The sequence below is a fragment of the Arvicanthis niloticus genome, chromosome 22 (genome assembly GCF_011762505.2).
Source record: "Arvicanthis niloticus isolate mArvNil1 chromosome 22, mArvNil1.pat.X, whole genome shotgun sequence".
Taxonomy (NCBI): domain Eukaryota; kingdom Metazoa; phylum Chordata; class Mammalia; order Rodentia; family Muridae; genus Arvicanthis; species Arvicanthis niloticus.
In genome coordinates, this window is record NC_133429.1 from 15,877,108 (window position 1) to 16,021,286 (window position 144,179).

The 144,179-nt window shown below is 40.4% G+C and overlaps 1 long non-coding RNA gene across 2 annotated transcripts; it reads right to left on the bottom strand.

The window, feature by feature from the left end:
• Positions 1 to 29,402: 29,402 nt before the first annotated feature.
• On the bottom strand, positions 29,403 to 115,039 carry LOC143435688 (uncharacterized). Of its 2 annotated transcripts, none has more exons than XR_013106157.1 (5): positions 114,960 to 115,039; positions 87,341 to 87,399; positions 84,314 to 84,385; positions 72,506 to 72,569; positions 29,403 to 30,571 (listed from the first exon to the last, which is right to left on the bottom strand). It is a non-coding gene; the product is annotated as an uncharacterized LOC143435688 (long non-coding RNA). The 2 variants fall into 2 exon arrangements; XR_013106156.1 differs by lacking the exon at positions 29,403 to 30,571 and adding an exon at positions 58,506 to 58,837.
• Positions 115,040 to 144,179: the final 29,140 nt, after the last annotated feature.

The following is a 144,179-nucleotide window of genomic DNA, read 5'->3' on the forward strand; positions in this document are numbered from 1 at the left end:
CTGTGTGTGTGTGTGTGTGTGTGTGTGTGTGTGTGTGTGTGTACACGCATGTGCACGCCAACCCATGTGCATGCTTGCAGAAGCTAGATGTCAACTTCATGTCTCCTTCTTCAGGACCCACCTATCCTGTCTGTTGTTTGTGGGATAGTGCTCCCCACTGACTCGAACTTAATGAGGAGGTTAAAATGGCTGGCCTTGGAGCCCTGGGTATCTGCCTGTCTCTACCTCCTTAGACATAGGGTTCAAAGGAGGTACTACCACATTGTGTCTTAGTTAGGGTTTCATTGCTGTGAAGACACCATGACTAAGGTAACTCTTAAAAATGACAACATGTAATTAGGGCTGGCTTACAGTTTCACAGGCTCAGTCTATTATCATCACAATGGGAAGCATGATGGGCTGACATGATGCTGGAGGAACTGAGAATTCTACCTCTTGATCCAAAGGCAGCCAGCCAGGAGGGGGCGCTCTTTTTCACACTGGGCAGAGCTTACGCATATATATTACCTCAGAGCCCTGTCTCTACAGTGGCATTCTTTCTTTAATAAGGCCATACCTCCCAATAGTGCCACTTGCCATGGGCCAAACATATTCAAACCACCACACCCAGGTTTTTCTCCCAGTTCTTCATGGCACTTGGAAGTAGAAGATCTTGTTAATGGTCCCACTAAAGTCAACTGCCTCTTCCCCCAAACTCTTAGCGTACTAATGGAAAAATCCAGAATGTGCAGGTTTGGAACAGCCTTGCAGCTTACTATGTTATATTCTCGTAGTGTCACAGAGCTGCTCTCCCCATGGGCTCTCCACTCTAGTGGTCTAAGTACTTTCCCAACTGAACCACTTCCCTGGCCCAATTTTTTCTCTTTCCCCTTCTCTTCTTCTAAAAGAACATTTAGAGCTTATGTGAAATAGGTAACTCTTGAGGTAGGGAAAGAAGCAATAATATTGTTTTTTATTTTCTTTGTGCCAACTGAGGAGTGGGGAAATATCCAGAATATGAAAATGCTAAACAGTGTATCCACATGATGAGAGAGAAGGCTCATTGATTCTTCAGTCTACAAACTCATGTGTGTGATACCATTTCTGGGAGACATTCTAGAGGTGTGGTTGAATACACTGGTATAGTAAACAGCAAAGAAATCATAAATAATCAGCTGCCTCAGTTTCTTAAAGTTGTGTGATCCTAAGCTACACTCATTTTGGTCTTTGTCAAGAGCCTTCTAGGCTAACGTCATTGTCTTACAGCATATTTGAGAACACAGGGAAGCCTGGGCTGGATCTGTAGCTGAGAAACCCTTGCCTCTGTCTTGTCTTGCAAATGGATGAGGTCCTTGAAAAGGCATGATGCACAAATGCTGTAATCTAGGCTACAGTCCGAGACACATGAGCTTACTAGGTCAGTAGAGTAACTTGGGACTAACTTCATTAGATACATCATCAGGACATTTGTCCTAGAAATTGGCAAGAATGGGAACAGATTAACAATTCCCTTTTCCCCAGGGCTTTTTGGTATATAATTTGGAACAGAAGTATAATATATTCGAACACATAGACACCTATCTGTAATGAGATGCCAGGCGCTAAATTCCAGTCTCAGTAGGAAAACCGTTATGAAGTGGGGTCGTCTCAGACTACTTGTGTGTTTGCTAGTGACTTCTTGAGGCCGATTACTACTAACTAGGAAGCTGAGACTGAAAGGAATGTAGCGTTATTAAGCATTGTGCCAGGAGAAAACAGAGTTGAGTCCCTATTCCCAAACTTTCAGCAACTCTATAGCACCCTGAAGATAATTCATATCCTTCTTCATGGCACTTAGAAGTAGAAGATCATGGTAATGGTCCCACTAAAGTCAACTCTCTCTTCCCCCAAACCCTTAGCATTTCTAATGGAAAAATCCAGAATGTGCAAGTTTAGAACATGCCTACAACTTACTGTGTGATATTCTTTTCCTGTCATGGAGCTGCTTTCTCCTTCTAAAGGATTAAATCTGCTTCATGAGGCAGACTGAATTTGACTTGCTCATTTTAGGGCTAAAAAATGAAAATAAAAACTGTTATTTTGCTGGTTGATAGTCAAATCTTTTACACTGACAGAACTTTAAAGCAAGCATGTAAATACTGTCCCCATCAACGCATTAGCAGAAGTTTGGTGTGCCCATAGCTACAATTTTCAATCACAGGAGCGTGAAAGTTTGTCTGTCATTTACAACAGCAACCACCACAGGGGTCATTTTATAAACCACTTAAATACTTAGTACAGAAAAAAACAACTCAGCACATGTTCCATGTCAGGGAATGCTGACATGATATATTTCCATGGTGCTTTTTCCTGGGAGCCCTCAGTAGCCTGCCTCTGGAGGAGGAAAGAGCTAGTTTCAGGCAGAAACGAATGGTGCCATCAGTCTTAGGACAAGGAGGGCACTGGGCTGACACACGCACCCTTAATATGAACACGTTTCAACATCTGTTTTTTTAATAGCAATATATGAAATATTTAATGTAATCATTACCTGTTACGTGCATATTGGTTCACTAAAAACTGAGGTTTCCTGAAACAAGTAGCAATACTCTAATTTGGATAATATAGAAACTACGATACTGAGGCTTGGGTCGGCGTGCTTGAAATGAATGCATAAAGACCTGAGTTTCAGTCCTTCAGCATGCATGTAAAAAGGAGAGCATGGTTTATACAGGCTTGTAACCTCACACTGTGTGGGACAGAGACAGGAGGATTGCTGGGATTTGCTGACCACTGAGCTGACTCTAAATTCATTAAAAGATCCATTCAAAGGAATCACATAGAAATAGAGCAAACTATTCAAGGCTCTAACCTGGTCTCCTCACATGCATCCAGGTACAGGTACCCAGACATATGTTTGTGCATATGCCAAACATATATAACATACATCATACACACACACACACACACGGGAGAGATGAAATCCTAAGTTTGTTCAGCTAATAACTAAAGGAGGCCTAGAAGCCAAAATAGATCTGCTAATGTCTATGCATTCTTTTGGCCATTCAAGTATCACATAGCACTTCATACATACATATATACATACACACACACACACAGTCACACACATACACACATACACACACTCATATATCTACACACAATCACACACATACACACACACATACACACACTCATATATACACACAGTCATACACATACACACACAGTCACACACATACACACACACATAAACACACTCATATATACACACACAGTCACACACATACACACACACATAAACACACTCATATATACATACACAGTTGCACACATACACACATATGCACACACACATGAACACATATCCACACATACACATATACATACATACACACACATTTAAGGACCATGAACTTGAAAATTGATATGTATTTATGACATTATTTTGGCACCTTTAGAAAACTCACCTTTTATGATGCTTCTCTTCTCACTCTATGCTAAAATCACGAGAAAGCCTGATCTGACACACCTTGGATTTGCCCATCTCTCTAGTTTCCTCATCAGTAACAGGGCTGCAGCTGACCAAATACAGCCTATTTTGTCTCCGGCCATTGTCTCTCCCCGTTCTTCTCTTGCAAACTCAAAGTAATCATGTTCACTAAACACAATAACACAGGATAAATATGAGAAATTAATGCTCTGAACTTGCAACAGATCTATTTTATTCCATAAGACAAAGGCTTCGATCGAAGTACCTAAAAGTCTATTTCATGCACTGCTATTGGCTGCTTCATTTAGTGTTGGACCAAGGGGTGAAATAAAAAAATGTGTGGGAAAATCTCATCTGTTTTTTGTAATTCTCAATCAATTAAAGCAGAAAAGGCCAAATACATCTTCAAAAAAAAAGCACTTCAAAAAAACCCCTTTCTCATTTTTATAACTTAAGAGTTTGGGTAGTTTGGATGCAAATTTGAGACTCGTGGGTACCTTTCGCATTCAACCAACACATGAAGTAAATATGCAAAACTTTACAACATCAAAATATTTCCTCAAGGACACTTTAAATAGGCTCGTTTCCTTCTTTCTATTTTTTTCTTTAAACACATCTTTGCTTTATATCATATTTTCTCAAAGTAATGTCTGTTCTGTGATAAAAGTTAGGCAGATGGCTGATACAAGTTGGTTCTCGGTGATAGCTTCTTCGCTAATTATTCCATTTACTTTTTGATTCAAAAATGATTTATTAAACACCTGCTATGTTCTAGACACTGTGATAAGTGCTGGGAGTGAAACACTGTGCAAACAGGCAGACTCACAGAGCTCATAGTTCCTAGAGAGGATGTGAAACCTGAGAGAGAAAGGTAGATTTTAAGAGGAAAGCCTACTCAGCTAGTCAAGGAGGCCAAGGGAAGAACTCTTGAAGAAGAGACACATAAGGTGAGATCTAAAGTGTAATACTACCTGGAGAGGAAAAACTTAAAAACAAATATATGCAGGAAAAGAAAAAAAAAAGCATATGCAAAGGCCCTGGGGTTGGGGCATATGCCAAGTATTATGGGAGTAAGGATTTCTATTCCAGTAAGAGCAAGAAGAGACCATATGAGAGACAGAGGTAGGCAGGCAGAAAGGAGGTGAGACAGAAGAGAAGGTCACCTTCAGAGTTAAGAGTTCCAAGTGATATTCTAAGAGAGGTAGAGAACCATGAAAGGGTTTTATAAATTGGAGCCGATGAGACAAGAAATGTAACAGGTCCTGAGTTTGAAAGTCATTGCTATATCCTGGATGTTATTTTTGAGGATCCATTTCAAGCTTTTCTCCCTTAGCAAAAATGTGGGTAAGAGTGATGTTTAGTCTTGGTTATCAGCTGGACTGCATATGGAGTCAACTGAAACCCAAGCCGCTGAGCACCACTGTGAAAGTTTTCTGTGATCAGATTATTTAAAGCAAGAATCCCTGCATGGGGATGGCAGCTTCCGGTGGCTGCCCAGAGAAAAGTACGTGGAAGACGGAGACTGATTTTGCCTGCTTGTCCTTTCTCTCACCGGCAAGGTCATGCATCCTGTTGCTGTGGCATTCCTTCACTGATATAAGAACCTACTTCAAAATACCAAAGTAGACTGAAGACCAGCAGCTCACCAGGAGTCTCCCAGGCCACCCGCAAAAGATTGGCACTGCTCCGAGAGCAGAACAACTAAGGGATCCTCTGCTGTGAGGCAGCAATTGTTGGATTAGCTGGACCACATTCTGTGAGCCAATCTAATATATCCCCTTTTAGCACTGTGGAGGTTTTTCTGAGAATAGACCCAAAGGATCATATATTTGAGGCTGGAAGCCAGCTTTGAGGTTTCAAAAGTCCAAACCATTCCTAGTTGGCTCTCTGCTACACACTTGTGTCTCAAGATGTGAGCTCTCAGAAACTGCTCTGGTACCTTTCCTGCCTGCCTGTTGCCATGCTTCCTGCCGTGATGGTCATAAAATTTTACCCTCTGAAAATATCATCCCAAATAAACACATCCTTACATAAATTACCTTGGTTGCAGTGTCCTACAGTATCAGTAAAAAGTACTTAAGATGCATACATACATTACATATATACATATCTGTATATATGTAATATATATTATGAGATTATATTAAGATATATCATATATAATCTATGATTAACATATAATATAATAATTTATATAACATATATTGTATATTAAATATTCTATGTACCATAATACTATAATATATAATATATTCTATATTTTATATTCTATATCTTATATTCTATTTCTATATTCCATATTCTATATCCTATATTCTATTTTCATATTCTATATCACAGATCACAGATTATATTTATATGCAGTACACATCATATAATCATATACTATAGATCATACATATTATATATTTTACATAATAGATATAGATTATATAATATATAAATAGTTATATATATAAATAATCTATAATTATGTATTATATATAAAATATGTGATATTTGATATATGATATAATATATGGGATAAGGCATATATGTGATATATGACATGATATATGAATATGATATGTGGTATATGGTATTTTTATAATTATGTACAATATATACTTAAGACATGTTATATATAATAGATAATCATATATATAACATTTGATCGTATATTGTGTATTATGCTGTATATTCTATCAGTTCTGTTCCTTTATAGATTCCTGACTTACAGTCGTGTTTCTAGTCAACATCTTCCAATCACTTCCAATCATACATAGGGCCCCAAACAAAATGGAGCAAGCTGTGGACTCTTTGAGTTTCATGCATTCTCATGGTGCTCTAACCATGTGGTCATCTTATGGAGTCACAAACATTTTTTGACTAAGAGACTGAAAAGCCAGGTAGGGTCATTGAGCATTGACAGGCCATTTGTACAATATACCTAGTTTTATTGATTGTATTATGAAAGAAAAGACATGTCAAAGTTAAACACTGAATCCTTTAGGTCTTAAGGTTTGTTAGCTCTTATATTCTTTGAAAACAAAGGACAAAATACATATTTTTTAAAAGTTTGGTTTTATTTATTATTTAATCATTATTGAAAATGATCACACATAAAGTATTGATTATTAAAATCTGGTTGAAAGAAAATTGAGCTGAATAAATGTCTAATAAATGTAAATATCCCCATCATTCCTCGGTGAGATGTGGTTATTTCTGATTATAACTAAAAAGCATTACTAAAGTACCTTAAATAAGTATTCGAATCAAATTAATGAATTAGGAACATTTCAAGGTCTAATATAATAAGGTATTGTTCTTTACATATACTTTATAATACAAATGTAAGGAAAAGACCGAAGTCATGTACCATGAGAGATGAAATAGGTGGATTTCTGGAGTTTTTGTTATTTATTTTATTTTATTTTATTTTATTTTATTTTATTTTATTTTATTTTTGAGGGTCTCACCCTAGGATGGCTGCGCTAGTTTTATCTATGCTGCTGTGATAAAACACTTTAAGCAAATGTAACTTAAGGGTTGATAGGATTTATTTCAGCTTACAGGCTACAGTCCACTGTTGAGGGAAGTCAGCAGGATCTCAAAGGAGAAACTATAGAGATGCTGCTTCCTGGCTGGTTCACAGGTTCATGCTCACTAGCACTCTCTATTTTAAAAATATTTATTTCAGTTAAAAATAATGTGTATATTGGTGGCCTAGAGCTGGAGGTCCAGGTGGTTTGAGCTGACTAGCTAAAGTGCTGGGAACCTAACTAATGTCCTCTGCAAAAGCACGTCACACTCACTATCTTATTATTATTATTTTATTATTAGTAGTAGTAGTATTATTAGTATTATTATCATTATCTTTAATCTTTTTTTACAGTCCAGTTGCTGTCCCCCTCCCATTCTGCCTTCTGACATTTCCTCATCTGGTTCCTCCTCTCCCATCTCCAAGAGGATGTCCCCACACACACCCTTACACCCTGCCAGGCCTCCCTATTGTCTGGGGTCTCAAGTCTCTTGAGGGTTAGGTGCATCTTCTCTCATTGAGGCCAGACCAGGTAGCCTTCTGCTCTATCTGTGTTGGGGGCCTCATATCAGCTGGTGTATGCTGCCTGGCTGGTGGCTCAGAGGCTGAGAGATCTTGGGGATCAAGACCACCCTCAAACCCCTCCCCTGCAGACATGCCTTCAGGCCAATCCAGTATGAGAAATCCATCAATTGAGACTCCCTTCTCAGGTGATTTTAGACTTTGTCAAGTTGACAGTTAAATCTAACACTGGCCTCGAACTTGCCTCAGTCTTAGAAGTGCAGAAATTGCAAGCCTGTGACATCATGCCTGGCAACTCCATGTGTTGATTTGGTTCTGAAAGGTAGGGAGTTTAGGCTAATAAAGAATAATACAAAAAGAAGGCAGCTTGTGGGGAGATTAGAAAGTTGGCATCACGAACCACTTTACAGTTGTATCTGCCTCTGATCTGGGGAGATATTTAAAAACTAAGATTATACAAAATCTTCTAGAAAGAAAACAAATTGTAGCCAATTAATTCAAGGTCTCCTGCACACAGAACCTCCCCACAAATAGTGGTTGTGGAAACAGAAACCAATTTCAAGATGAATTTTTTTTTTTAAAAAAAAAAAGGAATATGTAAGAATATTACACAGAAATACTACCGTAAAAAAAGTTAAGAAGGATAACTGTTAGTATAATGATAGATACTTTTTCCAATGTGAGGGATTGAAACCAGGATCTATGGCAAACTAGAAACCACTGTGTTACGTCCTCAGCCTTGAAGTGTGAGGGTTAAGTTAGAACAAGGTAGACAAAAACATAAAGGAATGCTTAACTGTGGATGAAACAATCATATGATTGCTCTACAGTGTGATGAAACAAATTAAAATACTGGGCCAGAGGAACGGGATAGATAGAAAGCAGATTGAGATAAAAACCCAGGATTCCAAAGATCTGGGGTAAAGTGGGTTTGGCCTAATGTTGCTTGTATTATAATGTTAATTGTGGTTTTCCAAAACTGCTCACTGGAGTGCCTGCATGGAAGTCACTGAGGGGTCCTGCCCTTAGTTGGTTCTGATTGGTAAATAAAGATGTCAGCAGCCAATGGTTGGGCAGGGCAGATAGAGGCAGGACTTTTAGGATTCCTGGGCTAGGGACAGACAGACAGACAGACACACAGACACAGATACACACAGACGCCATGACTCAGAGGCGGAGGGATTGGGTTTAGGTGCTACAGAAGAAAAGTCATCCAAAATGTAGGTGGAAGGGGAAAGTGGCTCTATATGGGAAGCTACCCAGAAGGTAACAGGGCATCAAAGATAAAACACAGAATTAGAAGGTATTAAGCCAGGAGTACTGGAGGGAAATATATGCTAGCTGCAGGGAGGATTAGAAGTGCTCAAACACTGAGCTAGCCAAGGCATATCAAAATTAACTGGTGTGTGTGTGTGTGTGTGTGTGTGTGTGTGTGTGTGTGTGTTCCATTCACAAATCCAGAGATCTCTATGGGTGGGTGGCTGTAAGCATGCAACCCACTGGGAGCATTGAGAAGTTTAACTAAGTCACCTATACACAGGGGAGAAAGTGAAAGAGAGAGAGAAGGAGAGAAAAGAACCAAAGAATAAAGATGAATAAGCAGAAGTGTAACAGTATGGCTTCTGCCAGCATCGCGTCATACTAGGTCATATGAAGAGCAGAAGTAAGGAGAGCAAGAGAAAGCAAACAGAGGAGAAGAAAGAGAAGGTAGAGAAGATGTAAAGAGGGGGGAGTGAAGGCAGAGAGAGGGGCCTAAGAATATTTACATGAGCAGACACAGGAACATAATCAATTTATAACTGTAATACCAAAAAGCAAATTAATGAGGCAGAACAACATTAAAGCATGTAAAGAAAATATTTCCAATTTTAGCAAAATACATGAGTCTTCCTGGTAGAAACATGCACCATTCCTGGAGTGGAATGTCTGCAAAGTCTCAGTCCTGATGCATTACTAGAGAATGCTAAAGTATTCTTGGGTATTGGGGCAAAGTGATAAAGTAAGTTGTAAACATGAAAATAAAGAACATTGATTCTAGTCTCCCACAGCAATATATAACCTCTGAAGCCCCAAAGGACACACAGTCCCAGCTTAAAATATCAAGGAGGTCAAAACTTCCCACTCAGGTCCAAAGAAAATCATTAGCTTTAAATATTAAAGGATTCAAAATATCTTTTATGACTACTTCATGAAGATTCTACTAGGTAGCAAATACATGTCAAGAAAGGAATAACTTAAAATAAAATATGACTGCCACGGATCAATAGTGGAAACTGAATCTATTCCAAGGTAGGATTCAGAGTTAAACAAATGCTGGCATTGTCTTAAAGAGAACTCCACAGTGGTAGAATCATGGGGAATTAGAAATGGTTTGAGTGGCAAAAGTGCGAGGATCTAAGATGGAATGTGAAATGCTCCCAGTGATGTTCCTAATATTATTCACAGATGGAGACCAAAGAAAATCAATTAAAGCTGACACACAGTGGAAAAGAAGGAAAGACTTATTCAGTGTTGCCAAGGTAGTCATAAAGAGATACGAAGCAATTCTACCATGGAATAGGAGAGAGGTGGAGGAAAGGGGGCCAGGAGGAAGGCAAAGCCCTTTATTGTTAACTCATGGTAGGGGATTAATGGGTGAGGAAAATTGATATCATGAAAAGTTGTTACAAAGACAGGCAAACACACACATGCACACACGCACACACACCATAAAAAACTTAAGCTTCTTAGAAACACATATATTTATATAAATCAATAAAACACAAACAGTAGTTACAATAATATAAGCAACGTGGAAAAATCTTCAGACCTGTTAGGGAAAAAAAAACCCATACATATAAAGAAAAGGCTACATGTAAAATATTGGAATGTAATAAAACCAGAAATCAAACTTAAAGTACCAAACCAAGACATGTGTCATATCACTACTCAAAACTGACCTAATTTCATCAAAAAGAAAAGTATTTGTAGAAACCCCCCATCTTGTATGATATAGCAGACAGAGGCATCCAGGCACGGCAACTCAAGCTTTTAAATCCAGCACTCTGGGAGACAAAAGCAGGCTGTCGGCTAGTCTGTAGCCAACCTGATCTACACAGAAGGTGTTGAGCCTTTTAGAACTATGTGGTGAGACTTTCTCTGTCTCAAAATTTTAAAAGAAAGGAAAGGAAAAAAGGACTGGAAAAGGCAAACAAATTAAGAATGATTGAGAATAAAATGACAAGGACAGATATTGTGAAATCAGCCAAAGATTCCCATATAAAGTAAGAACTAGTATACTGAGAGAACTTTATAATTTTAAAGGTACAAGGTATAGAGCAATTCTCATTGTGTGTTTACCAAAGAACACAGCAATGGTTCTCTGGCCAAACTTCCAAGTTATACAATACTAAATATCTCAGTGGAAGAACAAGGAGACCAACCCTTCTATAAACCCTTCAACACAAAATTTGTCCTGCCTACAAGAAGTTCAGGGACAAAGGGCAGAGACTAGGGGAGTGGCCAACCAATGACAGACTCAACTCGAGACCCACCCCATAGGCAAGAACAGTACCTGACACTACTAACGATACTGTGCTATGCTTGCAGACAGAAGCTTAGCATGACTGTCCTCGGAGAAGCTCTACACAGCAGTTGACCAAAACAGGTGAAAACACCCACAGCCAAATATTAAGTGGAACTCAGGGGGTCTTGTGGAAGAGTTGGGGGAAGGGTTGAGGAACACAGAGGGAGAGGGGATAGATACTCCACAAGAAGACCAAGGGAGTCAATTAACCTGGACCCTTGGAGCTGCCCGAGACTGAACCACCAAACAAAGAGTATACAAGGCTTTAACTACACCCTCACACACAGCAAGCAGATGAGCAGCTTGGTCTTCATGCAGATCCCTCAACAACTAGAGCAGAGGCTGTCCCTGATGCTGTTGCCTGCTTGTGGATCTCATTCTCCTAACTGAACTGCCTTGTCTGTCCTCAGTGGGAAAGGATGTCCCTAGTCCTACAGAGACTTGATGTGCCAGGGTGGGTTTATTTTGGTGGGTGGAGAGCTCAACCCTTTTAGGAGAGAAGGATGGGAGGAGGAGCTATGTGAAGAGGGGACTGGGAGGTCAAAGGGCAGCTGGGAACAGGATGTAAAGTCAAAACAAACAAACAAACAAACAAATAAATAAACAAATGAAATAGATGAAACTGAGCATGCCTATAAGTCTAGCCCCTGGAAAGTAGACAGAGGAGGATCAGAAGTTCAAGGTCAGTTTTGAAATGATAAAAATAATATTTTTGAAGTTTTAGGCCACTCTGAGATGCATGGGTTCTTGTGTAAAAAAAAAAAAGAGTAATGAAAATGAGTCACGTTGATATATTACATAAATATGTACACTATCTATAATATTTGAATATCTGTATCTATTTATCTATCCCCAATGACAATAAGCCTAAGAATAATGAATATGGTACATTAATACACACATATAACTTTTTTTTATTTTGAAAAGAGAATGTCTCTATTTTTAGGTATCTAATGAATAACCTTTTGGAAAAAAAAAAAGGCCTTCTTTAGAACCTAGTAAGATCCAGATTTTTGAAAATATTAAGAAGTAGATGTAGAATTAAAAACGCTACCTGGTCTCAGTGCACCAAACAAAAACCAGAAAAGTCACCCACTAGCTGAATCTCTATTTAATGGCTCTCTATCAAACAGCCATTCCGTCAAAGAGGCTATCAATAAGGTGAAATTACAGAATACCTAAAATTGGCAATAAAATTCCGATGACAGGAACCCACGTGATTCAGGTACAGCAGCTGTTTGTCATCGGTCATGCCATACTTAAAGTGTCATTATTACTAGAAAAGAAATTGAAATGAATGAATTGAGCACTAAACACATGAATGTAGAAGCAGATCAGTAGTAGAAATATGAAGAACCAGATGAGGAAAGATGGAAATTATAGAATAAAATATGTAGCTCTCCCACCCGCTACCCTCAGGAACAAGCACATGCATTCAGATATTGGGATATAATGTGATGGCATGACAGCATCTTTTCAATGCACATCTAGATAAGCTGCTAAGATGCACATATTGCATAAAAAAACAATGGCATACGTAAAACACACTTTTATTTTTGTAGAAGATGATGATAGAGGAGGAAAAGAAACAGGGCCAGAACAAGAGAAGGTGTAATACGTACTGATCATAGATATATAATCTATCTCTAGAAAGCTAAAGAAAGTATAAGACACATATGCACATACTATATAAAATATATTAAAATATTGAACTAGCCTGATGTTCTTTCTAAGCATGTGATAGAAAACTACACAAGAAGATGGTTTTGTGTCAGGTGATCTAATTCATATTTCAACTTGTAGCAGATTTATGAGCTTTGATTTTGCCTCTGTTTTGTTTTCTTGTTGTATTTCCCTGACCATCATCCAGGCTAGCCCCCTTTACAGTATGGGCTGGGTTTTGCCTTCAGCTCCCAGGCTGAACTGATGGAGTATACGCTACAGGGATAACCCTGGGCATTCTCCTTCAGTACAGGGGTGACTTCAGGTATCAACCCAGACCCCAATCAGGGACAAAAACTCAAAACTGCTGTTTGCCCTGGAGAGGAAGAAGCCAGTCTGAAAGCAGAGCTTCAAGGCCTACACATGGAATTCAGTGTCCTGTTTTGGAATATTCATTTCTTCAGTCATGTACCTGCTCAACAGATGCCCAATAGGACAATCTGTCTGGCTTATGTTTTAATTTCCCAACTCTTCTATTAGTATTTACTCATCTAAAAATATACTTTGTAGGTGATGGTGGGGGGAGAGGGGAATCAGTATTGTGACACTGAACTCCTAGGTCTAACTGACTAAAGTATTCCTCAGACTTTCCCCTCAAAATCCTTCCCTTGTGTTATCTTGCAGAAGGTTCTCTGCCAATCATAACTGAAGAGGCTTGACCAGTATAGTAGGCACTGGTTTTTTTTGCACCACAAACTCCACTGGAATGTGGGAAATGGTAAACCTGTTGACATTGGAATTGAATTTAGAATTATCTGGTTCTAAAGCCATTCTTCTTACTCTAGCCACAAGGCCAAGGTTTCACATGCTAGAGATAAACAGAAAAGAAAAAAAAAAGAGAAAGAAGAAGCAGAAGAGAGGAGAGAGGAGTGGAGAGAGGGAATGGGGAGGGGAGGATGGAGGGAGGGACAGACGCATGCATGCATGTTAGACAACATCACATATGGGAAAAGATCAATAGCTGAAATGACAAAAAATATACGCTGAACAAAGCTAAGACAACCGGGAAACGCACTGGTCACACAATGTTAAGGACCTCAAGGTCATCTCACACATTCATCCGCCTGGATTCTGAATGTATTTAAACATTAGTTGGGTTTTCTCCTACAGACTGTGACTAAAGGCTTTTGGATTGTCAGCGTTGGGGTATTTCATTGACTGTTTTTTCCATGCTTCCTTCCACGACCCTGAAGAATAGGAACGTAAGTGATAAGCGAACGCAATACAGTTAATAATTTAAGTTATGCCTTATTCTTTCCAGGCTGTGTTTCTTTTGACATTTTTCTAAAAAGGAGGGGCAAAGAGTGAACAAAAAAAAAAAAAAATGTGCCCCAGGATCTTGAACTGCAGGTGGGATCAAAGGAGCTAAAAACCAAGAGGAACTTTCCGTTCCTCAGCTTCCTGCTGGGCAACAATTTTTTGTGATAAGAGCCTTCGGAAGATCACTGTAAGACACAACCATCTACTTTTTCATAGTGTTTTCCCTGGTGACAACAGAATTGATTTTCTAAAACTTTCTGATGGCTTTGCAGGCCCATGAGGTGCTAGACAAATGGAACAGGCAGCTCTAATCACAGCTCTCATTACTAGATGAAGGTGGTTTAGGGGAACAGCTCTCTGCTAGGGCATTCTGACTTCCAACAGATGCCAATGTTTGAAGACATTTTTGGTTGTTGCAGTTGTGGGTAGATTATGCATTGCATCTAGCGGATAGAGAAGGGAGTCTGGTTCTGGAATTACTGAGATTTGAATTAGGAGGATCTCTTTCCAGAACCCTAATTTTTCTCATTATAATACTTGGATGTTGAGGTTTCAAAAGGCAAAGATGGAAGGAGGGAAGGAAGGAGGGAGGAAGCAAGGGAGGATGTTTTAGACAACAAAACAAATTAGAAATATGTTTGACAATCCCTGACAACAAAACCATTCTGACCCAAAATGTTAAGTGGCAAAGTTTGAAAAGCTTTGTTTCAAGGGAGTGAGGCCCTTGTATGTTGTCAAAGTGAAATGATATCAGAATGTGGTGTGTGTGCGTGTGTGTGTGTGTGTGTGTGTGTGTGTGTGTGTGTGTGCACGCGCATGCGCGTGCATGCGTGTAGGGAACAAGATCTGTAAACTCCATCTGTTCTCTTGCCTCACAGAGGCTTCACCTGGGATGCATAGTTCTGAAGTTAGGTTTATCAACATGCCTGAGGCAAGTACTTAGCCAGTTTCTACTCAGGGCAACGTGTGTCCCTCTCTGTGGAAATCCTGCCCCATGCCAGGACCTGTTCTTCTTCTGTTTTCAATGTTAGCCCCTGCTTCTATGATGTGGATGAACAAATGATTCTCTCAGCCTATGTTGCTTTGTGCTAATTTCCCCTGCTTTCCTGTCTCATCTCCTATCCAGTGCGTTTCTTCTCATCACTATTAATAACTGAGCAATCTTCCAAAGCACCAGGGGCCACACTTCAGCACATCGTGAGAGATTCTCAGAAAATGTATTCTAAACAAACTCATTAGCAAAATATATATAACCAAACAACATGATTAACTGACACCAGAGGTAGAGAGAAGAGAAAGTGTGGGTCCACTAGTAACTCTCTAATGAACCCGGAAGCTTTTTAATACAGAACCAGGGGCATGGAACTGACATCTTTCATTGTTAGAGTCCTCCGTGGAGATGTCATGAAGGGTAATGGTTATCCCCAAAAGAGTTAGTGAGTATTAAGATGTCCCAGCCAAGTCTGAATGTTCACAGAGTTCTATGGGGTAACAAAATGTGAGCCGCGCTATTTAAAAAGATTAATCTGAAAAGAATCAGCTAGCATAGCATTCTCTTAGCCAAATCTCAGCCAACAGTTTACAGTGAATCCCTCTATGTGTACAGGTTGTGTGTGCACCGCCATGCTTCTTCTGAGTATACTGTATGCTTGATTATTGGGGTTATGGTTGTGAGAACAGACAGGGGCTTAACCTATATGTGTCTATTATAAGAAAATGGAGATAGATTTACATGGGAATAAAAGGATTATGAACTGTGATCAGCCTAACAAAGGAGACAAATACAGGGTTGGAACAGAAAATACCTAAATATATTAGACAATGATCTCAGAGACATAAAAGCCTCGGGGCTAAGAAGAGGGAAGCAGAGAAATGCTGCAATCCATTTTTATCTGTTAATGTAAAATAGATGTTTGTCCAGTAATTCCTAAGGTGGTACTTTCTTTTAAAATTCACAAACACAGAGTACTTGTCAATGTATCAGCTGAGGCCTGAGAACAGAGCTTTGAACTGTATTGCAGTCTTTGTGGTAAGCTCACCTGATTAACTTCTGTGGCTACATAATAGTTCACAGTGCAATTCATTAATATTTATTTAGCCGTGAACCTGTGGGTGGACATTTTGGTTGTTTCTGGAAACGTCTTTCTTTATGATATTTTTGTAAACATCACATAATATTAAATACTCACTACATGGTAACCTATTTATTAATGCTATTAAAAGAATTCTCACACTCTCCTTAAAGATGTGTCAAGTTATCACACTCCTTTAATGAACAGGAAAACAAGGACAAAGACAGATTGAGAAATGTGGTCAAAATTATACAATGGGAAGCTAGTGTCTGCACACTGAAACACAGAATCAGAAGCCATGATCTGCTATCCTTCTTCTTAAGGGGTGGAATCCTAGATTTTGTATTCTGGTTAATTTTTTTATAAATATGCTATCATTTAAAATTTAAAGTCAACAAAAATATTTTTAGGATTGCTTTGCAATAAAAAAAATATTTAGACACTGTATCCATGCTGGAAGTTAAAAACAACAAAAAGCAGGTCATGCTCATGAAAGACTTTTGATTGGAGCATTCGACTATAGGAAGGCCATTCAACTACCAAGTCCTCCATCATCTCGACCACATCCTGGGAGTCTGATACGCCAGTGGTACATATTTAATTCCATGATCTCTGGGCAACAAGTTAGAAGCTAGGGTTTCACAGATGCTCTATGTGGAGACCCCAAGCCACTCAACACATCTCAAAGAAGCATAAGAGGCCCAAATAATTGTCCATAGCACCCTTTTTTTTTGGGTATCATCAATGTTCCAAGGCCTCATCTTTCAAGGTGGTCCTTAGAATGCTGGGACAGTGCAAAAGGTAGTGTAAAATAAGGGCTAAGAACACAGGCTGTGGAGTTGGATAGCCCAGGGTTGCGGCACAAGTAAGACCATGTAAGACCAAGACTGAGTCTATTTGTTAATTCTGTCACTTGAGAACTGGGCGATACACCGGGGCTTTCTGGACCTACTCCACAGGTGTTAGCAGTGTTTGTGAGTTGTATATTATTTAATATCTTTACAGCACTTGACACAATGTTGACAGAGCTAGCATTTTGTAAATAGTTATTGCATTATAGAGTCACCTTTGGGTCTCAAGTGTAAGCTCTTTGTCTTATTTACAAGTCAAATACCAGAAAGTACTACCCAAGTGAACAGAACAAACCCTTTATGGTTCACTTAACACCGGGGTTCCATCCCTAGCAGAAACAGAGTGGTTTTTTTTTTCCTTTCTCCATTTGCTTCCCTGTATTTTTTATGTAATTTTATTATTTATTTAAAAAGAGTAATAAAAACAACTCAGTTTAAATATATGTTTTACCATTTCAACTGATGAGAGAAAACTGAATGACTTAGATTAGGTTGTAAAAATAGATGTCTCCAAGGTTATTCTTGGTGACGTAATTCTAGTTTCTTAACCTCTCTAGACTGATCTGTGACCATCGTAACTATGAATATTGTCACAATCATTCTTGGCACCAAATGCAGTTTCTAGCATGATACCAGCAGGGCAATTCTAACACTTATTATATTGCTCGGATAGTCACTCAACTGCTCTCTTGCTCAATCATAGCTGCTCTATATTTCCTAAGAGAAAAAGACACTATAGAATATTTCAATGGAGTCATGAGGTTGGCATCGGTGCCACAGTAAGAAAATTTTCAATTAAGAAATTCACTGTGTTGTTTTCCATTAGTTTTCTTCTGAAATCGTGGACAGGCACTCCTCCACTTCCCGGAAGTATTGAAATGGCAAAACGACCTTCACAATGGCTTTTCAACCCACACACTGGACGGAGGTAGAGACTAAAAGGAAGCGCGGTGACTTGATGTTCAATCGGTTTCCAGTCTCAGCGTTTTACCTTCTTTCATCCAGAGAAATGTTCCTTCGGCAACTGTCAGTTTGTATCCTGCTACTGACTGCGGAACTACTCCACAGCAAGTCTCGGAACCCTGGGGGATTTTTAGAGCCCTTTAAGAGATGAGGTAGACTCGATGACCTTTCAATCCAACAATGCTAAAAGACAAGCTGAAAAGGGTTTTGAAAGCACAGCGAGAAGCAAGGCACTGCCTGCAACCGTTGTTTGCTCGGCGGTTCCACCTCACATCGTTCTTTCAGAAATCCCACTTCTAAATGCTGGCTTTCCAGCACTGTCTGCTTCCAATATAAAATAAGGCAAAATTGAAGCTAGCTGTATAATTTGATTGATGGATAAGATGAAGACTGGGGGGCGGGGGAGGGATCTTAATGGTAAAACTTTGATTAAATAGATCACACATCAAATGATCATAGTTAGCTAATGTTTGACTAGTCACAACGCCTAGAAAATGAGATTGTGTGATTAGTTTGATTGTGATTGAAGGAATTCTTTAATTTCTTCGAGGGGCTTAGCCTATCTTTGTAATCAGTAAACACTGAAAGGTGTGGTCCTTGCCCTGTGACGGTGATGAAGGCTGGGGAGATATAGGTTGTCTCTCTACCTCCAGGCAGTGGCCATAGTGGTTCAAAGCCCGTCGCTGAACCTAGTGTTGAACTCTATGTCTTGGTTACTTAAATAAGTCTGTACCTAAGCTGTAGTAGCTGGGCAGAGACTCTGGTACCATTGAAACATGTCAGGCAGTTTTCTGGGAGTTTCTGAGGATGGAGATGGCTCTCTTCTTCAAGAAGAGTCAGATTTCCCCTATAGATGATGCTCTTATAATTATTAGATGTAAAACTCCAAAACGTTACCCAGTGAGCTATACCTCCAGCCACTCCCCCCAATTGATTTTTTTATGTTTTTTTTTCTTTTTGACAAATTAAATAGGTCTAGGATAACAAAATGTATCCGAACTACATCCCAGACCCAAAAACATATGCTTCTTCGAACATGTTAGCTATAATTTATATAGTCATATAGTTTTTTTCTTTTTTAAATTCAGATTTCTCAAATGAGCTTCCAGGTGATTTGCTTTATGATGAACTCACGCAATCTTGAGGAAAAAAAAAACTGTAATTTTGTGTTTTTTTGTAGTCTTTCAAATGAAAAAAAAAAAAACTCTATAATTCTAGCAAGAGGCATGGAGAATGCTGATCGATTGGTTAGCCTCATCAGACACGTGATAAAATTATAAGGCAGCAGCAGAAGGATGTGCACAGACCATACTTGCATCTCTTTGGAAAACAACTGTTCTTACAAGGATTTCAAACCCTCATCACACTTAATGTATCTTCGAGTAAGCGATGCATGGACCATTGGAATGTTCTTTCCATTCGCCTGAATCTGGGTTATTTTCCTCCCTTCTGTTAATTAAAAAGCAGATTCTAGTATAGATCCCATTTCAATAATGGACCAGATAGTTAGCATACAAGTTGGAGACCAATAAACAAAATGCTTGCCATACTCCGAGTGTAATCTCTCCGACACTAATGCTGCCAGTCAGACTGCGGAAAGATTAAGTACAACAAAGAAACATTCTCATTAGCTTTTAATGATCGTCACAGACAGATACCATGGCTTTAAATTGCTTTTCAGAGTCTGGATTCTATTTTTATAATCAATGTTCTAGCTAAACATTCATCATTATGAAGACAAATCCTGTAAGTCACACACATATTTCTGTCTCCTTATGACAGACATTGATTTAGAAAGGAAAGACTAGATCCAACTGTCAGGAAACAGCTGGTCTCTTCAGATAAGGAAGCCATTGAACTGGCTTTTAATACTGTAAGAAAAAAGGAGCTAGAAGGGGAAAAAGAGATTTACTGTATGAACAGACAACAAACACCTGAACTACCTACATGAGACAACACAATTTATAATTCACAGAATATAACTTAATTATTACATTTCTTGATAGCTGGCAAGAAACTGTGGGCAATTTTTTTTTCTATCCCAATCAGAGACACCTGTTTTTCACTATTGACTGCAAACTGAGATGCTCTGAGAAACACATCCAGTGTCATGAAAGAGTTAAAAAAAAAAAAAAAAAAAAAAAAAAAAAAGACTCTGAAAGCCTGAAGTATAAACTACCACACCTGGTAGGCTGCCCTTGAAAGCCCAGGTAACATTAATAAATAAGCCCAGAAAATGCCTGGTTTCCCGCTTCAATTAAAAGCCCCAGGATTCAATCCACACAGATGCACCAGGCTCCCAGGATTCATGAGAATTTCCCAGAGTGCCTCAAAACGAATCACTGTTTGCTTGGACTTCAGCTGCAGAAATGAAGGTGCATTTCACTTTAGTTGCCAAGAACATTCCTCTTTGAAGAAACTTTAATCAGAATCTCTCTTCCCCAGTTGTCCTAATAAAAATCTCTGCTGGAACCTGCATAATCTCAAGATTTACAGAAAAGCCAATACCATCCCTTTTATACTTGAAGCTAAGAGTTGCCTCAAAATAAAAATATGCACCTATGTCTTTCAAGACAATGCCAGGTCTTCGAACTGTTTTCACAATAGACTCCTTTGGCCAACGATGTTAAGAACCAGACTACTGGACATGATGACTCTGGGTCTGTAAAATAGGGTGGGACTCTAATGATGCAGGTGGCCAGAGAATAAATGGAAGGTGATACTAATGGGTTTGATTTGCTTGTTTGTTTGTTTGTTTGTTTGTTTTCCAGTGCTGGGACCCAAACACAGGGTTGCTCACGACAGCAACTACAACAAGCATCTGCTACCCAGCTACATCACTGGCCCTTGTTTACACACACAGGGTTTCACCATGTGAACCTTGAACTTTCAGACAAACCTTGAATTCTCTAGGTAGCTTAGACTGGCCACGAGCTCAGCTCATGCCTGTCTCTGTCCCGTGAGCATGCACCATCGCACCGAGGAGAGAGAAACGTTCAGTTCAAGCACCAATGGATCCTCACTGTGTACAAGGTACAGGAAGTCAACAACGAATAGCATAGGCTCTTTGTTCTCCTTTCTTCCTTCCCAGTACATGTTTTGGCTTCGTGCAAGGAAAAGGAGTTTGGGCAATATGCCCCTAGGATTAAATGAGCCAAATATTAATTTTCAATTAGCACCACTCCTGCATGGAACAGTCATTGGCATTTATAATATTGACCTGAAGACAAGCTCCAAATCGTTAGTTTAGGAGGGGATTAAACTCTGTTTTATGATTTTTTTAAAAATAAAATTATTTAGCTTCCTAATTCTGGTCATTCTTTAGTGCTGTGACAGGTTTGATAACATGTTCAGTTTTGAGAGGAACTTGCATGGTCTTCAAAACAAACAAACAAGCAAACAAACAAAATCCAAATAAAAGCTATTTATAAGTACAAAATGGTTAATACTGATTTAGAAAAAGTTACAAATGAGCAGTCTCCCATTATGTTCTATTGAAAACAAATAGCACTGTAATGCATTATTAGTGACAGGGTAGTCATGAAATTATCCGTAATCCTACCATGCAAATACAATTACTGTATTTGCATTCAAAATTGCAGCTCACTGTCTGTGTGCATTCCAAATTCTCATCCTGACCATTTTCAAAAACCAAGGAAGCTGTAGGCAGAGTTTGGAAGTGATCTGGGGAGAGGAGAAGGAAAGAAGCCACCAATGATGATGAGAGGGAGTGAGAGGGATGCAGGATGCAGGATGCAGGATGCAGGATGCAGGATGCAGGATGCAGGATGCAGGACGCAGGATGCAGGATGCAGGATTCGAAAGGTTAAGCAATCTAGACAACATGGTGGAACAATACGGGATATAAAGAGATAGAGAACAGCGGGAAGGAAACAGAAAGATTAAGGAAACAAAAATGAAGCGAAATATCCCCAAACCAAGATTTTAAAAAGTCTTGGCTATGAGACTGGTGTATTGCATGGTCAGGTAGAAGAGTCTGTATAAAAGTTAAATGACATGAATTTGATTGAATCCTGCACACGGGCAGGAGAGAACCTAAACCCCATGAATTGCCCTCTGACCTCTAACCTCTATGTGCACACTGTGTCAGGCATACATCTGTACATACACACATAGATGCATGCAGGTACATGCACTAAATACATACATACATACATACATACATACATACATACATACACACATAAAAGTTTTGGATATTAGTAAGAAAAAGGATCCTGGATATAGACAGAGCTTCACAGGGGTACGTTGAGCTCTCCCCATCATCCCAACATATGGCTTCAACCCTAAGATCACTCTCCTGCATGACTGGGTCAGCATTCACATCCAGGTTGTAATTCTGAGAAAGGAAGAGAAAAAGCAGAAATATGTGCCATCTCAGCACTTGATGAGCTATCTAAATTGTTTTCCTGAGATTTCCCATAGCCTCCTTCTTATTCCCCACTAGCCAATAATTAGCCACAGCCCACAAGAACAGGCAGCTCTTGGGTAACATACTGCATAACAAGAGGAAAGCTGGACCTCAACTTGGGCTGGACTGTGAATCTTTAAGTTTACAATAGTATTTATTGTCTGTTCTGAACTTCAGCAGTGTGAAGTCAGATAGTGTCTGATGAAATCCTGGCTCAGATTCTGTGACCTTATGCAAGAATCTCTGTTCAGTTGTGATTTAAGGCACACACAACACCTAGACACAGTACCTGGCACAGAACTGAACACTTAAAACAGGATGATGTGTTCATTTACTGTCAACAGTTAACTCATCCTAGAGAGAATGGTATGCTGTTTCCTGGAATTCTGTACATTTTAGAATGTACATAGAAGCAAATCAGACTTATAACAACATTTCTTCAGCACCTTTGCTGTCCATAGGAAAAATCTTCTACAGTTTGGACATCTGAGAGTTGAAAAGTTTTTATATTCCTGCTGTAGTTTGGTGACAATCCTATGGCCATTTTATATTTGCCATGTGAGACATTAGGTAGGGCTGTACTGTTTCTTGATATCCAAAGGTTATACAGTGTTTGAAAGTTGTGTTTATTTTATATTGATGAGACTTAAAAAACAACCAAATTGACACTTTTGTGATTGAATTTGGATCCAGTAGAAGTAATTCTTGTAAGGAGGATAAAAGATGCTAGGCCCAGGAGCACACAGCCAATACTCCAGTACTCATGAGGTGAGAGAAATCTGAAGCTGTGTGGCAAGAAAGAGTCAAAGAACAAAGTAAAGTAAAATGGGTAGGGACAAGTGGACAGACACAAAAAATATCCCAATTCAGAAATAAAAGGTTTTTGGGTAAGTCACCTTTAGCAATCTCAGAATTGCCCTTATGTGTCACGAGCTGTTGACCAATGGCCCTTTGGTGGCCTTTTCTCTCTGGCTAGTCAAGGCTACTTCTCTTCTAAAGAAGCTATGGTAGAGTCAGTGGTTTGTTTGGAAATTTAATTTGGTTATCAGCAGCTTGGTGAGGTCTTGTGTTCTCATTTTAACTTGAGAGAAATGTCATGTTCAGGAAGATGTGAAATTTCAGACCAGTGAGTAGCTGCATTCAGACCCAAATTCCATTCTGCCTCTTCGAGCTTCTGCCAGCTCATTTAGAATGTTATTGATTCTACCTAACTCCTACAAATGAACTCAAACAATCGGGCTGCCTAGGAGAGACGTGCAGCCAGCAGAGGCAACCTCATCTCTCACTGAAGGATCCAGCCTTCGTCTTTGCTGACGGTCTTCTTTGTTAAGATTGTGAGGGGACAGATTAATCTTTCTGTTGGCAAGGTGAATTTGACAATTGTTTTCATGAGCAGTGCCGAGCATGTGTTGATGTACACAGGGGATTGGAGCGCTTGTTTTTGGAATGATATTGGGATTATTTTATTTTTTACTGAAGGAATAAGATTTTACTATTATTTTCCTTCGTGATGATGGTGGTAAGGGTTTGTATGTATGTATAAGTGTGTGGGTGTGTGGGTGTGAGGGAGTGGGAGAAAGAGAGCCAACTTCCTTTTTTTAAATCATATCTCTAAGGGAAAGAAATCTATTGAATCCATTGATCAGGTCTTGTTCTAATGACCCACAAAATTCCACAACACTGTGAAATATTACTAACAGAGTTGACATCAGTCATTAAAAAGAGAGAGAGAAAGAGAGACTTAGGACTGCCATTATTTAGGGAGTCATGTTTCCTGTACTTCAGTTGCTTAAAATTGAGAAGACATTAATCCACAAAACATTTCCTTCCAAAAATATGGGATTACATGACCAGTAGATATGTACTGAACTAACAAGATCAGTGTCAGCCATTGTAATTGCCCTCTATAAGTGGGCATCATATGTGGCAGGAAAGATGAAAGAGATAATGAAGACAGCCTGTCAGCACAGCTTTCCCACCTTGTGAGATAGAAGTGATGGTCTAATAACAACAGTCCTTCATTAAATCTATCATCAATCAATCAATCAATCTTTGAGATGCTTTCAAAGTGCCATCCCTAGTTGTGTAAATCTACCCCTTGATCCCATTAACCAATGAGCACCAACCTGGACAGGGGAGGATACCACAACAGACCAGCCAAGTAATTTCTCAAGTCATGCAACTAGGGAAGCTGAACGAAGATTTGAATCAAGCACCAACAGAACTGGGTTTGATTACACACAAGTGTGATGAGCCAGAAGGCCTCATACCCACTGATCTCAGCAGAAAGTCAGGGCAGGACAACAGTTGACATTTGTTCCTTGTTACTTCTAGCTCTATTTTGTAGCTTGTGCAGAATGATTTAAATTTAAATGATTGTCTTCTTATTTCCCATATATAACCCTCCATAAACAGTATGTACATCTAAGGAGTATCCATGTTCTATACCACTACTCCAGAAATTCCATATGCAGTTCATATATATATGCAATATAATATGTAATATTTATACTATAATATATTTATATAATATTAAAATGTGATATGTGATATATAAAAATGATATATCATATATGGTATATGGATGTGTAATATGTAATATATGGATATATTGTATTTATATTCATACAATGGTATTTATGTGCTTCAGAACTGACAAATGTTTAGGAACTCATCTGATAAATATGGCACTCATGATTAAAATATTTTGCAGCCTCATTATAAAAACAGCATTTCCAATTTGATAGTAAAGATGTGTTAATTATACTTTGCCACCATTACCTTTGAAAATGTGAACTTGAATTCAGATGAGGCAAGTTCATCCTAGTCCCCACCCCTCCCTCCATTTGCTGGCAAGCCAGCTTCATCTATTTACACTGGTGCCCTGGACTACGAGAACTTGTCTACTGCCTCTCTAATAACAGCCTGCCTGCATCAAGCCACTTGAATGCAGGAGTTGTCAACTTACAAAGTCCAGAGCTGAAAAACATGAAATGGGAAGGGGGACTTATAATATTAAGATTCTGCTTTGTGTTATCTACAGTTCTGGAACTTGAAGGAAAAAAACACTTCTCACGTGAAGCAAAATAATGATGTTTAAAAAAAAAAAGTGAAGATACACAAAAACATTCCCATCCCTAAATGAATGAGATTCTACAAATCTACCTGTCTTTTTATCTAAAAAAAACAACTGTATACAACTTATCCCATGCATTTGGAATAGGGAGAGAGGTCAGAGATTTTTGCAGGTAAAAGCAAGGCTACTGAGAAAGAGAATATTCAAGAGAGAAAGGGTTGCTAATAACTATCCTTCATGTGACACTGGCTAGTAAATTTATATAAGATCACCCAAATCAGTTTAACAAGTCTGCAAATTTCCCCCAGTCCCCTGGAAGCTTTGGGCCATAGTAGTTGTCATTGCCACATTTATTAATTCAGTAAGTAAATAATACTTCCCATTGTCCACTCCCTCTTATTTCTACTCCACTGCCGTGGAAAAAATACAATGGTCCAGGTAACTTATAAAAGGAAGCATTTATAAGTTGCTTAGAGGCTTATTTACAGTTTCAGAGGGTGAGTCCATGACCATCTCTTGGGGGAAGCATGGCAGCAGGCATGGTACTGGAGGAGTAGCTGACAGTATCCATCTGATAGACAAGTATAAGGCAGAGGTGAAGGGCAGGGTATGGCTTGGGCTTTTGAAACCTCAAACCCCACATGCCCAGTGATAAACCTCCTTTAACAAGACCCCTCCTAAACCTTCCCAAACAGTTCCACCAACTGGGCACCAAACATCCAAACACATGAGCCTAAGGGGACCATTCTCATTCAAACACTGCATCATGAAGTAAAATGGTCAAAACTACATCACTGGGGCAAGGATATAGCTCAGTTGGTAAAGTGCTTGCCCAGCACACAGAAGGCCTTGGGTTCAATCCCCAATACTACAAATTTCTCAGCTAAAAGGAGAAAGCTAGACCATAAACAAACATAGAAAATAAACAAATAAGTATAACATAGTAGCTTAAAAGGTGATCAGTGGTTTGTTAAAGAAGGGATATAGGAGGGCAAGAACCACTCCAGATATCACTAAAGGGTTTGACAATGTGAGAGAGCTTGTATGTCAGATGAACACTCCACACTCGGTATTCGGCTCTGTGATCTTGAGGTGAATAAGAGCCCACCCGGTCGCTAGCATCTCCTATACCTTTTCTCTGTTCTTCTCCCTTTATCTGTTCCCTTCCAGACATCCTAAACCTATTTGTTGTGGATTTAAAGTATTTGCATCCTTCCTTGTGTTCACTCCAGGAATGGAAGCTCGTTCATAGTTACTGTTTGTCAAGTTGGTTTTCTGGCCAATTTAAGAAATATATAGCAAACCAGGAAAATCATTCTGGATACACCTTCATCTCTGTTCACTTTCTACCTTTCCTCTGTCTCAGACGGTTCTCAGCATAGATGCTGAGTCACTGTGTGGCTACTGAACAGCCAGTCCAGGTAAGTTCATCACCTCACGTGGACAGCTGTTACAGATGCTTTCTCCTCAAACAGCAAGAACTTGACCTGGTAGTAGTTTACCCAAAATGCAAGCAAGATTTCTACATTCACTTTCTGTTAAGGTCATGATACATATCCCAAGACAAGTATGAACACAGCCTCTGGAGGAAATGTGTGGTTTTTGTTTTATTTTAAGTTTCACTTTAGGCAGAACTGAGAAAGCAACCGTTTGGTTGAGAGTTGTAACCAGTATGTTGAGTTGTAGGTGCTAAGGATAACAAACCACTTCAATGTGTTTGTCATTAAATATGGCCAAATCATTATAGATCTTGGTACTGCCTAATGGCCTGAGACAATGGGGTTCGTCAAATGAGCATTTCAGAGCTCAGTGACTCTCTGAACACAGGCTAGACCATTCAGGTATTTAAGTGTTATCCATGGCCTCTTCAATTGAGCAAATGGGTCTATAATAATTAAAATACTGTAAACACAGTGACACAGTCCCTGAGCTTTTGGAGAGAGATGCTTTACTCGTGTGGGAAGGAAATGAGGTGTTACCTTGTTAGGGAATGTCGTTTGCATGGGGAAGCAGCCTGGCAGGCTGGAGAAAGAACCTCATTTGTGAGCACACAGCCCCTTGGATGCCCTCATCGGCAGTCCCAGGGGTGTCTATGACAGGGGCAGAATAGGTGACAGCAGCTGGGCTCTCTTCTGCTCCTTTCTGACACTTTCCATCTCAATGAACAGGCCACTCACTTCCTGAGTCAGGCTCCACCAAGTTGTCACCTTTACACAAGAGCTCGGACGCACTGGGAAAATACATACGAGTATCTATTTTTAGAACGATCGGAGACATTTATTCCACACACAGAAATGCCTCCCTGCTCCCTCCCTTTCGATGGATCCTCTGCTTTCACGAGAGAAACCGTAATCATCGTCTCATCTAGAAAGAAAGTGTCTGAAGAAGCCATCTTCGCCCATAGCTGTCATTTTAATTCAGAGCACACGTGAGGGAAACTTTCTGCGGCGTCAAAAGAAAATGAAGGAACAAGTGCTGTTATCATTAATTAGAGCTCTGAAATATTTTTGTTGACCTTCTACGAAGGTGATATGAGGAGGCCAAAGCAAAATATAACAGAATGGCCCCCAAAGTAGGTCAGGGGGTGGCGGCTGGTCGTGCAGCCGCTTGCTGAAGTTTAATTAGTTGACGTTCTGAGGTCTGAGAGGAACTATCTGAGAAGCGCAGTAAATTGGCTTGCAGGAAATAGGAAAAAAATCCTTCTAGGGACTCTTTCAAGAAGATATGACCTAAAAAGGGATGTGCTTGATGTTTGATTGACTGTTTGGGGAATATCATATCCTAAGGGACAGGGTTTGTATCTTTTTTCATTAATTCCAGAGTTCAACTGGCCTTAGGCACTTACCCAGTAAAGATTTAAACCATTCACGGAACGAGGAAAAGGTGTGCCGGGGAGTCTGCTAGTCCCTCACTTCCAGGGAGGATCTTATTCGCCAAAATTATATATTTAAAAGTGGACTCTTATCTCTTCTTTCCTCAGGGGAGGAAAAAGAAGAAGATAGTCCAAAAACGTTCTTAAAAGCAAGAAGTTCTTCCTAATGTTTCATTAGAATCCCCCTTCATCTGTCAAATGTTGAGAGCCGAGAGCAGCTGCTTAGAGTCACGCAAGGAGAGACACCTGGTTCCCCTGAAGACATTGATTAAGGCCTTCTTCTCCCCAGGGTTCACATCCTGGGGAGAAAAACGTAGGTCTTCAGCCTTTCCTCACAAGACTGCTCCCCAAACCATTAATAACATTTTAAAATGATGCCTTGGCGATGGTTTACTCCAAGCGCTCAACAGCCATCGGTGGTCAGATTTACCAGTCGGACAACTGTGCCTTTCGAGCAGCCTTCCTCGGTATTAGCAGAATCATTCCTATATTAGATGGAGTGACTAAGTGTCTCTACTCGCCATGTGCTGAAGTCGTTCTCAGAAGACAGGACTTTCAGTGCTAAGATTGGGGAAGACCCAATGATGTGTGTCACCGGAAGGCTGATCAACCTATAAACGCAAGCCTGCTCTGTCCTGATTCATAGTGAGATGACCCTGGGGCTCAATTGCTCTGCACTGCTCTTGGCTTCTGGAGTGGGTTCTGAACCTTCTCAACAGGGCTGTGGACCTTAGATTGAAGTCATAAACAAGGCTTATTTGGAAGCCAGGGGCGCAACACTCTTTCAGTAGCTGCAAGCAGCTTCTGTAGCAGCAGTAGCAGTAGCATGAATATTACTGTTTGGGGCAGGGGTGTAGTTGGTATGGCAGGGGTGTTGTCTGAATTATACATTGTTTTGCAATAAATCTGGCCTCTGCATCCGCCCCCCACCCCCCAATGCAAAATAGCTCTGGAGATCCACTTGCTATTCTTTTGAGCATGCGGCCTTAAAAATCTTTCCATTTCCATCCCTCTTTTGCCTTGAATTGTTTTCTTTCCTTTTTAAAAATTTTTTTAAAATTTTTTTCCCAGTCTGCTTTTATACCATTTTAATTACATGCAAGTATTAAGGTCAGTTCTACATTAAGGAACTAGCAATACAATAGATGCAAGTAGTCAAAGAACAAGCAAGGCAATAATCAAAATCCCGTGATCACTCCCATGATGCCATGAATTTTTTACACAACCCTCAGTATAAACTTTATGAAATAGGTATATAAGTAAAACATTTATCAATAGTGAATCACAATGAAATTCAAAACAAATACTTTTTTTTACCAACTTATTGGAGATTAAATACAATTTGCATAATAATAAGATACTTGCTTATTTTGCATAAAGAGTTAAAACTTGGCTGCGTATTGGATGCTGCAGCACCTAGAGTACCTTCAACAGTTTTCCAGACTGGGATGGTATTTTGGTTTTATAATTGTCAATGTTGCAAATGCTGCTCTTCATAAATACTCAGACAAAATGCAGAAGTGTGTTTAGGGTCATTTCAGAAACTGTCAAAAGTTCTGTTCTCAAGCCAAGGTTTGTTAATACTGTTGTCTGGATAAAACTCAACCCTGCAACCCAAATGGGAAGTTTAAAAAAATATATTAAATTTATTTATCCATTTTACATCCCAAAATTGGTACTCCCTCTCCTCCTAGTACCCCCTCACACAGATCCTTCCCCCATTCTTCCCTCCCTGTTCTCCTTTGAGAAGGGGGAGCCCCTGTCTAGATATCTACTCCCACCCCTGGGCACATCAAGTCACTACAGGATGGACTAGGCCCATCTTCTCCTTCTGAGGCCAGATGAGGCAACCTAGTTAGGGGAACAGGATTCACAGGCAAGCAGGCAATAGATTCAGGGATAACCCTTCCCATTGTTGGGGAACCCACATGAAGACCAACCTACTCATCTGCTTACATATGTGCAGGGGGCCTAGATCCAGCTTGAGCTTGCTCTTTGATTGGTGGTTCAGTCTCTAGGAACCCCTAGGTGTTCAGGTTAGTTGAATCTGTTGGTCTTCTGTGGTATCCCTATCCTCTTCTTTTCCCCAATTCTTCAATAAGACTCACTGAGCTCCATCTACTGTTTGGTTGTAGCCTTTGGATCTCTTTCCATTGGATACTAGGTGGAGTCTCTCAGAGAAGTTATGCTGGTTCCTGTCATGCACAACCTTTTGGGTCTGGGTTACCTCACTCAGGATGATATTTTCCAGTTCCATCCATTTGCCTGCAAAATTCATGAGGTTTTTGTTTTTAATGGGTGATTAGTATTCCATTGTATAAACAAACTACATTTTCTTTATCCATTCTTCAGTTGAAGAATATCTAGGCTGTTTACAGTTTCTGACTATTATGAATAAAGCTGCTATGAACATAGTTGAACAAGTGTCCTGGGAGGATGGTGGAACATCTTTTGGGTGTATGCTCAGAAGTGGTATAGCTAGGTTTTGAGGTAGAACTATTCCCAATTTTTTGAGAAACCACCAAATTGCCAAATGATGATTTTTAAAGACAAATACTTTAACACAACACAATTAAAAGATATGTTAATTTGATGCTTTGTGCTTAGAAAAATTTGCATCAAATCTGTTAAGATATTTTATTCTCTGGGTCTGGAACGATGGCTCAGAGGATAAGAGTACTAACGGCTCATACAAAGGACCTGATTTTGATTCCCAGCATCCCTAAGGAGGCTCACAACTGTTTGTAACTCCTGTCCTAGGGGATATGATGCCCTCTTCTGGCCTCTTCAGGTACTAGACATGCATGTGGTGCACAGACATACATGCAGGCAAAAACACCCTCACACAAAATAGTTAAAAATGTTTTGCATAATTAAAACATTATGTTTCTATAATACTTGAAAGCCCTGTTTGTATATGCAAAACACTGCATTCCTTACATGGTTTCAAATTGGAGCCAAGTGTCTCAAACTGCATTTGCTGGCATTGCACAGACATGTGTAGTGCAGAGTTCCCAAAACTATGGCTATGGTGAAGCCTCATGCTGCAATCCAATGACAACTGTCAGACACACTTTGGATTCCTGACTTAATCATGGAACCTGGGCCAAAACTTCTACCTGGTATGCTCCCTCAGGGGTTCATAAGCATTTCTACTTGTTACCCAAGAATTTTTACACAGCCCTAAGTATGCAGCTATATAAAATAGGTAGATAGACCATTTATTGATGGTAAATCACGAAGTCTAAAACAACTCACTTGTGTATGAATATTTTTACCACTTTTCAAAGATGAAAGGAACTGAATTCCAGACATTGCAGGTTCAGAAACCTTTACCCCTGTCCAGTTTTCCACACTCCTTTCCCTCAAAAGCTACACCTTTGATAACCACAGTGGATCCAGTAGGTGGGTTGTAAAATCAACACAGTGGCATAAGACATCATGGGAAGAAACAAAAAGGCTGAAGACAAATAGAAGCGAGTAGAATGTGCAGCAATGAACTAGGATGCAGCAGAGGGGAGCAAGAGTGAAAGGTGTGGAGCCAAGAAACAAAGGACACAGGGACAGAGAGATGTGATGGTTAGTACTATCAACTCCAACTAAGGGACAGTAAGACTACCTAGATTAAAGGGTATCCCTGTGGAGTGTCTGGGGAGGGGGTAAGGGAACTTCCTTGGTTACATTGCCAGATATGGGAAGACCCATCTTTATCAGGGAAAAACCATTCACTGTGTGTTTGTGATGGGTGGGTGCCTGGGCTGCATAAAGTGGAGGGGACAAGATTTCATTTACTCCTCTCTCTGACTATAGGTGTGATATGACCTATTGCTTTAAAATCCTTGACTTCCCTACCATAATGGCTAGGATCTCAGAACTGTGGACCAAATTAAAAGCTTCCTCCAGTATAAACTGCTTCTGTCAGGGTGTTTTTTTTTTATCAGAGCAAAAATCTAAGACAGGAGGAAGAATCTAAGAAAGGAGGAAAGGGGTAGACAGAATATAGGACATGAATAGTGAAAGAAGAGAAGGGAATAGAGGAAAGGGAGGAGAGAAGGGATAGGAAAGAAATTCAACTGATGGGAAGGAAAAAAAAATGGCAGAGGGGAAGGTTTCCCATTATAGTAAGGTGGTGGCTTGAAAACCTGGCTTCAGATTTATAGTTATGTGAATGCACATGGTCCTCATTCAAATGTAAGATTAACTTCCGTTGTAAGTCATGGTCAAACAGTCTGAAATACCTTTTGCTAGCCTCTATCTAATTGATACACAATAATCGATATTAGGACAACTTCATACTCCATCTACACATGACCCCAACCTGTGACTCTGGTAGCTAGTGATCATCTCTAAAAATTCAACCGTGTGTTTGCAAAGTTTGAAAGATCCTACACGAAGTGCCTGCCTCTTTTTCATTTGTATCCAGTTCTACAAATTCTCAACACCTTGAACGTAAGTGCAGAAAATTAGATGCCATTGACAAATTTCATATGGATATACTTTTCTATTCTCCTGTTTGAGCTACTCACAGTAACTGGGAAACTGCTCAGTGAAATCCTCTCCTGAAAGAAGTTTCTCCTATATGGCAGCAACCTTTCCTATGTCTCCTCAAGTTCCATGAATATGAATGTGCTGAGACCCAAGCCATTTCTCATTCTGAGCTTCATTTCATCCCCTTTCTCTAAGCAGGTGACTCATAAGGGGTAGTCTGGGGATCTACAACATTTTTCTTTAAATCAGGATTGTTCAGCCGGTAGCCAACTGTTTCAGATTATGCACAGACCACACCTCGCAGACAAGGTGATCATAAAGCAGGCCCCAGGGGAACATGACAGAGTGCCTAGTAAAGAAGATAACTGACATTTTAGTCTCCCAAAGTGATGAGGACTGTGGGCTCGGTGGATTTGTAGACCTTGATCAGGCGTCACCTGAGCCATTAGAAAGAAATGATGGTGGGTTGGATTTTTAGTGGAAATAAACTTTGCCAGTAGTCCATCAAAGATATTTGTCTTGGTCCAGTGTTCACTTATGGTCAGGAAGTAAACGTCAGCAGGAGGCAGGATTTGTGTTTTGTGAACGATGATGAGCATAATCAGCCTGGCTGGCCTGACCTCAAGGGCAGAGCGTAGAAACCCTAGAGGCTATTTCTCCACAGTGTTTCTCATCAAATTTGAGAGAAGCATGAAGATGAGACATGGGGAGAGACTGGGGGCTCCAAAATCTGTTTCTTTTTGTCACCTCACTGGGGACGTGCTTGGTTGAATTATATGTCTACCACCACATTTGTAGATTGAGATCCTGGGCGATACCTCGGCATGCATCTTTTTTTATGTTCTGGGATAGGATCTCTACCCCAGAGCAGCCTTGAACTTGTTATGTAGGAGAGGATGAATTTGGTTTTCAATCTTTTTGCCTCCATCTCCAAGAGGGCTGGGATTGCAGGTACAACACCAAACCCAATTTATTTGCTATTAGACACTGAACCTGGGCTTTGCGCATCATAGGAAACTCTCATACACATCTGATGCTGGGTTAAGCTCTCTTTCAAGAGCTGATTAAATTGCAGTGATATAATTATGGTGGACCATAATTCATTAAAGCCCTTATGAAAGGGAGACTTCTACAGAAAGAGACACTGGCTAGAAGATTCCTGTGGGAGGACTGTGCTGTTCTGCCACAGCTAAAATGTGACCAAAGGCTAAGAAACAGACCTGGGATTGATCCTTGCCCTGACCTTCACAGAGAAGAGACCTCTGCCATCCAGAGTTGTGTTGAAGTCTCTCCACGTGTGGAACTTGGTTAATACATTCCCAGAACAGCAGTACAGCAGGGATAAAATTAAAATTTCTTTATTGCCATGCATAAATGTGCATGCTACACACGGATACATACTACATACCTACCACAAATACACACATTGCACAACACAGACACACAGATGCAGGGTGGGGGGTGAGGGGAAACTTAATACTTTTCTTTGTTTTCAAGACAGAATCTTACTGTACACTCCAGGTTTGTCTTAAACTCATGGGCCTCCTTTCTTAAGCCTTCATTGTGCCAAGATTACAGGATTGAGCAACCATGCCTGCCTGCCCTTTTGCATTTTCCTTAATGCTTCCTAGTCACCTTTATAGTTAAAAGATCTCCTCAGCAGAGTTCATCTTGAGCTCACTAAAGTAAAAACGTCCAGGAAATTAGCCAAGGAACTGATTTTTTTGTGGTTAAGAAAAAGCCCTCAATACCAAGATCATCTTTGGGGTACTGGTACTTCTAACTCCATCCCACTGACTTTTGATTTTATTTCCACAGGACAGAAAGGAGGAAAGACTAAGGCTCCAAAATGAAGCAGCCTAGACCCTGACAGTTAGGAGACAAGTTCAGAAGGATGGTGGACTGCTCAGTATGGCCTCAGTATGGTCTGAAGAGCCATACAAGGGAGATGAGAAAGCCGTCTGAACTTCATGGCAATAGGAATGCACAACAAAAGCAAAAGGAGAAGATCCCAAATCCAATTAGCAATCTAAAGGGTCTGGAAACACAGTCCACACTGGTTTTCTAGGGGGCATAACCAGGATCATTAATAGAATGAAATTTCCACTTGATGTTGGGAACTGAAGAACTCAGAAAGGATAATACTGTGCTTATACCAAGACACAGCACAGATGTGGTCTTCCCAGGACACAAATGAGTTTCCACATCAACCTTTTTGAATTCTACCACAGCGGCAAGAGCTTTGGATCAGATCTAATGCCAGTTCCTGGATTAAAAATAACCACGGCAACATTCGCCAGTAGGAAGCTCTTAACCATACTTAAGTCTGGTACCCATGGAGCAGAGTATAGAGAGGTGGCTGTCTGCACCTGGAGAGCTGTTCAAAGTTAAGCGCCCTGTGGATCTCAGATAAATACTGGTTTGCAATCTGATTTAACCCTTCAACAAAAGTTGAGCTCCTCTGCATTCTCTGTAATTATGCCAGGTACACTGGAACCAAAGGAGGTCAGGGGTAGGAGGCTTCTCCATCTCTACTTCCCTGCAAGAGCTCCGCCAGTGCTTATAAATATTCTGATCAAAACCCGCATCAAAGAGACACCAATTTCCATAACCCCAGTTTCCTTTATGATCAGAGATTGGATCAAAGAGAACACACATCTCTACTTTCCCCTGTTTCTTTTCAATCCTTTTTTAGAGGTCAAGAAAGACTGTATTTCCTGAGTTTTCCCCATATGCATTTACAGGGAGAAATGTGTCTTACTTTTTACTTAGAGGTGAAAATAACTTTTATTTCAAATTTATATTTGAAATAAAAGAAGCCCTGTAAATCCTCATGTAGCATACAACGATCTATTAAATTTTAATCTCAGTGTCTCGTTTAAAAATAGTATTTAGAATTTCAATTACACCTTCAATATCTGTAAGGGATAAAAATGAATTCTCTCCTTTAATTAAAGATGTTCTGAAATCTCTCTCAAAACTGACTTCCCTCTTTGATTGCTTAATTGATGGTGGCTAGGTTAAGTTTGGAGGTTTTAACTGTTGACTTTTCTCTCAATATTTTCACGTTGTTTCTTTCTGTTTTAGTCCTAAAGACCCAGAAGTAGGAATACATACTGTGAACATAAGTAATTTCCCTAACAACTTCGTGTGAATGAAAGAAATTAAGGCGTGCTGTTGTATTTGTTTGCACAGCTTACCTGAGATTATAATGTCAATGATTCTGCCTTCCTTCTGTGAAGGTGCTATTGACCCTAAAACAATCTTATTACAGATTTGAAAGAAAGTGCCTGTGCAGTAAAAATAAGTAAGCTACTTTGCTTCACAGGTCCAATTAGATAAAAGACTCAGAATACATTTAAATACATTAGAACAATTTGATTCCAGTAACAATTTATTGACTACAGTGTAATGAAATACAAATTTCTTAATAACTAAAGAGTAATCACTGGTCCCATTATTCAAGGGGTCACCAACGCTTTCCCAAGAAGGGAGGGAGGAGAAAGGGAAGCAGGAGAGAAGAGGAAGGAAAAGAAGGAGAGAGGGAAAATGGGGAAGAGAAAGGGAGGAGGGGGAAAGGAATCAGTAGAAGAGGAGAGATGGACAGATGGATAAAGAGAGAAGAGTAAGGAGGGAGGGAGGAAGGAAGCCACACTGACTTTCTGAAACTAACAGAACAGGATTGCTGAATCCCATGGCATCTGAAATTCTCTTTAGATCTGTTCTTCTGAATATTGGGCAATAAAACCAGCCCTACATGCTCAGCAAAGCGTCCTCACTGGTGTTTGGTTCTAGAGGTTTTACATTTGAGATCTGGAATTTCTAGAGCGTTCTTTCACATCTCCCCATGTGGTGCTAAACTGATCTCCAGTTTTCCTAAGGATGAGAGCTTACCCCACGCCTGGACAGCAGAAATGTCTTGGATTTGCTGCTCTATCCTTTGTTCTTTATCTTTAGAGAGAGCTCTCTTACTTAAAGTCTTTTAACAGTTCACTGTGTGGAGACTCAGCACTGAGTAGCCCCAAGTAAGTCTTTAAGCCCCCTCCCCTTCCTCCTGAGCCCCACATATTCCTTTCCTGCCTCCTCAGCACTGTGAGGAGAACCAAGAGCCTTCTGCTTTCTGGAGCTCCAATTCTCTGTACCTCCTATGGGTGACAAACATCTCTCTCAAATCTCTCCCTTCTTAAATGCTTTCACAGCCCTCATGACCTCGTCATTGTCAGGAGAGATTCCTTCCTGAGAGCTTCTTTTATGACCTCACATACACAATCATAGACGTTTTTTCCCTTTTTAAAAACTGAAATACAGCTTTCATGTGGTAAGCATTAAGTGGATGGAACTGGGTTACTATACTCAAAGTACACAGATGTATAACTAGCAGATGCGTTTACCAAGATCCCCACCATCAAGATGCAAACCAGGGACATTTCTAGCATCCCATAAGATGATATTTCACTAAGGCCAAACATTGTGACTTGTTTTCCCCCCGTTATCAACATGTGAATATGATGGAAAATGAAAGCTTCTCTCAATGTGTGGCAGGGGCTGGCTACCTCAGATCGCCTGTGTTTGGACGCTCCTTCATAGTCTTCTCTTCAGGTGATAGGAGTCCTACCCTGACTGTCTCATGCCTCTCTATGTAGGGCAGCCCCTCTCCTTCTGCATGCTAATCTAAACACAGCATTTTGGGATGGATAGTCAGACTGTGCCTCTCCAGGAAGCCTTTCTTTACTCTTCTGTTGTCTTGTTTTTGAGACAGGATCTCACACTGTAACTAAAGCTGTTCTCAAATTGGAAATCCTTATGCCTTAACCTCTTTTTTTTTTAAAGGGTTTTCTAGTTCATTACTTTCATTTCTTTTTTTCTTTTTTTGATATTTTATTTATTTACATTTCAGATGTTATCCCCGTTCCCTATTCCCCCCTGAAGCCCTCACCCCATTCCCGCTCCTGCTTCTATGAATGTGTGCCCCACCACCTCCCAGTCTTCTAATTCCCCTACACTGGTGAATCCAACCTTCACAGGACCAAGGACTTCCTCTCCCACCAATGCCTGACAAGGCCATCCTCCACTACATATACAGCTGGAGCCATGGGTCCCACCATGTGTATTCCCAGGCTGGTGGTTTGCACCCTGGAAGCTCTGGTTGATTGGTATTGTCTCCCTCCCCATGGGGCCTCAAACCTCTTCAGCTCCTTCAGTCTTCTCTCTAACTCTCTAACTCCTCCTTTGATCAGTTCAGGGGTTAGCTGTGAGCATCTACCTCTGTATATGTCAGGCTCTGGCAGAGCCTCTCAGGAGCCAGCTATATCAGGATCCTGTCACCATGCACTTCCTGGCATCCACAAGAGTGTCTGCTTTTGTGACTGCACATGGGATGAATCCCCAGGTGGAGCAGTCTCCGGACAATCCTTTCTTTAGTCTCTGTTCCACATTTTGTCTTAGTATTTGCTCCCACGACTATTTTGTTACTTCCTCTAAGAAGGACTGAAGCACCCACACTTTGGTCTTCCTTCTTCTTGAGCTTCATGCGGTCTGTGAGTTGTATTTTGGATATTGCAAGCTTTTGGGCTAATATCCACTTATCAGTGAGTGCATACCATGTGTGTTCTTTTGTGATTGGGTTACCTCACTCAAGATAATACTTTCTATTTCCATCCATTTGCCTAAGAATTTCATGAAATCATTGTTTTTAATAGCTGAGTAGAACTCCACTATGTAAATGTACCACATTTTCTGTATCCATTCCTCTGTTGAAGGACATCTGGGTTCTTTCCAGCTTCTGGCTATTATAAATAAGGCTGCTATGAAAATAGCCGAGCATATGTCCTTGTTGTATGTTGGAGCATCTTTTGAGTATATGACCAGGAGTTGGTATAGCTGAGTCCTCAGGAAATGCTATGTTCAATTTTCTGAGTGACTGCCAGACTGATTTCCAGTGTGGTTGCACCAGCTTGCAATCCCACCAACAACGGAGGAGTGTTCCTCTTTCTCCACATCCTTGCCAACATCTGCTATCACCTGAATTTTTGATCTTAGCCATTCTGACTGGTGTGAGGTGGAATCTCAGGGTTGTTTTGATTTGCATTTCTCTGATAACTAAGGATGTTGAACATTTCTTTAGGTGCTTCTCAGCCATTTGAGTTTCCTCAGTTGAGAATGCTTTGTTTAGCTCTGTACCCCATTTTTAATAGGGTTAAGTGATTGTCTGGAGTCTAATTTCTTCAGTTCTTTGTATATCTTGAAATTTAACCCTCTATCAGATGTAGGATTGGTAAAGATATTTTCCCAATCTGTTGGTTGCCATTTTGTCTTGTTGACAGTGTCCTTTGCCTTACAGAAGCTTTGCAATTTTATGAGGTCCCATTTGTCAATTCTTGATCTTAGAGAATAAGCCATTGGTGTTCTGTTCAGGAACTTTTCCCCTGTGCCCAAGTATTTGAGGATCTTTCCTACTTTCTCTTCTATTAATTTCAGTATATCTGGCTTTATGTGGAAGTCCTTGATCCACTTGGACTTGAGTTTTGTACAAGGAGATAAGAATGGATCAATTTGCATTCTTCTACAAGCTGACTTCCAGTTGAACCAGCACCACTTGTTGAAAATGCTGTCTTTTTTCCACTAGATGGTTTTAGCTCCTTTGTCAAAGATCAAGTGACCATAGGTGTGTGGGTTCATTTTTGGGTCTTCAATTCTATTCCATTGTCTTCCTGTCTGTCTCTGCACCAATACTATGCAGTTTTTATCACTACTGCTCTGTAGTACAGCTTGAGGTCAGGGATGGTGATTCCCCCAGAAGTTATTTTATTGTTGAGAATAGTTTTCTCTATCCTAGGTTTTTGTTATTCCAAATGAACTTGCAAAATGCTCTTTCTATCTCTATGAAGAATTGAGTTGGAATTTTGTTGGGGATTGCACTGAATCTGTAGACTACTTTTGGCAAGATGGCTATTTTTACTATATTAATCTTGCCAATCCATGAGCATGGGAGATCTTTCCATCTTCTGAGACCTTCAATTTCTTTCTTCAGAGACTTGAAGTTCTTGTCATATAGATATTTTACTTTCCTGGTTAGATTCACACCAAGGTATTTTATATTATTTGTGACTACTATAAAGGGTGTCCTTTCCCTAATTTCTTTGTTTATTTTTTGAGTAAAGGAAGGCTACTGATTTGTTTGAATTAATTTTATATCCAGCCACTTTGCTGAAGTTGTTTATCAGGTTTAGGAGTTCTCTGGTGGAAGTTTTGGGGTCACTTAAGTATACTATCATATCATCTGCAAATAGTGATAGTTTGACTTCTTCCTTACCAGTTTGTATCCCTTCAATCTCCTTTTGTTTTCTAATTGCTCTGGCTAGGACATCTAGTACTATACTGAATAGGTAGGGAGAGAGTGGGCAGCCTTGTCTAGTCCCTAATTTTAGCAGAATTGCTTCATGTTTCTCTCCATTTCATTTGATGTTGGCTACTGGTTTGCTGTATATTGCTTTTACTGTGTTTAGGTATGGGCCTTGAATTCATGATCTTTCCAGAACTTTTACCATGAAGGGGTGTTAAATTTTGTCAAATGCTTTCTCAGCATCTAGTGAGATGATCATGTTTTTTTTTTTTTTTCTTTTAGTTTGTTTATATAGTGTATTACATTGGTGGATTTCTGTGTATTGAACTATCCCTGCATTCCTGGGATAAAGCCTACTTGATCATGATGGATGATTGTTTTGATGTGTTCTTGGATTCAGGTTGTAAGAAATTTATTGAGTATTTTTGTATGAAGTGGACAATTTTCCAGACAGATACCCGGTACCAAAGTTAAATCCAGAGCAGATAAACCATCTAAACAGACCTATAACCCCTAAAGAAATAGCAGCAGTCATTAAAATTATCCCCACCAAAAAAAAATCCCAGGACCAGATGGTTTTAGTGCAGAATTCTATCAGACCTTTAAAGAAGACTTAATACAAATTCTCTTCAAACTATTCCACAAAATAGAAACAAAAGAAACACTACCCAATTTGTTTTATGAAGCCACATTATGCTCATACCTAAACCACACAAAGACACAACAAAGAAACAGAGCTTCAGACCAATCTCTCCTACGAATGTCAATGCAAAAATATTCGATAAAGGCCTTAGTCTCTTAAATACTGAGATTATAGTGTTTGCTACCTCATTCAACTAGGAACCTTGTCAGATACCACTGTCTGTTACTCATCTATTAAGGGTATGTCGCATACCATCCCTCAGGCCACTCAGAGGAGCAATAGGAACAGTGGCTGGTCTCACCCCAGCAATTCAGTTAATACTGACATATAGAAAACAATTCTAATGGGGAATAAGGTAAGGTTGACAGAGTTTAGAAATTGTGTCTGAGGTTGCAGTATCCATAGGAGCAGGAGAGTACCCCTCTCAATGGCTTACATTCTTGCCCTTTACTAATTAGATTCCTAATCCATAGTCAGTGCACTGGAGATGCAGCAATGAAGAATGGCAAAAATCTCATAAGATTTACATTCTGGGGAGAAAAGCTAGGAAAGCCATAAAGAATAACCTGCTGTTAATGCCGAATGCATTGGAGGACAGGAGAGGGCATATGAAGGACGAGATGAGCAAGCACGCTTGCTGTAAATGAAGTGGCTGAGGAAGGAGTGAGTGACACCAAGACTAGAGAAGCTGAGCAAGTAGTGTGCTGCAGAGTAAGATGGTACAGCCTTTACTTTTAAATGACTGCTACAGAACAGTGTCCCTGCCCCATGTGCTCGCACATGTGTGAGTGTGTGTGTGTGTGTGTGTGTGTGTGTGATTTCACTGTTAGACATCCAGATTTTCTTTCTGTAGACCCACTTCTGCCCATATTATTAGCTTCTTGTGCACAGAAATAGCTTCCATAATTTCCCCCCAACATTCCAAAATAATATACCAATAGAAGCAAAGCTACAGCCCTCTAATCTCTTACCCCCATTGAATCCGTGGCACAAACCTTACTTCTGACCTTACTAACATTACCAGACTACTAAAGAAGTAGTTGCACACACCAAAGACTTACCACACATTTATGGTCACTTTCTTCAGCTTCATTTACAATTCTGATCACCCAGTCATATATCAAACCACTAAGGTTTAGCATCCATCTCCGTTGGGAGTATAATCTCCATGGTATGGATAACATACAATGGGAAGAAAAGCAGTGCTCTAACTGTGTAACGGGACTTACAAAACAGACTTCTGGAAAACAGAGAAGAATATAAGCTTCCATTTCTCAGCAGCCATTAGTGGCACAGTTATAGATTGTTGAGAACAAATCACTCTAATTGCCCATACTCTGTGCCAGCACAGACAAGGAACAAAATACATCCTAGATCTAAGTGCCCTTTGTCAGAAATTCTTAAGTGTGATCTGAGAAACACAAATATCCATTCGTTTACTTGGTAGGCATTTGTCGAGCCCGGTCTATGTGCTGAAACCAGAAACTCGGTGACAGACAATCACCCTAAGGAAACCTCCATTGATTGAACAACCATACAAAATGCCACCCCAATGGGGATTATGAATGAAAGTACCAGAAACAATGAGAGCTTGTGGGAAGGAAATGTAGCCAGTTCAGGGAAGACTTGCCTGAGAAAAGAGAACTAGAGCTAGAACGTTCCAGATGAATGGATAACTACCCAGGCAAAGTGGGAAAGAAAGTGTTCCAAAGAGGGGGCTGCCCCATGTAAAGGCTTTGAGTTAGGGGGGACATCTAGCCAAGGCATGGGGAGGTCCCCACACTCTGCTCACTACATAGGCCTGAGGTAACTGAGAAGGACAGTGCAGGAGGAGATGGTGAGACCTGACAGGAGCAGGGATTTGTGTCCTCTCTATCACCCCCTTTCAGGCTGGACCTACTGGATCTGCAGCCCCCGAAGCTTAGTTTCAGTTAACCCTGGCCATGCTCAGGTAACGGCCTCATCCATGCAGATAGTGATCAAATGAGATTCAAGAAGTGAACAAGTGCTAATCATAGCTGGGGGTGTCTGTGAGCTGCTGCGATGGGAGTGAGAAGAGGGGAAGGTGGAGTGGTAGACCCCTTATCAGCAGGAGCTGGTTCTCCCTCCTAATGCTGTACCACACACCCGAACACTAGTGCCCGCTGTGCTCTTAGGAATTGGCAAAATAATATTTCTCTTGAAAAGCATATAATCAGGTCTATTATTATGACTATTACTTACAGCTCAAATTAATATTTTGAGGAAAATGGCAATGATTTCAATGAAAAGGTGACATCAAGGGGGGTTTATGTGCCTTACAAAGTCTTGGATTATTCGAGTATTACTAGTTTTTGCTAATGGACAATCACCCTGATTTAGCTTACAAACCACCAAGCAGTCAGAGTGAGAATGACTTAGTTATCTCAGTCTCGAAGTTTTCCTGTGTGATGAATCTCAGACCCTGATGATATTTATTCATTACATTTTTAATGATATATCAGGTTACCATAGCAATTCTGGTTCCCTGGAAACTTTCTCTCAACACACATTTATTGTGCACGGCATTAACAGCCTGATCCTATTGTTTGAGCTGTCTCATTAGCTCCAGTAATCTGAAGCTGTCTCAAAATGTTAAGCAGTAGCAATATATTAAAAAAAATACTTATTGAGGAATAACATTTATTTAAGGAAACAGCTCACCTTCAAAAGTACCCCTGCTCCGCAAGGCTTTCATTGACCCTGCAAGCCACTATCTTTATTAAGTGTAAGCATGGCTAAGGGATTATGTCATTCATTGTAGTAATTAAATATATACTCTTTTATATAGTTGGTCCAGCAATTATTTTTATATTGGTCTTACATTCCCTTAGAGATTATGGCTTCTATAAATTAGAAGCTGTTATTAGCTGGGATGTATTTCCTACAAGCATGTTGAAGCTAGTTACTGCTCTTATCGCTGAGACAAAAAAATAAATGACTAAACCTGTTTTAGGAAAGAAAGGCTTATTTTGGCTCACAGTTTAAAGGATGCAGTCAATCACGGCAGGGAACTCACTGGTGGCAGAAATGTGAGGTGACAGGTCACATTGCATCTGTACTCAGAACACAGCAGATGACCAGTGTGTGTGTGCTCCACCCACTTTCTCCTTGCTATGCCGTCTTGGGACTCAGCCTGTAGGATGCTGTGTCCTCTCACCACAATTAACCTGGCCTAGAAACGCTCTCGCAGATATGCCAGGGATTTGTCTCCTAGGTGATTCTATATCCCATTGCACTGGCAACTAAGATTAACAATCACTCCAACTGAATGTGATCATGGTTTCGTTTGGAAAAAGGATCTTTGCAGGTGATAGGGTCAAGGTAAAATCAGATTGTCAAGGTGAGTTCTAGCCCAATATGACTGTGTCTTTATAAGAAATTGATAATGCAAGACACAAGAAACACAGATGGAGAGATGCAAAAAATGAGGGTGAGACATGGAGACCATCTTGAGGCATTAGGGCAGAGAGTAGGTGATGCTTTTCCAAGCCAAGGAATTCTTTTTTTATTGTTATTCTATTAATTTAATTTTATTGTTTTTAGTTCTTAATTTATAAAAACTGACATTTCTTTTTTCTTTATTTTATTTTTTTAGTTATCTACTTTACATCATGTTCACTGCCTCCTCTCAGTCACCCCTTCCACAAACCTTCCTCCTCCCCAATTTCTTTCTCCTCTGAGAGAGTAGGGGGTCCCCCTGGATATCCCCCCACCCTGGCACAGCAGGGCTGGGTGCATTCTTTCCCACTATGGCCAGATAAGGCAGCCCAGCTAGAAGAACATATCCCATGTACAGGAAACGGCTTTAGGGATATCCCCTGCTCCAGTTGTTCAAGACCCACATGAAGACAAAGCTGAACATTTGCTACCTATGTTTGGGGAAGGCCAAGGAATTCTAAAGTTCACCAGCAAACCTCACTAGGCATGAAGCCTGAAGAAATTAGCTTAGGTCACTGGTTCTCAAGCCCCCTAATGCTGCAAACCTTTAATAAAACTCCTCATGTTATGTGTCCCCAATCCATAAAATTATCTCATTGATATTCACAACCGTAACTTAGCTACTGGTATAAGTCAAATTGTAAATATCTGATATGCAGGACATCTGACATGCCACCCCCAAAGAGGTCACCCCACAGGTTGAGAACTTGAGAACTGTTGGCTTTCAGATGCAACTACCTCGCCAACAAACTGAACTTACACTTCCTTTTGGTAAAAAAAAAAAAAATCACATTTATTTACCTTCCTCTCTTTGTATATGTATATATGTATGTATGTATATGTAGTGTGTGTGTTGAGTATCCATGCGTGTGTGCTATGGTATGCATGTAAATGCCAGAGAACAACTTGTGGGAGTTAGTTCTTCCACCATGAGGAAGACTGAACTCAGGTCCTCAGACTTAGAGTCCAGTTTCCTTGTGGACTGAGCCGTCTTGCTGACCCCGAATTGAGACTTTTACCATCTAGAATTACAAGAAAACAAGCTTGTGAGAGTTTGTTATAAGAACCTCATCAAGAAGTCAACACTACTGAATTTATGTGTGTGCTCATACTTGAGTACAATAACCTCTATTAGTAAAACAATTTCATCACATTGTTCTTCAATCAGTAATTCATCCACTTGCTCACTTGTGTATTCTATAAACACTGACTGTTACATCTGTCAGCCAAGGCATTGAATGCATGAGTATGAAGACAGGCATATAAACAAAATAGAGGGAGATTTCCTTTAGGCTCTAACAATAATTTTCTTGTTTGAGGCTACTGTCTAGCAAAATTTATGGGAGATTTTTGGCTTGCACTCTCTCACTTAATCCTTGGCATAAACAAGGAATTATTGTTTCAAGTTTCCAGAAAAAAGGCTAAGTCATTGAGGCTTAGCAATTTGAGTAAATGACTAAAGATGACAACCGCTTGCAATAGGCACTAGAATTGTTTGGTTTTGAAGTTCATGAAAATTCCTCTGCTTCGTTCTGAATTTTTGAGGTCCTGGAGGCACAGAACTCTAATATGAGGCAGACACATGATTAAGAGACTGAAGTAAAACACCATTGGTATTCATGAAAGGAAGACAATTGGTAGAATCAGACAGAATTAATGGAGTAGATTCCCTTCATAATAAATTATTGGAAATCACACTTCCAGGGCAAGAAAAGCCTAAGCTGATTTTTGATATGGAAAATAGTGGAAATGCAAACAGCTTCTTCCCTTGTAGATTTCTCAGAACTATGAGACTGACACAGTGGTATTCTAGAAGAATCTTAAAAAAAAAAATGTAAGACTAATTATGGGGGTACTAGTGCATTGTGTGTGAATTATATTTGGCATAAAGCAGGGTGGCATTAAATAATGTAAACAGAAGAGTTTGTTATAAAGATTAATTAGAATGTATATCCAACTTAAACCATCCAGGAGATCATTATAATATTGGAGAAGCAAAGGGATTGAGCAATTATGGAGACTTGAAAACAAGGCAGAGATACCAAATTGTTAAAGAATAACCTGAAAAATGGGAAGGCCATGCTTTTTATTATGATTGTAGGGGTGGTAGTGCCGTTACCACATGAAGGGAAACTGAGAGAACAGGGTGGCTTTGAAAGAACTCAAATGTGGTGACATCGACAAGGTAATTGGAAACACAGAATTTGGGGACAGAACAGACAAGAACTAATGTTGGGAACTATAGAATACAAAGCACCAATGTGATTGCTGAAGTCATTCATCTGAACAAGGCTGTCATGGGAAAGATGAGCAACAGAGAGCAAAAGAGGGAGAAAACAGTTAAAGCCTCATTATTCTGCACAACTGTTGGCATGCAGAAAATATCAACCAAGACCTTCCACTGGGTTAACAGGAATGAGGAGAAAGAAGAGTAGAGTGGCAGAGAACAAAAGGGGCAGAAGAGGAGAAAGACTTGGGGGCATCAGGCAAGGAAGCATTTTACAAGTTGGAAGCCTGGCAGTAGTGTTAAAGGCAGTGAAGAAGCCAGGTTATGAGAGAATAAGAAACTATCAGGATGATTAAAAAGAGGAATAGAGTGTGATTGGGAGTTTGGGAAGAAATAGACTGAGATCACTAGGGGTCTGTGGCATCACAGAGATATCATCAGAGTGGAAAGAAAGTGATTTTAGGATGTTAGAAGCCAGCAGTATAGATGTTACTCTTAAGAGGGTATGAATGGGAAAATGGAACGAAGAATCAAACACAGATAGTGAACCAGTGTGTTCTGGGTGTTTATTTTCTAAGAGAGTTGATGCTATTGGGGTGTTTATTTTCTAAGAGAGTTGATTCTATTGGCAGAAGTCTAGATTCTATTTTGCCGCGTGATTGTGGAGAAAGAAAGATATGGAGGTACTAGGGAATAAGAGAAGTTGACTAATTGTTCCCTAACTTAAATTCCACAATGAGGTGAGCTGAGGGATGGCTTGCACGGAAACAGAATCTAACAAAATACTACTACAGAAAAGATGCATTTTAAGAGTAAAAAAGGGATAGAGAGGAAAGTTGTGTGTGTGTGTGTGTGTGTGTGTGTGTGTGTGTGTGTGTGTGCGTGCACGCTCATGTATGTCTTTGTAAGTGTATGTTGGGAGGAGAATGGCAGCTCTCATGTCATGATGCTTCTTCCACAGGCTTGGAAAGACTTCCTTCTATAGAAGGATCAGAATTATGCATCCACTAGTCAAATCTTCTATCCTGAGACTTAACATATGTGCGGTGGGCAGATGTGAACACTACATGCCAAGCCTCAATAAGGCTCAGCAATTACTAAAGAGTGTGCATTTCTCAACTGTTCCAAGATTGTGGTCCTCTTCATAAAACCCTGCATTTTGGTCTCCTCTTTATTGCTAAAGATCTGGGGATCTCAACAGTTCCTAATAAATCCAATTGTAGGGAACTTGCCTTTGATTAATGTAAAGAGCCTCTAAGGTCCAGTATACACTGGTCCAGTATACTCCTTCCCTGAATACAAATGTGATTAAAAGATCAGGAAGAAAATGAATGTTCCTGATGCAAACATTTGATGATGTTTGATGAGAGCAGAAAATGTATTAGCTCTGCTTCCTGGCCCAATCTCAGAAAAGATAAATATAATTCAAGCCCATGAATTTACTGGAAGGAAGAAAATAACAAGAGACTCAACTGCTAGATACAACTACAGGTTTGATGCCTAGAAAGGAAGGTTCTCAGAAGGACACATTTTTTTATACTGGGTATTGAGCCCAGGGCATGTACTCTTTCACTTAGGTATATTCCCAGTTCTGTGAAAATATTGGGTCAGATAAGATAACTTAAATAGGAAGGTATCCGGCTATCAAGCCTGACCATGTGAGTTATACATGCATAGGTGTGTATATGTCTGTGTTTTACATATACAATATTTGTTATATATTATATATAAGACATATGCATATTATATATACTGTATATATTATGTATATGTATATATATTGTATGTGTGTACATATACATACACACATATGTACACACACACACACACACATATATATATATATATATATATATATATATATATATATATATATATATGAAGGAGAGAACCTACTCCCTCAATTTGTCTTCTGACATATACAGTTGCATCGTGACATAGGAGCTACCCCTCTCCTCCCAACACACACACACACACACACACACACACACACACACACACACATTATTTTAAACTAAAAATATAAACTATTAAAATTTTGGAGACTTGGAGCATGTCTCAATAGGTAATAATTCTTGCCACCAAATCTAAGGATCTAAGTTTGGTCCCCAAGACCCATATGGTGGAAGGAAACAACTAAAGCCCTCAAGAAGTTGTTCTCTGACCCCTAAGCCCCTTCTTAATTAATCAATTAATTAATTTTAATATTGTAGCGGTTTGAATGAAAATGGCCTCCCATAAGGTCATATATTTGAATGTTAGTTCTCTATTTAGTGGAATTGTTTGGCAAGGATTTAGGAGGTATGCCTCGTTGGGTAGGTTTGGCCTTGTTGCAGGCGGTATGTCTTTGGTGGTGGGTTGTGTTGTAAAGCTTTCAGCCACTGATCCAGCACCTTTTCTGTTTCCCACAAAGATGAATATGAACTAGCCACCCAAAACTATAAGCAAGCTCCAGTTAAATGTTTCTTTTGTAAGAGTTGGCTTGATCATGGTGCCTTTTCACAACCTTATAACAGCAACTTAGATAAAAATAAAATGTGCAATAGAAATAAAATATTAACTGCAAATTCTAAAGACAACAGACAACTGTCTCTAGCACCACCTCTCCAACATATAACTGTGTCACTCATCCTTGAAATACAGGTAAAATACTGTTGGGTCCTGCTCTGCCCCACACTTGGGGGCCAAAATGTCTCAGACCATTCTCTTAGTGTTGGAACCCGCACTGCCAAAAGGCTTTGGGGCTAAATTATTAGAGCCTGCACTGCCCCAAGCTGCTTCGGTCTGCGGGTCGGGGTTTAGCAAGAGAGAGAGTGAGGATCGACATGAAGAATGGAGTCCAGACAGAGTGTGATTCAATCCTGTTTATTCTTCAGTCTCTCTTCCTAGTCCAAGTCCCAAGTCTTGAGTTCCTAGTCCCTAGTTCTTAGTTCCTAATCCCTAGTGCCTCCAAGTTCTTTCTTCAAGTGCTAAGTGCCTAATACCTAATGCCTAATAACTAACTCAAAGTTGTACTCCCTAACCTAATTCCTAGTTCCAAGTTGTACTGAACTCTTCTGTCTGCCTCTTGCCTTTTATATGTCTCACTTCTAAGCCACACCTCTAAGTCATGCCTTTAAGTCACGCCCTTGGGCCTTGACTCTAAATCTGATCTCTAAGTCACGCCCTTAAGTCTCTGCTCTAAATCACAACTTTAAGTCTCACACACCCAAGGGAAGATCCTGGGTATCTAAAGCAAGATGTTATCAGAGTGTGCTCAGCTGTTGTAGGCTGTTGTAAACAAGTCTCTTGTCAGGGTATATGGCTCAAGATGGCTGCAAGGATGAAAGCCGCCTTCTGTCGGCTCCCCACAAAATACGGGACCAGAACCTACATATTACATCTAGGAAGCACAGAAGGACAAATGACTGTAGGATGGGCTTGAAGTAGAAAGTATTTAATGTGAAAATAGCTAAAGGTTATTCTTTAACACTGAAATCATGCTGCAGATCAGTGATGTTTTTCTTTTTTAAAAAATATATATATTTTAAATCATCATTCCTATTCCCACTTATATGGCAGAGTTTGGCATTTAAGTGCACACGTGCTAATGCATGGATCGGATCAGAGAACCTGCACATCTGCCAACTTAGCCAGACATTCTTTCTTTGTGTTGGTCATACTCCCAACCCACCCTCACTAGATATTTTGAAATATTCTAATCAGTTGCTGTCAGTCACTGTTATCCTACTATGGCATCAAGCATTAGAAGTCCTTCCCATTAACTAACGACACCCTTAAAGCATGCCAGTCATTTCCTCTCATTTCTTTCCTTACAGGGGTTCTGGGCTCTGCTCAATACTAGCCTGGTTTGTAACTTCTTTCAGATCAACCTTCCTCCTCCTTTTCCTTCCTTCATCCATCCATCCATCCATTCATCCATCCATCCATCTATCCATCCAACCATCCATCTATATTTCCTTGTTTCTTTGTTTCTCTCTATCAATCTATTAACCTATCTGGCTCAAAGAAGTGCATTATGTGGGCAGATGTGCCTATATGTGTGAGTATATGGAGGTCAAAAGTCAATCTCATATGCCATTTCTCAGGTGTCATCCATCCTGTTTCCTGAGGCAAGGCTTCTCACTGGGACCTGGGCCCATACTAGTTGTCCAGAGAGTCTCAGGAATGCATCTTTCCATCTCACCAGCACTGGCATCACAAGTTGGCATCACCACACCCAGTATTCTATGTGTGTGCTGGGGACAAAACTCAGGTTCCCATAATTGTTTGCCAAGTACTTTACTACCTGAGCCATCACTTCAGTCATGAGCCTCAACTTTCACTGCTGATGTTTTGAACCAACTATGAAACACACGAGTGGCCCAGATGGGAAGGAAAGTGTCACCAAGTCTCCATTAACAAACATGGCTTAGGCATTGTCTTAGCTAAGGTTTCTATTGCTGTGCAGAGATGCCATGACCATGGACACTCTTATAAGAAAAGCATTTCATTGGGGCTGGCTTACAGTTTCCGAGGTTTAGTTAATTATCATCATGGTGGGAAACATAGCAGACATGGTGCTGGAGAAGGAGCTGGGAGCTCTATATCTTGATCCATAGGCAGCAGAAGTGAATGCCACACTAGGCCTAGCTTGATTGTATGAGACCTCATAGGCCACTCCCACAATGACACACATCCTCCAATAAGGCCACGTCTCTATGGGCCTGTGGTGGCTCTTTTTATTCAAACCATCACAGGCATGCAGCATAGAAGGAGAGGACTAGGAAGGGTAACACCGTTTCTTCAAGAGTGAATAAAAGAAGCACCATGGGCCATCACCCCCTTCTGCTTTAATTATTTAAGATGTATATTTGTGTGTGGGCATGTGTACATGAGTGCAGGTGTCCACAGAGTCCAGAAGACAGTGTCAGAGTCCCTAGAGCTGGCAGTTGTCGGTTGTCTGCTGTGAATACGAAGAATTGAACTTGGGTCTTTTGAAAGAACAGAAAGCACTCTTAACTACTAGCTATCTCCTGAGCTAGCTCATTGTGTCATAACTGGAAACCCATCCTCATGGTATCACACTTGGAACAGAGACAGCAGTTCACATCAGCAGAAGGGCAAAATGGGTACCTCCTACTTCAGAAAGAAGCAGAAGAAAGACAGCACACAGATATGTACCTGTTCCTGGCTTCGTATTTCCACTCGGCTAACTCTTTCCTCTTACCTTGGGAAGAAACGAGTGAAGGGTTGGAAGGAGGAGGTAGCATCTTTTCAATGTCCCTGAAGCCCAGAAGAATGGACTCACCCAAGTTTCATGCTACTCAATTGTGTGAACGTTCTGACTAACCTGCTTGATCTAGGAGGTCCTGCATATGTCTTGGTTTTGGTGGTCCTAGACGACATGCAAACAACAAAGAGAACCAACCTCCTGGGGCAAAGACGGAGAAGACTAGGTAGGAAAACACTGCTTCAAGAGTGGGTTAAAAAAAGCACTGTAGGCTGTCTCCCCCCCCCCTGCTCTAATTAGGATGTGCAAGGATTGTCTGAATGGTTCTTGAATGGTCCCAACAATGGATATGTTGACTAGATGTCAAGGATAGTTATCAGGAGATCCTGGGACCTCTGAAAAGTGAGGCATGATGGGATATACTTATGTTACTGTGGGCCTGCTCTAGGAAGTGATTATGAGATCCTGGATCTTTACTTTTGAATCTTTTGCTTCCTAGCAGTAAAGTGAGGAGTTTCACCTTTATGGAATGATGTGCTATTTTATACACGCCCAAAGCAATGGGGCCAACTGAGTGCAAACTACAACCTCAAAATCTGTGCGCCCAAATCAACTTTTTTCTCTTTGTAGATTGATTACCACAGACATTTTTGCATCAGTAACAGAAAGCCAACACAAAATGATAGAAATATTTAAAATCATGATGTTTCATTTAAGACTTTGAGTTACTGGCCTCTGGCCCTCTGGCTGCCTTAGTCCACTTTGTGGCAAGGCAACAGCCAGTTGAACACATTATTATACTGTGCTTAGCCTTGCCCCTATCTGATTGATTAATAGGGTTCAGTGCTCACCTGGTCCTCGGAGGAATTTGGGTTAATGGCATTTCTCCAAGGAGTCAACAGACTGTTGGCTTTGCCTTTGGGCGCCTACTGGAAGGCATTAAACAAAATAACACCAGAGGAAACCAATCAAGATAGAAAAAGGAGAGAAAGAAGGATTTCCAGCATGCGAATTAGAAACTGGCACACTCGAAGAGGAAGAAGGGAGGGGGCAGCAATGGGAAAGAACCAGCAAATGGGATCCTAACAGTCAGGCACCTCATCCTGGGGTGAGAAAATCAAGGATGTAGAACTGCTTGATTAGTGCCAAAAGGCAGGCTTGTAACGCGGTGCTGAGAAAGCCAAAGAGTGTGTTCAGCTAAGGGAAACTCACTAGCCTTCCTGTAGGTCAACCCTTCATAAAAGACCATGTTCTGTCCACCAGCTGTGGTCTGAGAGCATTTGAAGATGGTCCACACAGACAGGGCACAAGGCAAGGAAAAGAGAAAGTTTGGATTCTGCTGAAAATGACCTCAGGTTTGAGTCAGACATGAAGCTGCATGCTCTAAACTCTGCTCTCTATGTGGCAAGATACTGAGCCAAAACGAATAAAAGTAATGGCCAAAAAAACATCTCCGAATCCAGCGCGTGGGCTTAACTGCATCTCAGATCCTCCTCAGGCAGTAAACGGCAGTCGCATGCCCTGTCCCTGCTTGGCTCTTAAGACTCTGAAACATGTTTAAAATGGCCATTGTTCAAAAAGTTTTTCTGCCAGAATCTTGGGCTTGCACTTCAGCCCCTTTCCACCAGATGGTGGTGGGTTTGTTTAGCAGTCTGCACTCTTAGCTGCAGACTCCAGAGAGGGGAGTTGGGAAGAAGAGTTTAAAAGACATTCTGGAACCCACTTGAAGAGAAAACACACCAAACCTATTCCCTTAACAAGCTGGGGTTAAGATCCAAAGTCCTTATGTTTTACAAACTTCTTCCCAGGAGCATCTGAAGCCAGGATGATTGGTGTCCACTGCCAGCAACTTTACCAATCTGTTTTTTTCTTCTCAGAAAATATGAATAACTTCTAGATTAGCGATGAGCATGTGAAGTGCATTTTAAAATGAAAACCATTATACTATTTCAAATTTCAGTGCAAATCAACCCTGTAAGACATATGTAAACCACATGTAGAATACTGTTAGCAAAAAAAAAACAACAACCAGATTCTTAAGTGTTTGGAAGTTGTTTTGAGATCATCTTCCTATACCAGGTATCTAACCTAAATGCACACTCTTAGTTGCTCACCTATCAGCAATTTCTACTGGTTTCACTTACACCTGGGTTTTTCATAATCCCCCTCAACATACTTTGAGATGGCTTCTTTTAATGTTACCCAAGCTTGTCTTAAGTGATCCTGCTGTCTCAGCCTTCCAAATAACTGGGGCATCACCATATCTATCAAGGATCTTTAATACAGCATAGGCCACGGTTACTTTATGAGATGAAGAGAAGGAGAAGGAGAAGGAGAAGGTGGAAGAGGAAGAGGAAGAGGAAGAGGAAGAGAGGGAGGAAAAAATGCCAGTGATGCTTTTGGGAATGGCAGAGCCCCAAGGCCCGGATCTCCTTGCCTCAGCCTCCTAAATGTGTTGGGATTACAGGCAGACCCCAGCTTGGCAAGTTAATTTTTAATATTTGAAACATATTTAACAATTTGTTTACTATGAGCTTATTCACTTATTAGGCAGGTATTTAGTTTCTCTGGGTCCCATGAAATCAGTCAAATGAGACAAAGAGAGGGTCTGGCTAAAGTGCTAAACCTTGAATGAGAACCAGGTCATACCTAATGATCACAGCAAATATGCACACAGTATTAAAGACACCAGGCACTGTCCTAAGTAATTAAATTAAGTAGAGAGTGCTTAGATACTCAGACATAGAGATCATAAGTTCAAGACCAGCCTGGAATACACAATGAGTTTGGAGTTACCCTGAGTTACATGATTTTATGTGTGTGTGTGTGTGTGTGTGTGTATAAATGGTGGCATATATATCATCATAAAAAGCTTCATAATAGCCTGTGAGCTAGATATTATTATTATTATTATTATTATTATTATTATTATTATTATTATAAACTCCCACACATTAGTAAAAACTTAAACGGAGAGGAGAAAAATAGCTATCCAAGTAGGTGGGTAGAATTTGCTCAACTGAAAAAAAACAAGTGTCAGAAATTTTTTTCCCTAATGTGTGAGTGTATGTAGTCTCTCTTAGAACCAATGACTGTATTTTTCTTCCCTGGCCTGACTAAACTCTGAATTGGTTTATAAAATGAGCCACGCCAACTCCATAAACACCAGCCTTTATTTTCTCTAATGACCAAAGATATTGGCTATATTATTAGATGCTTAAAATTTTAGTGACTAGATATTCTCATTGGGATAGGCCATTATCTAAAATAGGACTTACATGTGCATTGCTTAACTAAATAACATCACCGTCATTATGGAACTTGCTCGGGTCTATTTTGATAAATACCTATTGAACATCTTCATGTGTCAGGCTCCACACCAGGAGTGGAAATATACAGAGGCATTAGGCAAAATCTGGAGTTTACAGGCCCTACAATACATAGGAGGTATGGGTACTGTGTTTGCTGATACATAAATCATCAAATATAGAATAAAAAAAATAATGCGATTGGTATCAGTAAGTAAAACCAACTACCAAGGTTATAGTGACATAAAATCCATCTCGATTGATATAAGACAGAAAATCCTTTCAAAAAATTTCAACTCTACATTAGTTTTATTAAGCACTTCAAGCCTTTGTCTTTATGGTATATTTCATTTTGGACCACGTCCTAACAGCATATAGTATCTCAGTGTACTACATACTCCTTGCTAGGTGAAGCATATAATCCTTGGCTGAAATATTTGGATATTCTTTCCTGAAAAAGGTGCAAAGGGATATTAACAATCATAAATGACGTACTAAATTATAATATAGTTAAGAAATACCTCAACTTACAAAGGCTTTGTGAACCAGTTAAAAGATATATACTGTCAGAAAATGTGGAGAGTATCAAACTTTGAAGTTAATATGCAGGGGAAAAGTGGAAGTGTGAGGGATGGCCCAAAGAACAAATAAAAAATGAGAGAAAATATTCAGCAGGTCCTCCAGGAATCTCTCTCCCTCTCTAACTAGAATTTTGGTGTTGGCTTCTCAGAAGTAACGGTCTTGTGGAAGCCAGAATGTAAACTTGACAATCAGCATTTACCTCAGAATAATCCAAATTAAAGGCCAAGAACAATTGACATCTGCCATGTTCATTGATGGTTCTGACCAAATCTGCAGATGAACCAAAGGACTTAACAGTCTGGACGGACCTTGGATATGGGCAGCATTGCATGATATGTATTGTGTGAAATTAAATTTGAATACCAAGTTATACAGGATAGCATAAAAAGAATACATTTAACCAGATTTTAACGTAAAAAATCAAAGCTTTTTCTGTAAACATGGTTCCACTCAGAAGAGTTCCTCTGTTAATTTTAAGAGTTTCTCAAAAACAAGCTAATTTCTATAACAGTAGCAACTTGCCTTCTCCTGTTCCCTTAGTTTCATGTGTCATTATCAATTTTATATAATGGGTCATTGAACTATACCAGGTTAGGGAACAAACACACTAGGCTCCCACTATGTACACAAAGCAAGTAGAAATGTCCCAGCGATTTGGGAAGTCAGTTAAGGTTTCCATTTGCCAGAACTACTAGTGTATGCCCAACACTTAAACCAGAGTTAAACTGAAAATGTCTGGTTTCGTAATGGGAAGTAGAGACTGAGTTTAGTCCAACTGTGAAATTTCACTATGAAAATCAATAAATTAAAACTACCCAATTGGTCGTCAACTGGTTTTGTGAATGGCTGTATTGTGTTTTTGAGTTTTTGAGACAGTCTTGCTATGTAGCTCTGGGTTGCCCAATACTCTTTATGTGGCCCTTGACTACATTAAGTCCTTGATTTGATGCCCAGTGTTATCAGAGCTCTCTCCTTAGGACTTCAACAGCCATTTGTTTACATCTTATTTATGTATCGATCTCAATTCCCTTTACCATGTAGATACGTATGAACTAAGCTTATATCTTGTTATAACTATACACTACTTAATAAAGTAGACTGATGCCTCTCTTATTTAAATATTTTGAAATTAAAGTTCTTTCCACATGGTGAACCTTTATGTGTGTTAAGTTCTAAGAAACATGTTTGTGCGTGCATATGTACATGCATGAAGACTTGTGCACTGGGTGTTGGGTGAGGCAGGAGGCAGGAGGAATGGAGGGTCAATAGCCTACCTCATGGCCATTCATACATGCCCACCTCTTCTATTAGATGGAGACCAGTCACCTTTCCATGTTGATAAGTTTGCATTTATCTGACTGCATCTCTGAGCAAGTACCACAGGAGTAGAGAAAGAAATTTTACTATCTGTGTAACCCAGTGTCTCAACAGAGAATGTTATCTAGTATGCACTGTGTGGGGGCTAAATGGTGAATGAACAAATGATCTTCCAGAGCTCCTAAAGATTCAAGGAGGATAAGAACAGAACAAGGCACAAAACCACCAACCAAGGGAGAAAAGTTGACCTTGCCCTGCCTCTTGGTGTGGCAAGCAACCACTTAATAAATTTATTTCCCATCAGGTACATAGCTGGCTATTGAGTTTCAGAGCCAAAGAGGTGGTCTGAGATTCTCCTGCTTCTTTTAATTTTAAGGATGAGTTTAACAGACCAGGGGTAGCATCATGCTGTGTAGTTCATCACTCAAAAAAAAAAAAAAAAAAAAAAATCCTAGCAGGAAGACAACAGCAAGCCGATGTGACTGCTCTGACTCCAGTTGCCTTCTGAAAAGGGTAGATCCTAAACATGTCCTTGGTGTTGGGACTCACTGTTAGGAGCTGGAATAAACTTACAGCAGAAAGGGAGCTTTGAGGAGAGAAGGCAGTGGGAGTTCCAACCTAGATATAGCTCACTTCGACTGTACTGCATGCTCAAGATTGTTCTCTCTCTCTCCCCCCTCTCTCTCTCTCTCTCTCTCTCTCTCTGTGTGTGTGTGTGCACCTGTCTATCTGTCTACATGTCTGTCTGTATGTCTCTTAATTAGCAAGTTTAGGGCTCAAACTTGGGTTTCCTCTCTATAGACCAGCATTCTAGTATATTTAAATGAAAACTAAATCTCTACCTGATTCTATTAATGCAGCCAAGAACCTGAGACAAAATAGGCCCCAAGATTTAGGGGGAAACCTATCACTACTATTCTGCATAGCAGTAACATGATCCTCAGTGCTGTATTGCTGCACCCATAGATCATTGTGTCACTCAACTTTCGGCAGAGAAGATTCTTCTTACAGTAGATTCTAATTAACACTGGGGACCCATGAATCAACGATGCAGAGACTAAGAGACTTCAAAATGTTTATCCCTACATGGAATATCTTTCTCATACCACTCCCATCAAGATTCAGAAATGGATGCAGAAGAGAAGATGGGGAGATTTTAAGAGCCAGAGGTGGTGAAGAACTCAAAAGAAACCACTTTTTTTTTCAGACACAACAGGACAGACACACATGTGAATTCATAGAGACTAGTTGCATGTACATGACTTGCACTGCGCAAGCTCAAGTCAGATAAAACCTTAGCACAGAGGAGAGAAATGTGGACTTGAAGTCTCAGTCCTATCCAGGAAGCTATTCACAATTGATATCTGCTGGAAGACTGAAAGTCGGTGTTCTCCAAAGGTATGACACTGGGTAAAACAATCATAATTTAGGCCAAGCCTGATGCCCAAGAGTAACTGGACAACACGAAATTTGTTTCTGTTGTTTATAGAAAGAACATAAAGTTCCGTGGGAGATTGACGGAGATATGGGAAGAACTGGGACAAAGAAAAGAAAACAATCCAAATATATTTTATGAAATTCTCAGAGAAAAAAAAAATAAAAACATAATTTCTAAAAATAACCCTGTTCATGAACCATAACTATTTATTTAGAAAGTTCTAGAAATCAATTAAATTGGGGGGGGGGGGGAACCGAAGTTTTGACAGAACAGTCAATACCACTTTCATTTTTAACATTACATATTCCTGTCACCTAAAAAAAAATAGTGTCTCACAAAACATAAATGAGATCCAGAGAGATGCCTCTGCAGCGAAGAACACATATTACTCTTGCAGAAGACCTGATTTCCATTCTCAGTATCCATGTCCAGTGGCTCACAACTGCCTGTAAATCCGGCTCCCAGGGATCTTATGCCTCTGACTTCCACAGGCGCTGGCAGTCATGGTTACATATCTACACAGAGACACATACATATAATTTAAAATAATAAAAATTAAATATTTAAGAGGAGAGAGAAACAAAATAGTTGCAAGAGTTGAGTCATTTCTTAAAAGTCTAAAACCAAAGACATTGAATTCTTAGCACCTCCCCGTGCTCTATTTTGAGTACACACACACACACACACACACACACACACACACACACACACACCTTGCTATCTCTATTAGAGAAAGATGAAAAATGATAGCAAAGACATGATAACATTCCAGTTATTTGTCAGCACTAAGAAGTCCCTTTAATGTAGTATTTCAGTAAGGAGAGGTAAGAGTATCTCAGTATAAAGGTTGCATGCTCCTTCTGTAGCTTTTATTTTTGCCTTGCAGATTCCCATTTAACTGGCTGCTTGCTTATAGAGACCTCGTCTCTACTCATGGGGTCTAAAATTCACCAACTAAACAATCCTTGTGATTTGGAGAGGGTCTGTGGCTTCTGGGATGGAAAGCTTTCCATGTTGCTCTTACCTAGGAAGAGAGATGATGAACTCAACAACTCTTCCCTGGCTGGCTGTTTACAGCTTGCTCTGGAGGCTTAACCACTGGCCGTTTGGCCCAGTTTTCTATCTAATCTGTGCTGACATCAGTTCTCTAAGGAAAGTGCAGGCACAAAGCTAAAGCACAGTGCGAGGGCCCATGCAGACACTAGAGGATCAAGGTTGGCACATGCCAGGAAGAGAAGGGAGGGAGCGAGAAACAGAGCTTTGATTAGTCCTGTACTCTGTGACGTTGTCTGTGGACCAGGCATGGTAGGCATGTGGACAAGAGTCTGTGAGTCTCAGAACTGAGGGAGTTTATTATTTAGGGAGCAATGAAATCATACACCCGGATTGATTGTAATATTCCATGTGCCATGACAGGCCACTGAGAACAGGAGCAGTTAGACAGATGCAGGAAGCATTTCTAGAGTGGAGGAAAAGTATATGCAAACACTGAAGTAAAGACAATATCTTGGAGGTATTGAGGGTAAGGACAATATATCATTCATTCATTTCCTCACTCATTCATTCATTTGGTATTTTAAGAAACAGTACAACTAGGTTATCTAAGGCTGGCCTTGAACTCCAATGTTTTTTGCCTATATGTCTGAAGTAGCTGGCATTATAAATGTCTGTTACCATCCCTAAACATTGTAGGATATTTGAAAATATTTATCTGGCTAAAGAGTGACATAAAATTAGTGCTTGATGTGGTCAAACAGCCACATGTAGTGTGAAATTTTATAATAGAAGCACACTTATCTCTTGGAAAATAGATCATTCCTGGAAAGTAACCTGGGAAGGCTAATGTGTAGACTGTCTTGAACCTGTACAACCTGTACCTCATTCTCTTGAGGAGTTCATCCCATGGTGTTAAAGACTATTACTATGGATACAGGCATATGCCAAGCCGTTCATCTGTTTATGAAATAGTTATTGGAGATTTTTCTATGTTGCACTCCTTAGCTCCTTCCACAAACAGGAGCTCTTTCAAGAAAGGAATTTTTAAAAAATAAATAACAGCTTTCATTACCTGGAGAAAGTAGATTGAAGTTGTTCTTAAACTGCTAGATCTGAGAGCAGAGACAGTAACTTCAGAATGCCCATCAATATTTATGAGGGCTGAGTGGCCTGGGAATGCTGGATTTTCAATTTCTGAGGCAGCCTCTGAGCTGCCTGAGAGGCAGGCACCCAAGAGTTGGGGCAGAACTTGAGCCGAGCACCTGGAAACTGGCTGGACTTTTGTTTCTCTCTTCCTCATTGGGAATAAGTAAAAGTCAAAGGCTAGACCCCTGATAGACGAGCCAGCCCCAAGGAATAGTATTTGCCAGGAGTGAGGACAAGCAATTAATTGAAGGATTGGTGCTGAGGGGAACAGGCCACACAAGGGTTTTCAGAACCGAAGCCACAAGCCCAGAGGTGCTAGGCTTCAAAGGCACAAACTCTCACACTGCTAGAGGCCATTTAGCACCAGAGCAGATCTTGGCTGCAGGGCGATTTGAATCCCAGAGTCCTAGAGTGGATAAAATGCCAGGGGCGTCCAACGGGAAGGGACGTGAACAGAGCCACATCCCAACCAAGCCAAAGCTTTGGAGGCACTGGAGGATTTTTTTGAAACCCAAGCCCAAGTGAAGTCCCAGGCCCCCAGCAGAAGGAAAAGTAGGAGAGCTGGCGACAGGGCTTGTCCTCCAGAGATTCCGTTTAAAGGAAGAGGCTACACAGCAGCTCCTTTCAGAGACCTGGGCAAAGTGCAATTACCGAACGTCCACAATTCTGCCTGCTCTTCTGTTGGTGTCTCGAATTGAATATTCTTTCTTGTTAAGTTCTAATGACAATGCATGTACGTTATCAAGTTATATTTCGGCAATAAAACTTTTAATTTGCTTAAGGAGGTAACTTCGGCTGAGGGGCTCTCCAGAGGCCCATTTACTGGAAGAGAAACACGATGCTCTGGGGTAGGCCTCCAATGACGCCTGCAAGCTATCTTGTTATAATTCGAGCAAGGCGCGGCACTAGACACCTGCTGGATAATTCCTACAGGGGGAAATAAACTCAACAGTGGAAGGAAACTTCAAGCCATTCTGTTTGACTTATTTCACAGAAGAAATTTTGAGGCCCTGAGATTAAGGTAATTGTTCCAAATTGCATATATACGTGGACCTGTCTCAGGAAACCTTTCCTAATTTTGTTTTATTGGGCATGTGTTAATGTTTTAAATGTAACATGGCCTCCACCGGCTCACCTATTTGCATATTGGGTTCCCAGCTATTGTTGTTTGGGGAATTTGATGAACCTTTAGGATATGGGACCTAGCTAGAGGGAGTGGGTTGCTGGAAGTAGACCTTAGAAATTACATATGGATCCTATATTTACTACACTCTCTCCCTCTCTGTTTCTTGGTCTATTAGGATGTGAGCAAGGGCCATCACATTCTCTTGCTGCCATGGTTTTCCCAACATGATGCCCTCTTAAAGCCAATAAATAAATAAATAAATAAATAAATAAATAATCCATCCATCCTTTCTCCCTTAAGTGACTTCTGTCTGGTACTTTGTCAGAGTGATAAGAGAAGTAACTCAAGTAGGGTTATTTTCCCAAAACAACAATGCCATAGAAAAATAAACACAAATATATATCCATATATCTATCTATATGTGTGTGTATACTGTATATGCATATATTTGTGCATATCATGTATTATATATGCACTTGTATAATATATGTATATATTAGTATTGATTAATATATGCACATTAGTATACATGTACTTAAGTTTTCATAGTAATAAAGAATAAAATATCCATTCTGAGCCTGTGCTTCATCCTTTGCTAGTTACCAGGCTATGTCAGTACTGAAGCTCAATCTTATGCACAGATAAACCCTCCTATGTGAGCTTGACTATTGGAAATCAGCTTTCGGTTATGGTAACACATGACCCAGATAATCAACGTATGACTCACCATTGAAGGTGGCAGCCCTGTTTGTTTGGTTGCGCTGCTTTTCATGAGACAGGGTTTACATTGCAAAGGGAATGCACGATAGAGGAAAACTGTTCTCATCACTGAAAAGAAAGAGCTAGGGTCCCATGACCCTCCCTTTAAGGGCACACCTCCTGTTACTTAAGGATTTCCCACCAACACCAATTAGGCCCCACCTCTTAAGGTTTCCACCTCCTCTCAGTAGCACACAGGCTCTGGCTCAACCATTTAACACATGGACCTTTGAGAACACTTACCTAGCAGATTCTAGGTATGCCAGACCTTCTGATAAAGTGTTATAGGTGAATCTGATATGAAAAGTCTTCCATTCAGTAGAGGGTCAAGTAATGGCCATTGTAGAAGACATGCCCATGTCCTGATCCCCAGAATTTTTGAGTGTGACTCAGTGAGAATAAGAATCTCAGATATCATTAAATTAAAAGGATCTTGAGAGGAGAAAACCATTCTGAAATGTCTGAGTGGAATCATCACATCTAATGACAAGGACCTTTTCAAAAGACACACAGAGGAACTGATAAACATGGAGAAGGCAGTCGACAGAAAGAGATGGTGACTGGAGCTAAGGACACACCAACCAAAGAATGTCACCAGCCATTAGAAGCTTCAAGAAGAAGGATGGATTTGTTCTCCAGCCGTTGGAAAGAATGTGACTCTGTCAACACTTTGACTTCCAAATTCTAGCCTTGGGTACTGCAATAGAAGAAACTCTTCTTGTTCCACATCACCACCAGTGTGTTGCAATTTGCTGCAGCACTCACAGAACAACCAATTCAACCTCCAGTCTTCCAGGACAGCCATTTTTCTTTCTCTGAAATATCTGTGAGTTCAGCCCTTCCAATACTAAAGTAGGACTCAGATACTGAGGGAGTATATGTTTGATTTTCTTCCTTCTTCTGAAACAAACAAGGTTAATAAAGATGAGGCTGGATCCTGGCTGGCTTTGTAGTAATGGGGAGTCTAAAACAAGTTCTCTGACTTTAGACAGACACTTCCGCGTTACCAGTCCCTTTCCTTATTCACTGCCTTGCAAAATACAGCACAGAAATTTAAATGATTAAGTAGAAAATTAGCCCAGTGTAGTGGCTAAGCCCAAAACAGTTGCCAAGGCCAAGTCTTCAATATTTTCTGCCTTGAGTATGGATGTAGCCTGTCTTTTTGTGCCTTCGGTAAACTTTTCCAATCCAATGTTTCTTAAATGTTTTTGTAAAGTTCTTCTGTCCACGGCATTCTAAAGTATTCACCATGGTACACAAACATTTCAAAATGAAACATTGTGAACTGACGTTTTTTTCCCACCCTCTTAAACTGGGATTCTTGACCCCTGCTTCTGTAATCTATACTCAAAAGCTATTAAGATGCACCCCATACTAGTCCCATGGTCATCCTATAAAATGTAGATCTCACTGTTTTCCTGTCCTACTTAAAATCTTTCCACAGCCTCAGTCACCTTTATTGATTCCCACAATACCTACCACATGAGAATCTGCAGTGGTCACTCACCAGAGTGTGCATGTGTACATGTGCGTTTACACAAACACACACACACACACACACACACATATATATATATGTGTGTGTGTGTGTGTGTGTGTGTGTGTGTGTGTACATACATATATATGTATATGTACATATACTTACACAAACACATATACAAGAGCGTGTGTAATATATATGATATATGTAAATAGCATGTATAGTACATATGTATTATATATAATATATATGTAATAATAAGGAGCAAAGACAACATAGCTAACAATTGTATAGCTGGAGGGGCTGAAGAGAGAAAAGAGGGAAAGTGTTGTAATTCTGTTTTAATTAAAATTTATTTTAATAAATTATAAAAAATATTCAGTCTATGCATGGATAGAACAATATAGAAAGGAACATACACACACATACACACACACAATCATAGACACACACACACATATACACAATACTCAAGCCCTCAATGTGTTCAGACTGTATCCATGCTTTACCCTAGTTGAGTTCTCAAATCAAAGTAGTTGAGCTCTCAAATCAGCCGTGTGATCCTACGCACTCAGATGTTGATTTGCTTACCAAGACAGAGACCACACCTCAGTTCCACCTCTTTCTCTTCTCCCTCTTTCATTCATTTATCAATTCATCATCAATCAATACTTCATCTTCTTCAACATCCAGGTGATCCTGATACTCTGCTAGAGTACATCAAGAGCCCTAGCAGAGCTTTCCCAGGCCCCCTTAGCTGCTCTACACCACAGGGAAAAGCATCTCTTTTAAGAGTTCCTGGTCATCCACCTCACTGTGAATGATGGCTATCTGTTTTCCTTCTCAGGAGATCTAAGATTATGACGGCATCCACAGCAACAGCAGATATCTCTGTTTCATGCTGCAGGTCTGGCAGCATCCTTTACTTGAGATTCCCACCACTGACTCTGCCACTAGCGAAACTTGAAAAAAGAAATGAAGAAAGGACATATGGAAGAGAAAGAGTACAGGGAACTCTGAATAGGCTCACAAGGCCAGCTTCTCTTATAATCTGTAATACAGTTTTGTGAGGGGATTTGCAATGCCAGCGGGAAAAGATAAGAAGGAAGTGGGAGAGGAAGAAAAGGTGGTAAGGAAGCAAGTACTCCAACCTTTTTCAAACCCAGACTCAAGCAAATCCAGACAGAATTTCAATTTATAGGAGGCATTAGACCGTTCAAATCCCTTCCCCAGGATCCAAAGCCTTAACCAGGCACCATGAAATGTGCTTGCTTTCTTTCGTTATTTCTTCCCCTGCCCCAAAGAGCTCATGCTTATAAACTCACTCCTCACTTGTTTTCCACTGAAATAAGTGCTGCCCATCTGATGGGATCGGGGCCTCAATCACGTTGGAAGTCACTGAAAGTGATTTTTTTTAGAGTTTTGAAGTGCACAAGGCCATCTCTGTCTCTTTGTGATGGGCTCTCTGAGTCCAGGAAGTGCCACGTTAGCACTTCAGCTAGGAAGAGATCCATCTTGCTGTTGTTAAAAAGAATGATCAGGGCTCAGTAACGCAGATTACTGCTTTATAGAAAAAGCCGCCATTTGTTTTGCAGTAGAAGACCACAAATAGAGACCTGGGGTCATGCAGCTGTTTGGGAGTGGCTTCAGAGGAGGAAGGTGGCTTTCTCAAGGCCTAATAGGAGGGACCTGACTCCAGTGGTCATTCAGTGAGAGAGGAGAACAATCTCTGCCTTCTGCCAATGAGTCTATTAGGGAACCAATGTCAGAAAGACAAATGCACCAGCAGTCCATGGGATTCAACTCTTAATCATGAGAATGTCTGCATGAAGTGTCATCATCTAATTTGTGTCTGTCAGTTGTGATGGCCATTGAAGAGCAGCTCAACTTTCATTAAAAATAAATAAATAAATAAATAAATAAATAAATAAATAAATAAATAAAACAAAGCATGAGAGTAGATGTCTCAACGAGAGGTCTACCAGATGAACTTCTCAGCTTCTCTCAAGTGTTTAATTCATCTTAGCTCCATAGTGGTAGACTGCATTGCCTTTAAATTCTTGGGAGGAGTCAGGTCAAATTCAAGATCACAGGCAGCCTAAAAGGATTCATCTTAACAAGGCCGAAAGCACTCCATATCTATCACTACAAGAAGACAACCCTTTTTAGAAAAATTATGTAAGGGGTTTGCCTGCTCAAGAAGAAGAAAAACATCCATTTGTGTTAAGTATGTGGATAGCCCTTGTCAGGCGAAATGAGGCAGGAGCTAACGGTCAATTTTCAACTTGAAATGTCTTTCTTCCCTCGTGGTCAATCTGACCTCCCCAGCGATCAGCCATTTACTTGAATTGGTTCTTATTGCTTAATATTGAACTAGTCTTCTCCTCAGAGTGCTTATTTCTGAATTTAACTTTCACTCTACATCTGGGTCTCTCACTCCTAACGTAGGACTCTATTTTGCATCTCCAATTGACTCGCATAATAATAAAAACAGGCAAAGCCACTGAGGACAGGTGCTGCTTCTCTAGTGGGAATGATGGACAGAAACTGGCCAGCCCCTTGACCTTGAGACATTGTGCAAGAGAGATGAAAGCCATATACATGATAATAGTGAGAAAAAATTGATCTAACATAGGCATGGTTATAAATGAGAAAAGAAAATCCTAAAAATTATCCCAGTTTATGGTACTTGAATACATTAAAGAAAAAAAGAAAGAAGAGAGAGAGAGAGAGAGAGAGAGAGAGAGAGAGAGAGAGAGAGAGAGAGAAATGGGTATGTTATATGAGAATTTGCAACCCCTTCCTGGAAGACTAAGAATTACTAAATATGATTTGGTTTTGGTGGTTGTTTTTCAGAAAGAGATTGTAACTTCCTCTTCCTTCACACTACCTTCTTTCATTATTGTTTTCACTGTCAGAGCTCCTCAGTTTGTAATCAGGACTGTTAATATTTAAAAAGAAATTAAAAACAAAGCCCACATGTCACTTTCTGTCTGCTCTCTTTTCTATTTCCTGTTTGGTTCCTATCATTTCTTAACTATTTAATCTGACAATCTTGTATTCCTGCTGAATATTCATATTTCAGTCGCAATAAGCTGCTCATTAATGCTCGAACCCACTTCCATCTCATAGAAACCCTTCTCACCCTTTCCCTTGCGTGGACTCCTTATTCATTACCTCTCCTCTTGATCTCCGTAATTCACCAGTGCTGGTCTTCTGACATTCTGTCTCAAAACACTATTGAAACCCCATTTAAAGCCTTGAATCTGGGATAATTTATTCCCCCACTCCATCAACTCCACTGATTGCCAGCTCGTCTCTGCCTCACATTCAAATGGCTGACTCTCATTTCCCCCCAAGCACTTTATAAACCTTTAACTAACATTATCTATTTCTTCCACAAAATTACATGTATTTTCATCTCTTTGTGAAGCCTGTTTTCTAATTGGTTTCGTTTATTTAGCTTATCTCTCCAATTTTCTTCTTTTATAGTCGTTTTTCATAACTCTCCTTATTGAGCTGCTTTTAATCACGGAAATGCACCTTGGTTTAAATGGCCTGAAGATAAATATTGAAAATGCATATGCGAATAGTCTAAACTTGATTACCTAATGGCTTGGGTGAGGATGAAAGGAACAAGAAGATAAATTGTCACTGGCCAGATTGCAATCCATAACTGGCTTTAGCATTGTAAGCCCATATCTGAGCCCTTCTACTGCCGCTCGCCAGCAGGCTTTTTCAAGGTTAGCAACAGGAAAGTAATCTGAGACGTATTTTCTCTCTGGGCCAAATGTCACTTTTCATGGTAGAAGACACCCTCTTTAAGTATGCCACGGACCATTTAAATATCAGAGGTTGAGTTTGGAGCTTAGACAAAGGATGTTGAAGATGCATTTCATAGGTCTCCCCACATCTACTCACACTGCCGGAGTTTTAAAGTCCTGTGCCTACTTATTTAATCCACCCACCGATACAAAAAAACCCAAACCAAACCAAACCAAACCAACCAAACAAAAGAACATGAACCTACTGTTTGTCAGCATCACGTCTTACAACTCTGTACATCACTTTCTTCCACTGAACAAGTTAGCAATTTCAACCATGGGTCTACTCAGGAAGTGGTGCTCTGATGAAAGGAAAATCTTCTGAATTTAAAATCCAGCTTATACCAAGGCAGTCAAATGGAAGTTCAAGCTTAATAACCAGCAGGTGTTTTACTGGTTTCTTTGGTGATGCTTATAATCAAAGTGTATCATACTCACAGACGATGGATGATTTTATATCTGTTTCTAGGTCATTATAAATCTCACTGTTCCTGAAAGCCAGCCCCTTGTACATCCTGCTTCATGCTGGTGTTCACACCATTTGCCCTTCCAATACCCAGAGAAAGGTAATGTGATGAACATCTCTCTACTTATGGGCATCATTAGTGGTTTACCCATGGCCGTCGCCATACATAAGACATAGGAGAATTGTTGGGAATCTGCATAAGCAATATTAAAACCTACATGTGCCTAATTCAATGGCATTTGAGACTTGAAATTAAATTCTATTTTATCTTCTGAGGAGTTGCTGTTCTAAAACAAGGTAACAATGTTAATCTTTAAGGAGAAGGGGTAGAAAGATAGTATAGGTGAAAATGTAGATGGGTAAAGGATGGGGCTTCAAAAATGATTTTCAATCCTATGTCTGTCCATCTGTCAGTCTGTCTGTCTCTCTGTTTCTTTTTCTGTCTCCTTCTCTCTCTGTCTCTCTGTGTTTGTGTATGTGTTTATGTGTGTTTGTATATATCTCTGTCTCCTTCTCTCTCTGTCTCTCTGTGTTTGTGTATGTGTTTATGTGTGTTTGTATATATCTCTGTCTCTCTGTCTCTCTCTGTCTCTCTGTCTCTCTCTCTCTCTCTCTCTCTCTCTCTCTCTCTCTCTCTCTCTCTCTCTCTCTGTGTGTGTGTGTGTGTGTGTGTGATTTCCAGGCAGCCAGAGAGCACAGAGTTACTGTTCTTATAGCTATTTGAGCAGAAGTTGCTTCTGAATTCCTCCCAAAATATAACAGCCCATTCATACATAGGTGTCACCTCTCTACATGGCACTCATGTCTCTCTCATGTTCAGTCACCCAAGTCTATAGTAAAAGCTTAAGGCATTTAGATTTCACCCATCTTGGACAAGTAAATATCTTTAACAAGAGTTTAGCTGGAAGGCAGAAACTAGATGATGGATTATAAGGAGGAATTCACTGTGTAGGTCTTGTTCTTTGTGGTGTGAATTGGCTAAGATTTATGGAAAGAACTCTGTCTTCCAGTGGCCATGAATCCCAGGAAGAAGGTTGTAAGTTGTAAGTTGAAATGCAAGTCAACCAGATACATTTTCAAATCAATAACAGGGTTTCCCAAATTATTCAAGGGTCACACTTACAGTAAGTTATCGTTGTTTATCTGAAACTCAAATATGATTGCACACAGTGTCCTAGTTTGATAGTCTGAGGATCCTGCCTAGGCTTAGCATCTCTTTGTGGGTGACATTCTAAGTAGGTTCTTTGTAGGTGATATCTCTTTGTGGGTTCAGTTGTAGCCATTCTGGTCTCTTGTGATAGCACTGGCTGGGCAGAGTAATCCTAGGCAGAAATGAAAGGCTAGTATTCCATTTAGAATCAACCAACTTCTTGGGTTTAAACTATGTCTCAACATGCCAGGGTAGCCTATTTAACCACTACACATGAACCTCCATTTCCCAGTCTGAAAAACATGGGCTTTATAAACATTATACTTTCTGCAGCTATTGCCAGGAAAAAAAAATGGTGATTCCTGAACAGAAAGGAAAGCCCATACCAAAAGCATTTAATAAATGCTAGGTATCATTACCAAACCACACACATCTTTGCAGGTTCCTCATCTGGCACACAGGACAGTCAACCTGCTTATTAGAGCTGCTTTCTGACTACTGTCTAAAGTTCGTTATTTTGCTGATTTGACAGACCCTTTGTTTAGCACTTCTCATCGAAGACCCATGGGGGTATGATTTTTAAATCGGAAAAAACTAAAGTTTTCAATTTAAATATATGTCTCTAGAGTATCTTATGGGTCATTGTACTGAACTCACCAGACATACAATCAATTCTTAATTTGTTTCTCAGCTCTATTTATCTCTCTGTCTGCCTACTATTCCTTTTATTTCCCTCATCTCATAAGAAAGCAAATGTCACACCAGCAAATAGTCACTTATTTCATCCGCCAGACAAAACAAGATATTTTTCTTCATTGCAAATGATTTACTTGCCTCCTAGACACCCCACTCCTTCCTGCTTGTCCACAAAGCCCACGTCCACCTGTTCCCTCTCTCCCTCCACCCTGGAATTATGTGTCTTTCTGTATCATTGTCCTCCTCTTAACTTAATAAGCTGCAAATGCAGACAGAACAGTTAAGAACCTGCTCAAGGGGGAACACAGGGAGCCAGTGGCAGGGCTGAAATGAGTCTGTCCCAGTTCTTTGGCTCCCTGCCTGGTGTTCTGTCCAACAGACTATACTGCAGACCTGAGTCTGTTGAATAGGGGCCCATGGTTGCTAGGGCACAGGATGAAGCTAAAGTTGGGAAGCTCTTCTGTTGCTCCCCATGGCGATTAATCTGTTTGAAGGTCTGGGCTCTGAACCTTGGATTCCAGGTCCGAATTCCTTCATAAAACCTCGTGTTTTGAAAGCCACAGGCAATGACCCTGTGGATTTAACTAGATGCATTCTTACAAAGCAGAGTCAGAAAGGAAATCTCCTAAGTGATTGGAATCTGCCAACACACTGTCTTGTGCCCCTGGCTCCCAGCATGGGGGCCTGGGAGAGGAGAATCCCATGCCAAGTCAATTTTCACTGCTTGGGCTACCAGTGAGGAATGCTGGGTTTCCTTAGAGGCATGGCTGTCATTTTGGATGCTCTTCTTAATGAAGGTTTAGGCAGTAATTGAAAAGGTCATTGCCTGCTCACACCGTGGTCCTTGTGGCCAGGCATAAATTACATAGCCACGGTTGGTTGATAGGGTAGGGAAACCAGTAACTTCGAAACATTGATGAAATGAAATCTATGGGCTCTTGGCTATTAACAGCTTCAAAGTCTTCACCTACTTCAGTGAGTAAGCTAAAAGGAAAGTCAGGTGCCACTGCCTCTGAGAAAGGACGAAATAGACTCTGTCTATTTTCTAAACCCATGCATGGTGTGTGTGTGTGAGAGAGAGAGAGAGAGAGAGAGAGAGAGAGAGAGAGAGAGAGAGAGAGAGAGATTCTGTTGCCATGAAAGCTAAAAAGAAAGAGCAGAAAAATACATGATCACAGGACGCTGGCTTAAGAAAGGATGCCCTGTATCTCATTCAACAAACCACACGGAGAAATACCTCAGGAAAGTATGTTCTACTCACCCCAATTAATTAAGCTCCATTTGGTTGCCCAGTCTTATTTACTGATCTCGCTCCAGTGGTATGCCTATGGCTGAGGTAGTACCACTACTTAGAGCACCATTAAGATGCTTGGCTGAGCAACCATGATATAGTCTACTTCCTTCTGGCACCTGTACTTAAGCATATGAGCAGTAACCTGGAACTCAGTGAAAGAAAGACCCACTAGCACACTTGCGAGTATTATCTGACTAGGCAGCAATTCACTGTGCTATTGTTTAGACCTTGTTTGCCATGTGTTATAGGTTTGGTTCCCCAGGATGGAGGTATTGAGAGGAAGTGGGGTCTGTCAGAGGTGGGGTTAGTGGGAAATTTTTAGGTTATTGGTCCCGTATCCCTAAAAGAGGATTGTGAGACTCTAGTTATTCTCTTCTGCCTTTTGTCCCTGGCTGAAGAGATAAGTGGTTTGGTTCTATCACATGTGCCTGCTGAATGCTGCCTTATTGCAGATCCAAAGCAACTGGTTAAAACTGTGAGTCAAAGGAACCTTTTCTCTTTATAAGCTAACTGTATCAGGGATTTTGTTATAGTAGATGGAAAGCTGACTAACAAAGTTTGAGAACAACGTTTTGACTTCCCTTTTAGGATCTATGCTTCTTCCTTTACTCTCAGCCCACACAGTCAGGACTGATTTGATTTCATCTATGGGGGATCGTTTTGACTGTAGCCATCAGAATTTTCTAACCCTCCCACCTGAGCCATGTGTTCTGTATTGTGGTCACAGGATCTGGCTTAAGGCAACTAGAATTTGCTGGGACTTTGCTAAAGCTGAAAGGAGAGAAGTGTGTCTTCCTTCCGGGTTTAAAGAGATCATATCCAGAACTTCCCCAAGGGAAAGCAAGTGAGAACAAAGACAGACACAAAGTTAAGGGATGGAGACACACTGATTGTTTTTGACACTAGAGCACCCTGACTGCCAGCTTTACACAGAACCAGGAACACCCGTGGTACTATTAGTCAGAATCACTGTGTCATCCTCCCACTGGCATGAGGATGTTTGCCCTAAGTTTCTGTCACTTGCAAGTAAAAGATTTGATAATGAGGGCATGGATGTAAAATTGTTCTTTGGGGAATACCTTGATTCAGACTCTATGATAAGAATTCTATAGACCAGTTACTAAACATATTAAATTGGCAGGCCACTATGAAGTTAGCTAGACTTTGCTTCCTCACCGAAGTTTAAGAACTGTGCACATCACCCATCCAAACCCTTACAACAGCTAAGCAGACATTTCTTACTCACTGTGTATCTTCATCCTCTTCAGAGTTTCTCACATTATATTGTTCCAGACACGTCTACCCAATATCTGAAATATATACATATTTAAAAGAATAAGTCTGTTTCAGAAGAGAGGGCTGGTGATTTTGTTGGGTTTTTTTGTTTGTGTTCTGTTTTTGTGTCTTGCTGCCATTTGGCTTTGTGTTTAGACAAGGGATCAAAAGGACACGGTCTTCAGAGATGAACATGCTCACTTCTATGGTAAATAAAGATGTGTTAGAACACAGACACACTTGTTCATGACCACAGCAGACTGAAGTACCTGCAAGCAGGAACGGAGAACCCATGAAGTCTAAAATGTTTAGAGAAAAAGCATCTTGACCTCTAACGTTATCATTAGCTACAGAATGGTTGTAACCTTTAATGCCTTTGTGTTTTGAATGTGATATGTTTGGTACCCTTTCTTTCTCTAAGTCATTATTACCTTGCATGCCATGGTGATCAGAGGGAGATACTTCACTTTATTTAATGGGGAAAAGTCCTTGTTTACTTAGAACGAGATAGAATTCCTCAAATGTAATTTGTCTCTGGTGTCCCTCAGCATAATAAAAAACCACTAACATGATCTGGGCTCCATCCAGTTTGGCATCATCTTCTGACTTCTGTCCTATCTCTTGTATCTCCAGAACAAAAATTTGGGCAGGAGAGATGACTGAGCGGTAAGAACCCTGACTGCTCTTCCAGTGGTCATGAGTTCAAGTGCTAGTAATGACATGATGGTTTACAATCATCTGTAATAGGATCTAGTATGTCTAAAGACAGCTATAGTGTACTCACACTCATATACATAAAATAAATAAATAATTTTTTTAGAAAGAAAGAAAGAAAGAAAGAAAGGAAGAAAGGAAGAAAGGAAGGAAGAAAGAAAGAAAAAAGAAAGAAAGAAAGAAAGAAAGAAAGAAAGAAAGAAAGAAAGAAAGAAAGAAAGACAGACTTAGGAATCACATTTCTCAGAATTCTTTGTCAACAAGTTTCCAGTCTATAGGACACCAATAAAAGCTTCCATGACAGGAAGCACAGAGAGATCAATGCTCGAGCACAGAGGTGGGTGCATGTGTGGGTCTCAGCTCAGCCTCTAGAATTTCCTGTTCTGGCTACTAATAACTGTCCTGCAACTTTAGCATGACAGCAGAGCATGTCCATGGTCTTTCTGCTCAGCCCCTGATTTTTACATGCACCGCCCCACCTTTCGTTTTAATTCTTGTCCTGCTTGACACACCTAGAATGGTCTCTTTCCCTCTCTGACCCCTAACTCAGGCCTGATGATATTCCCAGAACAACACAATTAGCTCTGCCCCTCAGCCCCAGAAGCAGTGGCTGGCTGCTTTGTGGTTTCTTAATACCCGTTCTTGTTCAGAACATAGTCACTAGGTAATCAATCTTGGTGACTTACAATTAATAATTGTTAGGGAGGCATTGTATGCAACCAATTTTTTCCAGTTATTGCCATTGTTATGCTTGTTTTTCGGGGAAAAAAAGGGATGGTACTTAGGAGGATGCAAAAACAGGATGGAATGTTTGTGAGGGGGCAGAAAGTGGATCGGGGTCACTGAAGCGTGAACCCTTGGAGCACTGTGGAGGAGGAGGATTGTGGAGAACTTTTATACTTCGCCAAGATGTTTAGAATTCATAGGACGGCCTGTTTCTTCGGCCTCCTGGAAAGGCATAAGAAGAGGAAATGCATGCACGAGCCAACTGGCATTTGTCTGATCACATTTTCGGGAAAGCTCCAAGTGACATCAAAGCAGAGATAATGAGAATGGTGAGCAGTGGGCCAAGCCTGTCCCTGCAGCAGTGACAAGAGTGCCCAGCTTCACACTGGGGACCGGGGGCTGGGGACTGGGGCCATAGCTTCTGGTGCAGCTGCAGCCACAGCTGGCTGGATGACCTTGTCCGAGTCATCCTCTCACAGGGCTTCAGTTCTTCCCCCTACAACATGAACTGTACAACCTCAAAGGCTTTTCCTGAAGCTGAGATTCTATTATCTGTGGCTTAAAGAGAATTGAGTCAACGGAGGGCCTCAGAGCTGAGATCCGATTAAGGCGACAGAAGCAGAAATCTCATCCAAAGCGCAAAGTTCTTTCTACCCTTGATAAGTTATCATAGAATCAATCTTGCTCAGTGGACAGCAGCCAAAAAGCCAGGACACCATCAAGACCTCCCTTGGCTTCCTTTTTATTCCTGCTTGTCTGTGTAGCACTAATCCTCTTCTGTCTTTGCCTTTTATCTCTCCCTCCCTCCCTCCCTCCCTCCCTCCCTCCCTCCCTCCCTCCCTCCTATCTGTCTGTCTCTTAGTCTACTCTCCCTTTTCTGTTTTCCTCCCCTCATCCCTTCCTTCTTGTACACAGACCTGATTTCAGGTGAAATAGGAAAAATAACAAGGGCACAGGGGAATTACTGAGAAGACGTCCTTCCCCACACCAGGCCTGCACCTGAGCTTCCTTCTGCCAAGTGCACACAGGTCACCAATGTGACTGTCAGACAACCTTGGCAGAGAAGGAAAGAGGAAGGATGAGCAGAAGGATAGTAAGGATGCTGACATGCTCTATTAGGAAAATTACTTTGAATGAATTTAGAGTAGTCTATTAGACTCATAATGACAGGTACAAAAGAAATCACATTCACAGATAATGTGTGTATATAATGTGTGTGTGTGTGTGTGTGTTACACACACACACACACACACAGAGAGAGAGAGAGAGAGAGAGAGAGAGAGAGAGAGAGAGAGAGAACGAGACAGAGAGAGAGAAAGAGAGAGAGACAGAGAGAGAGAGAACACATTGTATTTGTATTTCTGGAGGCCAGTGGTCAACCTTATTTTTTGAGGTAGAGTCTCTCACTAACTGGCCCAGAGCTCACAGATTAGACTAGGCTAGACTAACTGGCCAGAGACACACAAGGATCTATTTGTCCCTACCATCTCAGTATGGAGAGTGAAAGCACACACTACCATACCTGGGTTTTTAAAATATGGGTTCAGGCACTCGAACTCAGGTCTGTATGCTTGCAAAGAGAGGAGTTTATCTACAGAACCATCTCCTCTGCCCTATTTCTTTTTCCGGATTGATTTTTTTTTTCCAGAACTCCACCATACAAGAAGCTTTCTTATGTCCTAATCATTTGTAGTTAATTTATGGTAAGAATTATTTTTTTGGAGGGTGCAACCAAACTAAAACCATTGTCTCTTTGAAAGCTTAATCAGGCATGGAATTGAAAGCAGAAACAGGCTACCTCGTTCCAAGTCTTCCCCACGAAAGTAAATCATGCTTTGTCCTTTGTCAGCCAAGTCCGTTCAATTAAGGGAAGAGAGTCTTGTTCTCTTTCCATTCCAGTCCTGAATTCTTCATCCTTGCTAATTTATTTACAAATATTGTGTGTGACCATGTGTTCTGCTCTGTTCAGGAAGACTGCTCAGCTGTCATCTGTTTGGTGTCTCCCTAGAACTCACTGTTTTGATAAAATAGGACAGTCTGCATCGTGAGCCTCAAAAGGGACCTCAGCATGGATTAAAATTGTGCTTGCCAGCTGTGTGCTTCAGGCAACGGGAGCTCTCGGGCTCATCTTGCTGTCCCCTGACTGTGAATGTCTTTGCTTAATCCAGACAAAGAATTTCAACAAGTGAAAAATCTCTCTCTTCTTCCCCCACTTTCTCTCTGTCTCTGTCTCTGTCTCTCTCTCCCTCTCTCTCTGCCCCCTCTCTCTCACATGCGCGCACACAGACACAAACACACACACACACACACTTGGAAAACAGCTTATACAGTTTTTTTTTTTACCTCTCCCAACATTTCTAAACGAAATCTTCATTATAGCCAAGTAAACGAAGAATGTGTGAGACAAAGACCATGCAGAGAGGTTGTGTCTACAATGAATAGCATGCTACAAATGAGCAAAACATACATCATCACACAAGCTACCATTTGGCATATAACCCCAGTGTCAGGCACCAGTATAGCCAGGAACACACCTTACCTCATCTGGATTTCCAACTTACAACCCAATGTATACCCATTTTACAGATAAGGAAATGAATATCATCCCATAGACCAAGAAGCAGAAGCAGAATTAAAAGCCACATATAAGGCCAGAATTTTAGTGCATATACACAGGGGAGTATTTATTTTTCAGTGAAACCATGTCATTTGCATCAAAGTGGAAAGGGTGGAAAGACATCGTTTTAGGAAAATGGGCCAGACATAGAGAGACAAGTAGTGCATAGTCTCTAAATTGAGGTGTCTTTAAGGGAAAATCATGATCACTAAAGCCAGGAAGAGTATAGTGGCAGTGGGTAGGGAAAGGCTGTGCTGTATTAATGAGTATTGTATGCAAGGTGTTGGAGTATCACACTGACCTCCACCAATATATAATATTCGTTAATAAATAAGACAATAAAATTATCTCTTTTAAAAGGCTGTAACTTGCCTATAGTAACTCTGAACAAATAAGAAAAAGATGAGCCGGGCAGTGGTGGCACACGCCTTTAATCCCAGCACTTGGGAGGCAGAGGCGGACAGACGGACGGATGGGCGGGCGGATTTCTGAGTTCGAGGCCAGCCTGGTCTACAGAGTGAGTTCCAGGACAGCCAGGACTACACAGAAAAACCCTGTCTCGAAAAACCAAAAAAGAAAGAAAGAAAAAAGAAAAGGATGCTCAAGAGTATAATGCAGGCGAACAGGCATAATCTGCTGCATGACAGAGGACGTTCTGAGAAATGTGGCCTTAGGCATCATCATTGTGATACATCACAGCCCGTATTTATGCAACCTAGATGGTATAGTCCACCACACACTGGGCTATCAGGCGTGGGCATAGAATGGAACAGTTTACCATTCCTCAGGCATGATATTAAAATAGACAGACATGTGGTAACCATGAGATGCATCAGCTTCGGCCATTGCATCCTGGGAGGCACACTAATTCAAAGTACCCTTTTTATAGGTGGAAGGCACATGCTCTGACAAAATAATAGTCAGATGTAGCATTACTCCAATAACAGTGAGTGATGATCACTTTGAAGTATCATATGGTATGCACAGTTGGATGGGTTGACCCTGAACTCTAGGTGAAGACCGTGTCCATTTGCACCAGCTTCACTACAAACATACAAGTAATGGAAGGTATTATGATGTCACTAGGTAGACTCTTTTCATGCCATCATAACTCAGATGATGTCAGAACAAATGTCATATATGGCCCATTGTTGACCAAAACATCATGGTAGAGTTAGTGACTAAAACAAAATGTCTCCTTTCTGAGAGCAAATGCCATTATAGTATAGGATGCATAGCTTGGACCTGAAATATTTCAAGCTTGCTCCCTGCTCACCACGGTGCCTTTGAAATGACTGTGAGCTGTTTATTTCTGCTTGCCAAAACCTTCATGGTGGGCTCCTGTCCTTAGCCATGTGTCACCTCGTTTGGGCCACCATCTTAATCAACACAACGTCTTGTAGGTCAGGGGGCTTAAGTAACAGAAGTGTATTATATTGCTCACAGTTTCTAAAGCTGGAAATCCCAAGATCGGGATTCTAGTATGTTCAGTTTACTTGGCATGAGGACAGCTCCACTCTAGTTGAGTCCTAATTTGGTAAACAGAAGGAAATTGGGGGAGAAAGAAAAGCAAAAGAGGACAAAGGAGGAGAAATGGGAAGGGGGGGAGAATATCTCTTCCTCTTCTTACAAGGTCACACAAATCTATGAAATTTAATTACTTAGCAAAGGCCACACATCTAAATATTATCACATTGGGGTTTAGGGGGAGAACACATATACATTTTGAAGACTGAAATATCCAATCCATGCAACTACGCAAACATCATTCTGAATGTTCTCTTGAAGGCAACCTCTTGACTAACATTTACTGCTGACAAACATTCAATTATTACTTTGCAAAAAGTGTATGGAAAGGCTTATCCAGTGAGCTGAGAGAACGGAGTACTTTCCCCCAAGAGAGAGGGATTTCTGTTAGAGGTTGCCATTGCCAAACAGCAGCTCTTCCCTGGGTCTCCAGCTGATCTTTTTCTCTCAGATTCTGTTACCAAGCCTCCCAACTCATATGAACCAATTTTCAACAAATGGCTCTCTCGGCAAATATAAACATATACTAGTGGTGTAACATGGCCAGTAGAATACATATCTATCATGCACAAAGACCCAAGTTTAATGTTCAGAACCATATATAATGGCATGGTAGTGCAGGAGTATGCCACTCTGGAGGTGGAAGCTGAAGGACAAAGTTCAAAGTTACCCTCAGTTACAGAAGTAATCTGACCATCCCAGGACATATTAGACTCCTTTGACATGAAAACTATCTAGAGGTACATAGCTCTCTTTCGCTTCAGATAGATGGAGATGGCACAGAGACAAACCCCACAACATTTATTGATTCCGTTTCTCTGAAAAACAATGAATCCAAAACAATGAATCACAACTCTAAAGTCTTTCATGATTGCCATGTAAAGGAATGGAGGTGACCAGTGTGCAAACAACTTTCTCAGTAAGTTGACCTGTCACTGAGACTTACAATAGATGAAACTCAACCAAGATGGAAGGAGATCGTTGGGCACACTTCAGGGTTCTATAGTTTCTGTCCTAGTCAACGCTTTTCTGGTGGCTCAGGATATTGGATGATGCAGACACAAAGTAGAGAAGAAACAGAGTATGTAGATGTTGCCAGGCTATACTGAAACAGCAAGAAGGAGAATGGTAAACTTGAGAGTTTAAGGGTCTTTTGGGTTTTTTTTTTTTTGTTGTTGTTTTGGTTTGGTTTTGGTTTTGGTTTTTTTTATCAACAATAATAGCACAGCTAGAAGTTTACATTTAGATTAAAATTTTTAAAAGTCTATTTTGTTCTTCTCAAGTTCAAAATGAGTCAGCACTGCAAAGTGTCCCCTTTAATATGATCTGAGCACTAAAATCAAAAGACTCGAAATATTAATGCATCCTGAAGATCAGTCCTTTTGTAATCTGCACAAACATGAAAACATCAGAAACAGTATAACCAGTTCCAAAGAGTTCCACATTTCAGAAGGGTCGTGGCCCAAAAATGTTCTAAAGAAAAGGAGCTGAAACATTAAGAAATTACTTTGTTTGAAGAGCAGCGTGGGAAACAGTGGGTTGGTGTCATAGAGGAGAAAATATCCAAAGGAAGACAGAAAGTTCCTCAGAAGTCAAAGGAAGGAGAATGTTGGTTGCCTTCCTAACAGCAAAACTAAATGAAAACACACAACTTTTAGGTCAATACAGAGAAAGGCTTTCTAAAGGTCAGACCTACACATTCAGAACTCTAGGCTCTCCATGCAAAGAGATGTCCAAGTTAGGTCTTATGGTTCCTTTATCCAAGGTCATAGATGCACATACCATACCAATAGCGTGTCCCTATTTCCTTTGCCTTATGGAAATATGGGAAGAGACAGGGAATAAGCCTGGAACAGCATGTTCTTGGAAAGCCATTCCTGATGCTTGGGGGGTCTTTTTCCTTCTGATGGATGATACTGTGGTTAGTAATTTGTCAGTTTTACCAATTATTAATTTGGAATTTAAAAAACAATGGGTTTTCATTTTTTCCATCATCATAGCCATCAATAACAACCTCCACCATTATTAATATCACCATTATAAATATCACTTCCATCGCTGTGTCAAGTAGTCTAATGTTTTAAATAGCTTGTTTCATTCAGACCTTTAATCATTACCTGCACCTCAGAGACCTGGGCTCAGACATGAGCCTACTTAGACCCAAGTGTGACTGATTTCAAAGTTCCTGCTCTAAACTTCCCTGCTTTGAGAGCCAGTCTCCTCAGACGACATATACATCAATATTCCATGCCAAGCTATCTTCACATTTTCACTGCTGTGTCTTTCTGCCTCTCTTCTCTGTCCCCTAGAACAACCAACTCCCTTTATTCTGTTCCCTCTAATTTCTCAGATCATTCCACCCATGGTGACCTTTTATCTCCATATTGTCTAATACAGAGATTTTGGTTACAAGGAAAAGTGACTCAAATTGGACATGTTTGTGCAAAATGGAGATAATCAGAGCATAAAACTTTTACTGAGCAGAGAGGAAACAGGCAGATGGGAGAAGCGGGGGGGGGGGGGTTCTTCTCTCTCTCATCCTTCTGTATTGGTATGTGAGCTTACTTCTTGTAGCCTGTTCTTTCCCACAAGACTGGAACCCAAGCCGGTGGTATTATACATTCTTGGTTTCAATTTTAAAGCACAGACTCTCACCCCCATCTACCTGTGTTGAGATTTATTATAGTTGCAACTAAGGCACGTATTTTCAGCACCCATTTCAGTGAGTATTGGCGAATCTACACAATCGTGTCCGCTATTGTGACCTTAATATAGAAAGTTTGTATCGACCAAGTTCAGTTCACGGTTTAAAAAAATTGCAGGAAATACTACGGTCAGCTTAAAGTCAGTACCTGCTCTGTACATCAATTGCCAGTAGATTACCACACAAGAAGGTAGCTCCCACTGATATCATATGGGGGATCCGAACATGGGCACAAGCTGTAGGTCCCTAGAGAAATCATTTGAGTTTGGGTAGAAAGTAAAACAGTGTTTCAAAGTAGCCCAAAGTATAGACCAAAACTGCACAGTGGTTTCAGCCAGAGAAAAACTAGAACAGAGGTATATTACTATAGAAGGTAATTTGGGTGTAATAACAGATTGGCTGATAAGTAGAGAACTCTAAAACATATCAGTATGTCTGGATCTTGGAGAGGGCACAATCATGGCTTACTAAGCAGCAGCCTAATAAGCCTTGATGGAAATGCTCCCTTTGGAACTTTCCAGAAATCCATCACCTAGAATGAGAAAAGTTGTTCATCATAAGGTGTGTCATGAAAGTAATCTACTACAATACCACCAGGATTGAGAGTCAACCTGAAGCAGGCCACCCCTGGACCCCGAGTGACTGTTGCCTGCTGTCTATATGTAGTAACAGTCAAGTCATGTGCTCTGTGCATCAGGCATTGAAGAGGCTTTGAGGAGGAGCGAGGCCAGCGTGTCAGATTCAGGAGCAAACCATTTCCTTCAATTACTATAAAGCTCGGCCCACTGAGGACAGAGAACATTTAAAGGTCCCTGATCCATTTCACAGATCTGGAAACAGAGATGTGCTCTGAAACAGAGCAGCAAGATGTCAGGAATCAGCACATCAGTGAGCTCCTACATCATCCTTTGAATTTCTGTGGAATTTGGGATCTCACAGGCACAATAATACATTCCTTATACAGTTCTATAGTCATCGTCTCTCATTCTTTCTGTCTCTTTTTTTCTCTCCAATGCCTCTGTCATATGTACATGCATGCATAATATGGATTATTTATTCCAAGTGAGTAGGAGCCACACCCCTGGAAGATAAAGCAGCACAACCTAAAATGCTATCAGCTCCCTTTCTTCTAACTCTACAGGATTTTAGTCCCATAGATTCCGAAATGACCATGATGACAAAATGATCCCAAATATCTACATCTCCTGCCAAATCTACTTAACAATGTTTGTTCATTTCAAAATGCCTTTTCAACAAATCCTGTAGAAAATGAATATGTAACTCACATTAGGGTCTTTCAAACTTCTTCCATGGATAGTGGAGATGAAAGAAAACCCCACAGTCTCAGTTATTAGTGAACTTCCCACTCCTGGCAAGGAAAAGCAGATTAAACTTACACACACACACACCGAGCTAGCCATTTAACTCAGAAAATGGCAAGATGCTTGTAAATGGCTGGTACAAAGAGAACTGTGGGTCAGTGAAATTACCCATCAGGAATGAACCTCAAGTAATGTCCCAGTAGGTTGCCAGAGAATCTAACTCCTTCATTTGGGTCTGAAATTCAAAAGTTTGTTGCAGTTTTATTCATAGCAGCAGCCAAAATGTCGAATCAACCATGATAATCTTCAGTTGATGAATGGGTACATTAACTCTGGTAACATTAAGACAGAGAAATACTGTTTGGTAGTTAAAAGAAATTATCCATGGAGCCATGGAAAGACTGAAGGAAATGTAAATGTACACTATTAAGTGAAGGAAGTCAGTTTGAAATGGCCTCATATTATATGACTCTACAACTGCAAGGCATTCTGGGAAAGGCAAAATTAGAAAGATGAGAAATATCAAGGAGGGGGTGTTAAGCCAAGAAAAGTGTTTTTTCAAGCTAATTCTTACAAACTTTGAATTAATGGTCAACACACAAAATTGGAGGTCACACACACACAACACACTCACATACACACACACACACACCAAGTGTTCTATTAAATTTGAAGATGATTGTGGTAGTTCAAATAAAAATGGCGGCCATAGACTCATAGCAAGTAGCACTATTAGGAGGTGTGGCCTTGCTGGAGTAGGTGTGGCCTTGCTGGAAGAAGTGGGTCAGGGGAGGTAGGCTTTGATGGTTCAGATGTTCAAGTCACTCTCTCTTCCTGCGGCTATAGATCCAGGTGTAAAACTCTCAGATACTCTCCAGTACCATGTCTGCCTGCATGCTGCCACACTTTCTGCCATGATTACGGTGGACATAACCTCTGAACTATAAGCCAGCCCCAATTAAATCCCAATTAAATGCTGTCCTTTATAAGAGTTGTTGTGGTCATGGTATCTCTTCACCGCAATAGAAGCCCTAATTAAGACAACAGTACAGTAGGCCTGCAAAAATTAACTACTGTACCTAGGAAATAATCTCCCTTTACACTCACACACACACACACACACACACACACACACACACAGTTGTACGTTGTCACAATCAGTTTCTCTACCTCTGGTGTATAGTCAGAGTCACATACTCTTTTTTGTATGGCCAGCAATGTGGAGAGATAAATGCTTCAAAAAAAGTGGCTATATCTAAGACTAAGACTCTTCTCTCTCTCTCTCTCTCTCTCTCTCTCTCTCTCTCTCTCTCACACACACACACACACATACATGCACACACACACATATCAGCATCAATATCTTGAAACTAAAAGGTTCTACAGAGTTCATAAGAAAGCTAATATATATCATAAAGTTATGATTATGGATTATGGATTATGGATTATGGATATGTCCTAGAAAAAAACTGGGCAGAGAATTTAGTTCATGAGTCATCTGTCCATTAGTTAGCTGTTGCCTAACCAGTAACTGAAGGCCATCTCAGAACTTCCTTACTATGAAACAACTGTTTCAAAAGAGCACTTTAAAAAGAACCTACGATACTCTCCTAAGAGACATCATGTCTCTCCACCACAAACAGTATGAAGACCCTAATAGCATATTGCATAAAAAGGATGTTCTATCTACTAGGGAGAACGTTAACTAATTAGCTCTTCCTATGTTTCTTTTTACTGGTTTAAGAAACCTGCTCGTGGGCTAGAGAGATGGATCTGAGTGTAAGTGGCCTTGTTGTTCTTACAGGGGATCTGGGATTGATTCCCAGCACCTATATGGTAGTTCACAACTACATAGAATCCCAGTTACAGGGTATCAGACACCCTCTTCAGACCTCCTTGGGCATCAAACATACACATGTGGTACTTATGCATATATACAGGCAAAACATTCATGAAGAAAAATAAACAAATCTAAGACAAACACAAAAATACATTAAAAAGAAATATATCTATCTCTAGCATCAAGCACCAGGTTACCCTTTGAGAGAAACAAGCATACCATGAGTTTATCAGTGAGTGGAAGCATCTTCAATAAAAATCAAGATTAAAAACAAAACTTTACAACTGCAACTAAGACCAAGAAAGTAGCTTGGTTGGCAAAATACTTACCTAGGGTGCACAAAGGCCTGGGTTCAATCTTCAGGACCACACATTGCGGGCGCGGCTGGTGGCTGTTGGTGCCTGTAATCCCAGCAGGAGGAGGAGACAGGAGGATTAGGAGATCAGGTCCATCCTTGGTTGCATACCAAGTCCCAGGCCAGCCTGGGTTACATACGTCTCTATCTCAAAATAAAACCAAGCAACCCTGCAATAGAATGAATTGAATTAAGAAATGCCCCACACTGGTGTGTTCTGTGTATACATTTGGTGCCCTCTGCATTGTGGCAAACTACGCATCTCCTTTGTAATCAGTATGCATTCAAAATTCACATCTATACTGTTAATTATATTTTTAAATGAAAATTGTAATTTAGTCAAGTGGATTAGAATTAAACCTTTCAAAGTGTGACTATTTATTAATGAGGTGAGGTCACTTAATTACTTATTACATGTTCAGATGTCTAAAGAAAATGGAGCTTCATTTTCTCATTTATTTACTTGATAAGTCAATCAATGGTGCTCCCCCTAGCCTCTTCCTGCTATGCAGAACTTTGTAATCCAACAGGCGAAGCCAGTCCAACAACGTGATTAAGGCAGTTTCTCACTAAACATTTTGTTGCTATGTTTTGGCTCCTTGGGATTGTCATTGTCTTTCTTAGGGATATCCGATATATAGAAGCAATGACTCTGATCTTCCCCAGGGTTGTCACGATGACCTTTTCCTGGGATATCCTCTATGTAGAAGCAATGGCCATAGTCTTCCCTAGGGGTGTCCTATATGTGGAAGCAATGGCCATAGTTTTCCCTGGGAGTGTCCTGTATCTCAAAGTGATGGCCATGGTCTTCCTCAGAGGTGTCCTCTGAGGAAGCAATACAGGAATGTCCTGTATCTTGAAGTGATGGCTATGATGGGCAATGTCCTTTGACTCTCTGCTGTGCTGTGACTCAGTTGTGGGCAGGGTTGCTTTTTGCCTGTTGTTTAAGCAGTTGCACTTGACACACTCACTACCACCTCCTTCTTTAATCTGTTTGATTTCTCCCTGTTCCTTCCTGGTTTTTCTGTTCACCTCCACCCTCCTTGTAGTCTCAGTAGGTGATCTTTCAACTTCAGTGTTCTAAATAGCACCTCCATGTGGCAATTTCCCTAACTATACCCACCAACCAGCACTTGCCCTTGATTTCTAGGTGTACTTTTCCAACTTAATCGGACCTCTGAAACTTCCCACCGATCACTTTGACTGCCATCCTAGATTCAACATGTCCAATTTCAGGTTCCTGATGGCCAACCTAAATTCCCTCCCACATCCTGATGTATATCATTCCAGGTGTTACACCATAAATCTTGGTGTAATGTCTTGGATTTCTTTCTTTCTGATCGTACTTTCATCTCTAAGGTAAACCCCTTGATTCCACTTTGATGAGTCTAGGACATTTAATGTGGCCCAGTCTTTCTTCTGATCCAAGTCAGATGACTCAAAGGCCCATAGCTGCCCACTCTGCTTCCAATCTATCCCTTACAAATGGTGTCTTTGCAAATAGTCAATGCAGTTCTTAACATTTTTAAATAATGTCATTTTTAGCATTCTTGTCTTTATCCAGAATGCTCTGATGTCTTTCTATTTTACTGAAAGGAAGAGGCTGTCTTTATCTCCTATAGCCTATCTCATTTCAGCTTCATGTCTTAGTACTTGCTTTAAGTAAAAGTGCCTTCTGTACTCCATTAAAATAGTAAGCAAGCTTCAAACCCAAGGGCCTCGGCTCTCGATGTTCCATATGGCTTACCTCTCCATATCTTGCAAGTTTTTACCTAAACATCACTTACATGTGAATCTTTCCCAGACCTCTATTCTGAGACTTCCTGCCAACTTCTTTGGCTTTATATTTTCTATTCCAATTATCATCATCTGACATAATCATAACTTATTTTTATGGCCTCTTTTACTCCCGTTAAGATATGTGATCTGTCTGTCTGTCTGTCTGTCTGTCTGTCTGTCTGTTTCTGTCTCTGTCTCTCTGTGTGTGTCTATCTGTCTGTCTCCCTGTCTCCCTGTCTCTCTCTGTATTATACATGTGGATACATATTCTTCTCTATGTGTTCTAGTGAATATATGCCTGTGATAGTATACATGAACATGTGTGGGCATGCTTGTGCCTATGGAGACCAGAGGTCAATATCTGGTATCTTTCCCAACTATTCTTCATTTTTTTTATTTGTCTGTCTGGTTTGTTCTGTGGGGGTCCTGGAGGGTGGCAGTAACCCAGTGGTTGCCAGAACTAGTGGTGAACACATAAGTACCAGATCTCTAACTACTCCCATGGCAGCCTGCACACCAGCATCCTCGAGCCTGGAGCCATTAACCCACAATGAAAGCCAGGTCACCTAGAGTTCAGCCTTTCAAGAGGGCAGGTAAATTTTGAGAGGCATCAATGTCTCAGTGCCCATCAAAGGACTCCTGGGACTTACTGTCTGGATGCAGCCAAACCTTCCATGCTATATCCCTGTCATCCTTGGTTACCACACTAGATCAGCCTACAGAAGAGCTGAGGTGTGGTCTAATGGACCATATGATGAAGAATGCCATTAGTGATGAATTTGGCCTGAGGAAACCAAGAGGTAGTCTTTCTGCAAGTCAGCATGAGTGCAGGGGGATAAGAGATGACTTTAGAAGAAATTGTTCCTCCACTTCCCATTATAAAGACTAGTTTCTTCATAAAGAGGCCTCTTATTTTTTTTCCTCAGAAACTCAGGTGTAAGTCAAAAGGATTTCCCACACAACAGGTCTATAGCCAGCGGAAAGCATTCTCCAAAATGAGGCAAACAGCATTCTTCCCATGGGTCACTTCAAAGCCAGGAAGTAAAATGAAAACTGGCTAGTCTTTGAAAGCATGGGGAAACACACACTCCTCAAGTTCTTCACTAGTTCCTTCAACAGAAGTGTTAAACAAACTCAGCAGGTTCATTGAAAAGAAACTTCCTGAAGCTTCAAGCAAGCAGGCTATGGAAAACCCCAGAAATGGCAGATGAAAGCGACTTACCTGAAATGTCTGAGTTTGAGGTTGGAGTCACAAAATTCCCACGGATCAGCCATAAAAACCTGGGTCAAACAGAACAGATGGCACAGAATCAACTGATGATCCCCTAACCAATCACCTTAAAGCAATAGCGTAAAAAACAAAAAACAAACAAACAAACAAACAAACAAACAAAAAAACCAAGGAAATTGAACAAGTGTACCACCACGACTGTGAACCCCTTCAGGATGGTGCTGCAAATGCTGGTTGAAGAAGATACCTTGTTAGAAAAGTATATTACATGAAATAAGTGAGCAGTGTGGGGAAGGACTCAGGCAGCTCAGTGCAGGAAATGACACTTCTTAAGACGAACTGGCACTCTGGCAGAAAAGTGTTTCTTGATTGTCATTTCAGAATAGCATAAATCTTCCTGAATGAAATTTTTTGTGATGGAAGGAAATGTTCTGTGGTAGTTATATTCTAGTGTCAAGTAAACACCTAAAATAATCTATTCAGAATTTTTTCCAACCATAGAGCCTCCTAATTGACACACACATACCAGTGTTTAATTTGTGTCTTAGTCTGCTGGGAACCAGCTTTCTATACTTACTCATGGTCTATAGTCTTCTACCTATGTGAATGTGTGGCCTCAGAGTGTGTTTTATAGTTAAGAGGTTGAACTTCATAGTAAATTGCATGTGAAATGGAATTTTGAGTTAGAATATTTATTGACTTTTATCTTGCTTTCCTTGGGCTCTGTTGCTTTGATTGAAATCATCATACAATAAAATATATTATCTTTGAACAAAAAGACCCCAGACTACCATGGTCTTCCTAAGAAATTTCTTCCTGTCCCCCTGACTCAGTCTCCATCTGAATGTCCTTGGCAGAAATGAAATCAATATTGCAATAGTTTTCCAACCTTTACTTTTTACCTTTTCTGAAATGTCAAATGGAATTATATTAGGTGGATTTTTTTTTTGTAATGTTTATTTCACATCTCTATGAATAACTAGAAATAATTGGTGAGTGTGCATAAGTATTTAGGCGGAAGTGTAGTGATGCCTGTAGTTAATTTAAAATCCACCCGAAAAGTTAAGAGGGTAGATAGACAGAGAGATGACAGGTGGGTAGATGGTTCCACAGATGTGAGATTTATCCATGTTATTGCATGTATTAACAGTCTATCTGTTTCTTAATAACTATATTTCTGTGTGTTACTCTCCCTCATCTTGCTCTATGTTTGTTTGTTTCTCAGGAGCAAAGATAGGACCTAGGGTCTTAGGTACACCAAATGAGCAATGTACTACCAAGCTACATGCCCAGCCTACCATGGTTTCCCTCCATAGTCCTACTGGTGGTTACATGGGCTATTTCCTATTTATGCTTATGACAACAAAGCCTCTATGGATGTCTCTGGACAGGTCTTCATTGTGGACCTATATTTTCATTTTCCTTGGATCATTTCCTCTGAATTGAAATCTCTGGATCTTGAGAATTCAGATGGTTATTTTTATTTTAGAAAGCAAACGAAACAATTGTCAGAACTTGGCAGAAGAGTTCATGCCAGGGCAGCCCCTTGCCATCAAGCTGTAGCTACTCTGTAGGGACTTGATCCCCTTAGCGGACTAACTCTTCATCCCTCACTTCTGCCTTAAACAGAAATAGGAGAGCAATGACCTTCCCCTTGCCTTCAATCGCATCTTTCCAATTGCACCATCTCTGTCCATCTACTCAAGGTGTCCCCTTGTTCTCCAGGATAAGGAATTCCTTAAAATTTTCCCATTTTTATTTTATTTTCCTTTTTTTTCACCCATGTTGTATTTGGGAATAACACTTAGTTTAAACAAGGCATGTTACATATAAGAAGCATTCTCTATGGTGAAAGAAGGATTATAGAATGGAAACTCTGTGTCACACCAGGGCTTTAGAATATACCTGTTAGGGGTTCAGCCTTCCTAGAAGAAACTGTACATTAGCCCTGTATGGCAGACATGTCTGATGCCTCAGACAGATGAGAGATGAACAAGCTGTGTGCAATGCAGTGGGGAACACACAATATTATAGAAGTGTTTGATGTTGGCACTTGCTGTGGTGGAGCAGACAACTAGCAAAGGCAACATGGCTATCAAACCAGAGGTCAGGTACCTAGAAAAAACAGAGCAGTAAGCTTCAGAGGATATGGGTCAGTCAGGCTGTGATGGCCCACACTTACTTTTGAATTGTACAGGGTTCAAGTGATTCCTGTGCAACAGACGTTATGATAAGGTCATAGCTGCCAAGTCACAGAGCAAGCATGTTTTAGGCCTGAATGCAGGAGGTTATTACACTCATACTACTGGCCTGCAGGCCTAGAAAAAAGCGTAATAACTCTATTCATCCTGAAATGTTCCTCATGCATCCTCTACCCTTGGAGTTCACCACCCACTGAGTCTAGAGAGAAATGTGTAAAGGAATATCACTGGTTACCACAAAACATCTCTACTAAAGGGTGTTTTCAGTGGTTCAAGGCAGTGAGGAGATAACTGATACAGTGTCCCTCTACACAACTTCAATTAAACCTCAAGAGCGATGGAGAATGATAGACACAAAGTGTGGTCGCAAGAGGGACAATGCTTTTTTAACTGGGTTGGCTGTTAATACTGCTCATTGTCCTAGTGACCAATCAGAGACTAGCAATCACACTGTCATAGGAAGGGTTTGACATTGGCACTTGCTGTCTTGCATCTGTGAACCTTGCTGTCACTACGGAAAGGAGCTTGGGTTGGCCTTCTTGAAGGATAAGAGTACACTGGGTACTTAAATGATCTCAGAATTCATAGCTAAGACCAGCATAGGCCCTTTAGGCCCGGGAAAACTATCCAGACTGAAAGGCCCTTTAATGTAATCCACAGAGTAGAGAAAGTAAGTATTTTCCACTCTGAAATATCTAAGTTTGGGTTTTGTTACAGAACTAACTAACTAACTAACTAACTAACCACCTAAATACTAATACAAAACAATAAAACTGCTGTTAAGACATTTCCATACATACTGTTTATATTAATAACCTAATATATCAGGTTTCTATCATAGCAATATACTAATATAAACAACTTAATTATCATAAAAGAAAATATTACTCTAAAGAACAAGTGAATTTGTCCCACAAGAAATTTGTCCCATGAAGATAATTTGTCTACAGAATTGGCCCTGTTTTCCTGCCAATCAAGTTGCCAAGAAAGGCCAGGCTTTGTGTAGCTCATATTTGAAACTTCTTTTTATACTTAAATTTTTCTGTACATTTTAAATTTCTATTTCTATGGTTACTTCATCCTGTTTAATCACTTATGCAGAATCTGCCTGTTCTGGTTTATGTATCCACATAAGCTGTGTCTGATGACTTTTCTGGAATAAGATTAGAAACAAGCATATAAAAACGATATCGCTACTCATGGATATAATGCTCAAACCATAAAACCCACAGCATTTTCTTTGTATTATTACATTAGAGCTGTTTGCTTCCCTGTATGAAGCTTGTTATTTGCAAAAGAGCAGAATAAAATGTGTGAGCTCTGGGTTAGATGATAATGATCTTGAGCTTAAAAAGCAAATAAACTTTTTTAAAAAACAATAGATTTTTAATAAAATTTCCATTTTTATAAAGTTAAGAAAGATACTGCTTGTTTTCACAATTAGATTAAATTAGAATATGGAGCTAAAAAGTTTTTATTTCATCACGTCTTTAAACACAGAGACAAACAATTTTCTAGCTTTCAACCCTCGTCCTGTTCTGCCCAGGGACATTACCTTGAGTTTGAAAGAACTTAGCTGCTGACATTTTGTTTTGTTTTAATTCACACCTAATTCTTAACCAGACATGTGGGTAAGGCTAAACCATTTTCTCTGTTCATCCATTTTTCTTTTAACAAAAAATGTTCTTGAAAGAAATATGATAAAGTTAATAGACCAAAACAAGTTACAGAACTTGAAATAAAGAAAAGTAATCTTTTAAAGGAATGACAAATTTGCCCTTTTATGACAACAAACATGGATCTACTTTTTTGAGAGTGTTCTAGAATCCCATATTGGGGGTGGTGGTGAGAAGGCCAGCCAACTGTGAAATAGGTTGTCAAAAATATAAGCCTAAAATATGGTTCAACTACAAAAAAAAATTACCAATTTGGGTTGGAAAGTCTAGGGTGTTCATTTATTTAGCAGAGAAACAGAATAAGTTGGGTTGCCCTGCAGAGGAAGTTGGGATTCCTCAAGTTAAGATTTCTGCAGCAGCAAATCCCCCTGTAATTAGAAAACTTCATAATATTAAACACATAATCCAAGTGTAATTGGAAGGCAGAGCACATCCTCATAATTAGTCCATCACTTTTATTTACCTCATGTATAATACATGACAGCCCACATTGTAAGATAAATTAACAGCAAAATGTCAAAGCTTCCCTCTCATTTGGGCCACCTGTCTAGGTGTTCAGATTGACACCCATTGGCGTAAAATTACTGAGTCCGGGGAAATCTAGCAGAGCATAGCTCTTGCCCAGGACCTGTTCTTCCTAGCATCCTCCTCTCCTCCCAGTCCTCATTAACTCCCTAAGTTTAAAGCTTTTAGGATCTAAATTATTATTTTTACACACTTTTCTGGACACAGTAAAATGAATTGGACACTTTCCTAGAAGAACATGATTTGACATTCAGGCGTTTCACAAAAGATGGAGAATCTAGAGGTTCAGTGCTGCTGTTCTTGAGTTTCCCCCCTTGTCTTTTAGGACTAAGAAATCTGGAGAATTCTGACCAAGTTCTCTTAAATAAAGGGAACTAGCATTCTCTCATCAAAGATATATTTGAGAGACTCTTGCTGATGTCCTCAAGACCAGATAAAAGATGGGCAATAACTCAAATTTAAGGAAACTCAAAAGATTATATGAAACTTCATGGTCAGGACCTAGGCTTTGTCCTCCCTAATCCCTCTGTTCAAGGAAGATGGGGTTTCTGCTCATGAAGATCAAGCCAACCACTTGTATTTTCACTACTGTCCTATTTACTCAACCAAGGATTTTACCTGCTAGATAGATTCTTACATTTCAACAGCAAATCATAGTCTCACTGTATTTGGTCCTTGGGATATTGCCTCTTGCTTCTGCCAAGATCTCCTTATCATGAGTTTAACTCAGGTTCCAGGAAACTTGTTCCCTCCATATGATAGGAAGGGATGTCACCTGTTAGGTCTCACACAGACCTAACAGCAAAGGCACAGCACACCCTTTGTGAACTTGCTGGATCCAAACTAACTTTATTAAACTAAACCTGACTTTCAACTACAGTATCATCCCTTTAATGGTTTGGAACAAATTATACAACCATCTCTTCTTCCTCTAAATAATAATAATAATAATAATAATAATAATAATAATAATAATAAACCACCAGTCTGTACTACTTGTGAGAAAACTTTTGTTGCCGTCTCTCAAATGGTTAGTTTAGCTTCCTAACCAGGTATCATACTGTGATGTGAAAATTAACCAGCTAAGGTCTATGAAGTGCTTTCAAGATGAAAAGCATCACAAGAGTGCTATGTGCAATCTACAAGCAGGAATTAAGACAACTTCAACAGAGATATAAATGGCAGGGGGCAGAGTGAATAGCCAGCTGGAAAAGCCAAAGGAGCCAAAACAAACACATACAAGACCATCGCATAGACTTCTAGGCCATAGACGTCTTGGAACAAAAGGGAAAGGAACATACTAGTATGGACTCTCACATAGGAATGAAGGCTAGAAACACACTGAGAGTGGAGCCAGGGACACACTCAGTGTCGTCTCCTCAACCCTGTAGTCCATCCAGGGCCGATGTTAATATAATCACAGGCCCAAAGACATGGAATTTAGGAGAATATGACAGACTATTTGCCGAACTGACCACTGGCTCTAGTAACTTGATAGCATTGAACCTCACTTTTCAATTCTCCATTTTTACTCACCCGAGTCATCTTTCTTCGCCTGTAAAATAATTCATAAACACATGGGATAAATGTTATTATTCCCGTTTTGTAGGTAAGGCCATTGAAGATCAGTGGATTGATTTGATCAAAATCATAGAGCTACTAACAAACCGAATGTTCTTTTTATAAGTTCACATTTAACAGACATTACATAGAAAGATTGGCAAGGCATTTCAGAAAGACTTTCATTTATGTATATGTTTGACCAACTAATCTCACTTTTAGACTCTTACACCAAGTAATTCGGAATCTGTTGTACACACAACACCCCTCCCCCATACTGTGTGTGTATATGTGTGTTGCATGCACATGAGTGTTCAAATGTTTTTGCAGGGGCCGAGGATGCTGTCACTCGCTTTGTCTGTCACCCTCTCCTTGATACACAGCCTCACACTGAACTCTAAGCTTGCTACTTTACCAAAGAGCAGGACACGCTTGTTTCTGCCTTTCCATGTTGTGGTTACAAGCTCAGCTGTGTCTGACCTTTAACATGCATTCTGACACTAAGCTCAAGTCTCATGCTTGTGGAGCAAGCGTTCTTGCCCCACCCACCAAGCCCTCTCTCTGTTGCCCCCTCATGTGAGACTAGAAAAAAATTTCAAAAGTCCAGCAGAAATGACTGAGCAGATACTGATTTACTCCTAAGATAAATATTAAGAGACAGCCATTAACCATAATGTCAGAGGGATATCTTTATTGCCGTAAGAGGCTTTCACTGTGAACTGGCAAACCTTCTATAATATCCTGTTAAAAAATTAATTTAGCCATGCTTTAAGAAACCATATCTAGGAAGTCTAGATATAAAGGTGGTCTCCCTGGGGTGGTTGAATGGTGGCAGCTTTCATTGTCAACTGGTGATCTATAGTTTCAGAGTTTATTCCATTTATTTGTATCATAAAAACTACCACCATAACCACCAAATCATTTAGAAACATCACAATCCCAGTACTCAGAGTCAGAGGCAGGCAGATTTCTGTGAGTTTGAGCCAGTCTGGTCTACAATTCGAGTTCCAGGACAACCATGTTACACAGAAAAACCCCGTATCAAACAAATAAACAAATCTAACCCAACCAAACCCATCTCACACCCCCTAAACAAACAAACAAACAGGAAAAAGAAACAAAACAACAAACACTTAAAAAATAACTTCATTTTAGATTGAAGAGATGTCTCCATGGTTAAGAGGACTGACTGGTTTTCCAGAGAATCTGGGTTCAATTCTCAGTACTGACATGGTAACTCACAAATGCCTGTAATTCCAGTTTTAGGGGATCTGACACCCTCACACAGATATACATGCAGACACAAACACCAATGCACATAAAATATAAACAAGTAAATTAAAAACAAAAAATAACTTCTGTATTAGGGTTCTCTAGAATCACAGAACTTATGGAATATCTCTCTATATTGAGGGAACTTAGAGTAATTATTTACAGTCTGCAGTCCAATAACCCAACAATGGGCAGCTGTGAATGGGAAGTCCAAGAATCTAGTAGTTGCTCAGTCCCACGAGGCTAAGTGTTTTACTGGTCTTCTATATAAGGTGGAATCCTGAACAAGTAGGTTCCAACAGACGTGCTGGCAAGTAAGCACCAGCAAAATGAAGAAGAAAAAAAGACTTCCTTTTTCCATTGTCCTTATGTAGGCCTCCAGCAGAAGGTATAGCCCAGATGAAAGATGTGTACCTCCGTGCCTGGATTTGGAACTTGCTCTGTTGCAAGCTGGCCTTGAACTCAGAGATCTGCTTACCTCAGTCTCCTGGAATTAAAGGCAGGTATTACTTTGCCTGGACCTAAGCTTTTCATGGCCACTATGCATCAAAATCTGGATCACAGATGCGCCCTCCATTTCTGGATTGATGTTCATTCCAGATGCAGTCAAGTTGACAATTAGGTCTAGCCATCACCACTTCATTTAAAATAGCTCCCCCTAGGAATAACCAAGGCAGTAGAGAAAGGATAACTATTCCTCGGTCTTTGTCTGCTGCCCATGGATAAACATGCTGGATAGGTGCTGGTTCCTGCTAGGATCGCTTGCCCATTGCTCTACATTCTCTTATGCCAGCCTCCCCATCTACACTGCTGAGAAAATGCTGACATACTTGGAGAAACACAGCAGGGGTTGGGGTGTCTCTCTGCCTCTGGCTCTAAGGTGTGTATTAAGATAAAGTTTGATTTTAAAGGCATATAGGCAGGCCTGAAAGCACTGTGTTTTAATACTAGCAAGAAAAAAGGAGAAACTAGCACTAGACATAAGAAAGTACTGCCAGATGGAAAAAAAAGCAGGGGTTTGAGGGGAGGATCTTATAGAGCACGCTCTGTAAGTTGGCATGATGTGGAGTGAAAGATTCTGGGAGTTAGTATGAAAAGCAGAATTCCAAAATGGTAACATACCCAATCCCGCTAGCAGTATAATAGTACCGTGATTGGCTTTTGTCATTTCCATCTGAGATGACTCGCCAACTGATTATGAGTTCATCAAAAAGGCAAGTATTCAAATGTACAGACTCCGATCACATGATCCTTTCAAAGCATGGCTTTCCCAGGCTAGTTATGGAAGAAGGTGGAATTCAGAGAATTTGATGAACTGATGCTCTGGCCGAGGAGAGATGTGGCCATAGAAGGAGGGTGATGTCTAAAAGCAAAGAGTGATCTTTCACCAGCTAGAAACTTGAAAGAAAACAAAAATCTGGACCCTTACAGCCCTAGCAACACGTCTGGATTGCTGTCAATCCAGATGTGTACAGATGTGGATACTTATTCAACGTCTTTGTGTATGAGCCTTATCCAACCAACACCTTGATTTTAGTTCTTCATTGACAAGTTCTATTGTAACGGAGGCTGGCTCCAAACTCACTATGTAGCACTGACCCTCCTGCCTCCACCTTTCAAGTTCCGTAAATTACAGGCACGCGTCACCATCTTGGTTTGTCTATGTATTTGTTCTATTTTACTACTTTCTATGGGATGGCTTGAAGGAGAATTTCTAACTCATTTATCTCCCCTGCCTCAGCCTCTGCAATGCTGGCATTACAAATGTGTGGCCCATGCCTGGCTGAACACACTTTGATTCTAATTTTAAGAATTCCTAAGCAAAGACTCCAACTGAGCCTTCCAGGAGCCCTGAACTCCAACACCCTGAGTTTATATCTAGGCATTGCCTTAAGCTACTGTATGACACTACATAACACAGTCAGGAGATGCCATAGCAAATATCCTGTCCATTTCTATCATTTAATCAATATGGAAACTGACACTCAGGTAAATTGAGGGGTTTGAGGGGAAACTGAGGCAAAGCTAGGACTACAGTATGAGTTGACAGTATGCACAGCCCAGGGCTTTGTTTCCATTCTCCTTCCTTGCTCACAGCCATCACCCCAGGATAACTTCTATCTGGCATGCTTTATGGGCTAAGAGGGAAGAGAGGATTGTCATTTGAAGCCCCCACCAGCACTACAATTCTGATGTATTTCTTGATTCCTCCAAAATGAACTAAAATTGACATCGAATGCACAGACACTTCTCCAATTTAAAAACAATCAATAATATTTATAACGTTCACCCAAGATTTAATATGCTGACAATGCTGTGCGACCTACTTCGTTCTTCAATAAGTGACAATTTCAGTCCTCAATTCACTGAAGTTCAGCAAAATTTACTGCATTCAAATTCCCTACGAGGCTACATGTGGAGAGATTTTTCAGGGCTAGAATTCTATAATTTCCCTTAACCGAGGCAACTTAAATTGTTTGGAAAAAAAAAAAGTACAAGAACAAAAAGTTGAAAAACTTTTTTGTTGAAAAACTATCTTCAAAAGTAACCCGAGTTTTCACCTTGTCTCTGTGGCAGAACTTCATCACACTGTCACACTTATTCAATTCTGGTGACTTATTCTGAAGGCAATGCCATCGGTTGCGTTGCTAGCAATTGTCAAGACGAAGACAGATGCTAGCTCGTGCCTCTCCTGGGATTAATTAAGTAAGCATTGTTAATAAATGCAACAGTGCATGATGTGATGGATAACTAAGAGTTACTCAAAACAACGAGTTGCCAGAGGCTGGAAAGGTGGCTCAATGGGTAAGAACACGTGATAAACATAAATGAGAAACGTCTGCAAAATCTGGGTATGGCGGTGCGTTCCCGGAACTCCAGCTTAGAGGGGTGGAGACAAGAGGATCTCGGGGACTCAATTGGCCAGTAATCCTAGCTGCACCTATCAGCTTCCGGTTTGGTGGGAAACCCTGCTTCAAGGCAATGCCATGGAAAGTAATAAAGGAAGGTAGCTGACTTCCACCTGTGGCCACTGAGTGTGTGCTCACATGGCACAGGCTTGCCCCACACCCAAGTTTGCTATAATAATTAATAATAATAATAATAATAATAATAATAATAATAATAATAATAATAATGAAGAGGGGAGGAGTTTAATTGACAACTAAGCACAATTAAGTTCAGAGGTGTTTAAGGGACTTTTGAATCAAGTTGTGTCTGAAAAGGCCACATTTGAAGACAGTTTTTATGATTCCAGAACCATCACACCAAGATTCTCTTGCCCCTCCTTGTTTCTGCCTTTCCTTCTGTTAGAACTCCTAATGATGCCCCATGGGAAGCAGACGGTAATGTTGAGTGGTGGTGGACACCCCTACCACTTAACTGCCCAGGTCCACCAACTGTGGAGTTGCTCAAGAGAAACTGAGGCCATTAAATGCATCTAGAGGGTGCAATTGGTTCTTCTTTGATTCTTTGCTAATTGTTTTCCTCAGACTTTTGTACTCACTGGATTGCACAGCGTTTTTCTGTGTTTTGTAGATCTGAGGCTTCCAAGCTCTCGGGTCTTTGCAGGGTTTATCTGAAAGCAGTGAGTCCAATATACTGTCCCCATGGGGATGGTCTCCATGTTCTCTATTGGATAGCCCTTGATCGCATGTGACCATGAGTGCTTTGGAATGTGACCAGAATAACAAATCTTACCTGATTTATATTTCAACACAAAATGTGATGAGTGGCCATTATTGTCCCTAAGAAATAGGCTAGAATCCTTATGAGCTATTTAAAAGCCAAGCCAATCTGGAAGGAGTTTGCAAATTGGGTGTGGGTTTCTTCTGAAATGCTCATTTACTCTGCTGATCTTTCTCTCGCCTATACCATCTGGCTATCTACTTAAGAAATGTGTGAACTATAATCATACCCCTAATTGTGTCTTACAAAGTACCTGGTCCAGCACAAGTATTCCCTAAATGGGAGTTGTTGCTGCAGTTATATTACATGGGATGTCCTAAAAAGAGAGAGAAAAAGGTTTGTAAATACAATGTGTCAATCGTTTAAGAAGTAACACAATTAAAATTAAATACATTAACCTAATATGTTTTATCTGTGCTATCATGTTTAGTGATTGGCATGTACCTCAACTCCATAGTGTCTCATACTACACATTATAATCTGATAATCCAAGCACAGGTCAAGTGATGGTATTATATGTCCTGACACAGAGGTAGGACATGTTAGATGTGCTGTGTCATCAGACAAAAGATAACTTCTGCCTTCATGTAGTATTTGCATGTATTATTCTGTCTTTTCCCCTGAGTTTCATTGAGTAAAATGTACAACTGTGGGTAAAATTTAGAACCAGATAAATCTCTCTCTCTCTCTCTCTCTCTCTCTCTCTCTCTCTCTCTCTCTCTCTCCCTCCCTCCCTCCCTCCCTCCCTCCCTCCCTCTCTCTCTCTCTCTCTCTCTCTCTCTCTCTCTCTCTCTCTCTGTGTGTGTGTGTGTGTGTGTGTGTGTGTGTGTGTGCACATGCTCTCCTGAGGCTGCAAGAGAGCTAGCTGTTCCTTTAAGGCATTGCATGTCTGTCTTCCCCCCTACCTAGACTCTTCTGTCACCAGACAGAAATTTCCTAGTTTTTCCTTTCTCTGAGACACACTTTCCTCTTACCAAACCCTATTCTCTTTGGTGAGTTTTTTTTTTTTTGCGGGGGGGGGGGGGAGTTACAAAGAAAAACACCTTTTTCTGCAAATCTCTTGAAAAGCAAGAAAGCAAGAGTCTAAATTACAAGATGAAGATAGTAGCCACAATAGTATCTGGTCACTAGGACAGTGTTCCTAAAGACAGATACTCGCCATCTTTTTTCCACTCCATCTCCCTCTCTCTCTCCCTCTGTCTCCAGCTCTCTCTCTCTCTTTCCCTCTCCTTCCCTCTTTCTCTTCCTCCCATTCTCCCTGTCCCCCTCTTCCTCTTTCCCTCTCTCACTTTCCCTCATTTTCTCCCTCCCTCCTTCCTTTTATCTTGTTCTCCTCAGAACAAGACATATATGTGAGGCATATTTGTGAGAAGTCATCTGGAGATCAGAGATCAACTTTGAATATCATTCTTGTTTCTTGGGTATTGTCTACCTTTGTTTTTTGAGAACTCGCTAATTAGGCAAGCTCGGCTGGCTGTGTAGCCCCAGAGATCTGACAATCTCTGCCTCTGCAGCACTAGGATTTCTCATGCACCCTACCACACACAACTTTTTATGTGGTTTCTGGGGATTGAACACAGATCCATATTTGTTTGGCAAGCATTCTACTGATGAGACATTTCCCTAGCACCCACCCCTGCCTCATATATTCTGAACCAATATGCTTCCAGATTCAAACTCCTGATAACAGTGAAAGAGAATAAACTTCTTTGGTAAAAAGGGAGCAGGTTGGAAGCCAATCAGAGAATACAGTTGCTTGGCCTGAAAATCCAGGGTTGTAGGGAGGAAGAAACATTAACAGTCCACAAACAAAGATGTCTGTCAACCCCAAGGCTTCTCTGCCAGAAGATACATCACTGGAAAGTCTGAGTCTGATACCATTTCCCTCCACAGTGATGAGCTACACAGTCACCATCAGCGATGCAGAGGACTTACTGTGGAGATACTTTCTTATTTCATCTGAACCTTTTATACCCAAAAAACACTAAGGTATTTGCAATCAAATGTAATTCAACCAAGTTGGTAAAGTACTATCTAAGATAGAGCTAAAAACTTAATAACAACTTGGTTCAGAGGCTGGCTGTCATCAGCAAGCAGAAAGCTGTGCTACACAAAAACACAAGTTTGTGTGATAGAGCCTTGACAGTCTTGCCTACACACAAACCAAGGAAAATAACAAGCCCGTGACAGCTACAACAGCAGCAATTTCCAGCTTCTCGCTGATGAAATGCACTTTGCAGTCATAACTCTTGCATAAATCTGTGTCGCGACTCTTCTTGTTCTAATTCTGAGAGCCAATGGATCATTGTGTAGACCCTCTACCTGAAAATGAGCCCAATAACACAGGATGTGCACTGTCATTGAGCTAGCGCTGACATTAGGGGCTTGGTTGCTGGGGTTATTAACAGATATTTTTTCACCTAGAAGCACAGACTAAAATCAATCATTCTGATAACTAGGCATGGCATGAGCTGTCTGCACTTTCATTTCGATTTGATTAATCACACAGACAGAGACCTTTACCTTAAAGGAGCAACTGTTCACATTTAATCACAACTAAACACTCATGCATAACATTAGGCATTACTAAATTTGGCTACAATGTATGCCTTCTATTTTAGCAAATATATTTAGGGTAATATGGCTCTCTGCATCTAAATACACGGCTTCATTCAGTTTATACATATTAACATGGAAGCTAAGTAAAATGATTTAAGCTTATACCATTTATCATCTATTTATCTCTTGTGAAGTTGCCATTAGATCCGCATATTTTATTGCACAGTTTATCCTGATAATGGAAGCACATTTGTATTATTAGCAGTATGTGTTTTCTATAAAGTAGGGCATGCTGGATATCAGATTTCATCATGTTGTGCAGTTACTTCTTGCCAAGATTTGGTTCCATTACCTGTCAGTTGCAGCTGGTTTCCCTGAGGCCAGCAAAGACTGTCATTGGTGCGGGATTTATTTTAATTGAAATGAAGTTGGGAACAAGTGACTATATTTCTTGTGATTCCCCCAACAATGCTCCCCCCAAAACATAGCACACAGAAGTCTCTCATATGTCATTACTACAAGAGGAAACTGATTCAAACGAGTTGCTTATATTAAAGGGCAGTCTACAAGATGGGAAGGTAGAACTCTGAATTCTTCAGGATGGCAAGGGGGAGAATCCTGTGAGAAACAATAGACCTCAGAGAGGGGTTTGATGTATGATTGGGGGAAGGGATCGTCAGAATGAGGGAAAGATAGAAAGGTCACTTCATGTCTAAACCAAGCATGCAAATTCACTTCCAAGGCCAGCTAGCATATCTGCTGAAGTATGTATACAGCTAAAAACTGAATGGAGAGGGGATAGTACTAACGAAAAGAAAAACTTGTTCTCCATCTGTTTGATCCAAGGAAGATGGAGTTACTGGGCTCCAACTCTAATCACCCAGGTCATAGACGATGGAAATGGTCTAAAAATCTAGCTCCCCAGGAATGTGCCAATACGCTGGCTTAAACATTGTATGCGGAAATGTTTCCTCACATCTTCCTAAAGCTCTGCTTCTTTCTTTTGACTGTTTTTCAATATGGGTTTGTATTTCCATGTGTGTACCGATGTCCCTGCCTCATGTATGTGTAGGTATGTATGTGGACGTCCAAAGTCAATCTCAACCTCACACTGCTTTTTCCCAGGAGCTGTTGACATTATTTTTTGAGAGACAGTCTTCCACTTTTGTATGGAGCTCACCAATTCAGCCCAGGCTGACTGATGAAGGAACCCCAGAGATTAGCTGTTCCCATCTCCCCAGAGCATGAATTACAAAAGCATGCTACTATGACAGGCTTTTATATATATGCTCCAGGGACTGAACTCGGGTCCTTATTCTTATGCAATCAACAACTTAATGACTAAAGCATCACTGTAGAACACTTGCCATCTTTAACTTTGATTTCAATGGCTTCTCAGTTCCCGGACTTTGTTGGTCTTTTGGTAAGTGACTGATCTCTATATTTGAGTCCACTCAAGCCATCCAAGGTCTCTCAGTTTTAGTTTCCTCCTGCCTAAGTTATAGCTCAACATCAGCATGGAGTTCCAGACTATTTCAGGTTGAACCTTGCCCATTTTACATCATAAAAGGTAGGTGGAACAATTTAGTTGCTATCTTATAAAAGAGATCAATGCTAACCGAACATAGAACATACAGACATAAATAAAATGAAGGATAGCTTCTATAAATGATTTGAAGGGAAATGGAATGGAGTGAAACTTTTTGGAGGTAGTCAGAGAAAATATCTCTAAAGTAATATTTGAAGTTCGAATTCTTCTGGATCAATTAAAGCTGCTCTCTTGCAGAGGCAAAACTGCTGGTCACATGAACAGCGTAGGTAGCACTTTGCATCACAGACCAGGTGAAGCAGAGGAGAGGAAAGACTAGGGAAGGTATCTCAAGAGCAAGGCAGAGGTGAGAGTAGAGGCACAAGGGAGGGAAGTAGGCAGACCAGATCCTCAGAAGAATTATAAATTACCATTAAAGAACTGAGATTCCATTCCAAGTTTCTTACATGGCATATTGTCATCAGGCTAGAAGACACCTTTGGGACTCATCCCATCTGTCAGGTAGCAGGTAATTCTTTTTGCTTTTTATCCATGCACCAACTTTTGCAAGTAAACTTGACTAATGTTTGTTTATAATCAGTGAGTAAGCTGTTACTTCAATACTGCTGCAGTGGAGGAGGCCCCTTCAAGGCATGTTAAATTAACTGATGTGAATAAAAACAATGAATAAAAATACCTCCCTCCTTTAATGAGTACAGCAACTTCTGTTTCCCTGGGCTTTTTTCAGTCCCATAAGACCTTTTAAAGTGGAGCGAGCGTGTTCTGGTTCAAATGCTAAAAACATAATCTTGTCTCTCTCTCTCTTGTTGGGTTATGTTTTAAGAACCCATTTTAGATCAATCTTTTTGAGCACAAAAGTTCCTTGGCTGACACATTCCCAGCTCCACTGCCAGATTGCCTGTTTCCCCCTAAGGCAGTTCAACAGAACCAAGAAGACCCCTCTTTGTAATGATACTCTTCACTCAGACCCTCCCAGCTCCAGGATGGTGGGTAAAAGCTTTTAAAGTTCATAGTACCTGATATTTGGGTAAAAGACCATTCACTTTCCCAGTTTTGTGACTCTACTGTAGGCTATAAAAAGTCTACATGCCATTTACAGACTCTGTCCACATCTTCTGTGTGAACCATCTCTTGGGTATTGGACTCTGCACATGTTCACTTTATAAAGACAAAGAGGTAAACTTATGTGATGAAGGCGAGATTTCATTCCAATCCTGTGATTAACTTGCTTTTTAGCCAAGTAAAACATGTTTCCCCCTGAAAACATTATTTTTAGTTGAAAGATGACCTCCAGGGTTCCTTCTAATTCTCTTTAATCTATCAACCCCTGTCATACTGTAATCCTGGATTCAGTACAATGCAGATTTTAGTCATGGCACACTAAGATGCTGTTATAAATAGGATGAACAGTTCAAAGGCTTGTAACAAATAGAGATATACTCTTTCTAATCACTCAGTGGCCCAGGACAGGTATTCTAGATAGGGCAACAGCTCTACTCCCCAGTTCAAGTCAAGAAAAGAGTCTGATAATCCAACCACTAAGGTTACTCCGCTAAAACCCTCCCAGCCCATGAGAAAAGGGATAAGCTATGGAGTTGGAGATGGCTCAGTGGGTAAAAGTACTAGCTAAGCAAACATAAAGACCTGAGTTAAAATCCTAGCACTTAGATAGGAAGCCAGGAATTATTGTCCTTGGCTGTACCAATCACAACATTGAGGGACAAAGATAGGCATATCCCAGGAGCTCACTGGTCAGTCAGCCTAGCCAAATCAGCAAGCTCCTGGGTCGCTAAGAAGCCTGGTCTCAAGGGAACAAGGTGGAGAGCAACATAGGAAGACACTCAGTGTTTTTGCTCTAGCCTCTACACACAGGCACTTGCAATAGCACACACATATGCACATACATAAAAACACCACACATGCGCACACGCGAGCGCATACACACACACACACACACACACACACACACACACGCATGCATGCACGCATACTCTCATAACTGTAGCACACACAGGAGAAAACAGAAGCAAAAAAGAAAAAGAGAGAAATAGAAAGAGAAAAAGAAAAAGGACAAGCTGAAGTCTAGCACCCAAGAGTCCCGCATGATCTTGCTTAGGTATAAAAGAGGCTGCACAGTGTAGTCTCAGACTGGATCCAGGAACAGCTTTATTACTGGGGAAGAAAAGCAGAGAGGATTCCGCAAGAAAGGAGCAGCCTCTGCTGTACGCATGATGTTTCAAAGACTATAAGGCTTTTCAAATACTGCAAGACCATTGTTTAGATTTCCTATTCTATAGAAGCAAAGACGGTCTCAAAGAGCTTAAGGAAAACACAGGCAGAGAGGCTTACAGCTGGTGACCGTTCTGAGCTTCAGTTTTAGGACTTGTTGGTCAGTTTACTCTCTTTTATAAATACCAAGTAGAAATATGTGCATAGTGGGTAGTCATGAGTACAGATCTGCATAGAATGGCTTTTGAAGAACAAAGATCTCTTATTCTGGAAAAGCAGTAAGGAGAGCTAAAACATGTCACTAGCCTGAACTTAGACTGCAATCATTGTATTGAGATGACTCTGCATGAGAATTTAACAATAAAAACCGAGGGAAAAAATCATCAAACAGTGTCTAATTAAAAAACAAAACAAAACAAAAAAACAAACAAACAAACATGGGGTTAGCTGATGAACTGCTTGCAGTAAGGCATTTATTCTTTTTTTTTTTTTTTTTTTTTTCTGTCAACCACAGAGGGCTTATAAAGCACATGGGGAGGGTTATGTCTGCGAGAAATCTTCTGACTGGAGGTAATAATTAATCAGATAAAGAGGCTAGAATCTGAAAAATACCCAAAATGAAGGCATGCCCTGTTTGGGCAGTCCCACTCTCCTAGAGAACTGCTGGTTCTGTGCTGGCTGGGCATATTTGCAGATTGCTAGAAAGAGCAATATATTTCCCTTCTGTCCTCAGCCATCATGCACACTCACAAATCATTTGATACTTCAACTATTTTATGCTCACTTATGAAAATCCATCCATAAAACCGCCAATGAACCAACCTGGTGCCTTTTGCAGAATCATCAAGCGATGTCTAAATACAATTTTGAAAAATCTGCCCTGATTTCTTCCTTCATTTAAGTAATGACTCTATGGAAGCAAAAGATCCCCAAAGAAATGTGTATCTATTCCCAGTCCTAACCTTCAGCAAAGACCATCAAACTTCAATGCTGCTTCCCTGCCAACTCCTTCCCTGTGCACAGTAATTTCATTTTGTAAAAGTAAAGATTCCCCTTTGCACAAATACGCTCAAAAGAGGCCATTTGGATAAGGGACCACCTTTTATGGTTTCCCAGATCTATGGAAGGGATGTTACATTGTGACAAGTCTCCACACCTGGCCATTGTTCATAAAGCCTAAGTCTCAGGAAGGAGACATTGATAAAGCCCCCAAGTCAATGATAATATGCCGGACTGGACAAAGTAATCTATGATTTTACAAGTTAATACAGGTCTAACTGTGCCCTTTCTGAAAAACCACAGAAAAGCTTATCAATAGACATGATTCTTCATGGAGAATTTTCAGATTTATTATCACCCTATGCCCTGTCATAACAACTTTCTCTGCTAAAGTCCCTTGGACCTTTCCTCCTAATTCATTTTTATTCTAGACACTCAGAGGCATTACAGAAACAGTACCGGGTACATTTTGTCATCATTTAAGGCAAAGTGGAGATTTTTCCAAATCATGCCACTGCAGCCTTTAAAGAAAATCCAACTATTACCAACTTCTTTGAGTAATTTTGAGTACCATTTTGCTTTTATGCCCAAGCCTGTCACCAGCTGGATATATTTATCGAGCACTTTTGTGTTTACAACATTCAATTCAATAGATAAAGAAGGAGTAAGGGGGCACAAATGGAGCAATTTTTTACCGTCTAAAGAAAAGCACCTGATCTACCTCAAATTGCATGAGTACAGTCTGTCTTGATGCTAATTATTGTGACCTTTTGTTTGTAGGGGGGTGCTCAAGGCTGAGCCACAGTGTCACCTTGAGCACTGAGATAAATATAAGCAAATATTGGCCACAGCTGCATTCCCCCAACAAACTGAACGGAAATGGAAATGTGAAACTCAGTCTTCCCTTGGCTACAGCCTATTTATGCATAGGAATGTGCACATGCAAAAGGGAAGTCCCTTGTTTTTCTCCTGACTCCTATGTGTATGACTTCTTCAGATCATCGGTAACCATGAAGAAAAGAAAAACAAGCATCGAAAATGACACTAAAGCCCTCAACAAGGGACTCAAGGTGGAGTGGGGTTGAGGTAAAGTATTTTAGCAGGATACCGCTGCAGATACTGAGACCCCTCAGTCTCCAATCACTGCAGCTCATTGCTACCCAGATGAGAAAAAAAATGCCCCAAATTTATCATTGTTCCTGGAGAAATTGTGGTTTCTGTTTACAGTCCTTATTCTCATTAACAAAAGAATTTTTAAAAAGCTGTAAGAAGAAAGTTCAAGGACAATTTTATGATAGTCTGAGAGAAACCGCAGTATGGGCAAGCAGACAAATCTGGTTGTGGTCAACGGGGAGGGAACATCAAGAAAGGGTCATGACGTTTGAATTAGTCGCAGAGAGCAGAGAAACAATGAAGGAGTCCAGAGGTCAGAAAAACCAAACATAGGAGCATGGAGCCGCAGATCTAAGTTCAGAGGGCACCTAACACCAAGATCTTATATCCTGGGGCAAAGTACTACAAGAGGGACACACTTTCTGAGCTCTAGTTTCTAATAAAAAAAAAAACAAAAAAACAAAAAAACAAAAAACCTAGAGGTAACTTTTAAGGAGGGAAATACATTCCCGAAGAATGGAAGCAGGCTAACAAGCTGAGGAAAGAGCCTTAAAGCATCCAACCAGGAGATATGGGGCACTTTATAGCCCTCGTTTTTTTTTTTTTCTGTTTGCTATTTGTAGGACACAGACACACACAGGGACACAAACATGCACACACAAGTGCATACACACACATACACACACACACTCACAAGAGCACATACACACCCATGTGCACACGGTTCAGTTTGTCTGCATTGTGCCACACCCCAGCATCCACTGTTTCTCATAACTTCTAGCTCCTTCATCTCCTTTTTCTCCTAATAACATAACTGAGCTATGTACAAAGCCTCATTGCCCATTTCAGGACAAGCTAAGGTTCCCGGTGTCTCTAACAGAGAAATCAGTGGAGACATCTCCTATAGGTGCTCATTCATTTTAAGAGCACTTGCTTGACAAAGAGAAGTCTTCAAAATGCTTGAAAGCCAACAGGGTGATTTTCTCACGGGAAATCAAGGTAGCTATGTAGGAAATGTATCTTTAGTAGGTATTTGTCAGATCTACCTAGCTTCCAGGCTTGCATGTCATGCACTGAGTTTAAATTTAAAAAAAAAAAAATCTGTTCTGGTCAACTCTGAGTTAGTTTTTGGTTTCTTTGATCCTCACCTCCCCGATATCCAAAGCATTTATGTAACATATTATTCTTTTATTAGAAACTAGAGCTCAGAAAGTTGTCAATGTCAATCACAAGGCCAATATTTATGCATTTATTCACTATATATTAGATAGAATGATAGATAGATAGATAGATAGATAGATAGATAGATAGATAGATAGATAGGTAGATAGGTAGATAGCTAGATAGCTAGATAGCTAGATAGCTAGATAGCTAGACAGATAGAGAGACATCTAATTTTAGGATTTGGGGATCCTTTATATATTGGACATCTCATTTCCTGCACCTTCTGACTTGGCTGAGACATAAAATAAGAAAAAGACAAAATTAAATTTTCAATTTTTTCATTCAAATCATTACAAGAATCTAGATAGGACAGTGCATATCTCTAATACGAGCATACAGGAGACTGAGTCAGGAAGTAGCAAATTCAAGGTCTATTCAAAGTCTATGCTTTATAGCAAAACCCTGGTGCAAAAATAAATCAGTAAATATGCAGGGCTAGCATATAACATTGATTCTTATGTTTAAGAAAAGAATAATTTCTTCAAGCTGAGTGTCCAACTTAAGGAGAGTTACAATATAATCTTTCTGATGGCAAATTACCACAGCTCTCTCCTGATTGTTGCAAAATTGAGCACACACAACAATACAGAGCAGAAACTCCAAGCAGGAAGAGTCAGAACACACTTCTTATCTCCTAATCTACCATTCGATCTCTGGACACTGGTGTTTTCCCTCAGTCTTTTCATCTTTGCAGTGGGATACTGCTTCAAAGTCTAGTACCTGGGTCTAAAAGCAGAATAATGTATATTATTTGAGATATAGTTTGTAAGCATGTACTTCTTCTCAACCCAACACATCTCAGTTGAGCCACACCCCTCAACTCTTCCCCAAGATGAACAATTTATACAATGATGACTTTGATAGGTTTGTCCCCACGTGCAGGGATCTATAAGATTTGAGAATAAATTTCCCTCCACTGGAGCTATGTTGACAATAGTCTAGAGAATGAATCATCTAGAGAGAGGCCTAAACTATTAGAAAAGAAAATGCTATAATAGTAGTATACGTCATTATGGAAACATAAATGAAGATGTAATCAATTCTATTGATGTGCTGTAAACTCCAGTTAGTTTTTTTAAACATTAGACACATAGCCAATAATATAGATAGATAAATAGATAGATAAATAGATAGATAAATAGATAGATAGATAGATAGATAGATAGATAGATAGATAGATAGATAGAGATAGAGATAGATAGATAGATAGATAGATAGATAGATAGATAGATAGATAGATAATATATATATGTATATGCATACATATATATGTCTTAGAGCCATTCTCTTTAGTACAGCCTTTTTTCCACTTTCAAAATAAATTTTTCATTATCTTTCCACTAAATCTTCATCTCCTCTCTTGCATTTCATGAACAGGCATGGCCATACACATATTCATAGGCACAACTATACATATTTGTGTAAACATGCATGTATACCTATATGTGCATATGTGTCTGTCTCTTGGCAATCTTTTTCTTTGCTATTAAAGGCACATTTGCAGCATATTTACCTAAACACATAGTCTCCTGGAGGAAGACGATGTTCTAAAACTTTACTTCCATGCACCTACAGGTCCAGAATATAAGTGGAATGTATGGCTGTCCCACAGGGACTGGGAAGAATGACTTTCTTTCTTTCCTCATTCCTGCTCATGGAAATGTAGACTTTGTGGTTGGCATCGGTGTAGCCATTACAGACTTCAGTGCAACTTAGAAATCTTGGGTACATATGATAAAATAAGATGGAAAAAAAGCCTGCTTTTGTTGATACCATGACATGTTGTAGAACTTGGGACGTAACTTCAAACCTTTCCTGAAAAATCAATTTCTGTCTCTTTTTTTCTTCAAACAGGCATATTCTTGCAAACATTCTTTTATATACAAATCTTTTCAGCTTGGGCCACACTCTCATCTTAAGGCACAATCTATATTCCTTTTCCTGTTTTAAGGAGTCTAATCTTTGAGGCTTTTCTGTGATTCTGAACTCTGCAACACATTGCTGTCTGAGCGTTCTCCCAACATAACTACGTTGGGCTCTTAGGTTCAATGTGACCCTGGCTTTCCCCACTTCATAATGTGGAAAGATGAAAGAGTCTTTCTGTAAGTCTGTTTCAACTTGATTCCAAAATTCTCTTGAATAAGACTATAAACTAAGAACTGCATAGCTGTGGGGTCTATTTCAGCCACAGATTTTGTCATATTGGTGAAACAAAGATGATGTGAAGGTGGGACCTTGGAATACACTGTGATTCATTCTGCTTCACGTATGCCCTTAACCTGATCCCACTGGTGTAGGGTAGGGATCTCATAGATCCCCTGTCATCTTTGCCTAGCACACCACTCAGAATACTCTACTTCCATTGTATATGGTGGGGAATATAAACTGCCTGGAGATTTGCTTAGACTAAAACCTGTTTAACTTGGATAGTGGGGTATATGTTAAAGTTAGGCATGGAGCCACTGAGGTATTTTAATTAGCCACACTGCTTCTGCTCACTGAATTGAGGAGAAGACCTCAAAGAAGAGACAAGCAGAACACTCACATTTTCATTCTGAGAAAGCTATCTTGTTATTATTTGGGGAAAACAAAACACACCTTTCTAAAGTATGCATGTTAGTCACCCAAGCAAAAACATAAAATTCTCTCTATATACTTTATATACAAAGGAGTTAAAATTGAATTAATTTTTAATAAACAGTTAAACAACAGTCAAATCTGCTAAACGTGGAAAAATTTCAGATGAACCTTGAGAATATATTATACAAAAAATACAATGGACTAAGAAATAATAAAAAAAACCAATATAGTAATATTCACTAAGGTTAGAAGAAATTTATATTTACATTTCTTTTAACAAACTAATGTGTCCCAAATATAAAAATTCATTGAATATAAATACAAACATGATTCAAGAAATTATTTACCTCTAATAGGTAAATAATTACTGTGCTATCAATAATCCAATAGCTCAAAAATTTAGGAATAAGCATGGTTGTATCTGAATCTTTCATAGAATCTTCTGGACCAAAGCGCTTATAGAAGGTGCCCTAATTTAAGTTCTCTGATTCTGAGATAAATAGTATTCATATCCTTTATTCAACCAGTGGAGAAAAATACGTTGTTTATTATTTTGAACAGTCTCCAGGTTCCATTCTACCAATGGAAGTAGAGTATTCTGAGTGGTGTGCTAGGCAAAGATGACAGGGTATCTAGGGGATCCCTACCCTACACCAGTGGGATCAGGTTAAGGGCATATGTGAAGCAGAATGAATCACAGTGTATTCCAAGGTCCCACCTTCACATCATCTTTGTTTCACCAATATGACAAAATCTGTGGCTGAAATAGACCCCACAGCTATGGAGATGGTGACACATCTCCAGGAATATAGAGTTCCCCAGTAGCTTTTTTAAATTGCCATTTCAAATACTTATTAGCACTTAAGCTGTTGGGTGATTCTTTAGTATTTCTTTGAAATGGGAAGGAGAGAAAACTCGGGATTTGATGAAGTTTCTCACCATGCTAGATTAGAAATAGAAGTAGGCTTAGATAGAAGAAAAAGAACTAAGATAAGACAAAAGAAGCCAATGCGAGCTAATGGCTCAGATGGAATGGGGAGAGGAGAGATGCTGAAATGCATTAGCCTCAGGATTAAAAGCTTGGGGTAGGAATCCCACATACAACTGCACTGGCAGGACATTGAACAATAACTGGCTGCAGAAGAGGAGAACATGCCTTCCAGTTATCTACTGCTGTGTTACAAACCAGTCTGCAAGGTAGAGGCTTAAAACATCTGTTCTACAATTGCTGCACACATTTTGGCCCAGGATTTGGACAGGGCTCAGCTGGGTGCTTCTTCTGTTCTGGGTAATGTCAGCAGAGGCCTTTAAGTTGCTTTCAGCTAGAAATATAGTAGTATTGAGGGTTGGCTTCCCAGCAGTGTGATTGGAAGGGAGAAACAAACCAGGACTGTCAATCAGAGCAGCTATATATAAGGTTTCTATCAGATGGGATTCACGGTGGTCAGAGTGATGCGTGACACATTAGAATGCTTGGAGTGTTCAAAGGGAAGCAGGAGAACTATGTGGACATGTTTTAACCTTACAGATCCTAGAATGTTCTTTCATATACGCGAGTGTGTGTGCACGCGCACATATGTATGTGTGTGTGTGTGTGTGTGTGTGCATATGTGTGTGTGCATGTGCGAGTGAATGTGTGTAGAAAGTAGCAAGCCAACTTTCTAGGGGGCAATCTGAAAAAAAATATGACTGCATACTCAATTACTACTTAGGGCTAAATGGCAGTAGATATGGCTTTGTTTGTATCAAAAAAAAAAAAAAAACTGAAATAAGCTAATGGGCTTATATAAGAAATGTTTGCCCCTGTGTGATCTCGCTGCTCACACAGTGTGGGAGAATAAATGACAGGAGAAATTAACTTTAGCTCTTTCTGTGAAGTTGATCAAATTATTGAGAGCCCCTGATGTTGATCTATATATAGCACACACTATATATGTCCCCTGAAGCCCGGATGGTCCCTGTCCCTAAGAAGCTAGAAGGGCATGGCGGCAAAATAAATAGCTAAATAGAGTTACAAAACATATGGGGAGATTTATAACATGTTAGAAATTCAGACTTCCGGGTAGACATATGATTAATCTTGCCAGCTCAAATTCAGAGGAAACTTCAAAAGGAGATATCTAAGCAAAATTTCTATGAAGGTGGAGAAACAGAAAGTGGGCGTAAAAGCAGATAAACCTAAGCAGTAACTCTCTTTGACACTTTATAACTCTCTTTCTCTCTCTGAATATGTGTCACACGTGCACATGTGTGAATGTGTGTAGATGCTTATGTGCATGCATACCTCAGTGTGTGTGTGTGTGTGTGTGTGTGTACTATGAAACGTTTAACATGTTGAGAATGAAGAAATCAAAATTAGAGATAAAGCCACTCCATACAGATGATCTGAAGCTAGAAGCTAGAAGCTAGAAGCTGACCTTTGAGAAGTTCAAGTTTAAGTCTAACATGTTTTAAGAACATCCACCATGATGATGAAGTTGAGAACCTGCCTTACTCTAACTGAAACTGAAGTAACCAGTAAACTCAAAACCATTTAGTACGTGTCCAGAAGTCTTGTGAGGATGAACTAACTAACACTCCTGTTTCTTGAGAATCAAGCTCTTTTCTCCCTGGCTTCTAAGAACACTTGTTTGGATGTACTTCCAGCATCTCCCGTCCTGCTGAATGAGAAGCTAGTCCCTCTTGACAGGCTAAGAACATACTCCACAGCCCTGTTATCTGCTCCAATGAATATATATTTGACAGGCAACACTCCTGTTACAGCTTTAAGACCCCCCCCCACCTCTGTTCAACCAGTTCTGAGAGAGGCCAAGATATGCTTTGTCTTTGGCATCTAATTCTGGCTTTTTTATTACAGATTTTATATCAGTTTGGCGTTCTTTATGTTTTTGTTGCCTTCTACATTGTTATAAATCCTTTTTTGAGCCAGAAACAACTTCTAAACCTTCCAGAAGCTAAGCTTCTCAGTGGTAAACCACACAAAATGAGGCCATCACATCCTAGTGTCACATGGTAGGTCCTTTATGAATATCACAGATGCACACACACAGACACACACACACAGAGAAGGGTTGAAGCTCTCTTATCTATACATACATACATGCGTTGCCCTTATCTATATGTATACACATATGTTGATGTTTCCTTACTGATGTGTCTATATATATACACAGACATAGATTGAGGTACCCTTATCTACACAGATTGGGGCCATCAGTGTTTGAGATATGAGGATTTTTGCACAAATAAAACATGATGCCTTTGAGATAGGACCCAAATCTAAACACAAAATGATGTTTCATATATACCTTATGCAAAGGGCTAAGGAGAATATATTATCATATTTTTAGTATATGTCTGATTTGGCTTTAACATATGACCACAAGTTGAAATTTATCACTTGTTGATGTGATTTCAAAAGAAATTTTTGTGTGTTGGGGATAGATGTTCAGATTAGGAACATACAACCTGTTATATTGTTTTAAGTACCCATATGTAATGATTAAACACCTTAAAAGTTTGCATCAGATAACAATAAAGCAAGGCATGAAAAACGTTTGTGTCTGAAGAAGCAAAATATCTCTAAAAGGATCAAATTAAGACTGTACTCAGATGAAAAAAATCACCTGGGACAGATTAAATATTTTACTTAGGAAAAAGTTACTAATTCTAATTTTTCTTTCATAATAATAAAAGAGAAAGAAAGAAAGAAAGAAAGAAAGAAAGAAAGAAAGAAAAGAAGAGAAAGAACTGCCTTTGTTCTTCCAAACCATTTGAGGAGATATAATAGCAAGGCAGTGTGTGTGAACAGATTGAACAAGCTGATACCCATTGTTTGTGGTACATGATCCACCTGGGTGGATGAGAGCTTCAGCCAAGTGGCTGTTCTGCCTAACCCAATAGGTTACCTGAGCCACAGAAGGATGCTTGGGTGTTTGACAAGCTGCAATGGATTTATTACGCTGGACACTCTCCTGCTTGAAATAGCCTTTGTAGCTGACCCCTTCGTGGCACCCTTTATTATATGAACAAAATTGCATTTGCCTTCAAGTACTGCAGAGGCTTGGTAGAAAATTAATTTTATTTTTAATTAGGAGCTGGCTCGTGTCATCTGCCTCCTATCTCACCCTGTCAGCACCACTGGGGCAGTGTATTCGACAGGAGTTTCTACCTTTCTAGCAAATGAATCAAATCGGCATTTTTGACGTGATACCTATTGTGTTGTACATGGGTGTTACACTTCTCACTTCTCGAGTCTTCCATATTTATATTTTGTTCAAAAGAATGGGGGAGTGCTTAAACAATATTTTGACAGTCAAGCAGAAGAAGGAAAAAGGAAAAGAAATTTCAGCCATTAGAGCAATGGCTATCAATTTCTGACTGAACATGAGACTCACCTGCAGAGCTTTTTGAGAACACCACTACACATGTCATACCTGTCGCCATTTTTCTGAAAGTACTCCAGGAGATCTAGTGTGCAGCCAGGCTTGAAAGCCACAGGGCCAGAAGAATCTTCTATACTGTAGAGAGAGGAGTCTTGAGTCATGAATTTTGAGAAAAAAAAATTGTATTCATGGTTTAATTTATTTGAGTCTCTTCAATAGCACATGTAACACCATATAAAATATTTCAAAAAAAATTAATTGCAACCTGAGTAAGTCTTAACTGCTAGCCACGGACATATGGCAGGCCTAACACTCTAATGGAGGTGCTGGCTACTGTAAAATAGAGAAGAGTTTACAAGTACTGAATGGTTTACCAGAGCTGCTGAATAGTGTAACTCAAAGGCCTTCATTTACATATCCATATGAGAGGCGCTGATTTTTGTGTGATTTTACAAAATCTAAAAGAATCATGTACTGTATTCATGGCTGCCTTTGCCCTCCTCTAACTTCCCCTGAGGCTCAGGGTAGCACCATGGTAGTCAGGGCTACTCCTGAGTTTCTACTGAATGGAAGTTGGGTTTAGGATAGGTGTAGTTTTTGTCAAATAGAATGTGTCTTGTGTAGCTTGTTGATGTTTCTGTGCCTTCTGAAGTGATGGCTAGCCGACCCGAGCTAAGCCTGGGCTCACTGCTCTGACACACTCAGAATAGCAATGTGAGATTTCAGGGCTGACAAAAAATTTATAATGACATTGATGAAAAAACTGCCTAATGAATGTTGTCAACTCAAAGGGAATCTGTGATAAGTCGTTGCACATGAAAACTGGAAACCTGAGCTCCCTTGTCTGGGAAAAGAAAGTTCACAGGAGCTTTCTCCAGCTTAACAGTAAGTCCAGTAATGCACATGTCATGGCCATTCACAAGCCTTTAAAATGAGATGAAATTTTTAAAATCCCTGCATGATTACCAACACTGGTCACACTAAAGGGAAGATGGAATTGTCTTTTTATTATCCCCATAGACAATGATATCCTTAAAGTATTATTCAACAAGGACTTACAAAATGCAGCCAAAAAAATAAACATCTGGGGCAAAGTATTTTAGGAGTGTGTCAGGAAGTTATTGATTTTTAAAATTTAATATAATTATTTTACTGAATCAAGTTTATGGACTTTGGTAGATTTTTGTTTCCATTTTGATATCTTTTTTTCAATTCAAAATAAACATTCACTTTTGGATCTATTTTTAATGTCTAGATTTATTTGCTTATTTCTCAAGGACAGCCTTTCAAAATTGCATAAGCGTCTGCCTTCCCTAAATCTATTCATGGCTTAGGAAAGTTATAAGCACTGGGCCACTGTCACATGACCCAGGATATAATCCTATTGCTCAGATTCAGCCTTCCTCCAGAGACAAAGCATTGAGTTTCTGGACAAAAGAAGATGAAGATGACAAAAGGAGAAGCAGGTAGTGAAAACAAAGGCAGGTAAGTCAGGGAAGATGGAACATCAAGACAGGGGCCTCAGTGATACAAACTGATGAGGGGTACCCAGGTAGACCATGCCGATCTTACATTAACAGTGATACGCAGTTTCCAGTTAAAACAGATCATATCATAGAGTTGGGAAGATAGCTCAGTTAGTAAAGTGCTTGCTTCACAAGCATGAAGGTATGAGTTGGAGTCTCAGCATCAATAAAAATTACAGGGTGTGGTGTCAAGTACTTGAAACTCCAGCACTAAGGAGGTGGAGACAGGAGGATCCCTGGTGCTTACTGGCCAGCCAGCCAGTTCAGTCTAATTGGTAAACTCTGAGGCAAAGAGAGACTCTGTCTCAAAAGAACATGGAGGACGTTCAGAGGATGACACCCAGCATTGTATTATGGCCTCTAGATGCATATCCATACACAAGTACATGCATTAAAATTACATGGTAGGTACAGCACAAACCCAGCAAGTACATAACAGAGACTACCGTACCACTTAGGCAAGACCATCTCACAAAGGAAAGTTAGCCGTTGGTGTTGTACCAGTGACTGGAGTTCACTGGAGGCCATGAGCATCAACCTCCATATGTGATATGTAATACCCAGGTCAGCTGGCCTAAGAGTTTCATCTCCCTAGGACCCCCTAGAGTCCAAGCTTCTCTCTGCGCTGGGTCTAGTATTTACAGATACATTTTTTTAAAAATCAAACACAGTTTGAATTGCAATCAGTTTCCTCACATGGCAATGCTAGAGGTTAATTGTTTATGTTCAAATTTAGATTTCACGGGACTGTTTGACTTTATGAGGCCAGGGCAGTGGCTCAGCGATTAAAGTGCTTGCTGTAACAGCATGGGGACCTAAGTTCAGATTCCCAACCCTTATGTAAAAGATAAGGATGGCAGTGTATTCTTATAAGGATTCTAGGGACTCACTGGCCAGCCGAGCCAACCAAAATGAAAAATTCCAGATTCAGTGTCTTAAAAATGGGGGAGGGTTCAACAACAAAGGAAGACAACAACAGATGTCAACTACTGTCTTCTACACATGCACACAAGATAGATAAGCATACAAACACACACACACACAGAGAGAGAGAGAGAGAGAGAGAGAGAGAGAGAGAGAGAGATTGATTGATTGATTTAGCTTAAAGAATCAGGCAGTAAAAATGTATTTGCTAAGTGTGTGTACAATATATAAATGTCAAATATTTATAACTATATTTCTCTTAAAGCATCACAAAGCTATGCACATTGCACATTGCCCCAGTTTACCTCAATACTTTAGAAAGATGCACCCAAGAAATAATGTCCTACATGTCCTGCTCAATAGAAGCAATCCCACAACGATCCACTAGCACACAGTTCAAGGTCTCCAGCAGTCCAACTCTTAGACCCCAAACCAGAGTATAATCAGACATTGCTGCCTTTGTTGATATTGACTATTTAAGGAACCAGACTCAATGCCTTCTAGAATGTTCTACATTTTGTACTTTATCTGACTGTTTCTAACTCTAATATGTTTGCTCTACTGTTCCTTTGCCCTTTCTATAAGTAGGTGATTCAATCTATATAAATAATCTTGCATGGTTAATGTAAAAATACTTTATAAGCCCATTCTAAAAGCTGACTTTAAATTCTGATTTAAATTTTGAAATTTTAATTCTGCAGTAAAACTCTGATGTTTGCATCCATGAATTTCTGTCCTTATAGGTGAAGAAGATTCAAGGCCAAGAAGAATAAAGGGATAACCCAAGGTCACACGATGAAGCGATAGAAGATCAAAGGGACTTGTCAAAGCATGGGTCAGCCTATTTTAAGCCAGTTTCAGGGCAATTAAAATGGATGCAGCCTTGAGCCTGTGAAAGTAAACTGGTGGACAGAGCCTAGGATTTTTTCAGTAAGGGGAAACATTTGGATGGAAATTGCAATTGACACCAGAAGTGGGTTTACAGTCAAAAGCGTTACAAGACATGTGTAGTGCACTAGGACCCATTGCTGGGATGTCAGGGTGCCCTCAAACCCATTGGGATTTAGCAGAGCCAACACCCCAAGGATCATCCAGGCTTGGCTGATTCTGCCTCTAAAAAAGTGTTCTGAAGTCAAGTTTTCTACTTAATCTCTCCATCTTTCTCATCCCTCCCTATCTTCTCCCCTTAGTAGGCCTCCCAGATACCTTTCTTTCTGCTTCCAATTGCCTTTATAGTCCTTCATAGATGCACAAGAAGAAACTTTTTAAAAAGTAAATCTGATAAGGCGTTCTCTTTCTATAGACCGATTAAAACCCCTTTGCAGTCGCCCACTGTATTTGTTATAAAAACCACACTGTTAATATGCCCAACAAGGCTCAGCATGCTATAGATTATGTCTTCCTGTCCAATTAACTTTGTGTTCTTTTCTCTCTCCGTGTGTGTGTGTGTGTGTGTGTGTGTGTGTGTGTGTGTGTGTCTTAGTTAACTTCTCGTTTCTGAGACAAAGTCCCTGAAATGGTGGAAGGGAAGAGAGATTGACTTTTGTTCCCTGTTTAAGAGAGGATACAGTCCATCACAGTAGGAAGGCGTGGTGGCAGAGCCTAATTCTGCGTGTTCCATTGAATCTGGCTGGTCATACTGAAGACAAGGAACAGAGAGAGATAAATTCTGGTGCTCATGCTTTGTCTCCTTTCCTGTTCTGCTCAGTTTTGCACACAGCCCTAGGGTGGGACCACCCACACCCAGGATGGGTTTTCAATCTTCAGTTAAGATATCTTTGGAAATGGCCTCACAGACATGCCCAGAGGTATGTCTCCTAAGTGACTCTCAATCCAGTCACCCCACACAAATGACTTCCTTTGTTTAAGAAACTGCGTTCTGTTCTATTTTGCCTGCAGACAATTGTTCAACTCGTTCCCTCTGTCTGGAAGACATCCCCTGAGTTCTGAGGCACAGCCTGACCACCTGCCCTTTGCCAAGATACTTTCTAATCTTCCCATCAAATGTTTTCTTCCTCAAATAAGTCTTTTCTGACCTTGAAATCCCTTCCGGAGCCCTATCATCATGCCGTGTGCTTTAATTTCACAGGTCTTAGCATCCTTCGCCTCCTATATTAGATTTATTATTAGCCTTACTGGCCTCAAAGCTGTATGTGAATTGAGACTGTGTGATTTCGGTTACTTTCTTAGCCAAATAAATGGGTTTTACAAAGTTGCTGTTGAAGGAGTGCTATAGTTAAAAAAAAAAAAAGATATGGAGTCTCGACGCTAAATATGAGACTGAATATGAACTAAATATGAGAGCTAAACAGAGCTGAGCACAAACAAGCAGACCAAAAGACTAGGTAAATGGAACTACAGTGGGGAACCTGGAGCTACAACATGGGTAGGACCCAGCCACTGTGAAGGTATCACTGGAATACTTCTGATAATGCACCAGTGAGCTCTACGTTAAGATTTTTAAGGGGAAAGGTACACAGTCTCTTTGGGTTACTTTGTTCCATCTCGCAACTTTGGTTTTTAGCATTAGAAATCACTGCTCAGTGTGTGCAGCGCCATATCCCTTGGCTCTTCTTGACCATCTAAAGCATCCCCTAGAGCATCACTTCTTACAGTAGCCCTATGGAATTTCTTAGATCTCAAGGAAAAACTATGTTAAGCCATGACTACCTTTTGCATGATGACAAATTCCTTTAAAAAAAAATCTCCAAGTTCAGACTTGTGTCTCTTCTAAGTTTCAGACCCTTTTAAAATCTTGGTGTACTCCAAAACTGAACTCACCTACCGCCCCCATCTCTGAAATACACTTTGAGGTTTTTTTTTTTTTTTTTTTTTCTACCTTAGTACCATCATTCTGAGGCAGGATTTAGTTCTCTGTAGGTACTAATGAAAAAGGGACCATCAGGCGACTGCAGGTTGTTCACATATGTTGTACTGAAAATGGACAGTGGCACTCAAAGGAAGATGGGAGTGAAAACAGTCAAATCAAGAACACTGGGGAGGAGAAACAAAGCCTGTGGCTGCCTATGAGCCAGCCAAGTGGACCTGGTGAAAACCACACAGGTTCAGAGAAGCAAGTCCAGTGTTGATAGTCCTCATGTCCAGTTTCCATACACCACCAGAGAATATATGAGACGCACTGTTCCTCTTTTACACTCATGCTCTTCATTTAGTTAACTGTAGCAGATAACCTCAAGAAAGCCTCTGCCTACTTTTACAAAAGAAATGCCAGACCATCTCTAAGATAATGAATTAACTAAGAACAGTGACGACGACTTCTTGATGAGAACAAAGAGAGTTTAGTATAATAAACAGCCACTGAGACACCTTTAAGATCGGAGGGTAGTAAAGTCAGACATAACTAATGGCTAGCCTATAGTCAAGGTCAACATCAAACAAAGCAGAATTCATAGGTGGGTACAGGAACGCTTCAAGGACTCATGACTGTGTAGGCAATATATGAACAATGTGTGATCATCTCTGGGTAAGTCGGAAATACATGTATAAAGAAATGTGAACCTTCCACTGGCTCAGCCCATGATAGAACAGAGAATTAAACAGTCCAGCAATTACCTAACCTTTGTTAGTTTCTGTGACAGCTCTATGAAGCTCTCCAGGAAAGAAACCTGATAGCTTTATTCTCTCTTAGGAATCCTTGCCACTTTGGGGAGTTTCTTACCTTTCCTCAACTTCTCTTTGTTTCTAGATATATCTTAATAAATATTATATCTGTTTCGCTTATGCCAATGAATATCCACATCTATAATCACTATTGGTCTGGGATGGTGAATTCAAAGGCTACCATCTCAAGTTAATCTTTGGTGAGTATGATTGCCCATTGTATGAGTCCCCAACACTGTTGTCATTGGTTCAAGTACAATTTGGATGAGTAAGGTCCAGTCTCAAAACAACAACAATAAAACCACACACACACACATACACACACACACTCATATATACACACACAATCCTACATCAGTATCTAAAACGAAGCACTTAATTGATAACATTGTTCATTCAAACAAAACAGAGAATCAGGCCAACTAGGTACAAAGTTGATTGTAAATATAGAAAGCCTAGTTCAGAAGATCTCCAGTTTACAAGGTGTCTCAGTCAGGGTTTCTATTCTTGCATAAACATCATGACCAAGAAGCAAGTTGGTGAGGAAAGCGTTTATTCAGCTTACACTCCCACATTGCTGTTCATCATCAAAGGAAGTCAGGACTGGAACTCAAGCAGGTCAGGAAGCAGGAGCTGATGCAGGGGCCATGGAGGGATGTTACTTATTGGCTTATTTCCTCTGCCTTGCTCAGCTTGCCTTCTTATAGAACCCAAGACTACCAGCCCAGGGATCGCACCACCCACAATGGGCCCTCTCAGTTTTGATTACTAATCGAGAAAATTCCTTACAGCTGGATCTCATGAAGGCATTTCCTCAAGGAAGTCTCCTCTCACTGTGGTAACTCCAGCTCCTGTCAAGTTGACACACAAAACCAGCCAGTACACAAGGGTTCAGAATAATCTTGGGTTTGGACACTAGGCAGTCATAGCAAACCGGGGCTCCCAGTTCACCACGCCACGATTTGCAAAACAATCACATTGCTAAGCCACTGTACTTGGGGGAACCACTTACGTTTTCAGCATGTTTTCACCATATACATATGCATTTTCTGCTTACTGTAGTTTTAATTTACGGATGTATTTATCCAGACCTGGCTGCATTATAAATCAAGGATTAGGAATGTTGGCTCTGTATAGTGTCCTCAGTGCTAATATTCATGAGTGGCCTAATTGAATCCTTGTAGTTCTATGACATTACAATCACCTCCATTGTCACCTATGGAGGAAGCCAACAGACACAGAAGTTAAGAGACAGACAAATGTCATCTAAAGAGGAAGTGGTAGAGAAGAATCTGAACCCAGCCCTATTTTATTTCAATATCCTTGAGCATTCCACTCGGTTCCACTGCACCTAATTATCCACGGCAACCTCAAGTTCCAATTTTTTTGGTACCTGCTGTCCTCACCTTCACTCTGTCCTTACAGGGGTGCAAGCTATGAGACCTTTGAAAGTGATGCTGTGCTTCGTCCTGTTTGTTTCAAGGTTCAGCATGTGATTTCTTCAAGAGAAAATTCTTCTGGAGAAGAAAAGAATGAAGAGAGAGGCGAGCTGAGCTGATCTGATCTGATCAGGTAGGTAAGGGAGTAAGTACCTCAGCCATCTGAGTGACCTCAATAAGAAGAGACAGCGCATGCCCTGTGTTAGTTTATTTTCCAAGCATCCATAAGGTCAGTTGAGGTAAGCAAGTGAGACACAAAAAAATGATACATGGCGTCCTACTCTTGAGGGGCTTGAAGGAGAGGAAAGAGAAGGCACAAAGTTTCCACATTAAGAATCCCATCCAGGACTTGGTACTTCTAAAATTAGTATTAATGGCTTCTAATTTGGAAAATGATCAAGCTGAGAGCCAAAGGTTAAGAGGAAAGCTATATTGCATGCTTACTTCAAGGGCCCTCACATGCTTGAGAGAGAATTTTGTGTCGTTTCTATGCCCTAAGGTTTATTACTTCTTTAGTGCTACCCAAGTTCACATACTGAAACTTTTAATGACTTCCCAGGTTTTCTTACATTTTCAACAAAAAATAAAAACTCTTCAATACAGTACGTATATCTCAGCATCATCCTAGTTTCTAAACAGATAAATCTCAAGAGGAGGGGTGTCTACAGTGTCCTGGTCATTCCTCTTCTTACAGATCCTACACTCTCCTACGTCTACTCTTTAGGAGAATCTTAGGTTCTCCTAAATAACAGAGTTAAAAATAAACAAATGAAAATTCTAAGTGCCATGAGTCAAAAACATGATTAAGAAGGAAAAAAGTTGATTTCAATAGAAGAAATGAGATTTACCTCAGTTTGATTGCTTTTACTTAAAAAATAATGAACTATGAGTATTTAGCATTTTATACTAAGTTCACTCTGTTGCTATTAACCCTGGGATGAAAAAAAATATATCTGGTCCTGAATTGAGGGATCGCATCCTCTTGATGATCTATTTCTTGTGTCTTCAACCCTTCTTTGCTGCTTGGCTTCCTGACAACACTTAAATTCATGCAATCCTCTAATGCTAAAAAGAAGTAAACAGGTAAATGGCATCTAGGTTGCTTCACTTCCCCCAACGAGACAGTACATCCACCATGTTTCCACTGAGTTCTCACTTCTCGATCATTCATCAACTCACTGTCTTCTAGCTATTCAAGTAGCCCCTCCAAGATCAGTACACACCCCCTACCCCCATGCTTCTAAACCTTCAGCACACAGTTCAATGAGCTATTGCTGCTTCCTTTTCTTGGATTATCACAGCTCCTACATCACTCTGGCCCTGACCTCTTCCCTAGGCAGGGCATCTCACATTCCCCCTCCCCAACACCCCTCTGACTGACCTGATTCTCTCTCTGTTACTTTTTCAGAATTATACTCCTGTTTGGATCATCAATTCTCATGTTTGTTGCAACTCTTTCCTGGGCTGCTTTCTGTTTCCTTGCTATGCATTTTAGCTGTTGGTCTCTGTATTGATGGCTTCAAATTCCACGTAAATGTTGCTGAATGTTCAACCTATGTGTCCTGATCCTGTTTTTTGAATCAAAGACCAGACTGGGACAGAATTATGGTTTTATTACTCGTGAGTTGTTTGTCTTGAGCATGGCACAGGCTGCTGGAACCCATGTTCTTTCATCTTAAGCTAGTAATGGAAGTTTATAGATGACATGGTTGTGGGACCTATGAGAGATAGTACAGCTGTTCATTCAGCCACTTCATGTACAAAAGAGAAGATTATCCATGCCCTATTTCCAGCCCTTCGTCCATGTTAATGCCAAAAACTCGGCAGTAAGGATAAAATAAAAAAGCTCAGACTTGTAAGGAAGCTTTGTTTGTATCATGCAAGGAATTATTTGCTAGCGTGCATCTAAGATCTGACAAATGTCAAAAAAGCAATCTTGTTAAAATCTGCACTGGATCGGTAAGGGGCTTCTTATTTTATTGACCAGAGAAGGGTCAGATGGATCCATGGACTGTGGTCATGTAAACCAATACCATGTATAGCGTAAAGCATTGCAAAAACCAGTGATTCTCAGTAGTTTCTAGAAAAGGCAAGGGTCAGTGTTTCCTTTTTTAAAAAAAACAGTACTGAAACACAGAGTCAGACAAAGCAAGAGCAGACGAACTGACCACATTCTCTGGATCCACTTGGTCCTTTTCTATTTTGTTTCTCCAAAGTTCTTCTAGGATATTTCTCTGGATGTGTTTTAATCTATTTGTGGTCTGTCACTTACTTATCCCGAAGTTTCTAGCAATAATTTGTTGAGTAACATATGTTTTGTTCCGGCACTGTGTTATGCACCAAGGAAAAAAAAATAGAAAAGACTGATACAATCTCAATTCCCCAGAAACTGCATTCTGGTGGGAAGAGATACAATTTTGACAGGTAAGAAGAGCCAAACGCTGAGATGGAGTGTGCTATCCTCAGACTCTGTTGAGACAAGTCCCCAACAGTGAGGACCTTAGGAACCGGTGGGAGGTAATCTTCCTGGAGCATCCTGAGGGAGACAGAGACTGGAACAGGATGCCATAGGAATGGGCATTGAGACCTGGGCAGCAAGCATGACAAAAATCACTTTTCAGAAGGCAGTAAATTTGGGATTGCTTCAGTCAATTTCTAGGGTACCTTGCAAAGAGCACACCCGGACATCTATTTACAGATTTTCTGCAGCACTGATTAATGACACAGTAGGATGGGAAACATCAGAATAGGTTGGAGTAATTTTGAGTGGTACTTGGGAACACTCCATTTCTCTTACATGTATACGTGCCCAATGTGTGTGCATGTGTGCGTGTATGTATGCATGCTCCGGGGTTCTCAAACCTAGCAGTAATGTTACTCTGGACATGGTGAATCTTTGTTGCTAAGGGAGTTTCATGGACTATAGTGTCTATAGCAGTACGTTTGGCCTCTACCCTTTGGCCATGCTATATTCTTATACCTGTAATCCAGACAATGGGACCATGGCACCAGACATTGCCAGATAGCTCCCAGTGAACAAAATGTTGCTCCAGAGAACAACTACCCTAGTTACAAAACATTTCTGAAGACACACTGTGATTTCCAGATTGAAAGTCCCCAAATTCTTGGCTGGAGGTTTCTATCCTCCTATACACCCTTTCTCCACAGCAATTCTTCATGCTTTACCTATTTCTTCCAGCTCCCATCCTCCTCCTTCTGCACAGTCTCCCCTTTACCCTACTGTGTTTCTCTACCTCACATCCCTTCTCTCTTCCCTCCATCACCAAAATATCAAAACCAAGCCAAGTCTCTAAATAGCATTTTGGAAATCAGTGGATCGTTACCTTTGTAGACAATACCCCGCAGGGAAACACAACAGCAACTTGCTTAGGCTGCATGGGCCTCCCAGGACACAGTGCTTGCTTAATGACTGCCAAACAGGTGTGAGTTTAGGACCTCTCTCTTCCCTCTTCCCCCCCCAACCTGATTGTTCTTTGTGCATATGCAGAAATTAGAGGTTGTAAGAAAAATAATAACCCATGTCCTCTGGCAAAGCACTTGGGAAAGGAGCAAGCACCATAATCCAGAAGACATTAGGGCAGACAGTGACACTTGCAGCAAAGCACTTGGGAAAGGAGCAAGCACCATAATCCAGAAGACATTAGGGCAGACAGTGACACTTGTAGCAGTTTGGGCCCAGAGGGGTGAGCCACCAGGTATTTTCCTTCCCTAATTTCTCTGCCTCCTCTGGTATGCTATGTCTCCTTGCCCCCTACTGTATCCATCTGTTCTCAATCTCCTGCCTGTCTCCATACAGGGAACTATTCGGTTACAGTCTCCCTGGGCTCCCCATAAGGTTGTAAGGTCCCTGCTGTGTGTCCAACCTGCCTTTTTCCTTTGTCTCCTGCCATCATTTGTGTCTCTCAGCTCTTGGCCTTCCTTCAAGCACACTTCCCTGTATATATTCCCTATTTTTTTTTTTTTTTATCTCTGCGAGCACTCTCTTGCCCACTCTCCTTCCTGCTTACTACAGTCCCTTCTTCGTCCCTGGACAGAAGCTTTCTCCCTACAATTCTTGTTATCTCCAGAAACACCCTCGATTTCTCCTTGCCCCAAATATTCTCCAAGCAGGCTACAAGAAAGCAAGGCTGCAATGAACAGTTATTCTCTTCCCGATGAGCTTATTAAAAATGCAACTGCACAGCACAGCTCTCTCTGTGCTTGCTGGCTGGTTCAGCTCTACTGGAGCACAAATTTCTAGAGACGATGGGGATCACACACCTCCTTGGTATGGATGCTCTTTGTGGCCAGTCAATATTTCTTTTTAAAGAAAATGTCACCAGCCATACAGGTAGACTATGTCTCTGGCTCTCCGGCTAAACTCTTGAACCTGCCTGAATACACGCTGAGCTTTCTCTCTCTTAGTTGGACCGCCCCAACAAAAGTACCATTATGCAGACTTCATTGTCTTTCTCTTGCTCATTTGCCTGTGGGAGAATGGGAAGTCTTTCAAATGGGCTGTGTTTGTAGCCGTTGTGGCTCCACATTGGTCCACCTGGTCTCATTAAGAGACAATGAAACTACCATGTATTTGTTTAGGCTTTTCTGAACATTTGTCCCATTATTCCCATGGCAGCTTGTAACAAGTCCAAGAGGAAGGAAAAGGAGGAGACAGGCAGAGCAGGGAGGTGCTCAGAGCTCTATAGGACTAAATACTACCAGTGTTGCACCTTAAGGGCTTTTTATAATGATCTCAGTCATCATGGCAGCCCGGAAGAGGTACTGTGCTGATCCACAAAGCCTCCTCAGCTGGGGAATTGTATTCACCTACTCATATGACAGGGCTCAGAACATGATACCCCAAACACTGTACTGGGGCATTCTGGATACTTTAAAAATGCGGACAATTTGAGAACAATGCAGAAGCAAGAAGGTCTCCACTGGTCGCACGTTTCTTTTGTGGCGCGTGACATAAGATCGCAGAACTGTCTGGCCTTCTCCCTAAATGGTTGAAGGCCTCTCACGAGAGGCAAGCTCCTTGTCCTCTGAGAACACAAAGGGCCCAGAGAAGCATTCAGACACGAGAGCCGGCAGAGCATCCCACCCTGTCAGATCACCCTTTCCCTTGGCAACCTCTTTCGCCTCCATGGTGGCCCTTCATCAAGCCAAGCACTGCTATGTGCGTAGAGACCCGTTTCTTATGGAGGTCCATGACCACATACAACTTACTACATACACATGCATGCTTTCCTGCTGTTAATCTGCCTTTTCTATTTTATTCAGTCCTAGTCAGGGACCCTAAAAGTGTTGAGAGAGACATTTCCTCCACGTCAGTTTCTGAGGGCTTTGAAAGGATGGTGGAGATAGCTCTAAAGCCTGAAAATAAAATGAATAAACAACCGACCAAAAGCTGGACAAATATGAATATCTTTTCTAATGCCTCTCCTCAGATTCCTTCCTGTGGGACCTGGTAGAGAAAGGGTAGAAATATCTCCTTGCCATTTCGTCTCCACATTTAGATTAGCAGGAGAAAAATTATGTTTAGATTGTAACTAACATTACATGACATTCCCTTATTACATAAAATGTATACTAAATCTATGTGCGTGCCTTTCTCTTGTTAATTTGTCTTTTGTCACATGAAGTTGATGTCAAAAAAAGTAGAGGCCTTTCTTTTTCTTCCCAACATGCAGCCGGACTTTGAGCTCGGCTCTGCTGCGAATTCTGCCTTGCACACTATCTCTGTGTTGTGGGTAGGGGCAACACTACTCAGCATAGAAGCTGTTTGCAAGCACCATGCCACGCCCTCAATGAAATGCAGGAGACAAGGAACAGCAAGAAGAGGGGAAGGAAGTGTGTCCCATAATTCAAGAGTTCTGTCAGAAATCCCATTTTGATTTTTTTTTTAATTCAGTTCTGGGCAAGTCCTCCCTGAAGGGGAAGTCTTGTGAGGTGTTTTCAAATGTCACAGGCAAGATGCCTGATGATAGTGCATCCTGCTCCCAGTATGAGTGCAAAACTGGTGCCTGACCACTCTGCTGGACCACTGTCCTTTTAACCACACATCCGGGATGACATATTGGGAGACATTTTGCCTGTAAAGTCAACATTGCCTCTAATAACTCTTCCCATTGAGATGTGCAGAGCCAGGTTCAGCACCCCGACTTCTACTGTAAGATGCCTTGTTCTTCTGTCCTAAAGGGAGAGTGTACGTGCTCACTGCCTTCAATTCTGAGGAAGAAAACATCTCTTGAGCAAAGAAGAGCAAGCGAGGTGAAGGTTCCGTTTTCACCACTGAAAATGAGGAGACTCGAGATCACTGTATATTCTGTTCCTGGGTCCCCAGAAGCAAAAGAAGCACTGCCAAAGGGAACCAACGATGTGGATCCTATAAAGAGGCTACTTAGAACTGGGAGTGTGGAGTTAGATAACAAAGGGAGGCCGGAAAGCACTCCACAAAGCGATGAGAGAGGCATTACAACATCTGTGGCCCTGCTTGGTCTCTAGTCAATAAAGCACACAACCCCAATAAGTCCCCCAGTTCTCCAGCACCATTAGAAACACGCCTGCTTTGACTAATGAGAAAGGCCTGGAAAAACACTTGTGTAAGAATTCGGTGAACACTGCCTATGACCCACCATCAGCTCCTTCATCACGAACAGCACACATGGTACAGAAGCAATCAGAGGCCATCCTTTTCCAGCCCAAAGCTTTGTTTTCCTCTGCCAGTGGCCTTTTTACAATCAATTCTCTATGCAGCACCAGAGATTTCTACTTCTTTAGAAGCTAACACAAAAGGAGAGAGTACTTCTCTCTTTAAAAGTCACATGGCAAACACTCACCTCAGCTTTTCAAGAGCCTAATGTTTATATCTTCCCTTTTTGACCTAGTCGAAGATGGTTTTTTTCCTCTCCTGAGGGAGGAGAGTGCCTGCTAAGCTCAGGATTCTGGAGGTGCACACAACAGAAGCAGTATCTAGGCAAAGTGCTGAGAGAAAGCCTTGCACTTTGTAAGCAATCCTCTTCTTCAGTGTCATGGAATGTAAATGAAAGTGGGAGGGGGGAGAAGAAGAAGAAGAAGAGTGAACCTTCAGGTACAAACTGAGGACTGAGAGTGGAGTGAGTAGATTGTCTAACCCTTTGTCACCAAAGATCTAACCATGGATGAAAAAAAAGGATCCATCCTAGCAATAGTTTTTTCCATCACCTGGGATGGTTGTCATATAACTTAGTCATGTCTAAATATGTCACTTACCTGTTAATATAAACATATTTGTTCAATTATAATCTGAATTTTAGTCAGCCATTGATAAAGAAAACTCCTTATTAAGGTAATGTGCCTTAAAACACTGAATGACATGCCCTACAAATCAACTCAGGCATTGCATGAAGAATGACATGATTTTTCTTTTATTTTTAAGATTTATTTATTTATTTTATGTTACGTGAGTGCATGGTCTCTTCAGACACACCAGCAGAGAACATAAGATTCTGTTACAGATGGTTGTGAGCCACCACGTGCTTGCTGGGAATTGAACTCAGGACCTCTGGAAGAGCAGACAGTGCTCTTAACCACTGAGCCATCTCTCCAGCCAGAATGGCATGATCATTGAAGCACAAGTATATCTCACTGTCAGATTCAATATAAAATTCAATTTACAGAAACACTGCCCAGAAAGCAGTTAGGGAATGCATAGAACACACACACACACAACACACATACACACACACACTCACACCACCTTCAATTACAAACTATTTTCATCAGAGCTCATAAGCGTCTCATTGGCTATTATTTTTTGTATGCCTGTGTTTTTATAATGAAACTAAAAGACTATACAGAGAAAGGGTAGATAAGCATGTACACACACGGACACATACACATAGAGTGAGAGAGAGAGAGAGAGAGAGAGAGAGAGAGAGAGAGAGAGAGATTTAGCTTAAAGAATGAAGCAACAAAAATGTATTTGCTAAGTATGTGTACAATATATAAATGTAAAATATTTATAACTATATTTCTCTTAAAGCATCACAAAGCTATGCACATTGCACATTGCCCCAGTTTACCTTAATACTTTAGAAAGATGCACCTGAGAAATAATGTCCTACATGTCCTACTTAATAGAAGCAATCCCACAACGATCCACTAGCACACAGTTCAAGGTCTCCAATAGTCCAACTCTTAGAACCCAAACCAGAGTATAATCAGATACTGTTGCCTTTATTCATATTGACTATTTAAGGAACCAGACTCAATGCCTTCTAGAATATTCTACATTCTGTATTTTATCTGATTGTTTATAACACTAATATGTTTGCTCTATTGTTCCTTTGACTTTCCTGTAAGTAGGTGATTCAATCTATATAAATACATATATAAATTCAATCTATATAAATACAGAGACACAAATACATATAACATACACTTAATAAGGGCTTGACAGTCAAAGAAGAAGAGAATGCATTAAAAAGGGGGGGTCACAAAAATATGGAATGAAATGTCTGAATGGTCTAAATCACAATGTCACCTAAGTAGACTATTCTCAGAACAATTTTGTAACAGACACACATGTAGAAGACATGTTTTTGTTGCCCTCTCACCCTGTAAAAAGATTCCTGGGTTTACCAAGAGAAACATCTTAATCCGTGAAGTTTCCTGGATGAGCTGTTATTTGAAGAGTCATGAAGACCGTGGTCCCTACATGATCAGCCTCAGACGTTGATGGCGGAGTGCTACATTTACACATCCTGTATCCATCTAAACATTAGGGTTTTATAACTGGATATAGTCTGCATTTGTTAATTTTCTATTGCTACAATTAAAACGTCATGATGAAGAACAGCTTATAATAGGATGGCTTTATCTGGGCTTACGGTTTCAGGGGGATAAGAGTCCATCATGATGAGGAAGCCTGGCAGTATGTAGCAGACTTTGTGGCCTGAGCAGAAAGCCGAGAGCTTACATCTTTAACTGTAAGCACAAGACAAAAAGAACAAACTGGGAGGGCCATACGCTTTTTCATCTCAAAGTGTGCTTCCAGTGACATACTCCCTTAACCAAAGCCATCTCTCTTAACTTCTCCAGATCCAGATGGAACCAACAATCAAGAACTACATGTTCAAATATCTGAGCCTATGAGGAACACTCTCCATCAAACTATTACACAGTCTCAACTGGGAAAGGGAGAAATGCTTAGCTAATCATGGCAGTGTATGCCTATAATCCTATTATTCATAAGATTAGGCAGTATCAAGGTATAAACCCTAGGCTACGTAGCAAGACTTCACATTAAAAAGTTGAATGAATGAATGAATGAATGAATGAACACATCAACAATGTGCTGTGTATTGAGAGAACAAGGGGTAGGAAGAATAATGATCACAGAATAATTACAAAATGATAACTTTTCAAGAGAAAGAATGATGGACTCTAGTGAATTTGACACTGTAAAAAGCATGTGCAAATATCATAACTTGGCAGCCGGAGAGCTGAGATCAATCTGTCGGCATGCTTCACGAACAATCTATTTACTTGAAATTCCAAAGATTATCAAGTTAAGCTAGATGCAGGTAGGTGTTCCTTCCAGTCTTATCTAGACTTCTCTCAGTTTAGCATTCATCTGCCCGGTAAGCAAGAGGCTTTGCCAATCTTGCCCAGCCCCATCACATCTTTAGAGAAGAATAACATTGCTGACTTTTCTTGAGTCTATACAGGCTCCCCTCAGCCAACAGGCTGTTCTCAGCTTGTTCATACAACTGTTGGGCAGGATTACAAGAAAATAGGAGAAAGCATACAAGAACTGGCACACACACACACACACACACACACACACACACACACACTCTTCCATTACATCATGTCTTTAAGGAAAACAAAACAAGCAAGATGGGACTGGATTTAAAACGGAGTGAGATAGAATCTACCTGCTGATAGGAATAGCTTCAAAGGCCCACTGCAGAGGGGAGAGGATATGAAGAGCCAAAAGAGGCAGAAGCAGCTGCATCGTTTTTGTAAGTGCTCCTTATGTCTGGCAATAACTTAGCATGCATTTCTGGCTGGCAGTACCTTCTGCACCCACAGCATGCTGACTTTCTATGGCTGTGCCCACTCCCACCCTGGTGGTCCTCAGCATCGTTCCATTATTTACAAGCTGCCACCTGGGCATTCTTGATTCCCTGCTTGCTGTCTCATTGCCTTCTCATTTTAATGTTTATCAAGACAACAAAAAAGAAAGCAAATTGAGGTAATAATCCTGCACAGAGAAGTTAAGACTTTTTAATGAATCTCTTCTTTCCTCCTCAAAAGAGAAAATCACTGAGAATCATCTTGTGAACCCACTATTTACTCTAATTTATAACCACTGACATCTAGTGACAACAGATACCATCTTTGGTAGACAAAATTACCCACAAAGGAGTCCCTCTACAGTAGTGGTTCTTAACCCATGAGTCACAATCCTTTTGGGAATTGAACAACCCTTTCACAGGGGTCGCCTGAGATCATCAGAAAACACAGATATTTACATTACGATTCATAACAGTGGCAAAATTACAGTTATGAAGTAGCAACAAAAATAACTTTATGATTGGAGGTCACCACAACATCAGGAACTGTATTAAAGTGTCACAGCATTAGAAAGGTTGAGAACCACCATGATTCTAAGGGCATTGTGGTCTAACTAGGGCACAAAATCATTCCAAAACCAAAAACGGGAAGAGTGTTTAGTTTTACAATGGAGTATGATTTGTCCCCTGATAAGGTACAGTTAGGTATATTTCAAAACCCTTTTCAAAATTTCTGGACTAGGGGAGCAAATTATTTGGGTCATGAGTTTCCCACCATTCTCTCTTTCTTGGGTTGTGCCTCCCTTTAGCAAAGCCAGCACTACTGATGTGGGTGTGGAATCTCCCAGATCCAATTCTTTCGCCTTTACTCATCTGAGTACTAAGTGTAGACGCCTATTGACACTCACATTCAGCTCCTAGGTCATCCAACGGGCCTGTGGTCCCCCTCCTCTCCTAACCTAGAGAGCTGTGCCTCTTACCTTCACAGAGCTAATTACTGTGTCTTAATCCCTTCTCTTCCCTCCCCACTCAGGAAAATGTCACTGGAAATTTGCCGTTCTCCTATGCAGTATAATGTTTACCTTGCAGACACAAAGACTTGTCAAGATGAGTATGTGATTTCCACCATCAGAAGAGATTTTTTTTTCCAACCTGACACACACGGTGTGTGCATATGTGTAGAAGCATGTTTTATATGATCGTACTACCCTTGCCACCACAAAGCTTCTGTGAAGGCCCTATGTCTCCATGGACAGACTAAGAAACAGGATCTGTGTGATTTGTCTGTCAGCTGGGTAATAACTGATGAAACTTACATCTAGATGTCTTTACTGAATACTTTCACACAGTCTCGGGGTCACTAACTTTAAATACGTTCTATGTGACATCCTGGGGAAGCAGCTTTCATAAAGTCAAAGATCAAAAAGCACATATAGTGCCTCAAACAGGAGAAAGTTTAGGGACAGAATTTTTTTTTTCAATATCCATGTAAGCAAGTAGTGAACATGCCTGAATATCTTCCTGACTTAAAAATGACCACTAAGACTTCTAAAAATTCCAAGTAGAAAGCCATCAGGTTCCACCCTAGTTTCGTTCTGGCCCACATTAATGTAATAGGGTTTCCTAGTTCAAATAAATAACAAAATAACTAGAGCTTGCCCGTAGCCTTTCACCATACTTTTTGTTTGAATAGTCTCAAAACAAGCCTAAAGGATAGATGACGTGAGATCCATTTTATAAACCAGTAAGTTAGTTACGGGACGGATATCTCCATCATTCTCATGTTCATGGCTTAGGCTCCTATAAGAATGAATACTGCCACAACCAACAGCAGCACCAGCAGCACCAGCAACAGCAAAACCTACAGATTTACCTCTTAGATACTCTTCTATTGCTGTAAAGAGACGCCATGACCATGGCCAACTTATAAAAGAAAAATATTTAACTGGGGCTTCCTTACTGTTTCAGAGGGTGAGTCCTTGATAATTAAGGTGGAGAGCATGGAAGCAGACAGACAGGCCTGGCACTAGAACAACAGCCCAGAGCTTACATTTCATCCGCAGGGAGAAGGCAGGGAGGCAGGGAAGAGAGATAGACAATGGGGGGCCTGCTGCAGGCTTTTGAAACCTCAAAGCCCACCCCATTCCCCCCTCCCCCCCCAATAGTCCTATCAGCTAGGGACCAAACATGCAAATATATGAGCCTCTGGAAGCCATTCTCATTCAAACCACCACACTGATTCAGCAAGTAAAAGGCACAGGCGCCTTCAGAAATTAAGACTCAAAGAAACAGCAGGAAGTACAGCTTCCTGTACTATGATTTAAAAAAAAAAAAAAAAAAAAAGAATAGTTGTGAAAAAAAAAAAATAACTAACCAGAAGTATGATAAAACTAGAGAGGACCTGGGTCTACCTGTTTGGTCAAATTCTTGGCTGTCTGCATGCAACTCGGTGAATTGTTGGTCTGCTCCTTACAGTACAGTGACAATCTCTTTATTAAAGTGAATTTAACGTATCTTCTTTTTGGTAATTTCATACACTAATATGATGGTTTCAGATCACAGCCCTTACTTCCCCACTTCAACTCCTCCAAGACCTCCCAACTTCTATTCCCAACTTCATGCTGCCTCTATGTCTTCCTCTTTTTTTTTTTTTATCACCCCCTGAGTCCAATTAATGCTATCTATATGTGCATGTGCAGAGGTCACCACCCAGGGAAACATGGAAAACTTTTCATGGTTCACACTGCTGAAGAAAAGTGACTCTCTCTCCCATGGTGGTCATCAATTGCCAATAGCTCCTTCCTCCACTAGGTGTGAGACTCATGGGGCTCTTTCCTCTTCATGCCAGACTCTTGATTTGCTTGACCTTGTATAGATCTCGTGCCAGCAACCACAGGTGCTGGGAATTAATAAGTGTGACAGCTCCGTCGTGTCCCGAGACATTGCTTCTCAGTAATCATTTCCTGCCTGTGCCTCTTAAATATTGTTCTCTGCTCTTCTATGATGTTTCCCAAGCCTTGCAGGGAATATTGGTGTTGGCAATGTAGAAATCTCCTTTCTGACTAACTACTTGATTCTAGGAGACTCTTTTTGAATGACTATCTACCAACCTATTTTAAGGACAAGTGACCAGGGAGCTTCTGAGAGTGACCTTCCTTCTGCTAGCTTTTAACATATGCTAAGGTGCTTTAGAATAATTCAACTGAAAAATAATTACTTTTTATCGCCTTTAGTCCATTTCTTATCAGTGGTGATGTTGTTGATGGTGGTGATTAATAATGATAGTGTTGAGATGTGTAGCCGAAGACACTTAATACTGATGGGTCTGGCATAAATGTATTTCTGGGGAAAAACACTGCTAACCTGTCATTGCATTTGCTTGAAAATCTGTGATTATAGAATGAATGTATAAAACACAAAATGCTCGTTTTAAGTAGGCCGAGGGGCTAATGGTGTGTGAATGTTTGGCAATGATTAATTACATTCACACACACACACACACACACACACACACACACACACACACATAAAGAACTGCATTAGGAGTCAGTGGTGCAAACATCAGTTAAGACAGACTTCTTCCAAAGCCCCATAATTTCAAGTAGAGAATATGTCAAAAGGAAAAACAGAGGGTAGAGGCTGTGGGTATGACTCGTGGTAGAGTACTTGTGTGCACAAGGCCCTGGACTTGACCCTTAGCATTGAAAAATAAATAAATAAATAAATAAATAAATAAATAAATAAATAAATAAATATGCATAGATGTGAAGCACAGGATAGTAGGTAACATTTATTAATCAATTAACATCAGCTATTATTAACCTTACATATCTCAGATAATTTAACATCCAACAATGCTCTCAATAGATCTACAGCTCTCCCTCTGCTAAGGAAGTGAAGCAGTAAGTGAAGCAAATACAATGTCTTCAGATCACAGAACCAATAAGTCCCAAACTGAGGCCCCAGCACAGGGAGCACATCTGAGGACCCACATCTTCTAAGTGGGGTTTTTATTCTCTTTACAGAGTCAACAAACAGAGAGAGACACAATGAAAATGTTCAACAGGAGAGACAAGTGCCAGAGCAGAAGCACTCTCCAAGTGTGGCTATGTAGCAGCTGGTGAATGGGAATCTCTCAATCTGTCAGTCTCAAGGTGGGGAGGCAAAGCAAGGTCTTAAGGAGACTTCAAGATTATGTCAAGAGGCAAGGCAATGAAGGGAAGTTGATTTTTGTTGAAAGTTACAACAACTACAAAAACTTAAGGCTCTTCTAGAAATATCTACAGGAACTCAACATGGGTTGTTCATGTCTTACTTCTTTAAAGTATGAGGAGGCATCCTGCCAAGTAAGGTGGGGTTTGAGCATGGTCCCTCCACTGTCCTCTCTCGCTCATTCTTAGAGCTCCCTTTCACACGGTGCCTTGTGTTCAGTGCATATTAACATGCCAGATGAAGAGAAAATGCTTCCCCTTTCGAGTGGACAACCAAGAAAAAAATAATTTTAAAGTGACACTAAGCCAAGATTAGACATTTGTAGCAACGCGGGGTAAGGGAGGAATGGTGTTGAGAGAGGATGCCAAGCTCACAGCCAGGATCTGCTACAGTGTCATCACAAGGTCTTCCTCCTAGAATCACTGCCAGCCCCTGGGTCAGCTGGTGGGTGAAGGGAAGAAAGGAAGGAAAGAGGGGGGTGGGAAAGAGAGAGGAAGGAGTGAAATCATCTGGTAGCCACAGAGAAGCAGTCTCCTGGTCCTCCCTCATTCAGTTTTGACAAAAATTCTTCATGCTGCTTTGTCACAGCCCAATTTTTAAGATGCTAAAAACATAATCTTTATACAAATACATAATAAGCATGTGTCAAGCTTTATGTAGCCCATTACTAAGGAAACTAGGGGGATTTAAAAAAATATCCCAATGCAAGTTATCAAAACAAGAATTATCAGCCTAAGGGATAGAAAAAAATAGAAGCCAAGGGGGTGTTGCTAAGCTGCTTGCAGAACTAGTTAATACCAAATAAAACAAGGCAACTAGAATTCTACTGGTTCTCTTCTCCACTGGACAGGGATACATTGTGGCTTGTCATATTGTTTACATTATGGAAAAGGAGTTAGAACCTAGTCAGTCCTGTAATGGATTCCAGACATGTTTGGTAGAAGACAATGGTTGCTGGCTATGACAGGTCACTCTGTCTCCTCCTGCCCTGTCTTTTGAAGTTTTCCTTGACAGTAGGTATTATGCATACCTACATTACAGATGTGCCAGCAGAGGTGCAGAGAAATGAGGTTTCTGAGTCATGACTATAAATATGTTGGAAGAACCTGTAAATTCTAAAATTGTATTCCAAAGGCCACATTTACTATACTATAACATACATATCTAGACAGATGATAGATATGCAATAAATACTTATACTTCTAAGTTGAGAAATCAGATGAGATCTGGTATGTTGCAGGTAGTAGGGCTGTAGATAGGGACACAGAAATCACAACGAAAAGCTAAGATTCTAGCTATATAATAAAAAAGTAGCTAATAGTTATCCCTAAAGGAGCTTATATTTATCCCTACTCACTGACAAGCCTTTCACACAGAGGAAGTGAAAATTATTTAAATTATGGTCTTTCAGTTATCTCTCAACTCATATGTACTAGACAGGTTAGTACTGATCCTGAGACAAAGGACCATCTTGGTTGCTTCTCTATCTGAAGAAATGGTTCCCTAGGATGCCACAAATGCCTCCGTAACACTTGTCTTACAAGACACATAGACTAATCCTTTCAATCAAGCACTAGATTCTAGGAATCCTAGTTCCATATGTACCACTGTTCTCTCTCTCTCTCTCTCTCTCTCTCTATATATATATATATATATATATTTATATAAATATAATATATATATATTATATAATATATATAATATATATATACATTATATTTATAAGGCTTTATATAATATATATAATATTATATTATATAATATATATAATATTATATATATATTATATATATTATATATATTATATAATATATATAATATTATATTATATATATAATAATATATTATATATATTATATATATTATATAAAGCCTTATAAATATAATGTAAAGCCTTAGAATTATATATATATATAATTCTAAGGCTTTACATTACTACATTTTGTTGTTCCTTCAAGAATGGCAAGGTGTTATTTCAGGTGACCCAGACATATTAGTGATATGTAATGATGTCATTTGTTCAAAACTGAGATGATCTGTGTTATTCTGAGATCTAGCTGACTTCCCAGTTCTAACTAGCCCCTGCCATCTGGAGGGGCAGCGTCAAAGAAAAACAACTTGGCAATAAGACAAACGTTCAAATTCTTCTCCTAGATGGATTAGAAATTCCCACGTTGCAATTTCCTTTGAAAACAGATAATTTGGCAGTAAGTCACCCCACTTCCATTTTCTACGCTACTCCAGTGCATCCATTCTCCCTATTCCAAGGAGGCCTAATTGCCATCATCTCTGAATCATTGTAGTACTGCTTCTGAACAGCAGAGGTCACTATTAACAGATTCAGGCTATGGCCAAATTTTAATAAATGCAAAACGGCAAAGAAGAGGAGTGTGGAGGGAGGAGGAGGAGGAGGAGGAGGAGGAGGAGGAGGAGGAGGAGGAGGAGGAGGAGGAGGAGGAGGAGGAGGAGGAGGAGGAGGAGGAGGAGGAGGAGGAGGAGGAGGAGGAGGAGGAGGAGGAGGAGGAACAACTTTTTCAGACTCTGGAGCTCATGGTCATTCTACAATGGCATGCATCTTTTCAGATCTTCCTACATTGAAACTTTCTTATGACTCTTTGAAGGTTTGTTTTTACTGGAATTCTGTTTGTAACTTCCAGAAAAAAAAAAAAAAAACATAGAAAGTTGATATCCTAAGGAAGAGTGCACTAGTTGTACAGTTAACAGTCAACCCATCAGTAAACAATTGACAATCCCTTAAAAATCTGGGGCAGAGAAGTTAATCTTCTGATGATGCTGCAGCCATCGCATTCAAAATCAAATTACAAAACAGCTACCTGGCCATTTGGACGTTACCCATTGGCCTGATTTACAACTAGAACAACACTGATGTATTAAGTTTGCATGTTTTGCTTTGACCAACTGCACATAATGAGACACTCAAATCATGAACAAGCATCTAAGTCAAAGTCAGTGGTACCCACTTCATTGCAGCTTTCTATACCCAGAGGTACTCTCAGTCAGTGGTGTTCAAAGTTTTCTATTGTAGTGCAGGCTCTGTGCCGAAGTCACCCAGGAGGCAGGTAGGACAGAATTCACATTCCATCCTGGCAGCCAATGATGCAACCATTCCCAACTCTTATAGGCTATCTGGTGATGCAGCTGTCACTGGTCCATGGTCCAGCATTGCCCTCCACCGAACTCTAAATTGCACAACCCACCAACACACATCACAGTCAGGCAAAGGGGAAAGCAGCCCCACCCTGGAATCCAAGGAGCCACATTTGTGGGCTAGAGCCCAAACTAATTGTGCTATTCTTCTGTTGATATTTTAATCAAGTCCTGTGTCATCCCATTCTTTTCCTTCTGCCTCTTATCTCAATGTTATTAAATGTTTTACTGGTATGTCATCACTTCCTATCAAATTCCCTGACACTGCACTATTTCTGCTGGATTCATTATTGCAGGTTAAAAAGCTTTGTATCAGAGTTAAATCTTTTAGAATATTAAATATTAATAACAGACAAACTCATAAAGTGATCAGAAGACAAAGTATTGGGGAAAGCCTGAGAAGTCGTCAACAACTTGCTTTGTTTCAGATAGGTCTCTGTTAGCCCAGGCTGGCCTCAAACTCACTATATAGCCAAGGATGACCTTGAAGTTTCTTCTAATCCTACTTGCTCTGTCTCCTGAGTGCTGGGATTACAGGCATACACCACCAGACTCCCTGCTGTAGACTGAAACCTGACATTCCTACAAATAGAATGAAGTCCTTTTTCTGAAACCTATTTTGTTCAGTCATTAGCAGGAAGACCAATGTTGACAAGGGAGTCAATGGAATGCATTAGTCAGATATCCACTTCCAACCAAACAGAACTTACAACTGTAAAAATAAATACAATGGATGTAGCATAAAATGATGGCAGAATGCCCATGCCTCGGGAATCCATCTCGCCATCTCCCAGAAAGATGTATTAGTGGCTTGATAGTCTCATTCATTGTGTCAGATAGAGCCAGATGGGTGGGCACAGTAGAACTAAAGTGCCCTTTAGTGTCCTCATTAATGATTTCAGCTCATTTCTCAGGGCTGTAAATGAAGAAAAATAAGAAAGTACAATGGAAACCCCCACAATCTCTACTCTGAGCTAGGAAACAATGACGATAAAAAAGAACACATAGAAAATAGCCAGACCTGTTCAAAAAGAACCATCCACCATGGCTCCATATTGCAGAAACAGTGTTACCAGCCTGCAATTATAGGCACCATTTTTTCCTATGCATAGAGGAAGAAGAAACCCAGGCATGCTTTATATTCAAACATGCCCTGTTATAGTCCCATCTGTCATGCCTCAGTATTTTTTTTTAGATAAATTTTTCTGAAGAAGCTTCTAGAACAACAACTTCATTTCAGACCAAGTCTGCAACCAAGTAGCTTCAGTTTAAAGTGCCAAGATTTCAGAAAATGGTTAGTCTATTCAGAGCTATGATGGCACAGACAAAGGAGATTCTTTCTTTATCACAGTGTTAACAAAAAAAAAAAAAAAAAAAAAAAAAAAACTATTTTATCAGTGTCGTCTAAATAGACCTCTTCCAGCCAAGAGGCTTCACATTTTAATTTGCATTGTGCCTCATATCAGACATACAGACATGTACCCCATTGGTGACTGAAGAAATTCCTGTCACCTAGATTTGGGGTGATGCCTTATTCCAGGTCTGGGCTTGTTCTGTGCCTTCCTCTGAGGCTTGACACAAATTACTCAACATATGGCCTCTTCTGAGGTTTGCAACCACTCTTTTAAAGCTGTGTGAATCAATGGGCCACTGTAATTCCTCGACATGGCCTTTCACTTTCATCTTGTTGATCCCAGGCCCTGTGAAGGTGTCACTCTCATCATGGCTATGTCATAACTGTAGCATCTTGTTCATGCTTAATATGATAGGATACATCCCACTGGAATTACTCTCCCTGTTCTGACTACATGGTGTCTGAGAATCAAACAGGTAAGGTTAGAATTTTATGGAAGCCCACAGTGACTTTTATTGGACTGATCCTGAAATGAAAACAAATTGCAACTTTGCTTTGATTTCATTAACCCTGAAAGACACTGGGATCATCATCGATTTGAGGTCAGCTCTGCTCAGACAAAAATCTGAGATTTAAATAGTTTCAGTCGAAGACCTGTCATAATTTATGGAATAATATTTTGCTCAGTCTCTTTCCTCTCATTCTCATCAGAACAAGAGGATGCAAACCACTGTTCCCACTGACTGTGATGCTCTGGACACTTAACACAGAGCAAGGTCATGAATATCAGCCTTGTCTGACTTCTTATCTTTCATGGTTCACAGATCTTATTTCTTCTTTGATCATCAGAGTTACTCCCAAATTGAATCTGGGTTGATTTTCTCTTTCTCTCTGTTTTTCCCTCTACAAGTCAACTATTGCATTCTGGACCAAGAGATTAATGAAATCACAGCCAGACTGAAAAAAAGAAGCTAGTGAACCAAAGAATGATAAATTGCTAAATCAAATTCAATGTAAAAAAAATGGAGGGAGGGAGGGGAGGAGGGAGGGAGAGAGAGAGAGAGAGAGAGAGAGAGAGAGAGAGAGAGAGAGAGAGAATGCCCAAGAAGGAAGATAAAGAGAAATATAAATCTGACATTCACATCTGAGCATCATATACATATTTGGATAGTTAAGACCAGAAATGAAACTGAAGAAGAAAACCCTCTGAAAACAGAGTTGAATCTCAGAGGGTCTCTCTTCCATCAGATAGGCTAATTTTCCTGTATTTTATTGATATCATTCTCAAGTATCAAGTTTCCCATTCAATTGCAATGTAAATGCTAACACAGATTCTAGGTTAGACACAAGGCTGACCTGCCAGCAGTTAAGCAGGAACCATGCAGGTCAGAAATGAACTATTGCCTCCTTCTTCTCCTCCTCCTCCTCTTCCTCCTCCTCCTCCTCCTCCTTCTTCTTCTCTCTCTCTCTTTATCTCTCCCTCTCTCTTTTTTTCTCTCTCTCTTCCTCCCCCCACCCCAGCAATGGCATGATGCCATTCAAATGGTTTAATCAAACAGAAGACAAAGGATGTGAGCTAGTGTGTTACCAAAGATAAAACCATGACAAACTCTTATATCATTTAGGTGCCTGGAATAGGCCATGCTGGTCAAGCTCTTGCTGATTCCAGGGACTTCTCCTGGTGTCAACTATGGGGTCACAGTTTGCCACAGGAAATCTCCCAGCTTAATGATACCTCCAAGTACTTATTTAATCAGCCTCATCCAGCCAGAGGGTCTAAAAGAAATGAGACTCTGTCCTTTATTCATTGTTTTCAGAAAATCAGTGGAGGCATCTGCTCTAGCTGAGAAGTGAGGGGAAATCTTTTCTGACCGTGTCTCCTGTCGTCCAAGTTGGCCTGAACCTTGTTACGGGAAAGACTGGCCTTGAACTTCTGTTCTTCCTGTCTATATTTCCCATGTGAGTGTGGGCATTATGGGTGTTCAGTTTGGTGGATGCTGGGGATGGAGTCAGTGTTCTGTACACACTGGGCAAGGCTAGCAATGGAAAAACGTGCACATTTCATGACCAAGTGGAGAGACAATGTGAAGCTAGGCACTTTCTCTTGGGAGGGGAAGGGTTGGTTAGGAGTGAGTCTGGAGAGTCTGGAGGGGCTGGGAGAGAGAAGTCCTTCTCAGGGAGATTTAGGTGCATCAGTCCTTAATGAAGAGACAGTCTGTGCTTGTCCAGACTGTTTTATTTGATAGCAGATGTGAATAGATACACTTTACTCAGGGTGAAGCAGGAATTAAATACCTTTTGCTGGAAGGAATGGCCAGGAAGAGAAGCTCATTGGCTGAACACATGGGGCTTATCTAAATGTCTCATTAGCATGGAGAACTCCAGGGTTTTACAAGACTGTTCTCTCAGTGGGGTGTTGTGGTTACATGTTCTAGAACAAGTAGAGCTTAGCAGGGATCTGGCTCTACTCCTACAGTTCTCAATTCTGTGATTCCCTGGGGTCTGAGCCTTGATCAGCCTTACCAGTTCTTCTGCCTGGTAGCATAGTCCACTTGGTCCACAAGAGAAGAAAAAGGGGTAGGGGGGTTCTTTGCCACAGAACACACAGATGAGAGGAGCACAGCCAGGAAGAACACTTTGAAAGATTCCCAAATTGGAGAACAAAATGCAGCAGCAAGTATTGATGCTGTCCTAGCCCTGGCAAGGTCCGTGAACTCATCTTCCCTTTAACCTAGAAATCTTAGCCTGAACTGAACCAGAAAGAACAACATGGAATCAGCACCCAGATAGCTCTATTTGGTCACCAAATAGCCTCAGCTCCATCACTCAAGCTTGTGGTATTATACACACAATGCTTATTCAAGGAGGCAGGCACTGAGTGTGAACCAGGGGCTTAGAAAAAAATTTTGGAAAAAAAAAAAAGCTGGGAGTGTCAGGTGCTACTGTTGCAGCTATCACAATAT